The sequence below is a fragment of the Tiliqua scincoides genome, chromosome 2, assembly GCF_035046505.1.
Source record: "Tiliqua scincoides isolate rTilSci1 chromosome 2, rTilSci1.hap2, whole genome shotgun sequence".
In the NCBI taxonomy this organism is placed as follows: Eukaryota; Metazoa; Chordata; class Lepidosauria; order Squamata; family Scincidae; genus Tiliqua; species Tiliqua scincoides.
In genome coordinates, this window is record NC_089822.1 from 156,097,950 (window position 1) to 156,210,262 (window position 112,313).

The 112,313-nt window shown below is 44.2% G+C and overlaps 3 protein-coding genes across 3 annotated transcripts; 2 read left to right on the plus strand and 1 right to left on the minus strand.

Annotated features, from left to right (window-relative positions):
- Window positions 1-1,159: 1,159 nt before the first annotated feature.
- On the minus strand, window positions 1,160-51,530 carry HID1 (HID1 domain containing). Its single transcript, XM_066615025.1, has 19 exons — window positions 51,277-51,530; window positions 40,057-40,206; window positions 34,074-34,244; window positions 29,112-29,225; window positions 28,277-28,383; window positions 26,809-26,925; window positions 22,961-23,183; window positions 17,923-17,979; window positions 17,689-17,829; window positions 16,516-16,606; window positions 14,808-14,959; window positions 14,546-14,624; window positions 13,344-13,508; window positions 10,852-11,079; window positions 9,919-10,052; window positions 7,359-7,439; window positions 6,132-6,223; window positions 5,421-5,579; window positions 1,160-3,597 (listed from the first exon to the last, which is right to left on the minus strand). Exons 1-19 carry the CDS (start codon window positions 51,340-51,342, stop codon window positions 3,534-3,536), a joined length of 2,391 nt encoding a protein of 796 aa, XP_066471122.1. The 5' UTR covers window positions 51,343-51,530; the 3' UTR covers window positions 1,160-3,533.
- A 5,715-nt stretch (window positions 51,531-57,245) lies between these two features.
- Window positions 57,246-94,108, plus strand: CDR2L (cerebellar degeneration related protein 2 like). The gene is made up of 5 exons (XM_066615962.1): window positions 57,246-57,975; window positions 84,416-84,528; window positions 85,791-85,939; window positions 88,452-88,616; window positions 90,820-94,108. The coding sequence occupies exons 1-5, from the start codon at window positions 57,897-57,899 to the stop codon at window positions 91,703-91,705; spliced, it is 1,392 nt and encodes a 463-aa protein (XP_066472059.1). The 5' UTR covers window positions 57,246-57,896; the 3' UTR covers window positions 91,706-94,108.
- A 5,715-nt stretch (window positions 94,109-99,823) lies between these two features.
- Window positions 99,824-111,385, plus strand: MRPL58 (mitochondrial ribosomal protein L58). Its single transcript, XM_066617146.1, has 6 exons — window positions 99,824-100,017; window positions 101,317-101,353; window positions 102,007-102,066; window positions 103,077-103,159; window positions 108,690-108,859; window positions 111,186-111,385. Exons 1-6 carry the CDS (start codon window positions 99,847-99,849, stop codon window positions 111,268-111,270), a joined length of 606 nt encoding a protein of 201 aa, XP_066473243.1. The 5' UTR covers window positions 99,824-99,846; the 3' UTR covers window positions 111,271-111,385.
- Window positions 111,386-112,313: the final 928 nt, after the last annotated feature.

Sequence of the window (112,313 nt, forward strand, 5' to 3'; positions counted from 1 at the left end):
ATTGCTGTAGGGCAGCCTTTCTTATATGGAACCAGGGCATGCTAGAACAGTTTTTTTCTGTATCAGGTGTTCACAGGGTGATTATACTACTCTGTGGAGTAGGATAAATCAATGGTCTGACTCAATCTGCATGGGTTACGTAGTCCACATCACAACTTGTAATAGATACTGAACTGAGAACAGTTGGAATTAAGAGATGGAAAGTATAGAAGCTGTGCTTTGATCAGAATCGCTGTAGGCACGGCTTCTGAAAATGGGAAGGATAGGGGCCAGACAGTGGTGGACTTTGTAAGGCTTCCCAGCATCTCCAAGCAGTTGTGGTTAGTTGAATGTTTAATGTGTATTGTGTGTGCCATCTGTGTTTTACTCTGTGTTCAGAACAAAGCAAGGCAAATGGGAAGCAATGAAAAGCTGACTCTAAATTATTACAAGTCTTGACTTAGCATGAAGATTGATTATATAAGGGATTGAAGGCTGGTCCCACCTTTGTGATCAATTCATCTTTTAACGCTATCTAAATCATTCTGGTTGCTGAAGGCTAATAGATGGAAGTGTAAACATTTCTCATTTTATTGCACTGCAGAAAAATAAATTACTCCCAAGAGCTATTTGGTTAGGGCCTGGGACTTGGCTTTCTCAGAACTCCTATCTTAAAAATTCACCAGTCAAAATAGGGTGGAAGAGTCTCATGCAGGTTCCTGCCCCAAGGAGCTTAGGTCCACATTCCAAACTGTGTCCTAACCACTGGAGCTACTTTAGAGTGATGAAAGGACAAGTGAGTTTGGACTTTGCACCTCTGCTAATCTTACTCAGTCTTATGTCAACAGAAATTGTCAGAAGAAATAAGAGCAGGATGAATTAGCACCCTTAAAAGTTAATTATTACTCCATTCTTCATAGGATGAAGTTCCATCAAAGGAACTTACTGAAGGTTAACTATTTTAGTTGAAGAGCTAGGGAAAGGGTTGGTGATCCTGTACACACAAAGTTATGTACATGCAATGAGACCAGTTCAAGCAAATAAACATAGGCTTGAACCTGTTCTATCACAACCAGGTTAAAACAGATTTATTGCATCAGCCAAATGAAAGCATCCTGCTCTGCAAATAGAACACCCACATTCTACAACCAGAAAACTTTCCAAATTCATTTCTGTTCTCTTGACTTATGTATCTCTCTCTAGGTATTCTACACACCTTATCTCTGTAAAGTTAGGAAGCTTCCAGGCACAGCTCACAACCATCCTTCCCTGTTAGCTGCTATGAAAAACTGTGACCTATCCTAGACAAATTCTGCTGCCCCATTTTTTCTCCCAGGCGCCACTTCCAGTTTAAACAGAAAAGTATTGAACCAAGAGCCCCTGTGCAGGCTCATGCCTTTAATGGAATGGTACATGTTGCGAAGGACAAACAGATCATCATAAATCAAACAGTAACACAAACAAGCTCATAAACATCTTATGATACAGACAGAGTAATGTTAAAAGATAAATTTATCTTTAGCTGCAGTGTTAAAGATAAAATTATCTCTATAATGTAAGCAAATAGTTTACAGTGCAATTTTGATTTTTCATGGAACAAAGATTGGATTTAAAACACTAAAGAATGCAAAAGTCCAGATAAATTCACAAGAAAAACACATTAACATCAAATAAAAAGATTGGAGATCACAAAGTGTATATATGGGGGGGGGGCAAGGAGTAACCAGTGCCTTAACTTACTGCTTGAGTTTAGCACTTACTACTTCCAAGCAGTAACCAGTGTCTCACAGGGAGCTTTCCCCCACTATGAAGTTCAAACATGGTACAATCAGTCAGCCCCTCACTAGGGCACTACTAAGTCACATTTGAGAGACAAGAGCTATTGAAAGGAAAATATAGATCAGAGGGTGACCAGTGTGGGCGAAAGGGTGAACAGATGAAGCTTGATCAGTGAGGAAAAGGTAAGAGAATTTCAAGGGGCTGAAAAGGACAAGTAGAAAAAAGTGGTTTTATTATTTGACTTTCAAAATATAAGATCTAGATAACATCTAGAATTGGCCTATGTAGAATAACCTAGTTCTTTGTTTATTCTGAACAAAAATAAGCAAGTTATATTGGACCTAAGGCTGGCACACCTACTTATTCTTTTCTATGACATGGGATGGCAATCTTTAGCTTAACCACCTCTGTGAAAAAAGAAGAGGTCTACAGTAAAATGGCCTCTCAGATCTTGAGAACTTCTACTTCAGAGTCAGAGCGACCCCGATGGGGTAAATAGGCAATGACTACAGAACACACCTGCAAAGCAAGTGCAGTCCTATACACCCATGATCCCAAACAGTGGCCCATGGACCATGTGAGTAGGCCCTGCTAGATACTCAAGGGGTGTCAGCTGGTATCATGAAAAGCAGTTAAATAACCTGAGCTCAGACCCCAAGTCATGCATTCTATTGACCATGCCAATCCTGTGTGAAGTCTCCAAGAAATAGCTTCACATTTTTGTTCTTATTTGAATCTATTACAATCTAGTTTAATTGACAGAAATAACTCTGTGGTGTTGAATTCTAATGAATTCAACACCATTACAGGTCTTACCACCTGCATTTGACCTGTTAAAACAATTCCCTCTAAAGCCCTGAACAATCAAATGCGCCCAGTGGCCCCTCCCACCCTTTCTCAAGTGCTCCCACATTAGAACCAGCTTTTCAAGCAACAATTCTGCCTGTCTAACCAACTTGGAGACATGAGAGGAAACAAGGTCCTCCTGTTACAGAGTGAGGTTGAATTCTTCCTTCCCAGGTTTGCATTAAACACTGACTAAAAACAATATGACACACATCTTAGACACCCACCTTTTAGAAAGGGCAGCCTCTGAAAAAAGATGAGGAACAGGAATTTGGATGCTACATTACAGCATCAGGTGCAAAGCACATTTCCAGAGGCAAGGAAGAAAGGACCAAACCCAGAAGATGGATCTGAAATAGCTTAAATAAATAGAACTCCAGTGTCATTTAGTTAGTGAAGCTACTACCTCACCCTGCCAAGGTACAGTAACACATGACAGCAGCAAGGGGCTTGGTAACATGAAGGGAAGTTTGGATACATTCTTTGGAAAAGAAATACAGAGCTACCACTTACAGCAGCATTTCCTTCATTGGTCCAGTTTTTTAACTCTTTACATTCAGTGTCTTTTTAAAGTTAGGCTGAACCTGACTAGGGAGTGAAAAAATTGCTTCTCTAGCTAGTCAGGTTCAGAATTGCACAAAGGAGCACAAGGATGGCTGATGAGATATGGTTTGGTTTTTAGTATATAACCACCAAAGCTGCCTTGTCCTCGTGCATCTTTCCATCAACAATCCTTGGAGCTGGGAAAGATTGTTTGGGAGATTCTCTGAGTTTCAAAGTGGCAGGTCAGTAAATGGATGTGATTATCCTCCGGATCACTCATCAGGCAGTGAAATGAGGGAAGTGCTGTGATGAAGAAGCGCACAGCAAGATCCTGGTTTCCAATGTTTTTCTTGAATAGAGGCAAGTTTCCTCTCTCTTTCCATTCCTTAGACTCGTTGAATTTCAAACAGCTTTACATCTGTGTCATACCAGATGGGAGGATCCACATTCCTGAAGAGAAACAAACACTCATTTTTCTGTGTTGGGCACAAGTCACAATACCTTCACAAGGTGTTGTGACACAATACCTAGTCACAAGGCCCTACATACTTGTGTAGGGCACAATACTTTTATACCTTTGCAGACAATGGATCTGAGACTACTGAAGGCTGAATTATAAGTGAAGCTCAGCCCTGTAATGTCTCCAACTTCAGTTTTTTTCTTTTGTTTTACAAAATAAAGCCACAGAGATTATAATCTGGGCATGACTGGGTGGTGGTGGTTTCTTAACCCTTTCCTCTCTGGTGAATTTTCTGCTAAAGTCAGTTCCCCAGCTCCATATAACAATAGTATAAAAACCATAACGAATCAACAAAGTGGTATCCATCATCCAAAGATATAACTTGTCAGGCCTATGTCGAACTCCCTTGCAGACACCTTACATATACTATACCTGAGTATGCTGACTGAACCCATCAGTCCTTGTGGTAATCTAGATACTAGATAGCCCAAATTGACTTCTATCCAGATCCTTGCATGTATGGACATGACGACAAGTTGCACTAAGCAACTGTGATTTCTCATAACAAGCTTTTCCACAATTTTGCCTGCAATACTACTCACAATTAAAGCATTATAATTATAATTTCACTTACTCTCAGTGTTCCCAAGCCACATCATGCTATCAGGATTGGATAAAAGTGTCCTTTTGTCTTGTTAGAATTCTGAAAGTGTCAGTCCTTATTTGAAATGGCGAAAATATTACATTAAGTACCCATGGAAAGGGCAGGGGGTATAATCTATTACAAGGGTGTCATACATAAGGCGTAGGGGCCAGATGCAGCCCATGGAAGCTTTTTGTCTGGCCCTTGGGCTCTCAGCTGCTGAGCAGTGCTGAGGTATAACTGTTCAAAAGGTGGTCTGCATGATAATTGGTCTCTGCTATATCTTGAAATATGATCAAGATTTGCATATTTTCGTTTCTGTCATTTGCAGCTAATGTGTTCCTAAGTGAGAAAAAAGTGCTTATTTCTGGTCAGCCCAATGTATGAAATGAGTTTGACATCCCTGATCTATAACATGAGATGGCAGCATGTCTTAAGGACTCAGAATCAACATTTAGTGAAACTGTTCTCATTTAATTCAAAAAGAACCATCTAAACCTTGCCCCACAATCCTATGCAAGTTTGCCCAGAAGTAAGTTCCACTGTGTTCAACAGGCTTACTCCCAGAAAAGTATGCATAGGTTTGCAGCTGAAGGCTCCTCCATAGAAGTCCATATAGCCGCTCACTGAAAATCTCAAAAGGAAAGATTTTTCTTAATATTTCCAAAGCATTGTGATCTATTATGGAATTTTTCTTATACCTAGGAAATTTAATTAGTGCTTTTACTTAATAATCCTTCTTGCAATTTAAATTCATTGCTTCTCATGCTATTTCCAGCAGATCTAGTAAAAAAAAAGTCTGAGTAGTCGCTTAAAAAAAAAAAAGAATCTGACGAGTCCTTGCTAAGGCAGCTAAGCATTATTTACTGAAACTGATAAGCTATTCCCGGTACAGGTTCTGGTAATATTGTTTGTACTGTAGAAGTAGCAGCCTAACATGCTCAGCATCAGTGGCCTAGCATCTACCACAAGTGTTATGTAAATGGCATGTACCAAATTTATAGAAATAGCTGCAACCCTTCTGTTCATAGTATGAAGATCACTTTTGGTTCCAGTCATTTAACCTAAAACAAAGCACACTTTTGGGCATGACTTCTGGCTCTACAGAATTCCTCAGTCACACTACTGGTAAGAAGAGATGCAACTGCGTTTGTATCCAGTTTGACTTACCTCAGATAAATAACTCCCCACATGTAGGTGCGGAACCACATAGCAGTACCAGAGTTGGCCTGGTATTTGCGGATCAAGATGGGATGAGGTACAGGGAGTAGCCCCACCAGTGTGCCATGCTGTAAGAACTTCAGGATCTCAGACTCATCTGTGAGGCCCCTGTAGGCAGACAGCACACATGTACCCATGTTCTTTCTGCTGTGGCATGAGGGGGATGCACTGCTAACATAGACTTCGCTTCCTATTAAAGTATGTAAGCTCTCTCCCCCCCCCCCAATAAAATAATGTACAAGGGTGAAATAAAAAGTCTCTAGAACTCTCAAGAATTTCTACAGAATGTATCCATGAGAACCTAGTAATTTTCTTTGATACACACAAAAGTGTAGTTGTGATGCTGAGTTTACAAGGAACCAAGTGAGAAGAATTTTGCCTTTGAATGCACAAAGACCAAAGAAGAGCATCATGCTGGTGGAGTTCAAGACTCTATGTATTTGCAGTTGATACTCTGGCTAAATGTTAAACTTGATATTATCCATGTTCCAATCAAACCCCAGTCAACAGTAATAGTAGTTCCTCTCCCAACATTTGCAGAACCATGAGCAGAGAGTGGGTCCTGATCACAGGACTGATGACATCTCTAGTACCCCAATAAGAAAATCTTATCTTTTAACCTCTCCATCAGATTTTATTCAAGGGACCTTAGACACTTACTTGTCAATACAAATCTTCTCTACCTGGGGAACCAGGACCTGTAACAACCTCATGATTGTTTGCAGGGGCAGCTTTGACTTCCAAGACACCACCTGCACAGGAAAGAAGTAGTAGAACATTTCAGTGCCTTCAAATAACTCAATGATATAACAGGATAAAAGGCAGGATACCCTTGAACAGTAATGCATAAGAAACAAGATAAAGTGACCAGGAATCCCAGCAGAGATTTGGGATAGTGTTGCCAGGAAGACTAGGGCACACACCTTTTGTCATGAACGTGGAGAGAAAATGGCCCTGACTATGAAGAAATGAGTTTGATTCAGCAGTTGCTGTGGATTCCATTCCTGCTCTGTTGGCTTTGAGTCACCTTGAGTTTCTCTCCTTGCTAGAGTGAAGCGTCCCAAGTTCACTCACTAGCAAAACAGGCTTATTTGTTCCCCTATCTTACCAGGGTTAAACAGGATTCAACAAAGGAAAAACAGTCATTAGCTATTGAGGATATTTTGCAGAAGAATAGTTTATCTGAAGATTGTGGATGAAACATATCAATAATAAACCCACTCCTTTTGCAGAGAATGTAGAGCCACAGATGACAACAAGGAAGACAAATTTTCTTTTGCAGAGTTAACATATGGTTGTTCATCTCAACAGGCAGGCAGAATCTTCTGGTTTTAAAGAAGTTTGTAAACCATCACTGATTCAACAGGTGCTGAATTGGATCAGTTTCTGGTCAGTTGGAATTAAGGCAATAGGCAAAGATGAAGCAAATTCCTATGTATCCCAGAAGTTAGCAGAGCAGATGCACAGTTGATTCCATCCACAGTATACATTGCAGAATAGGAAACGATGCACATTATCATCCAAACTGACAACTCAGCATGCTACTGCCATGGGGGCATGCGCAGTGAGGTACTGCAGAGAACAGTAAGCCGGTGCTATGCCTTTCAGCCCTCACAATGGACCACTACAATTTCTGTTTTCACACTGTTGCCCAATAAGGAAGGATTGTATAGTACTTTGCCTGCTACATATGAGAAAAATGGTAACCAGAAAAAAAGCCCATATGGGGAAAAAAGCCCACACAGACTTTGCCTGCATGGGTTAGGGTGGATGGACACAATGGCTTAGGGTTAGGGTGTTTTTCTGTGGGCAACTCTTGTGTGGGCTTTTTCATAGAACTGATAAAAACCAACTTTATTCACAAGCAACATTTCCCAGCTCTCTCACCCATTCAGGAGTTGGATTCCATTGCCCACTTGATGATGTGGTGGACAGCCGCCGTCGATCCCGCTTGGGCTGTGACGATTCCTAAGGAAAGGGCACAAAAGCATATGGCTGATCCACTCAAGTGCCACTCAACTTTAATTCAAAATATGATTTCGAAGGGAGTTGTAGATATTCAGGACTCAGACAAAGACAACAAATACAAAGAAGTTCCAAACCACAACCTCCCCTCCCTTTTATATGATGACTTCTGAAATCCTATTTGTTACTTTTTGAAGGACTGTGAGATTCCTTCCCCCCCCCCCCAATTTGGGGGCCAATAATTCCATATTAAGGTGATGAGATCTAGCAGTGGTGTCTCAACATCTACCACAGATATGTTCATTAACTCAACATATTATTACTTGGAGCTCTTCAGCCCATAACACTATGTGATCCTCTGGGTGACCCCACTTTCTACACAAGGCCTGATTACAGCATCTCACTACAACAAAGCTATAGCTCACCATTCACATCCAAGTGCTTCAAATTGGATAGGTGCAGACACCTCCCTGATCTCACTCATCTTCAAAAACTTTGAACCGATCTTTAGATGAATAGTATTTTTAATGCTTGGGAAGCAAAGAATGGAATATTCTGTCTCTCTAGCCTTGATGTCCCTAGGATTTATTTATTATCACCATAAAGTAATAATGCACTCCTGCATTATTTACAGTTACAATAAAGTTCTGTTTGAGACAGAGACTGATATCCCCTCTCCAATAAAGTTTCTAAAAATAAATTCATAAAAATATAATACCATCTGCCTTGAGCTTCATTTGTAGTTCTCTCATCTGCACAGCATGAGAACCTTCCCCTCCCCATGATTTGTGCCTGTCCATGGTTGGAACATTAAGAACTTATTGTTGCACTACTGACATTCAATCTGTGCCAGCCAAACAGAGATACTTGCTTGATTGTTCCCATGGATAAGGAGAAAACACTTAAAGTTGGGTCTGATACACCATGACTTTCTTTGTACATGAGAAATACAGCATGGGGCCAGGGTATCCAAGGAAGCACCTTACTGCATATGATTCGACTTGCCCCTTAGGTAATCTCAAGGGACTCTGCAGGTTGAACAGGCAAGCTACCCTGGTGGTGGAGTCCAGCAGTATTGCAGTGCAGAACTAGGGCCATTGTTGGGGAACAAAGGGAAGCTAATTAGAGTGGGCATAAGTTCTTTAAGTGAAGCTTGGATTGAGAATCTGGCAGAACAGCCTCCAGGCGTCTCCTTGAGGGAAGCCCCAAGCCCCGCAATGGGGTTTCTCAAGTCTTCGCCAACTATTATGCCAATGCAGACTTGAGACTCCGTGTCAGACTTTTCAGCCCAACACAGAGTTCAGGGTATGGTGGAGCAGAGATCTGCCGGATTCCCCCTCCTGCCCTGATTCCTCCCCCTGCCCCACCCTCATTCTGTCCTTCCCCCTGGAGGCCGCACCGCTGCTCATCAGTTTAACTTTCCCTCGGTGGAGACACATCTTCCTGCTGCTGATGCTGGGTCTGGTGCCTGACTGGCCTGGCACCAGTGCTCCCCACTCACTGGGTGCCATAAACATGCTTTATGGCACATTTACAGAACCCAGGACCCGCGCTCAACTAAAGCTCAACACTGGGGCTGGGAGTGTTTAGGATTGGGCCTAAAGCCACCTCTATGGGAGTGATGTTAATATGGAATTGTCTCCAGTAAAGTTGAGAACTACACATCCTCCTTATTAGCCTTCCAGCAAGGGGCTAAAAATGTTCCTTTTCCATCTAGCTTTCCCCCCTTAGTTTTGCTTGCATTAGAGATTTGCTTTATTGTACTTATTGTGTGTTGGCATCCTTCAGTCTCGGAAGACTATGGTGTCACGCTCTGAATGGTTGTTCTGGAACAGAGTGTCCTCTCCAGTGTGTGAAGCCTGGGTAAAGTAGGTATGGAGGATAGGCTGTTACCCATGCAGCAAATCCCCCCTCTCCACGTCGCTGAAATGGTCCAATGGAAAGGCAGAGGCCAATATGGTTGGTTCCAGTGGCGTCGCAGGAGTTGCCAGAACGAGACTGTGTTTAGCCATGAACAGGCTCAGGGACTCCGGCTCCGGATTTTGCCTCGAGGTTGACTCCAGAAGCCTTTTCCATAACTGGATGTAGCCACAAGGCAGTGGAGGTTTGGGATCAGAGTTTTCCTTCTCTCAGATGAGCTGCCTCCCCAGGCTGACGAGTCCCATTTACCCGGTGGCTGTTTAGTCGCCTCTTACGACAAGTACAGCCAAACTGAGGGCCTATTCTTATCCCCAGCCCCCAGGGGAAACTTACTATTTTACTGTATTTTGGGAGCTGCGCTTTATTGTCTGCACTTATTTTTGACCTGATTCTAATAGATATCAGGCAAAGGCATTGAGGCCCCTTGGATTGTTCTACAGTCAAAGCACCTCATTATAGCATTGTGTTGAATTACTGAAAAACTGCATTCCCACCCACTAGCCACACAGATTTAGTTAATCAACAGAATTTGTTCAATGATGAGAGTGGCATGAAGTCTTACCCCACTCCAGGATTCTGTATCACTAACAATGCCAGGAGGGCTGCCTTCCGTTGGAGACTGTGAGGACTCCGGCTCTAGAGAACGCATTGTTCCATCCTCCGATACCTGGGATTTCTCGGTAAGTTTGTCAATGCCTGAATTTTGAGGGGAAAAAACACAAGGAGACTAAGAAAGGTCTAGAGTGGGTCAATACTCTAACTCAGGTCAAAAAGCAAAAGTTCCCAGTGCTTGCCTTATTATTGAGTATGCATTTATTCTACCCTATAGTATGGTTTGAGGGTATATGATTCAACAACCTTAGTGAAGCTACTCAAGGTTTAGATCCGTTCACTGTCTGGATATGCTGTCATACCACCTCGAGCTCCATGATGGAAGAAAGGAAGGATATACATGTAATAAGTACATCTCTCTCCACTCTTTTAAGAGCAGAATGTAGCGCCTTCTAAGGAAAGGCAAGATATGATAGTGCTGGGAGATTCCCTGCAATAATCAGGTGAACTTTGGCTCTAGGAAGCTAAGAAGTGTTTACCCACAGATTTGGTGGCTTGTGGGTAGCCCATATCAAGTGAGTACAGCTCAATCTGTTAAAGAAGCAACACACGGTTCTTTGTGGTCGGCTACACTCACAAACTCAATTAAGAAAATTTCCAGATTCTTCAACTTGAAAAAACCAATACATAAACCTCTACAATTTAACCATAAAAATGTGTGTAAATTAAGTAACTTCTGCAAACATGGTAACATTATGGTTGAATTAGCCATTTCATACCATGGAATTTTCTATACTGTTATTGTATACACATATACTTTCCCCACCCCCTCAAAAATAGGGTCCATGGTTTCACCCATCCAGAACAAGCACCAAAAGTTCAACCAATTCATGTGATGTCATCTCTTATTCAAGCCCGTGTACAACAAACAGATTGAACTAGCCTGGAGTTGCTACTAGGCTGGCCTTCAGTGTCCCAGGCTCAGCAGGTGCAGCTGGTCGTGAGCCTTCCATGGACACTCCTTCTTGGGAGTTAGTGCGAGATATGGGTTCAGGAGCTTTCTTTTTGCGCTGCAAAGCTTTCTGGATGGAAGGCAAGTCAGTAGGCAGATTGGCCAGCTGGTGAAATACATTTCGCTTCCGAATAATGGCATAGACTAAGTTGGAATTACCTGAGAAATCACAACAACAGGAGAAAAGGTCAGGTAAAAATTTGCTACCTTTCCTTTGGAGGGAAGGAGAAAGTGAAAAAGACACGCAGATAAGCCTGATATTGGGGTTTTGTGAGGGGATGGAAACACCGGTGCTACTTATGACCCTGCAGTACAAGAGCCTAGCAGTTTGAACCAGCCTTCCCCTTCATCACATCCACATCATCAACCTTCATCTACCAGCTTTGGAGGACAACTATACATCTCACTGTCTGCAGAAGTCACATAGTATTCTGAGAGACCCTTTCCATCCGGCTCATAAGTTCTTTGAACTGTTGCCTTTGGGTAGACGATACAGAACTATTAGAGCATGCACCACACAACTCCTGAACAGTTTTTATCCCACAGCCATAATTACGTTGAATAAGGCAATATAGTTGTTACCATGCTCCTGGGCATTATGTTCTGTTATACTGTTTTCATATTATGATGCACGTTGTATAGAATGTGTGGGTGAGTGTGTAGCATGTGATCGTTGGAATTGTAGTATATATTTATGCTTGTATCTCAAAGGTGCATAAATTTTGTTGTGCTGTAGCACAATGACAATAAAGTTACTCCTCCTCCTCCTCAGACATCCAGTCCCTGCCTGCTTCTGTAAGTCATTCTCTGCTTTCTCCTTTTCTTCACTCTAGTCAGACTGAACACCCCCAAATTACAACAGCTGAGCCACAAAGCTACAGCTCAGTTCTTAAGCCATTACTCCATTTGAAACCTTCAAAAGGTAGTCTTTGACCAATTCGGCACCAAGCAGGGCAACATAAGGTTCACTGGAAAGGGAAGAGTAATACAATCATGGGTATTTGGGCATTTTCAAGAGGGAAATTTCTACAGTGTTTCTTGGTTAATACTGATAAGAAACTATTTAAAAACAGGAGAAAGTGGAAGGACAAATCATTATCCAACAGCCAACTTTTCAGTTTGGATTTGAGAAGACACCTGCATCTAACAGCTTGGTTTGCGGTTCACTCACAAATTGTTGTCTCTCTGTCTTAGTTCCTGATCTATAAAATGGAAGCTAGGTATATTGTTCTCCCTTCCTGTATACACCAAATGTGGAGGACATGGAACCAGGCCCACCGGCCCTGCCACTCACCCCCATGTCGGCATGTTCAGAAGCATACCTGGAAGGGGCCTGTATAAGTTTAGAGGCCCCATTCACTCATTCTGCCCAAAGCATCGCTGACATGGAGGGAGAGGGCTGAATGCAACTCCTATCCCTCTCTCCATGTGTTCAATGTGAAAGTGGAAGGGGAATGAGTGATTGATGCAAGGGACTTGCATCATAAAGTTATTGCAAGAAGAACAGGCGGAAGGCTACGGCACTCTCTGCATATTAAAAATGCTATAAAGTGATGAGTTAGACAACTGCAGTATTGTAATTAAAGTTTAAGCCACTGATAAGCAATTATTTAAGAACTGTCTTTTGGAAGTCATCCTTAGAAGGAGTTTCCTCATATTGCATAGTTCCAGGCGTTCTCATAAGGAAGCATCAGATTCCAAATTCCAACATGCCAGTGGAAATTTACTTATAGGGGTCAGAAATGGATAAAAACAGACTGAATTTGGCACCATTTCTTCTTTAGGGTAATGAAGAATCAATGATCTGTGTTTCTAGAGCAATACATTTTGTCAAATGTTTATTTTTTAACTAAGGTGGGGTCTCAAACTCCAGCCTGTGGGTTATATTTGGCCCTCTGGAGGCTTTTTTCTGGCCATTGGAGCAAAAAAACAGCTCAAAAGATGCACTTCTACGTCTCCCAGCATGGGTATATTCCTTATTCAGTCACTAGAGGTGCTGAATGTGATGCAATGTAATGGAAATTACACTGCATTACATTCAGCGCCTCTGGTGGCTGAATGAGATATATACTGATGCTGGGAGACCTGGAATTTAAATATAAAGTTTCTATGTTAAACTTATACAGAGCAGAAACTGAGACAAAAGAAGTCTGACTTGTGTGGTAGGTTGCTTGATACTTTTCCAAAAATCCCCCCCCCCTTCCTGTGCAAATCAATTTTGCTCTCTGGTCCTTCCACTCCCACCTACTTACTGCATTCAATCAAACTCTCAGCACATCAGTTCTCTGTGTATATATTATTTATTTTCTGGCCTTTGACACAGTGTCAGATATACGATGCGGCCCTTGTGCCAAAAAGTTTGGAGACCCCTGAACTAAAGTATCAGAAAGCATATAGGATCAACGTATTATTTAACTACTCACCATCAAATTGATATTGGATGATATTGTTGAAAACCTCCAGCAAGAAGAAGACAAGGTGATGATTCTGGACAGTGGAGAAGAGGAACCAGGTCGTTGAAAAGGCTTCCAAAAGGTGGAGCAGTTTGTTAGCAGCAACCATGGAAAGAGATTTCAAGTATGGAGATACTGGAGAAAGGTGAGAAAAGAAGAGGAAAGGGGAATGCTCTGAGAGGAGCCAGAAATTATCATCATCATATATACAGGAATATCAGTATATACGTAGAGTTTCACAAACAAAAAAAGAAAGGTATCTTCCTTCCCAACCCCAACCAAGACCGTGCAACCCAAAATTTTAACTGCAGAGAAATGAATAAGGGAGAGAAATGAGTGACAAGGCTATCAAGGTATGAATGTGTACAATTTCATGTACTTCAGTTTCATGAAACTGTACTGCAGTTTCATGTATTAGGGCTTGGCTACAGTTGTGGGTGACAATTAAGGAATTTAAGCCAAAGGCTTCATGGAAAAAGGTCGTCTTGAGGAGGCTTCTGTCAGCAAATCTTCTCAGCGCTTTATGAAAAAAAACAAAGAGCAATAGGTGTCAAAAATGACATTCTATAACCAGATTCTTCTGCTAGTAGTTTTCCAGACCATCACTCTCTTAAAATGAGATAAAAAGCTTTACACTTGATTTCAGAGATGACTGAACAAATACAGCAGTAAATTTTGTCATGCTGTACCTCATATCTATTAATGTAGAGCATCAGGTATAAATTTCATAAGCAAGGAGAATGGGAGCTGTCATGTCTTCTCACATGGAGTTACTCTACTGAAGAAGCAGGGGACAAACAGTCGCATCATACTAGTGAAGGCAGATAATGCCATCTTCTGTAGAAAACACAGTACTGCAACATCTTTTCAGCTTCATGTAAAATTATTTTGATGTTCACAATACAGATTGCCTGTCTTGAGTAAGACTGAGAAAAGTGTGCAGCTGGATAGATTATCTTCCAATATTTCTACAAAAGATTCCATTCATAGTGTCCACTTCCAAATATTAAAAAAACTAGAGAAGAGATGGAAATGCATGATAACATTTGCATGAACTGATCTGATGTTCCAAAGACAATGTCGGACTATCAAGTGTTACATTTGGGGAAAAAATTTAAAACCCAATCTCAGTTGTTAGGTATGAATGTTTCACTACTGCCAAGGTTGCTTACCATTCACAATGATGGTAAGAAGACAATCAAAAAGGGGCTGCAGCCGCTGGTGCCCACTTGTGATGATCTTGTGAAAGACCTGGAGCACAGAATGAAATTCACAAAGGGAGCAAGTCTAGTTACTTCAGTTACTAGTTACTGAACAGCAAATGTAAAATCTGAAATTGACACAAAGGAGCAATTATGTGTCCTGCCTGCCTCTCCCAAATGCATCCTTCCCAATCAGACAGGCAGAGGCACTGCCAGGAAGTGCCGTACTCACAATGATGAGAAGATCTGCATGTGTCCCTGTAAATACAGGGATGTCCATTGGTACTCGCACAGAATAAGGCTTGTTCAGGCGAACCCCAAAATTTCGCTCCCCACTCAGCAGCAACAGGATGAAGACACCAATATGCATAAGCCCAACTCGAGCTGTGGAAAGAAGCACAAGAGTGAAATCAATCAAGCGGCCAATGGAGGCATCCCAGGAATTAAAAATAAAGCAAAACCAACCAATGAGGAACAAAATGTAGAATAACTTCTTAGGTGGAGACCCTGTCACTGTTCAGTGTGAGGACCCTCACATCACAACAGCAGAAGGGTAAAGGACAAACTAAAGACCAAAATGAACCCACACTCCTTCCTGCCATCCAAGACCTTTTACATCAGACAGCATCAGGCATGTTGACTTGATGCTCACTGTAGCAAGAATAGCAGCACTACAAAGAGAAACTGAAGGTCAAACCAAAAGTGACAGGGTAGCCGCATGTACTCAAAAGTCTGCCTGTTTGCACACAAATCAGAAGTTGGGGAAGATCTATTTTTTGCATGAAATTAAAATAATTAAATAAGGGGGAGCCAGTCCTGTTCCACCAAGTGAATCTACTCTGAAGTAAGCCCTATTGTGGTCAATGGGGCTTACTCTCAGGAAAGTGTGGGTAGGATTGCAGCCTGTGAGCCCAATCCTATGCATGTCTACTCTGAAGTAAGTCCTATAGTGGTCAATGGGGCTTTCTCTCAGGAATGTGTGGGTAGGATTGCAGCCTGTGAGCCCAATCTTATGCATGTCTACTCAGAAGTAAGTCCCATAGTGGTCAACGGAGCTTACTCTGCAGTCTGCCTGCAATAACACCTTCCCCCCCATTGCCCAGTTTAAAGTTCTTCTATTTCAGGCACATCAGAATAAAGACCCACCTGGCTTCACAAGTGCAAAATAGAAAACAAAATAGAAAACTTTCCCCTTACCATTCAAGTCTCTTTTTTGTTCTTTCTTCTGGTGTCCTTGCATTCCCCTTTGCCTGGCCTGACCACCAGCCAAGGCTCACCTGCCTACTCACGAGTAAACACGATTGTGAGGCTGCTTTGCTTTCAATAGGGCTCCATAGACTGGGAGGGAGGTAGCTGAGAGGGAGGAACCTTCTTCTCCGGTGTTTTTGGGGGCTGCACTCATTGGATGAAGACCATTCTGATGTTCTTGGAGCTTCTCAGCCTGCCTCAACTAAGGCAAGTCTGCTTACTTGCGAGTAAACATGGCCACGTGGCTTCATTTCGGGCTCAGACTTGCAGCTGGGAAGGGGGAGCTTCTCAGGTGTTTTTTTGAGGCTGCATTCATTGGATTGGGACCATTCTGGTGTTTTTGGATTCCTCTCAGCCTGCCCTTTCTGACAGACTATGGCAAGTACGCCTACTCGCAAGTAAACGCACAATACGGCTCAAGTGATGCAACTCTACTTATATTAGCAGGTGGAGGCTTTTCAATAGCATCTGTAGCTATATGAATGCAATCTGATAATTAGCTGGTTTTTATTCAGCCAATAGACTTGTTTGTAGGATCACATCACTTAAGGCAACTTGGACCTAACTAGTCTATTAGTCTTCTTCCTTTGGAATTAGTTCCAGTAAGAGGAAAAAGCTGATCAGAATGATTACCTATGTGAGAAAGCAAACCTTTCCAGCCAAGTTTTGACTATAGTTAAGGTTAAACTTACACTGGTCTGCTCTGGCATCATTGAGGCAATAAAGAATTGGCACCAGGATATCCAAAACATCGCTACTCTTCAGTACAAAGAAGAGAAATTTCTGAAAAGGAAAGAAAAGAAAAACTCCTTCACACAGCTTCTGGCCTCTGCAGTGTCTGTGTAGGGGTCAGTGGCCTAACAAATGAAGCCGATACATCCATAAAGCTAGGTCCACAAAGAAGAAAAAGGCATGTAAACCAACAGCAGCTACCATAGTTTTTGGCTTCATCATTAGAATTGTGCTTTGTGAGGCCCAGTAGGAAAAGAAAAAAATATACAAGAACTCCCCCTGCTGATGCAGCAGCACCAAGGTTTGTGCTGTGCCCAGCAAAAGGGGGGGGGCCGTGACACAACAGGAGAGGGAAGAAAGGTAGTTTTATTTACCCTACTCTGCCGTGCCATGAGCCTTGCCAGAGCACTCAAACTCCACCCCATTCCACCCATCCCTTGTCCTGTTCCACCAGCCTACCTTTGCTGCGAGATGCAGTGGAGTCTGTTAGTGAGCACCAGAACATCTGCTGTTTGCAGCAGTGGTTCTAAAATGGCAACCGACAGCATGCTAAGCACTCCTCCAGAAGCTGGTTTATGACAGAGGACGCTGTTAATCCCATTGCCTGACAGCCCAAGCCTGGTTAGGACTGTGCTGCTAATCCCATACTTGTTCCATGCTAAATATCTTGAATGACTAAAAGATATTTGGCAAGGAATTTTTCTCTCGTACAACGAAACTGAAATCATATGGCTGGCAACATAACTGCAGACTATTTTCTTAGACTGCTTTCAGAGGAAGGCTTTTCAGTGTCAGCTATGCTGATCCAGCTTCTGTTACCAACATCTGTAACCCACAAAGATGCTGAGATGATGGGCATGCTGATTCCTACTAATCCAAACAACATACCAGGAGTTTAATAGCACCAGCAAGAGTGGCAACATTCATGAAGCCTCCCCATATTACTTCATCTTTCTTTCCTTCAGTAATGTCCCCATTTTCAGTTTACTGCTACAATGTGAAACTAGGGAAGGTTGCCATTTAGACAAGCTCAGTCACCAAGATTCTCCATTCCTATCCCTTTATTCTTTTTCCATTATCTTTCTCTCCCCCTCCATGCCCCCCCCATTCTTAACTACCAATCAGATCTGCACCTTGTTGAAATCACAGAGTTTCCAGAAGAGAACCAGGAGTTCCTGATGGAACTGGATCTTTTTGGTAGAGTTTGGCAGGTAGGTTTGAACCAAGGGGTTGGAAAGTAGACGGGCTACTCCTTTCAGAATGAACTGGAAATCCTGATAAAACAGAAAATGTTTATGAAAAACACAGTATGAGGAGATGAAGCAACTTTAAAAAAAAATCGGGGGGGGGGGAAGATAACACATTACCTCTTCTCTGTGTATCCTAGATAGGTAATTCACAAACAGGTTGTCTGGGCCTGGGGGCTGCATTTAAAAAATTGAGTAAGTTTTAATTGTATGCTTAATATTCTTCAGCAAATATAAATATATATGTGCTCCCCAAGTTATAAATATGACTTATGAAAATCCATACAAACTACCAGTAATAATTATTATAATCCAGCATATGATTCCCTAAGGCTAGCAGATCCCAATACATAGCACTTGGCAATCATCAGAATTGTCTGTCAGATTTAATAAAAATGTCATCTTGTCAGAAATTTCAAGGAATTTCATATACAAGAGGTCCTCAATTTACAAACAAATTTCCGGAACACAACCCACTTATACGTCGGCTGTTTGGCACTTGGAAACACATTTCCAATGTTGTAAAGTTCCCAAAAAGCACAAAGTAAAAGTCTAAGGTGCTACACATATGTTTTATTCTGAAGAATAAAAGGTTTCATACAAATGCTCTTCTTCAGAGAAAGTTCTTTTTATATATTCCCAAAAAGGAATACAATTTCTTCCTTTTCTCCAGCTGCCCTGAGACTAAAAACTGTAACCTCTTCTAAAATATGGAAGTGTAAATATTCCGTTATCAGTCATAATTTCTCCTGAGGAAGATCTGGACAGGTGCAGTAGCAAACAGTTTAAGGGCCCAATCCTATCTAACTTTCCTATCTAACTTTTCTAATGCAGCCTTATCAACAGGGTGTGTGGTGTCTCCTGAGGTGGGGATGGCAGCCATGGAGGCCTCCTCAAGATAAGGGAGTGTTTGTTCCCTTACCTCAGGGCTGCATTGCAGCTGCATTGATGCTGGAAAGTTGGATAGGATTGGGTCCTAAGGCAGCAGTTCTAAACACAGTTACAAGAAAGAAAACCCCTTTGAAGTTGACAGAAGTGGCTCAAGAAAATAAAACCTAGAATTGCACCTCACATATTTCCTCAGTCCCTCTCCAATACTTAATTCATCTAAATCAGTGCCTTTCTCCTTGGCCTTTTCCTGCCTTGTCCCTTTCCCCACCCTCAATACCTTTTAACATTTCAAAATTCAATGATAATGGTAAAGCCAGAATTATAATCAATTCTATTTATCCTATGTCCTGCATTTCTACAGCTGAATTTGTAATAACATGGGAAGAATTCTAAGGACCATAAGGTTACTTGCCAAAAGCTGACTAGTAGGGATATATTATGCCACTGAGCAGAACTGGTTTCCTGAATAATGAACATGGTTCCTAAGAGTCAGGAGCAAACTGGGCAACCATTACAGAGGCAAGAACCTTCCATTTTGAAGATGCAACCTACACTGTTGCTGATCAGAGTGAATGCTTTTGGATGCTTTTGAATGCTTAGAACTACAGACTTGATTACTTCAGACCAATTCCAATATCAGAGAGAGTGGTGCTGATTCTTAGTAATAACTAGCGCATGCACACACATGAATGAATACCTTCCATTACTACTGGCAATAGAAATTAAGCTTTCAGCCTCCACAAGGAGACTGTTGCTTAGAAGGAGAAAGCTCTGCATATAATGAAATGTGTGCTGTCACCAGGAAGGACTGTTTTTATAAAACGGATTAGCAGCTAATACCCGACAACTACAAATTTTGCATGAAAAAAATTTCTGCAGCATGTTCATAACCTGCCAATTCATGTAATAAAGCCTCAAACACTGAATTTTCTTTTAAGGAAAAGCAGTTCTAGGAAGGAAGCATGCTTAATTCTATTCCTTCCTGATGTTGTTCACTCCAAATCAAGCCCTATCTTCTTCTCCCTACCCCAGGGGTTCCAGAAGCTATTTTCCCTTTTTAAAAAAAAAAAAACTGAACAAAAAACACAACTGGAGCCCCTTCAGGAAGAAGCAGTTTGGGGAGGTATAGAACTTGGGTTTGAAAATGGGTGATGGAAAGGTGTTCAACATCCCTTCCACTACCCCCATCCCAAATACTGATTTTCCGTGATGCCCCCGCCAGGCGCTCAGCAACAGCGACATCACTGTCAAGCTCCACGAGGTGCCTGGCTGCCTTGGAAGTGCTATGAATGGTCTGGTGGCCTCATGTCTGCAAGGATATTGCCAGGCCGGGAAAAGCGCCAAAGGGGCCGCTGGCCCCCTTCCTCGTGCCCGGGCTTTTCCGCATGCGGAGAAAGATGACGACAGGAGCATGAGAAGGAGACTCGCACAGATCTGTGTGAACATCCACAGATGTTCTTTAGATTGGCATCTTTTTAGATTGTGAGCCCTTTTGGGACAGGGAGCCATCAGTTATTTGATTTTTCTCTGTAATCCACTCTGTGAACTTTTTGTTGAAAAGCAGTATATAAATACTGTTAATAATAACAATAAAGAAATACATTATTGGGACTTCATTACATGCAAATGCATGTAATGTGCAGCTTGTGGTACAAAACACTATGAACTGTAAAACTCATCCGAATGCTCTTAGTCCTGAAATATTTGTCAGACTGGACACCAGATAGCCCCAACTGGAGTGGTTCCGTACAGGAGAATCCTGCAGTGAATTCCAATTAGTTCAACTATCCAAGACAGAAAGTTAATGGCTAGAGTGCTCCTTCTGTTTCTACTCATCCAAGAGTACAAGAGACCTCACCAGTATGCAGTGTGGATAGGAAGAAAAGCAGTGTGTAGTGTGAACAGCCCTGAAGCTAACTAGTTAGCATGTATATTCATACAGGACAATAATTCAGAACTAGTTAGTTCATTAAGTAAAAGTCACATATGCACCCTGACATTAGAACACTTGTGTCTATTGTAACAGTTTTGTGGGTCTGAGAACTAGTTACCACAAAAGACTGAAAAGAGGTCAAGAAATCCACACACCCCAAGCCCTCAGAGACAGACCTGCTATGTTGAGATATGCACTGCTGTGAACAAAGCAGCCTCCAGAAACTTCAGTCTACCAACACTGAAATTTCAAATTCTAATGGATTTATTATCTATGTCTGCTTTTAACAAGTTCTTGGACTTTCCTTTCAGGAAGGCCATTATACTCAGTCCTTGAGATGAACAAATCTTCTCCTAAGACTGAACTACACACTGCATGCATGTAGAACTTAGAATGGGAGGGGGAGAATAGCAGTAGCAGGGCAGAGGTGCAGTAGAAAAAAAAAGGGGGTGAGGAAAGGATTTCCTACCTACAGTTCTTCACTCCTAATAATGCCCCCCCACCATGGCCAGCCCCACCATGAAGCCACGATACAGTCTGCATCAAGGCTGCTAGTGGAAGGAGCAGCAGATTTGGGGTCCCCTTCACCCAAGCCTGCCACTACCGTCTGTCCAGTCCACCATGGACACAAGCCACATTGATCTGTTCACTGAACACAAGCAGTAATAGGATCATCCCCTTCCCTCCCATGCACCATTCTTACATGAGGTTTAAAGTTTAAAAGGATGTGTCCCTTTAAACTTTTAATACTCCCCTCCCAGCATACGTGTGCAATATTTAAAGGATCATATTTCCTTTAAGCCTCAAACCTAATGTGAGAACAGAGCAAGGAGCTTTCTCCCCCCACCGTTTTCCTTCCAGGAGTGCTGAAGGGGGGAGAAAAAGGCTGCTACACTCCATATCTCCTATCTGGTGCTTATGAAGTTGGCACTGTTGGCAATTTGGAGCCGATCCCTCTTCCTTTTAGTTTACATACCAGGAGCCTTATCTGCAACCTGCCTGGTTCACACCACTTTTGTTTGATATGAGCTGAAACGGAGCAGGCTGGAAACCCAGACTACACCACTTCTATTTCAAACAGGAGTGGTGTGGATCAGGCAGGATGCAATGATGCCCCTGACAAGGGATAGGGGCATGAGATGCCTACAGAGAGGTGATATTGGAGGGGAATGAGCTGGTGCCGGGGGCATGTTACCTCAGAGGCTGGGTGGTCTTGGATTGGCCCTGCCCCCTACAACGTTGTTTTTCCTTCAAAGAGACTGTTGAGACTTGTCACACACAATTGCATGCAACATATTGTTTGACCCCCAAGGCACACATATTAAATACCAACTCACTTAGTTAAAGCTTAGTAAGGGGTCCTGATCTGACAGTTGTTTGCATTTTATAATTAAATATATATTCAGCCATCTTCCAAGTTCACCAATACTACTGTTAGTCTTTAGGATTAAATGATATGTTGTAAATAGAAACATGCCCTGATATCCACAGATTTAGTATCCACAGTTTCAGTTATCTACAGATACCATGGATACCAGGGACACCTCTTAAAAAGATTGGTAAAACACCTGTCTTGCTTTACCAATATTTTTTTTAAACTTCCCCTATCTTTTTAAAGGCGTCCCCAGTATCCAAGGTTTCACGTATCCATGGGGGAGTTCCAGGACGAAAACCCAGAGGATACCAGGGCACACCAGCGTTCTGCAATTTTCTTTCCCCAGCAGGGCTCTCTTCAATCAGCTTCTGCCTTGGGCTCAAAGAATACCAGCCACTTCTGATAGCAAGCTTGCCTAAATTGCCCCGTTTCAATCTTAGCTCAAAACTAAGTGTAGACAATTAGAAAGTACTGGATAGTTCTTCAGACTGTCCATAGGTTCAGAAATCCCTACCCACTAACTTGTCTCCAGAGTCATTTAGGTATAAAGAAAGACTCTAGTAATGGCAGCATAACTCTCAGCCAGACTAACAGAGTTAGGGCTCAGTCCTATCCAACTTTTTAGTGCCGATGCAGCCACAATGTATTCTCAAATAAACATTCCTTAAGGAATGACCTTAAGGAGGCCTCCGTGACTGCCCACCACAGGAAGCAGTGCACACCCTGTTGGCACGGCAGCATCTGCACTGGAAAACTGGACAGGATTGGGTCCTGAGTCACTGTTGTCATCTGGGCAATTTATGAAAGTAATGGTGAGCACACGTGCAGCACAATGCAAACAGGAAAGCAGGGTTTTGGTTAGAAATTTTTACTACATATTACCTACAAAGTTCTCTGAAAAGAAAAGTCTCCACCACTACCACATTACTAGAACACACCTAAATCTGGGAGCAACTCACATCGGTATCATCCATGACTGTTCCAGTAGTAGTGCCATCTATTGTGGGACTGGAGCTTGTGGAAGTGTCATAATCCAAAGTGACTATCAGGACCTGGGCAGCCTGCTCCACCAGAGGTTCACGATAGTCCGAGAACAGCAAGTGGTTATAAGGAATCCCGTAGCCCACCGGATCATAAGCACAGACGATATTCAAGAGGGAAGTAAACAGTGGTAGTGCATGCCTGAAAGAGGATCCAACATGCTCAAGAAGATAAAACATGTATTAAAAGACTTTCAAATAGAACAGACATATGCATGCCTACACAGAAATAAATCCCACTGAGTTCAATGGGATTTACTCTCAGGTAAGTGTGTATAGGATGGTAGCTGAAGAGAACCAGACTTTCACCAGCTATGTGAAAGAGTGGAAACAGTACCTACACATCTTAGAGACAATGTGAGTTAGTGGGAAGAGACAGACAGGAATTGTTTGCAGGTATCATCTGACTATTTTGGATTAATTTTCCTCGTGATTTGGATAAATGAGCCAGGTCTGAACCATCAATACCCATATCTTTCCTTGACATAAATCATCAAGGAAGTGGTACTATAGCAAGAACAGTTCATGTTATTGCAGAATGTGATTGCACAATTGCCTATGACATCACTAGCAATGAACTGGGAGGGGTTATTCTGCTGCTTTAGCAACCGCATGCTCCCCACACACTGCACCAATTCATAACAGAAGATAGAGGACAAATGGGTGTCACACCAAGTAGTCAGCAACAGCACACTTCTCCCTTGCTCTTTGCTTTAGAGTGCAATCTAGCCCCTGAGGCCAGGAGGAAGCCTTCCTCCCCGAGAGGAAGCCATGCTGGAGCTGAGAACTGCCGGCCTGCGAAGGCCGATACAAGCCTCTGCGTTGGCTTCCTCTGAGCACCTTGCATTGGCCTGGTTGCGCCAACGCAAGGCTCTGAGGTAGGTGGTAGGTATTCCAGGGCGGCGGAAGGCAGGTGGTGGGCGGCCCCAGGGGTGGACCGGGTGCAGGAGGTAGGGCTGGGATCCAGCAATTATTCCGGATCCCAACCCCTGCTTCCGGGGAGAACAGAGTGGCTCCAATCCGCTCTCCTCAGACTTGCGCCACAAGTCTTTTGGTTTGCCTGTTCCAGCACAGGATAGGATTGCACCCTTAGTCTTCTTGCTGGTTACACTGAGAATAGGTAGGTTGCTACCACCACCCAAGGCTAGGAAGCCTTGGGCATAGGGAGATCACCTTGGGGAAGCATCTCTCCCAGACTGACAGATCGTCTCAAAATCCAGAGATGATGATAATGATAATGATAATGATAATGATAATGATAATGAGGTATTTATATACCGCCTTTCTGGTCATCGGATGACTCCTCTGACTTTATTCAAGGCGGTTTACATAGGCAGGCATTCCTAAATCCCTCAAGGGGATTTTTACAATCATAGAGGTTCTGTCTTTCAAGAACCAACAACATTTCAGAATGGATCTTCCTGATTTGGTCTCACTTTTGGCCTCCAGTTCTCCCACGCAGGCTGACAAGTAGCTCCATCTCTCACATGGAGGGCAGCCAAGACGTTTCTTGCTCACACCAAGAGCAGGTGGAATCACTCAGCTGGGCTTGTCAGCTGCTTCAAGGTCTCGCCATTCTCAGTCGTTCAGGGAGCTGCTGGTGTCCTTGAACTGGCGACCTTCTGATGTTGTCTTCGGGCTCTATCCTCTAGACCAGACCTCCTGCCCATTTTAGACCTCCTTCTACTGTTTTAGAACTAGACAGTAGCAAAGCTGGGCCACTGTGAGATACAGAAGCTGGACTAGATGGGTCTTTGGCCTGATCCAGCGGGACTCTTTTTATGTTTTTATGTTCTGTGCAGTACAATCCTGAGTCGCACCTGGGCCAGCACAAGTTCCTTGCCCTGGCCCAGGAGGGTTGCAACATGCTGTAAGGCACATTTACATCTCCTCATGAATCGGCTAGGCCGGCACATGGAGGCGCGCCAGTCTGCAGAGGCTGGAATAAGCCTCCACACTGATAGAGGCTCCAAGACTCTGGAGTGGGTGGGGAGGAGGTATTCCGGGGCAGGGGGAGGGCGGGCGATGAGCAGCCCCGAGGGCAGGTGGGTGGGGAGTGGGAGGTGGAGCTGGAACCCGGCAGTTATGTTGGATCCCAACCCCCGTTCTCGGGGAGTTCGGAGCTGTTTCAAGCTGCTCCGCTCTCCTCTGACTTCTGCCACCACTGGAGGTGGCGCAAGTCCAGCTTACCCAGAGGTAAGGAGAAAAGTTTCCCCTTACCTCTGGCTGAGTCGCTTTGGGTACTTATCCTGCACTGGATACAGAGCAAGCCTCTTGGCTTGCCTGTTCCAGAGCAGGATAGAATCGCGCCCTAAGTTGTACAATCTGATTGGTGCAACAATTGCTTCCTTCCCAAGTCAAGTTAAATAGGCAGGTAAAATAATAACTATTTGCATTTTTATGAAGAGTCTGAGGAGTGAAAACAATGATCATTAAATAAAAAGAGTAAGTAGCAAGTGAGTGGCAAAGGTTGGCATGGTGGTTAAAAGACAAGCTGAAAACAGAACAAATCCCTGACAAAACTAAGCAGGTAGGTTCCCTACTCGCATTACTCATCTTCATAGGTTACTTATGTTGTTCCAAGGTTATGAGCTCTATACTCATGCACAGTGCACAGTGAGCAAGCATGCCTTTCATGAAGCAGCAGCTGCTTCCAATGACAGAGCTGGGTGACGCTGGTGCACCTATCCTGTCTTTAAATAACCTGCTGGTGTTAACCTTGCTCTGCCCTGGGGGATTGGTCATTTGGGAGGATTGCTTGGTTTCCAAGTCACTTGATTTCTGAATCTCTCACCCTTGGACATTAGATGGGCTTCACAGTCCAACAGGTTGGCACACATTCAAGGGCAGCATCCCAGGATAACGGCCACCTAGTCAAGGTGACTCAGCAGCCTTTTTTGGATGCCTTTTTTGGATGCCGAGGCATCTCAGAAGCCTCCAAGGGGTTAGAAAGGTCCAAACAAACAAACTAGAAACAAATAGGCAAAAATAGGAGAAATCAGGGATTTGCACCACACAGCCAAACACCAAAATGTTCAGATTTCTCTTCAATGCTTAAAAAAGAATGCTGCAATAAAGGAGTATGAACAATTTGAAAGACTCTAAAAGACTGACACAAGAGGGCAGCATTCTCCAGGAACAAATAAGGGATAGTATTAAAATACATATACTATGCAAACTTGTATGCTCTTTTAGGCATGTTCTTTTAAAGGGGGGGTGGCAATCAGAAGAGAACCTACAGCATGTAGGAAGGGAGGAAGCTGAACCCCTTTCTACAGTCCTGTTTAAAAAATCTCCTCTGCTGTTCATCTTAGCAGGGAAGCTGCCACTGGCTCCCTTTTTGGATGCAGCAGTCCCAAAACCTGATTCCCCTTCAAAACAGCCACCAAACAATTTAACAAACACACAGATACAAACACCACATTTAGCAGAATTTTTACAACTTGGTCCTGAAAGATATCCATTTTTAAAAATACTGTATTTGAAGCTACAAATAGGAACCTGCTACTCAGAAGAAACTGAAATTCAATGAACGGACTGCCTGTTTGGGGGGCGGGCAGGCGTAAAAACTTATTTACTGTTTGAATAAAAGGTATTAGTTGTAGATCAAGTCAGGCAACCTGTTATTTTAAGACAGAAATAGTAATGGGATATATACTTAACAGGAGGTTTTCAAAACAGAACACAGAATAGAGAAATGCAAAATGTCTATTTGAGCCTTTTAAAAGGGATGAAGTAGACATCACAAGCAGTCAACTACCTCTCACCTGTTCTCGGTGGAACAGAAGAACTGGACCCAGGGGTTAGTGTTGCTGCTGTCTGAGGAGGGGGGCAGGTACATGACCTCAGAGAAGCAAGTCAGCAAGAGTTTCAATAGCTCTGTCCTGGAAAACACAACAGGAAAAAGTCCTGGCTGTATGAAGCCATAAGAAGAGAAAACCACAGGAGGGACAGTTTCTGATTCTTGGCTGCACTGTTAAAAGATCAGCCCTTCCTAACTCATTGGTTTCATATATAGAGCACTAAATACCAGTGGTTTGTTTTTGTGTTGGAACCTGTCCGTAGACACTGAGAAGTGGAAATTTTCCTTTGACTACTAGAAACGTACATGTGTTTTGCAGTTTCTACTGGTGGCTCTGTTTTTGTTATGACACGTTTGCCATAAGGGAAAAAGATTTTTTGTCATGCACAAAAAGTCTTTCAGTGGAGAATTCATCAAAGAACAATATTCCCTCAGGAATATTGTGGTTCTCTTGACCCTCAGCCACTACACAGACCATGAATACATTTTCCTATGCACAATTAGCAGCAATTAACATGGAAAGGTGGTGCCTCCTGCTCGGCCTCATCCCCAACATAGAACTCACCCAGCTACAGAAAACAAAACAGTGCCAGCGAGGAATGAAAAGATGCAGCCATTCAGATATGGCCTTTGTATTAGAACTGTCATCTCAGGCAGTTTCATTAATTGCGGACGTCCCCACAGATTGAAAAAGTTCTTTGTTTCCAGATTTTAATCAAGCACCAAAGGAACTATGGGCTTGCCATGATCCCCAGGTTTTATCCCAATAAGGATCTGAGTACTTGGATTCTCTCCCATCCCAGCAAAGGACCACTGGGAACTTCAGTTTCCTGTACAGTGCTTACCACCCTCACAATCTGATCCCCCAAACCCATCCCTTTAGCCCTGAGGTTTTCAAACTCAGTAAGTTTGGAAACCACAGTAAATCTTTGCAGGGGAGGGAAGGGGAGAGAGGCAGCAGGGGCCGGGGGAAGGCAGCAACGTGATCCCCAGGATCGCATCACTCAGGGGGGCTACAGAGACTGGGGTGCACTCACCAGTCCCTGCATCAGCTGTCCTGGGGTGCGGGGAGCCCGGCATGAGTGTCTGCAAGGCTCCCCAGGTCATCAAAAGTGAAAGTGGAGTGACTTCGCTCCACTTCCGCAAAACCGGAAGTGGAGAGCGATTGCTCTCACTTTCTGCAAGCTGGAGAGCCCTATAGATGCTCGTGCAGGGCTCCCCGTAGCCCAGGACAGCTGCTGCAGGGACTGGTGAGTGCATCCCAGTCCCTGCAGCCCCGTTAGCGAGACGATCCTGGGGATCGTGTCGCTGCCTTCCCCCCTGCCCCCGCCCCTTAACAGGAAAGAGACCAGGGCCTTCAGGCTGAGGTGTCATGATGCCCCAGTTTGAATACCACTGCTTTAGCCTGTTCTGGAAAATTCTGATCTTCTCACCTGTTTAAATCATGGTTGTAGTTGGGGGTTGGAGAATGAGCAAACCCAACACCAGCTTCCCAGATGTACTCACAGCTATCAATTGCATGTATATCTTCGGCTGTGTCCTAAATAGGAAAGGAAGATCAATGTTCATGCTAACAGCAGCTGCAGGAACACAGGACACACTTGATATCATACCAGCAAAGACTATTGCCAAATCCTTCCACTGTCTTGAAAATTAGGGCACTGTGCGCCAATGGTTGAGAAACGAGAAGGTAATTCAAAAGGAATTCAAAGCCATAGCATTTCAAAGATATACAATTTCTAGACAACTCTGTTTTTATGGATTGGATCAAGATTTGTCTAGAATCAGACTAATACTGAATACAATATGCCCATCTTGCCAATGCAAATACAATTCCAATGCTCAAAATGCATGACCTAAATGTGCAAATGGCCCTCTAGCAGCAACTTTTGCAGCTTTTTGAACTGGACCTTGTAGCTATCCCTTTAACAGCATTATCATCTGTCCCAATTAGCAGGTGATTATATTCAATTCTTTCACCATTTCAAACCTCAGTTTGAGGCAAAGGAGCAAGCTAGATTCATTTTTTTTCCCCTGGAATGTTGACAAGCCTAAATATAGTCTATTCTCCTAAAACAGATCTTTGTATACTATAAAACTACCTGCATGCTTACTGGAAACAACATCTTAATTTAAGCAGTCTACATCAGACTATATGAAATAGTATACTATAGGTTCAGGTTTGTGGTTTTTTTTGCAAACTGAACAGAGTCTTATTAGAAACTGAACCCTACCAAACAGAATCAAACTGCAGATTATTCAACTTACCACATTGTTTTTTCGATGGCTCTGGACACTGAATTCTGGACAGAAGAGCAAATCTGCAATGGCCAGAAGTAATGATTCAGCAAGAGGTCTAGCATTTTCATCATCTTCATCACCCTGCAAATCATGAAGAAGTTACAGCATTCCAAGTCCAAACCTAGCAGTTAACGTGCAACAACAAAGTCATTTGTTTGTTTTTGTAGGGAGTGGAATTTCAGAGTAGCTAGATGGAAGAAACAGCTGGGAAGGACAAGAGATCAAAAGTTACAAACGCTAGCAGAAATGAACGCAAGAGTACAATGGCAATTATCAATTAGCAGGGGACCAAATCATAGTCAAGAGAGTGAATCAAATCTTAGTTCAGGGCTTCGTTTCATGTTCACTCATTTTGGTTAGCTGCTCTGCAATTTTTTTTAAATGTCGCTTTTGCTCTCTTCTTCTCGCATTGTGGAGATTTTCATTTAACTCAGATAAATATGACTATGCATCTGATGAAGTGAACTGTAGTCCACTTATGCTGAAATGAACTGGTTATTGTTTAAAGCACTAAAAGTCTCCTGCTCATGCTTGCTCCTCTGAAAGTTGAAAGACTGTAGTATGTGTTTTAGCCGTAACAGCTGAAAATGGGATCTCCGCGTTCAGAAGCAACATACACCAGTTACTAGATGCTGTGTATGGCTAGCGAGGATGGTCATCTCCATAACCTCCTTTTTAGATTCCTAACAGCCCAATCATATCCCCCGCCCCTCAAAGCGATGCAGCAGCGCCAAAACAGCCTCCACTGCATCTTTTGCAGGAAAGGAGGCCACCAACAGGCACCTCAGGGTAAGGAAACATTTGTTCCTTTGACCTGGGTAAGTTTCAGCACTGCAATGGGGCTACTCGGGCCTGTGCCAACAAAATTGCTGGCACAATCCAAGCAGCCCCATGTCAGGTTGGTTAAGGATAGGTCTCTGCTACTGTTCCTGCTCCCTCCCAGGACTGATTCATGCCCTCCCTGCCCTCCCCCTTATATACCCCTTCCCACGAAAGGCCCATGCAGATCTTACTTTTTCTGACAGGTGTCTGCCTTTCCACTGGCACCATGAGCATCTACGCTGCCACATGTCTTATGGCAGGTTTGCGACAACACGCATGCTCATTCCACTGCTGCAAGGCCAGTTAGGATTGCATCATAAGTTTCCTAGTGGAAACATAATGATGGACTAGGACAGGGGTGTCAAACATAAGGCCCATGGGCCAAATGCAGACCCCGGAAGCAATTTATCTGGCCCCCATTTTAACTGGGCTCTCCCAGTGGATAATTGGGCTCTTTACTATCTTGAAAATATGAACAAGGTTGGCACATTTTCTCTTCTGTCATTTTCAGCCAATGGTTTCTATGTGAGAAAAAAGTGCTTATTTCTAGCCATCATCTGCTTAATGATGCCACTTTCTGCTTAATGATGTCACTTCCGGCCCTCAGTAGGAACCATGAATGCTAACTTCGGTCCTCTGTACGAAACAGGTTTAACATCCCTGAACTAGGAGAAGGGATAACACGATAGGAGATTAACCAATGTACAGAATATGGTACTAGCAGCTCATTACATGCAAAATACTACATCCCTTTAATTATCCTAGGCAAAACAAATGAAAACTGCATACTGCAAACAACCACTAATTTATCAAAAAAATGACTGCAAAACGTGGTCAAATGATCTAAGCATGGAACCACTTTAGCTTAAATTACATTATATTATTGATAGTATTCGTAGAATTTAACAAAAACACATAGTTCTCATAGTGCTTGATAGTCTGTGACAAACATGCTGAAGATGTAGAGGTTGCGCTGTGAAGACATGCTGTCAGCCTGCTGGGGAAAAACAAGCAGGTTCCTGCAAAACAACCTGAGTGCTCCAAGCATTCAAATCAAGCCCCTATTCTGATATGCACTGCTGATGCTTCAGTCACAAGCCTGCAGCAGTTTCCAAGGGAACTACATGAGTCCCGTCTGCAGGCTACAGCACAGTCGCTCAAAGCTCATCCTGGATCTGAGGCCCCACCCCCTAAGAAGAAGAGGAGCTTATCTGTGACAGCCAGGCCTGTATCAGCTGGCACACAACACAGGGCCTTTTGCTCATGGCAAGAAGGCTGGACTACAATAATGACCTGCATTGATCTGGCATTGTCTAGAACCATATAAAGGCAACCCAAAAAAAAGCACCAAGTGCAGACGGGCACAAGAGATGAAAGCAGGCAAGCTGCAGACATTTTCACTCAACTTAGAAATTGGAGAAGGAAAAATAGAGTCTGTTAGAGTCTTAAAGGCTGAAAGCATTAATTAATTAGTCACAGACATCAATCAGTTCCTTCACCAATCACACATTAACAACGAGGATGTTTAAACAGAGGCATGCCCTGTAATCGAATATTCAATGTACAACTCTTGATTTAAACACAAGGTAAGATCCCCCAGGAGTTTCTTCTTCTTAAGCCTGAAAAAAGTGGATGGAACACAAAGCGATGGGGGCTCATTGCAATGGGGCTGCCCACAGGAACCTGCTGAAAAAACCAAACCAGTGCATATAAAATAATTTCCCCCAATAAATTCTTTAACATGTTATTCAGTCAAAGAAAGTTATTTTCAAACTGAACCCTAACATTTCACTTACTGCAATATTTACAGTGCAATCCTATCTTCGGCTGGAACAAGCAGGCCAGGAGGCCTGCACTGTATCCAGCACAAGATAGGTGCCCAAAGTGGCTCAGTCAGAGGCAAGGGGCAACTCTTCCCCTTACCCCCAGGTAAGCCACCGCAGCCCCAATGGGTCTCCTTGGATTTGCGCCACCTCCAGTGGTGACTTAAGTCCAAGGAGAGCAGAGCGGCTTGTAGGGAACAGGCTTAACAGCCGGGTTCCAGCCCTGCCTCCTGCTTCCTGCCCACTTACCCCTGGGAAAGCCCTCTGCACGCCCTCCTCCCACCCCGGAAAGTCAATACCAAAGACAACTAATGTGGAAGTTGTCAGCTTCCTGCCTTTGCTGTCAGCTAAAACCCAACTGAGAAATCAGATAAAGAAAATGACAGAAAATAAGGAAGATTGCTGAATGGTTAAGATTGGGCTACAGAAGTCGGTCTAACTTGATCTGGGTTTCTTAATAGGAACTGAAAGTTATGGCCGACTTGTTGCAAGTCTTAATGTTAGCCACAAAGAAACTATACCGGGCATCTGAACAAAGGGGACCACAGTAATTCACAAACTGGGTGCCTCCACTCAGAAGTAAAACAGGAGGGCTTAATACTAAATTTAGTGCTCCCTCATATAGTGCTAATTACACGTTTTCTAATTCATTCACAGGGAGACATTTCAAGAATTTAAAGAAGATTTTCCCCACAACCCTTACTGTAATGTTACCCTCGACCACCACTTTACTCTTTTTTTCAGTCCAACACAGTCCTGGGGTAGGCTCGAAATTCCACCAATCTGCTTTTGGGAAGGGGAAGAGGAGGCTGACTTCAGATCCACCACTCTCCCACCAAACAACTGTCTAGCAAGATTTTAACATTTCTGAAAGGGCTCTATACACAAGCCTATGGTGCTGCAATTGTTGCAGCTCCCACTCAAAAAGCAGTGTATGTTTTTGCTCAAAGGACCACAGGAGTGTGTCAGTCAGTACTGAAGTACAGAGACATTGTTTTGTTAACAAAACTGACAGGGTACTATACAGTGATAGAGACAAGAATGAAACTTTGTATTGCTTGAGGCAAAGAGGCAGGCAAAGCACAAAGGCAATGTTATAACACATCATTACCATGCACTTCAAAAACCATACCTATGCATCAGACAAGACAATGATACAGTCATCCAGAGGCTGCCTGAATCCATGCAAATTCACCACCCCAGCAGTGCCACCCCTATAATTTCCCCCCTTTCTTCACCTATGTGCAAATGTGTGCTTCTCACTACCACTGCAGCAACTGCCACTACTGCCACCACTACTTCCTTCTCCTCACCTGCCAGTTGTTTCAAAGCCCCCAGCAAGCTTTTCCAGTCTGTTTCAACATGAAAAGAAAGAAATAGGAGGCAGTAGCAGGCAGATGTAACAGTAAGGAGGAGGGGGGCTCCACCTCCTTCTCAGCTGCCTGGTCCTCTTGCTGGTGGTGAGACGAAGATTATGTGATCATGTTTTTATTGCTTGGGGAAGCTAGGAATCAGGATTGTCATGCTGTGTTTTCCTGATGTATCCTGAAAGGGTGCTATACGTATAGTGAATGTTTTAAAAATAATTATAAATCAGTCATTAAAAAGGGAGATAACAAAGAACTACAGAGGTTTGGGAAAGAAGACATCTAGATTCTCAAGATCAATAAGGTAGCAGATGGGGTCAATACCAAAGACGACAACTAACGTGGAAGTACCTGCTTTTGCTGTCAGCTGCTACAAACTTCCTGTAGTGGGTCCTAGCACTACTTATTCACAGATTTTTCATCTACAGATCTGGCTCAACATGAGTCCCCCAGACCCACGCTGAGCTAGACTTGGCCAACCTGAACTCCCCAAAGAAGACTGGAGCTGGGCTCCTGTCCCCTCCAAAGGGCTTTCTGAAACCTGCAGAGGTCGTGCAAGTCTGCCTGCAGGCTTCAGAGTGCCTCCTAAATGAAAAAAGTGGCTTCTTGTTTTCAAAAGGGCTTTCCCGCTTCTCAGAATACCTTTTAAAGACATAAAAACATTACTTCTGGTTTTATGCCTTTAAAAGGCATTCTGAGGGGTTGCGCACTGGTAGCCTCTGGAGATTTTAAGGGGCCGAAAACTGCAGATTTGCTTATTCGCAGTTTTTGGTATCCAAAGGGGGTCCGAGAACGGATCCCTGCAAATATCGAGGCCCCACCTGTAAATTCAGTTTTCACTGATTACTAAGGAGCTCTGCCTCCTGCAGCTTCTCCATTTCCCTGAAGAGGAACAATATTATCCACTGGATACATACCCCTCCTCGCCCAGCCCCTGGGACAGTAGACCAGAAGAAGCCTCTCCAGTCAGGATCCTCAAAAATGTAAGGTAGGATGCGGGTCAAGAGGCGGCTGCAATTCAAGACAATCTGCTTTTCCTTCTCAGAGTGACAGCCACTCTCAGCTCCCTGCACCAGCTTCTCTACTGCCTGGAAGAAAAGGAAATAAAGCAAATGAAAGGAGCTATTGGCACTCAATCCACAAACACACAACAAAAGCCTCATCATACCATAGATATGTGTGATAATTTCATGTTGTTACTGGCCCCTCTTTGAACATAATATAAACATCTATCTGAAAAGCAACTCTCTCAGAATATGACAACTTGGAAGACAGAAGGGTATGGGTGAATGTGTGATGTCAGGGATGCCATTATAGATCAAATTCTGAAGCGTCAACTAAAATACGTCATCAAAATATTTCTTTCTTCCCTGCTTCTGGAAAATGACTGTCACATGATGTATAGATAAATGAATTATCTGTGACGCACTCTATGTGAGGCTGCCCCTGAAGACGGTTCGGAAACTGCAATTAGTACAGAATGCGGCGGCCCGTGTGGTCACCGGAGCCAGGCAGTTTGACTCTGTCAGTCCGCTTCTCCGGGGGCTACATTGGCTGCCCATTTGTTTCCGGGTCCAATTCAAGGTGCTGGTTTTGACCTTTAAAGCCCTATACTGCTCTGGGCCAGGATATCTTAGAGACCGCCTACTCCCGTACAATCCGGCTCGCCATCTCAGGTCATCAGAGAGGTCTTTTTTGCAAGTGCCGCCACCCAAGGAGGTCCGGGGGGCGGCTGCAAGAAATAGGGCCTTCTCGGTAGTGGCACCAACATTATGGAACTCCCTTCCCCTTGATTTGAGAATGGCTCCCTCTCTTGAGAGTTTTCGGCAAGGCCTGAAAACATTGTTGTTTAAACAAGCCTTCTGATTTCTGGTCTTCTTAACATTTTTATACATCTTTATTTTTTTACAGGCTTGATTCCTCGGTGACTTGCTCTTTTATGCTGTCTTTTAATCTGACTACTGTTTTTATGGCCTCTGTAATGTGTTTTTAAATGTTTTTATTTTCTATGTATTAATGTTTTTAAAATCTGTTGTTTTTAATATGTTGTTAGCCGCCCTGGGTCCCGTTAGGGAGAAGGGCGGAATAAAAATAAAGTTTTATTATTAATTATTATTATTATTATTATTCTGTCAGAGGAGCTCTTATGAGCACTGTTGCCTCGAAGCTGTGAGGATGTGTGGTCACACAGCTAGAATCGGAGCCCCATGCAACTTCCTTCATGGTGCTCCAATGCTCAGCAATGACAATGCCATCATTGCCAAGCAGTCCCGCACAACCCCTGTGCAGTAGAGGTAAGGCTCAGTGCAGTTCTTGTGATTTTTACAGGGAACACAGCTTATGAGCACTAGGGCACAATCCTAACCCTTTATGTCAGTGCTTTCCAGCATTGGCATAGCGGTGCCAATGGGACATGTGCTGCATCCTGCAGTTGGATGTCACTCATGGAGGCCTCCATGAGTGACATGGAATGTTTGTTCCCTTACCTCAGAGCTGCATTGCCCTTATGTCAGTGCTGGAAAGCACTGACATAAGGGGTTAGGATTGCGCCCCTAGAGAAATAGGAAAAGTGGAAAATGTGGGCTTGCCTGAAATGTAAATGAGAAAAGAAAAGGGTATAGCCTTAGTGACAGCGGTCAATTTTCAATACTAGATCTACAGCAAAAGTACCTAGAGGAGGATTAACCACTACTTACAGCATCCTGTTAGGAACCACTAATTCCAAAGTTCTGCTTGGTCAAAAAAGGTACCTTCTGTAATGAATGAGCAAACCTAAGAGTGAGGACTAGACTTATTCAGCAATCAGCCTAATGGGCAAAACTTGAAATTCATGTAGATTACCCCTTTTCTGGACATCCAGACTATTCCAAAATCCAGACTTTTTGTCCAAGATTTGTTTTCTGTAATGAGAACACTAGAATGTCTTGTGCTCATTCCCACATACAGTGCAGGTACAAGCTGTAAGTTCTATTTTCTGCTCTCTGGTGTGTACCTGTACAGAAATGGTTGGAAAATGTCAAAGAGGCCAGCAGGCACCCTTATGGATAACAGTGAAAAGAGCAAGAGGAAGCATTTCTCAATACTGTAAATTTATGCAATTATTCTGGAGTTAATTCTTTAACATGTTATTCAGTCAAAGAAAATTATTTTCATTCTGAATCCTAGCATTTCATTGACTGCAATAATTACAGCACAATCCTATCTTCCACTGGAACAGGGACAAATCCAAAATCCAGACACATTCCCATCCCAAGCAGTCCGGATAAGGAATAATCAACCTGTACAAGGATTCAAAGCTAGTTTGCCTTAAAGCAAGGTTTCTCAAACTGTGGGTTGCAAACCACTTGGTAGGTCCTAACCTGATTGTTGATGGGGCACAAAACTGAAACTGACAAGCTGATAACAGAGAAGGAAAATGCATGAAGCCCTATGGAAAGTGAAACTGAGCCACACTGTGCATTTACTCATGAGTATATAAACCTGCCTTGGTCCATTTTGAACAGCAGGCTGAGAGGAATTCAACACCACCAGGATGGTCCCAATCCAATAAATGCAGCCTCCAAAAAACACCCAAGAAGGAAGTCTCTCCCTTCAAGTCAATGAATGTATTGAGCCCTATGGAAAGTGAAACTAACCTACACGGTTGTTTTACTCACATGTAAGCAAACATGCCTTGGCTTGTGTTGAAGGTCAGGTAAAAAGAAATTCAAGGCCACCAGAATGGTCCCAATCTAATGAAGATGGAGCTCAACAAATGCTTTAAAAGATAGCCCCACCCCACCATAAAAAGGATAAAAGCATCAGCTGATAAGGTGAAACTTTTTTCTTTTTCAGTCTTTCAAAACCAGGTGGGCCCTAACCGTTTGCCATTTTAAAAAGTGGGTTCCAGTGGTTTGGGAATGACTGCTTTATTAGAAAAGGTTACTGTCTTTTCCAGACTCTCCCCCCCCCCCCCACTGCAGCCTCATTTCCTCTCCTCATCACTCTGGGGTTTTAATGGTGTTAAGAGGGAAGTTTTGAATCTCAATCTAGCCCAAACAAAAAACACGTTGAGTTTATAACTGATTTTGTCCCAAATCACACTGAACTGGTTTAAATATAAGAATTTAAATTGAACTGGGCAGGGCTGAAAATCCTACTGATTTTTTTTTGCGGGGGGGGGGAGGAGGACTTTAAGGTTATTATAGGTAAGCTACAGAGAGAATTCATGGGAAAAGGCTGACTTCCCCATGTCATCTCCTCTTATTTAATTATTTGTTTTACTATAATATTTATAAAGTAACAATGAGGCATTAGGAGCTTTTCCACCTGGTAATGTTGACTACATGCTGGATAGCCTATCCTCCATACTTTCTTTACCCAGGCTTCGCGCACCGGAGAGGACACTCCAACTTCGCCATATGGCGTCGGCACAACACGGGAAGCAGCAGTTACCGGTTATAAGTCTTCGCTCGATTGGCATAGGGCGTGACGCCAGGGGCTGCTTCCGACGGTGGGAGAGATCATTGCATCTCATTGGGCAGCTACCGCGCGCCTTAAGCTGGGCAGTCCCCAGCCAGTAAGGTGTTGCCTCGCCACGGTCCGTTAACCTCACGGGGTGCATGGGGTTTAGGGTGAAAACCGACAAGCGGATCGACAACTCTGCACCATGCAATAGAAAACAGAAAACTCCTGCCCTAAAGCTGGGCACCTGGAACGTAATGTGCTGGAATCCCTAGCATGTACACACTGCTGAAACAGAGACGCCTGCGTTGGCTCGGTCATGTCCTGAGAATGGATGATGGCCGGATCCCAAAGGATCTCCTCTATGGAGAACTCGTGCAAGGAAAGCGCCCTACAGGTAGACCACAGCTGCGATACAAGGACATCTGCAAGAGGGATCTGAAGGCCTTAGGAGTGGACCTCAACAAGTGGGAAACCCTGGCCTCTGAGCGGCCCGCTTGGAGGCAGGCTGTGCAGCATGGCCTTTCCCAGTTTGAAGAGACACTTGGCCAACAGTCTGAGGCTAAGAGGCAAAGAAGGAAGGCCCATAGCCAGGGAGACAGACCAGGGACAGACTGCACTTGCTACCATTGTGGAAGGGATTGTCACTCCCGAATCGGCCTTTTCAGCCACACTAGACGCTGTTCCAGAACCACCTTTCAGAGCGCGATACCATAGTCTTTCGAGACTGAAGGTTGCCAAGTCCCATGCTGGATACCAATAAGAAAAGACTTTTATTTCATTGAAGTGACACAAGTTTAGTCTTCTACATTCTTCCTCTTCAGCTACAGTCGGAGAGGCTTAAGTATTTTAGAGTACAATCCAGAGCGGCATTTCAGCTGGTGAAGGCTTTCAGTGCCAGCTCCTGAGTGTTGCAAATGTGCTATAAGGTTGGCTGGACCAGCATGGAGGCCCACACCAGCTGTACTGGTCTGATAGGGTAAGTTTGCACCAGATGGTGCAAGGGATGGGAGAAGGTATCAGGAGGACATTCTGGGGGGAAGGGCGTTATTGGGTGGAGGAGAGCAGAATGGAATGGGAGGTGGATCGGGCCTGGGAGGGGATGGGATTATCCGTAGCAGCACAGGCCACATCCTAACCCGTGGGCCCTGCAGCCTTAAACGGACTGCTAGGATTTGCACCAGCTAAATAGCTGGCGCAGATCCAAGTAACCCCTTTGGGGTGGCTGGGGCTCTACACGGGATAAGGGGAGAAATATTCCCTTACCCTGAGCTGACCTCCAGCTTGCACCTAACCTGCACTGGATACAGTGCAGGCCACTGTGGCCTGCCTGTTCCAACACAGGTTAGGATTGGGTTGCCCACCATTTATACCCCACTTTCAGACATAAGGCAACAAAGAGATTTATAGCTGGGTAACTTTTGCCAGTTGTTCTCATGCAAAGTAGAGAGCACTGGTTCTGTAGAAGTTGCACAATGCTTGTAAGGGCCACATAAATTCGAGGTAAGTACCAAAGGGTGCTGAGAAAGAAAAGTAGGACAGGTTGTCTAGGATTACAAAGGCAAGTCAGTTGATCTATTGTCAGTTCTGATTCAGGGTAAACAAGAGGGCACTAAACAAGAGGGCACTAATAAAACAAGAGGGTAAACCAAAGAGCACTAATATCCTGAAGGGTAGGTAAACTTGAGAGCTGTCATTAAATATCAAGATCAGGGGTGCAATTTGAGGCCCTCGGGGACCCCCAATCCTGTCCACTGGGAGCTCCCAGTCTCCAATGAGCCTCTGGCCTGCCACAGACTTGCTGGAGCCCGTGCTGGCCGGATGCAACAGCCCACACTGACCCAATGCGACAGCTCTCAGCTCTCCCTGAAGCTCCGACAGGCTGCTGCAGGGACTGGTGAGTGCATCCCAGTCCCTGCAGCTCCCCTGAGCAACGCGATTCTGGGGATCGCGTTGCTGCCCCCTGCCCCTTAAGGGGGCAGAGGCCAGGGCTTTCAGGCTTGGGCATCACAATGCCCCAGCTTGAAAACCACTGCCATAACCTGAAGAGACACTTATTTAATACATAACCCGGAGCAGAATAAACCCAAGACTGATGAATGGCTCATGGAGTCATGCTTGCCCAGAGATCAAGCTTGAAATAAACAAATATTTACAAGTTCAAATGGGAACAAACTGAAGGACACAAGATTCCAGTTGCATATCAGGAAAAACTTTTGATGGTAAGGGCGGTTTGGGAGTGGAATAGATTTCCAAGGGAGGTGGTGGATTGTCCCTAACTAAAGATCTTCAAGCAGAGGCTCAACAGACATCTGCTGGAGATGGACTAGTAGACTTTCCTGCCACAGTCGGGGGTTGGACTAGATGACCTCGTAGGGCCCTTCCAACTCTATGATACATGTAGCTGAATTCCAATAGAAAAACATTATACTCAATAGGAAACACAATTCATCTTACCTTATAACACAAAGTAGCCAAATTTGAAGGAGATTCTTCCCTCACAGCTCTGATTTCTGCAGCTGGAACTAGGGCAAAAACATCTTGGACTGAAGTAGCTGTATCTGCCCAGAACTGGTCCCAGAAGGCATCATCTGTTGCTTCTACAGGCTGAAGAAAGACAAAATATCACAGGAATCGCTAAAGGAAGGCTAAAGTCACTAGTCAGAAAATGGGTAAGTTTTATATAAATCACCTACATTGGTAAAAAATACTGCTTTAGTAAGTCAGCTTTAGTACAGTTGTTAATTAGAAGCTATCCAAACATCAAGTGGCAGTTAAGCTGTGCTGAAAACTCTGGTAGCACTTGATCAAGCCTTTAAGCAACTCGATTTGAGGAGATAAAATTAGTATTGCCTTATTTTTGCCAAAATTAAATGAGTTATAAATCATTTCACAAGCTGTGTGGGCCCACAGCAAAAGGCCCCCTCTATCCAATAGGCTCACACCCACAGAAGCTTGATTTATCATCCCACTACAGAGAGAATTATGAATAGTAAAGAGGTACATAGCTTTGAAAACCTACAGCAATTGCCTAATAAGTTCAGTATCAGTGCACTTGGCACAACAAGATATAAATCCAAAAATACTCCCTTCTTCCTACAAACCTGATCTTTCATTTTTGTTGGCATCTCGGAAATGCCTTAGGTTTCCTCACAAATACATAACATTCACTAATACTTCAAAGTTCTCATTATGACAACTCAGTGTAATTGCCTACTTATATATTTAGGCAATGCCTTATGGAAGGACCTTAAACACAGTTTGTTTGTTTTTAAATTTAAAAATACATTTGCAAAAATATTCACATCTCTGTTTGGTTCCTCAAGTCTACCACATTAAAAGCATGCAAAAAAGTATTTTTAAACAAGTTATTTAGAGGCTAAACTACTGATGGACCACCTAAGTAAGGCTGTGATCCTATACACATTTAACTGGAAGTAAGCCCTATTGAACTCAATACATAGAACTGTGCTAGTAGTCCAGTAATTTTGCAAAGTGTCATCAAGCAACATGGGGGTGCCTACTCTACAAATCAATGAAAAAAATTCCATCAACAGAACATTACTATTATTTTATATCCCACATCACAGTAAAGCTTCCTCAGCTCTTAGAGTTTGCATCTCCATTCTTTGTAAGACTGTGGTGATTTTGAATACAAATAAAGGTTCAATCTAATAAGCATAAAGTTATCAGCAGATAGTTGCACAGAATCCTGCGGAAGAGCATGGCTAGGGAATATAAATGCCATACTAAAAATCAACTCAATACCACATTAGACAAATGCGATTGTCCAAAAACTTATTTTGAGAAACATGAAAGAAAACTGAAAAGGAGCAATGGTGATGGGCACATTCTATCAACTTGTTTTACCTTATAAAGCAGACAATTGCTATAATCCCCGCAAACCACTCCACATGTGGGAACAGATTTATGTGCATGAATTATGTGCATTCTGCACAGGAATACACATTTTTATGTAGCTCCATCCCACACATACACATAAATATGCTAACGGTCTAGGCAGCCACAAAAGTCACACTGAGCATACAATAATTATTCTTCAACTATACACACTGTCACTCTGTGTAAGAATATTCTGAGGAAAAAATCATATTACTAGGTGAAAAAATAAAGGATCTCAGTCATTTTAGGCTCACAGTATGATTTCAATAAGGAAAACTATCAGGTTAAATAAGCATTCCATCCTGACCATGTGATCAATATAATAAAAAAACGAAAAGTAAACAGCAGTTCTTACTGGATAGCAATCCTGAGCAGTGGTCGTTTCAAACTGTGTTTGGAAAGGGTGAGGGGAATAGCGAAGTATGCAGGCTTGTTTAAACTAAAATAATTTCCTGGTTTACAGTTTACCAGCTTTATAACGGAAATCCATTATTAAAGAGCAGGTTACAAAGCCTGAGACAGTGAAACACGTTATCATGCTTGAGTTATAGTTAGCTGTGACGAAGAAGGATCTCCTTATCTGGGAACAGGTGATGTGTCACTATAACCCAATGAACACAAAGCAAGAGAAGGTAAACAGCAAAGCCAACTGCAAACTGGTACAGCAGGTTTGTTCTGTGGTGGTGTTATATTCCTGGATGGTTGGTGCCAACCTTCTCCCTGCTACTATCCTTCCAGCTTTATAAAGGAGCCCCTTTAACTCTCTGAAAGTAGATGCTTAGTCACAGGTGGCTGCTTTAATACAGAAAGTACTTGCATGTTTAGCCAACAGGCAACGTAGCAAGTCTGCACTCTGCCCTTCTCACAAGGAGGAAAAAAGTTGAGCCGTATGAGAAATTCTTCCTGAAAGCAATGTTATGGAAGAAAATCACTGAGAATATTTTTTTTTCTTTTCTATTTCTCCTCCCAGTGGAAAAATGGGAAGTGCTGAGAAATACTAAAAAAACTGCATTTGAAATATTTTCTCAACAACATACAACAAACCTTTATTGGGCATATAGTTTTACAACTAATATCTCCAGATAGTCATGTATGAAGGTATATGTTAAAAGAGAGATAAAAATAAGGGTTAACACAACTATTTACTTACAGAGTTGCTCCAAGTTGCTTAGGACCAGCAGCTTAGCCCGCTTCAAGTTGCTCAAATATAAAAATTTAGCAACTGGAAGGGTCACTAATTCAGATTCACCCGCCAGCAAAAGTTGTAAAGAGGTGATCTCAGAGAGATCTTTTTTGATTCCTGACAATGAGGGGAGATACTGGTCTTTGAGCACTTGATTGAAAGCACAGTACAGAACAATGTGTGGAAGAGAGTCTGCCTCTCTGAGGCCACAATTGCAAAATCGTTCTTCCTTTGGGGCATTTCTAAACCTACCAAGCAGGTCTTTAGAAGGCAACAAGTTGCAACTGGCTAATGTAAAAGCCCTCCTTGCAAAGGGGCACTCTAAGAAGGTCAGGTACTTTGGTTGTTGACCAAACGTATTGTTAAGATGGAAATTTAGGGGCTAACATTTTTTTGGTGCTGCAGCCAAAATCTCTTGCCTTTCTATGTCGGTTAGTCTAGTTGTCAATAGCCTAATAGAAACCTCAAGTGTAGCAGCTCCTTGTAGATCTTCCTCGAGACCCATTTGTCTAATTTTCTTATTGAATAGAGCTAAGCAAGGAGATAACAGCGAGTCAGTCAATAACCCCTTTGAAATATTTTCTCTTTCAAAAAGACAATTTACTTTTAAGGCAAGATTAAAAATTGTTTTAACAGAGCATTAATCCCTCAAAATGTTTATGCAAGACCATCTACAACAGGGGTATAGGCAACCTATGACCAGGAGCAGGATGCAGTCTGCCACCCAAAATCATCCAGCTCATAATCCCAAAAAGATACAGGTTGAGTGTCCCTTATCCGGATTACTTGGGACAGGAAGATGACTAGATTTTCAATTTGTCTGGATTTTGGAATAATTGCACAAATATAATGAGAAATGCTTGCTCTTTTTACTGTTACCCATACAAGTGTCTGCTGGTCTCTGACATTTTTTCAACCATGCCTGTACAAGTACACACACCACAGAGCAGAAAACATAACTTACAGCCTGTACCTATGCTGTACATAGCATGATGAGCACAAGATCTTCTAGCGTTCACCCTTCAGAAAGTTATTGTTTGTTTTTTGTTAAGTTCTGGACAAAAATGTTTGGATTCAGAATAGTCCGGATTTCAGATGTCCAGATAAGGGGTGATCTACCTGTATATCCGCTCACTCTGCAGGGGTTCTAAAATAGAATTCATGTTTGTAATTCTATCTCTGCAAGGCTTACAATGTAAGCAGACCAAGGGCAGAAGTTTCCTTTGAGCATCATTCTCTGTCTGGGCATGCATTTCTCTGTGCTGTAACCATCCCTTTTTTTCTTAGCTCTATGGTATAATCGGGAGGTTTGTGCATGTGTTCTTACTCTTGAAGGACCCAATGTCTGACCTCTATGTAGAAGAAGGTTGCTGACCCTTGTTTTAGGCAATTACAATTTCTGTATTCAATAGGCACAGGCAATTCTCAGACCTCTGCTTCAGATTTCTCTATAAGCAGCATGTGAAAGAACTGGTCTACTCTTAAGAAATATACATACCAACAGTGTAATCCTATGCATGTTTACTGAGAAGTCAGTTCCACTGTCTTCATGAGGTTAATCCACCAATCGCTTAGGACTACAGCTCAAATCAACAGGTTAACATGTGAAACTGTAGAGGACCTTGTTTCAATCTCTACACTTTACAAACCTTCATTTCCTTCAGTCCAAGTAGATAACCTGAAGCTACTGATCTTTCAGAAATTTGATTCTTGTTAGAGAAAGACACTTGAGATAGTATTTTTCCAAGGTTTAACATGATATGGGGTTCACAGTTACTAGGATGCTGTACATGACGGTGATATTGTTTTTAATAACATGAATCACCTTTGACATTTTAACGGACAAAGAGGGTATAAATTATTTTACCATCCAATCCTATCCTTTCCCTCCTTCACTGAAGCAACCGCACCACTGAAGCACATGCTGCAACCTGTGGGTGGAGGGGAAGTGCCAGAGCACACTTCTGGTAAGATAACGTTAGTTGCCTTACCCAGGTGTAAGCAAGCTATGCCAGAACGGGTCTACTTATACCTGCACTAGCGATTTTGATAGGGCAAGTCCACCTGGACACAGGAAGGTACAGTTAAGTGGGGAAAGGAGATAGGCTATCAGAGGCACTACTGCCACTAACACTGGCCCTTTCCAGGTCGCAATCTGCCCTGTTTCCTGTTACCTACTCCATCCTGTTGCCTCTTCCCTTACCCAATTCCACCCCTTCCCTACCTCCTGGCGCCAGTACCAGGGGATGTCCAGAGACTGCTGGCCTTATCCTTAAAATGGTTATAAATATCATTTCTCACCTTGTCTAGAATCAATATGTGCCCTGATGCCATGAAATGAAAAGGCATTGTGTTTTTTCTATGCTAAACACCCAGACAGTAGACACAAATTTGCTAACAGAACTACTACAAATGTGCTAAGATGTCCCTGAAAGACAAAAAAAAAAAAAAAAAAAAGGATTTAGTTACCTAGGTCATCACTACAGAAAGAAACCTTTAACCAACAACAATTTATGAAAGAAACCAAGCATCCCGGCACCAACAGTCTGGTCAGAAAGCACATTCTTTAGTACATGATAAAAAGTCAACAGCCATAACCACGAAATCTCAGCCAACCCTTGAATGAAATTCAAACAAGAAATACAGGAAACACACTATATTGGCTGAGATTTCTGAGGAAAAGGATTAAAAGAAAAATAGATACAGTAAGCCATAAATTGGCTGTAAAGACATAATTCAGCCTTTTCTGGCACTGAGAAGTGAAAATAATATTGCTATTGCTAAACCACACTCAGAGAAAATGTCTGTCAAGAGGAATTAATGATTTGGAGATTTCATTTAGTTACTGAAGTTGTGCTGCATGCTAGTTTCATTTCAACAGCTTTGTTTGGGGGATAAATTAGAGCAGCAGTACCTGGGTTTCCAAAAAAAACCAACAACTTGGAATGAGATTCTAAGGAAACAGGATATATCTGCAGTGACAAGAGAACACAGCTGCCCTACGCCTCACATTTAAACAGGAAAAGGCCATGGAGCACAGTCTCAGATCAATGTTAGTGTCAGCTAGATGTTCAGATAATGTTAGCTTAAAAAGATTCTGCACTGCAGAATGTTGGGCTTAGATATGGGAAACTTGTTCAAATTCCTGCTCATTAAACACAAAATAAAGTCACTCACAATCGACTAGCCTACTCACAAGTTGTCACAAGGATAAAATAAAGAGCCATTAGATAACCTACCCAGATCTCTTAAGATCAGAGATGAAAGCTATCTACAAATGTATACAAATGGGGGATTTGGACTCCATGCATCCCAATGGCTAGTTTGCTGCACTTTTATTCTTGAACTGGTGTGAACATGCAAGATAAGACAGGTATACAGATTAGCCTGTTGGTCTCTTTTAAAATGTTACCAAGCAAGAAAAACCAGCTGGAACTTAGCTAGCCAGATCACTTTTGTTTTTCATATCTGAACAAGCCAGTTACCATGTATTGCCAAGCTCAGAGTGACTTAAATAAATGACCCTCCTTTTGTTCTCCTACACACCATTAAAGAAGGCAAGAAGAGGACAAGTAAGCAACTGAATGTATGCTACTGATTCTGCTGTGGATTCAGAGAGAATGAAAACATTTTTAAAATCTACCAACGCATGGTCACCATAGTAGACAACATATCTGCACCAAGAGGCCTACTGGCAATATACCACAAGGCTGCTGCCAATAATAAAATTATGTCTGTTTGCAAAGCATACAAATTACATTAATATAGTAGACACACTGCAGTTCTTTAGTCCCGTGTGTGTAATTTCAGGTGTAAGCAGTTCATAATGGGCAGTCATAATGGTCACTTTTCAGATGCTTTCGAATTGATAATCAATTAACCAGCATACAGTCATAACGACTAATACTTAATGGAGCAGCAGAAAATAAAAAAACCAAGCACAAACATACATGCTGCCAAACAAAAAAGTTAGTTGGGTGAATGGACATTTGTATATTTTTTTCAGCTGTGAACATAAGGATAAAAAAACAGGCAGATAACAGCAACTATCCTGAACTTGCAAGTAAAGTTAGATTTACAGTCTGATTTCTACAAAAATAAATACATTTTAATATTGGAAATTTAACAGAATTTGTGATATGGTACAATCAGTTGCTCCAAAGTGAGAATAGGTACAAGTATATGCTACCTCTCTTTATTACATCTGACTGCTCAAGTCTGTCAGTGAGCATGACTACAAGCATATCTGACATGGTTTAATTTTGACATAAGAATCAAAAGTAACAGTACCTGTCTCTGGCAAATATGAAGGGTCTGCTGTTTTCTTATAATTGGTAAAGGCTTAGTAGCTTGCCATATTAGTCAAGCAACACTGAAATGGAACCTACACAAAGCGGTATGCAAAACTGGGGGTAAATCCCGTTTCTTAAAACAGAACTTTCAGTAAGGTGCTAGAAGACAATCTAGCCATGCATAGTGAATGTGCAAGCAATGCCCTTCTCAGGTACGTACATATAGGCGTTTCACCTCCACCCACTTTTCCTCATGGCACAATCACTTCTATGCTTCTATAAAGGCTTTTAACAAACCCAGTCAAGAACATGTAATGTTCAGTCTTACAAGAACAAACTTTCAAAGTCAACAAACTAGATGAATGACTCCCTTGCTGTGCACCAGGACCATAATCAGACCATGACATTCAAAGACATTTTTACTAGTCTGTATAAAAACAGTTCTGAATTTCTCCTTTACTGACGTGAAGGATGTAACACAGAATACTCTATGAATCAGCACTCAACAGAACTAACAAAGTTTCCCTATTAAAATTAACAATTTGTCAATTCTCATTGTCTTGCTCACAGATTTTTCTCCCCCATGTTCTCTCAGAGACTTCACAAACTATATTATCATTCAGTGATAGGCCAAGGAAAGTGAGGATATACACCAGTTTTAAATTGTTTAAATCCTTCATAAGTGGCTGGAGAAAAAGAACAAACAGAAAAGTCAGTTAACTTTTTCTTCAGATCACAAGTTACGCATGTGAATATATCTGACTCTGAATTTGTATTCTTCTCTCTTTTCATTATACAGCTACCATTAAGCCTTTACAGCAAAATTTATCAGAGCCTCCCTGCCATATTAAAGCATTGTAGTTCAGAATACAATGCTCCTGCTATCTGTTTTATGCTGCAATCCTGAACTTGCACACTAGAGAGAGTAAATCCCACTGAACTTGCTGAAACACACATCTGTGAAAACAAAAGTTTAGAATTGTCATGTTAATTTCATTTAGCTTCTACTGCTGTAACAGGAAGGATTCACCTGCAATGATTTGAAAATACACAGACCTATGTTCACAAGGCGAGTTTAGACATCTTGCCAGCTACCTATGCTAAGAGGGTCTGCTCTAGGAGATAAGAGATTCATGGTCACTTTTATGGCTTGTCTTCAGCCTTGGTCAAACATGATAATTTTTAACATTAACATTAACAGTATTTATATACCGCTTTTCAACTAAAAGTTCACAAAGCGGTTTACAGAGAAAAATCAAATAACTAAATGGCTCCCTGTCCCAAAAGGGCTCACAATCTAAAAAGATGCAAATGAATACCAGCAGACAGCCACTAGAACAGACACTGCTGGGGTGAGGTGGGCCAATTACTCTCCCCCTGCTAAAAAAGGAGCACCCACTTGAAAAAGTGCCTCTTACCCAATTAGCAGGGGATAATTCACAAAAATCCACTACAAGGAGGGAAGGGAGGAACCATAGCACACCTAGGACAATTGTGCAATATTGAGCACTGGAGCCAGCAAGGAATGTCACCCTACAGTCATCAAACAGCTTCCTGGAGTAAAGATTTCATTATCCTTAGCATGCCTTCAGGTAACATAACATAACAAAAAGACATAAATTAAAGAGTCACTGGTGTGATTACTGTCAAGGCACATCCCACAAGATCAAACACTACTACTAATCATACTACAATTAGACATCTTGGTCTATGGTAAAGTTACCAGATGTCCCTTATTTTAAACTTAAAGGCATTTGTTGTAGAAGTTGGTTGTAAAATATTACAGATTCACAGAAACAATGAGCTTCTATTTCAGAGCAACTCCAGAGATATGCCCAAATATCCATATCCATAACTTTTGAATGTCATCTGCCAGACCAAGGAACAGCCAAGGGATAAGGAAATCCATGCTGACTAATCCTAATCAACAACATGTACATGTCGACATACAGCCCCCCTGGGGGCTGGGGATAAGAATAGGCCCTCAGTTTGGCTGTACTTGTCATAAGAGGCCACTAAACAGCCACCGGGTCGATGGGACTCCTTAGCCTGGGAAGGCAGCTCATCTGAGAGAAGGAAAACTCTGACCCCAAACCTCCACTGCCTTGTGGCTACATCCAGTTATGGAAAAGGCTTCAGGAGTCAACCTCGAGGCAAAATCCGGAGCCGGAGTCCCTGAGGCAGTTCATGGCTGAACACAGTCACACTCTGGCAACTCCTGCGACGCCGCTGGAACCAACCGTATTGGCCTCTGCCTTTCCATTGGACCATTCCAGCGACGTGGAAAGGGGGGATTTGCTGCATGGGTAACAGCCTATCCTCCATACCTACTTTACCCAGGCTTCGCGCACTGGAGAGGACACTCTGTTCCAGAACTACCATTCAGAGCGCGACACCATAGTCTTCCGAGACTGAAGGATGCCAACAACATGTCGACAAAACAGAAAGATTTTGACAGTCTCTCTACATTTCCTCGGCACTTGTCCCCTAGCCATGGCTACTGGGTTCATGATTTGTGAACTATAAAAACTCACCATGTATATTGCATACAAGTTGGCCAATATGCAACAACAGACCTCAAGGTTAGCATCATTATTTTGGACCTACAAACTCATATTTAGGTCTTTATAAGCAGACCTTAAAACATTCTACCTTTCCTACAGATCAAGAGCAGAATTTTGCTGAAAGCACTTGCCAACCACCTGAAATCTTGCTCAACTGTCTTCCAGAACACAACTTTCCCACTTCAAGTACAAATGAGCTGTCATGCGGCACTACAATCCTTCTTCCTCATTAGGCAAACCAACCTACCTCCAGGGTGTGGGATATTTCTGAAGTACAACAGCTGTTACACTTTCCCTTACATAGTTACACTGCTGTTTGCCTATGAGGCTACCAGTTACTACATTATCACAACTTTCCATCCATAACCATTGGTTCATATCAATGCACCTAACTTTAAAATGCAAGAACATACAGACACAGGCTAGATGTTATTAACCAGACACCTTATGCTCTTATGAGAAAGAGGCAAGAGAGTCCAGCAAGGAAGAAGACACAGGAGTTGGAATCAAGTGACTAACTGCACAATCCTATGCATGCCTACCAGGAAATAAATCCCACTGTATTCAATGGGACTCTCAGGAAAGTGTGCATAGGATTGCAGCCTGAATTGGTAGCACTGATTCCTAAGCAATTTTATAATTTGCAACTAAAGAGTCTCAATCCTATTCTTTCTCACAAATGTATACTTCAGTGACATTTACCTTGCTGTATATTGTAACGGAAGGTTTCCATTAAGCCTGACCACACTCTTTGCATGGACAGCATGGATCCTTCCAACTTTCTCATTCAACCTTGCCCGTATGTAGTCTTCTCCCTCTGCTCGTAGATCAGCCAGCTCAGCTTCTCCATTCCAAGGACTGCCTAATACAGCCATTTTCAACCACTGTGCCGTGGCACATTGGTGTGCTGGGAGCAGTCAGCAGGTGTGGGAGTTTGGGGGAAGGTCATTTATTAAAAGGGCCAATGGGTGATGTGAGCCCCCCCCCACAGGCAGCATGGTGTGCTTTGTCAACTGTCAAAAACCTGATGGTCTGCCTTGACAATTTTAGTGCCTTGTCAGTGTGCGGGTGAGCTGAAAAAGGTTGAAAATGGCTGTCCTAATATTTAACTCCTCCAGCCACTGCAGGCCTTCTCCGCCTGTGAGGCCCAAAGCCACTATGAGGGCACCCCCATGTCACCTATGCCCAAACTTGAGAAAGACAAACACCTCAGAGGGAGGGGTTTTTATACACCCCCCAGTGTGTGGCCCCCAGCAGTGTGGTTGCTGCAACCCCACACAGCCTGGCAGCCCAAGCCTATGCGTGTCTCCTCAGAAGTAAGTCCCATCAGAGTCAATGGGGCTTACTCTCAGGAAAGTGTGGCGAGGATTGGGCTGTAAGCTGTGTGGGGCTTGTGGAGATGTGGTGTGGCGGATTTGGGGGTCCAAGGGGGGGGAGGGTTCAGCTTCCCCTGGACTCCCCAGGCCCGCAGCAGCTCCTTCAGCCACCGAAGGTCCAGAGCGGCGGCTTCCCCCTGCGCGGGCTCCTCAGGCGGGGCTCTTCAGCCCCAGGCGCTTCCCCGACGACCCTCACTGGGGACGGGCGCCAGGCCTCCGTCTCGGCTCAGGACGCTCCCCGACGGCGCGGCCCCCGCCCGAAAGGCCTCTCCCCATCCTCGCCGCCCTGCCCCTCCTACGGACACCGCTCCCCGAGCTGCCAGAGAGGCGGCCACCCGTGGGCCGGGCCGGGCCCCTACCTGGGTCTTGGTGGTGAGCTGGATCACCGCCTTCCTGAAGTTGAGCTTGGAGTCGGCGTTGCCCATCCTCCTCCCGCGCTCGGCTCCGGCTCCGCTACCTTCTCTCGCCGGCCGGCCGTCCCTCCCTGCGGCGGGCCAGACCCGGCGGCCGTCTCCTCCCCCGCCGGTCGTCACCACTGACAGCCCTCCTCCTGCCCTGACGCGGCAGGCTCCATCGCGGGCCTCGCGCACCTGCCGCCTTCCTCCTGTCCACGGCAGCCGATGCTGCTGATGCTGCTGCCGGCCCTGATCCCGCCTTCCCTCGGCAGAGACGCGGCGCGGCTCCTCCTCTCTCGCCCCGCCTGCCCGCCATCTGACAGCCGCCTCCAGCCGGCCTCCCTCGTCCCTTGCAGCGCTCCCCTTCTACCAAGTCCCCCATCACCACCCCACATCCTCCCCCTCTCTTGCTCATGGACAAAAGCCCTTCGCCTGGCTCAGATCTGCCGCTCCACCCTCCAGGCACAAGCACGAGCTCTCTTACAGCCCAAGCCGAGGCAGGTCTACTCGGAAGTAAATCTCACTGTGTTCAACGGGGCCTACTCCCAGGAAAGTGTGCATAGGATTGCAGCCTCCCATCCTGAATCCTTCATCGCTCACCCTCCTCCCAGCCTCTGATGGCGGGCTCCATTTTTATGTCTCTTACACATTTTCTTTGCAATCAAAAGGTTGCAATTTTTATAAGGAATCATTGCCAGGACAGGAAAAATACAAAATTTCATTTAAAACTGAATCATATGACATTAGTAGAATTACAGCCCAATCCTAAGTGGGTCTACTTCAAAGTAAGTCACATTATGTTCAATGGCGCTTACTGCCAGGAAAGTGTGCATAGGATTGTAGCCTTATTCTATAGTTAAAAAAAAAAAAAATCACTGGATTGTATATTGTGAATCATCAGCTCAAATTAAAATGACTTCTGCAAAAAACATTTTGCAGACAGCTCGTTGTTTACCAATAAAATGAAAGGGTATCAGTCATTCATCACGATAACAATGAATCTATGAATGAATTTATTATAAGGATGAATTTGTTTTGTTAATGTTTCCATTGGTGCCCATACCTGTTGATGCCATTGATCTAATGTTAGCTTGAATCCTGGATTTTTCTGCTTGCTGGCCATTTTTAGCTTTGTTGCTACTGCAAGAAAGATTTTTTGCAAACATTCTGATTCACATGCTCGAGGTTGTTTTTTAAACACAGTTGTAAACATTATAATCAATAAAGTGAATAACTGATTTGCTCAGTGCTTTATTTGTGGGAGAATAGGGCACAAGGCACTGTGTGTGAGAGACATGAAATCCACAAGCCTCACTCCCTGACTCCCCCCCCATCGGCTACACCAATTTGTCCCATCCAAATATTCCAACTCCCTTCTAATGCCCACTTTTGGCTAATTAACACCCTCCTTTTCCAAGAACAGCAGCTGTGGTGTGCAAAGAAATGCAGAACTCCTTATCAGTTGAGCAATTAACAAGAATTTATTGCTGCAAACACACACACTCCCTGCAAGTCCTCTTGTCCAGAGGCTTTCCCCACCCCAGAACTCCACTTAGTAGGTAAAGGTCCAAAGCCTCCAGTCCAAGTCCACAGTTTAATCTCCAAAGCACAGTCCAGTCTTCCCAATTCAGTCTTCTGCAGCAGAGTCCCTCCTCTCCAGCAGTGTGTCTCCTCCAGCAGAGTCCTGGCAGTCCCCTTTGCCCATAGGTCTGGGTCAGGTAGCTCTTGGTCTGGTTCCCTCTGGATCAGGTAGCCCTCTTGGTCTGGTACCATCTAGTCAGCTCTTTATGCCTTCTGAAGTTGCCTTTTATCCTGCAGCCCCTTGTTAAGTCCAAATGCAGCTCAGCTGTGAGCTGCCTTGTTAGCTCATTCAAAGTCCCATCAAGGTCAATTGAAGCTCAGGTGTCCATCCAGGTCTCCATTGGCCTTGATTGATTACAGCTGTGGAGCCAACCCTGCCCTTCCCAGAGCTGTCAAACAGCTATCAAAACATGGAATCGCTGTCAACACCACATTATCCACCTGATGATCTTCTGATCTTCCATTATACCTCCCCTCCATTTTAGCCATATCATGACTCTCTGGAGTCTTCTAAAACAGTAGCTAAGGGTGGAGGGAGGTCAGTCCCCTCCCTGTAATTTGAGCACTGGATTAGCCACCTTTGAATGGTGTTTACAATCTGCCATTCCAGACAACTGCTTCACTCAGCTTTAGCATAAGGATGGACCAATTCAATGGTCCTTTCTGTTCCCTCCTTGAGTGTCCTCTCCTCAAAGCATTTCATGATTCTTCCACCTGAACACATTCTCCTTGCCTTTTATACAGAAGTGTACTTGCAATCAGGATTTTAATAATGGTGGTTAAATGACACATTCTGTTTCCTTCTCTTTTAGTGCATATACTTCAGGGTTGAAAATGTCCTTGAGAAAGCATGGCAAAGGAAAGGACCAAAATTTCCCAGTGACTCCACTTAGTCAAACATGTTAGGTCTCTTTTGAATCCCCCTATTGACATGAAGGAGATTTTGCAGATGCATAAAGGCCTAATCCTATTATGTGCCAGCAACCAGCGCTGAGCTCCAGCATCAGAGTTGGGTGTCGTAAAGGTGCCGTAAAGCATGTTTACTGCACCTTCCATGTAGGGGCCGCCAGCAGTGCTAGTGGCCAAGTACTAGTCAGAGCTGAGCCCAGCATCTGACGCACACTGCCCAAAGCACAGTATGAGCTCCAGGTGGCAATGTGGGCAGGGAGGGGATGTTCTGGGGTGGGGGGAGGGCAGGGGGAGAACTGGGAGGGGGTGGGGCCTGGCAGAGCTCTGCTCCACCATATCCTATCCTCTGTGTCAGGCTGCAAAGCCAGCACAGACTTGAGAAGCCCCAATGCAGGGCTTGGGGCTTTCCCTGGGAAAGGGAAGGGGACTTTCGGGGAGACCTCCAATAGTGCCACGGAATGCAGCAGCGGCCATTTTGGTATTGCTACACCCGGTGAAAGTTGCCAGGGATAGGATTGGGCTGCCCATCTTTCTGTACAGAGCTGAGGATTATGGTGCATGGTACACTGAACTCTATCCTGCTGTGAGTTATTAGTGCAGCCCATCAGGCCTGGGTTCAAGATGTCTCTGACAAATTGGTATCATTCAGTCTTCTTCCTATCTAAGAACATAAGAACAGCCCCACTGGATCAGGCCGTAGGCCCATCTAGTCCAGCTTCCTGTATCTCACAGCGGCCCACCAAATGCCCCAGGGAGCACACCAGATAACAAGAGACCTCATCCTGGTGCCCTTCCCTACATCTGGCATTCTGACTTAACCCATTTCTAAAATCAGGAGGTTGCACATACACATCATGGCTTGTACCCCATAATGGATTTTTCCTCCAGAAACTCGTCCAATCCCCTTTTAAAGGCGTCTAGGCTAGACGCCAGCACCACATCCTGTGGCAAGCAGTTCCACAGACCGACCACACGCTGAGTAAAGAAATATTTTCTTTTGTCTGTCCTAACCCGCCCAACACTCAATTTTAGTGGATGTCCCCTGGTTCTGGTATTATGTGAGAGTGTAAAGAGCATCTCCCTATCAACTCTGTCCATTCCCTGCATAATTTTGTATGTCTCAATCATGTCCCCCCTCAAGCGTCTCTTTTCTAGGCTGAAGAGGCCCAAACGCCGTAGCCTTTTTGAGATGCAGCGACCAGAACTGGACACAATACTCCAGGTGTGGCCTTACCATAGATTTGTACAACGGCATTATAATACTAGCCGTTTTGTTCTCAATGCCCTTCCTAATGATCCCAAGCATAGAATTGGCCTTCTTCACTGCCGCCACACATTGGGTCGACACTTTCATCGAACCGTCCACCACCACCCCAAGATCTCTCTCCTGATCTGTCACAGACAACTCAGAACCCATCAGCCTATATGTGAAGTTTTGATTTTTTGCCCCAATATGCATGACTTTACACTTACTGACATTGAAGCGCATCTGCCATTTTGCTGCCCATTCTGCCAGTCTGGAGAGATCCTTCTGGAGCTCCTCACAATCACTTCTGGTCTTCACCACTCAGAAAAGTTTGGTGTCGTCTGCAAACTTAGCCACTTCACTGCTCAACCCTGTCTCCAGGTCATTTATGAAGAGGTTGAAAAGCACCGGTCCCAGGACAGATCCTTGGGGCACACCGCTTTTCACCTCTCTCCATTGTGAAAATTGCCCATTGACACCCACTCTCTGCTTCCTGGCCTCCAGCCAGTTCTCAATCCACGAGAGGACCTGTCCTCTCGTTTATCTATTAATCTAGATTTACAGTGACCTTATAAATAAGACCCTGGGACAGGGTGACCAGATGTCCTCTTTTTTCATGTCCTCTTTTTAAGCCTCAGGTCCTGGAAAAGAACTTAAATGTCCTCCTTTTCTCTGTGAGCAGGTCTCTGCAGGCAACCTATAACCTTCGTGTAATTAATCAGTTATATGTAATATATTTCAAATTTAATAATAGGTAATCCACTGTTTAAATTAACCACATGAAATCAATATACAAGTATTTTTTGCTTTTATTTTGTCATGCCCTACATTTTTCTGGGATGTCCTACATTTTGGGGTGCCTTGTCCTCTTTTACAGTTTTGACATCTGGTCACCTGCCCTGGGAGTTTACACCGTGAAATAAGCCAGGAGCCTATGCAACTAGGAGTCTTGAGCTTGGACTTTTGGGATCCCATCTCAGCCATACATTGGTAAAATGAAACTGATGAGCCAGTGTTCACCAAGAGCTCACTCAGAAACTGTTTATTGATAAAGCAAGAGTTTGAGCATGTACAGAGCTTGTACATAAGGGTTACACTTCATAACTGAGATAAAAGATAATTATCCTAATTCATCGCTTGTGAAACTTGTTAAGCTTGTAAGAATTATGCATGAAGAGGCATGGCTGTGAGAACTATAGGTTTTACTAAAAATTACTAGAAACTATGAGGAGTTTGAAAACATAATTGTGAGACTGTAAACCAAGACCAATGTAAAGTACCCAACAATGTCTCTTTAAAGGTAGTGAATGGCACTTCTGGAATAAAGGAAAGCATCTTGCCTCATCACTCTTATTTTAGAACTCAAGCATTGGCTATAGGATTATTCAGCAAGTGTGCCAGTCAAAGCAATGGTTTGGGCCAGACCAAATACTTGTGCGACTCTAGGAGGAATGATATAGGGTAGCCCAGTGATTCCCAAATTTTTTCAACTGGCTGCTCCCTTGACCTATTGGGCCATTGGCTGCAGCTCCCCATTGGGCTACAATCCTATACATTGAACAGGGTGGCAGGTTTTTCACAAGGATTCTGCGGCTCCCCACAGCTGGTTTCCGCAGCTCCCCAGGGAGCCATGGCTCACAGTGTGGGAACCAGTGGAGTGAGGATGAAAACTTGGGCTGCAATCCTATGCACACTTTCCTGGGAGTAAGCCCCACTGAAGTCAATGGGACTTACTTCTGAGTAGGTATGCCTAGGATTGGGCTGCTGGTGGTTCCTTTGTCTCTAGGATGAATAAGGAACGGCATCTAGGAATCCACTTGACTTTCCCGTTTAGGGGACGCTTTCTCTCTCTGCCCTTCCACTGCCAGCAGCGCCCTCCTTCCTGTCTCTCACCCCATTTCAATCAATGATCAATCATCAACCCAGAACCGGATGATCTTGGGTTGGGTCGCTGCTGGTCGATGTGCAGCCAGAGCGAGAAGGGAGATTTTTTTTCCAAAGGAACAATAGCGAGAAATTCCCCCAACCCAACGAAGGGGACGCCAGCCAGGCTCTTCCCAGCACCGGCAGCCTCTGCGCGCACAGCCGGACCAGCGCAGCCCGCCCACCCCCTTCTTTTTCTCCGCCGATTGGCACCACCCCGGGCTCCGCCTCTCCCCGCTCCATCCTGGAGGAATGCGAGCCTCGCCTCGCCTGGCCAGCAGCTCTGGGATTCCTCTGATTGAAAGGATCGGCGGGGGAAATGGCAAGGAGGGGGGGCCGCCCCCGCGCCTTTGGCACGGAGCTGCTGGCGGCGGTGGCAGCAGTACCATGCTAGGGGTCTCCACCGAGTGCCGCGGATAGGCATCGGCTGCCTGGCTCTTTCTTTTGTGCATCCCCGGCCAACGCGGTGCAGAGAGGAGCCCCGCGCTCCCTCCCTGCCGTCCACCACAAAGACTGATCCGGCAAAGGGAAGGCGCCTGGCGCGGGCACGGACCAGAGAGGATCCGCGCAGGCTTCGTGCGCCACGTCCTGGTGCTCTTCCCGTCCCTCCCTCCGGCGCAAGAGGCTGATGGGGAGAGAGGGAAGGTGATGCAAGGATAGAGGGAGCCTGGGACTACTGCAGCAGCACTCAGCACAATAGAGCAGCTGCAAAGCCATTGTCCCGACCTCGGGTCTGCCTGGGATCCGGTACTGCCCCATCGCAGCCCTCCTCGCCTTCGGTGTCTTGGAGAGCATCCCCCGGGTCCCTCACCCCCCCCACCCCGCCCGGCCTTTGCTCCCCCTTGACTGGCCCTTAACGCAGCAGTCCCTTGGAGAGCTCACCCTCTCTCGCTTGTGGATGTTGTTTTCCGGCGGGCAGAGCTAAATGCTGAGCGCCGACAGGATGGAAGAGTTTCAGAGTGAGGAAGAGGAGCCCTGGTACGACCAGCAAGACTTGGAGCAAGGTAAAGAAACGTACAAACGAGCAGCACCATAGCCTTGAGGGTGAGCGCCACACAGAGAAAGGCATGACCTAGCAGAACAGGCAGCTGAGAGCCCAGTCCTAGCCACACTTACCTGGGAGTAAGTCCCATTGACTATAATGGAACTTCTGAGTAGAGGCATGCATAGGATTGGGCTCTGAGGCTGCAATCCTATCCACATTTACCTGGGAATAAGCCTCACTGACTGTAATGGGACTTACTTCTGAGTAGACATGCATAGGAAGGGGCTCTCTGGTGGGGCTAAAAGAGCTTCCCTGGCTCTCCTTCTCCAACAAGCTTCAGTATGTGAAACACTGCAGCATCTCTCTGAGGAGTATAAAATTACCAAATTGTTTATTGAATAATGAATCGTGCCTGTCCTGGGGCAGTTGCTTGTTAAAACACTTCTGTGGATTTGCAGAAAAGATGCACCTTTTGCTCCTGGTTGTTCTAAATCTGTGGTAGTGTCATCATTAGTCCTCATGGTGTTAGACCCCTGTAAAACTGTCATCACACTTGGCTGGCGCAGGTCTAGGAATGCTACTTTAAGTGTAGCTTCAGTGAGATGAAGTTAGGTGCAGAGAACTGTAAACAGTCAGAAATTACTTGTGCCAAATCTGAGACATCTAATGAAAGTGGAGTAAGTTTTCAGTTGCAAAGAACCCCAAAAGTGGATGAACTGTATTTTTTTTAAGGCAGACATTTCTGTGATCTTTAAGCACGCAGTTGTTATTTTGTGTTGAGCACGTACCATAAGATGCAGAAAATGCTGCATCTGAAATTTTTTTCCATAGCATCCTTCAGATCAAAATCTCACTGGCACTAGAAAAGCCCTTTCTTTTGGAAGTGCTCCATAAATGAGTGCACCATAAAAACCAATGTTAAGATAAACCCAGTATTGCAATCTTGAGCAAAAGTGCTGACATAACAAGTGGCAAGATAGACATTCTTACTGGTAGTTTCACATAGATGGTCTAAAAACCCAATCCTATGCATGTCTACTCAGAAGGAAGTTCCTTATGCTCAGTGGGGTTTACTCCCTGGAGAGTGTTATAGGATTGCAGCCTTAAGGCTTAGATTAAGATTTGTTTTGGAATGTACAGATTTTCACAATGTCCACTGCAGCACAAGGAATTAGAAAAAGGTGCTTAAAACATACTGTTTGAACTTCGCACAAGTAATAGAGCTGCAAAATTATGAGTCCTGGGCAAATTGTAGATGAATCTGGAAGATCACTACTCTTGTACTGTGGATAAAACCAGTGTGCAATCCAGCCAAAGCTACGTACTTTTAGGTTCTAGTCATTTTTATCATTTTAGTCATTAGGATCAATTGGGCTTAAATGTGTTTCATTTTTGTGAAATAGTGCCCTTATCTGAGGATAGCAGCTTGTTCACAGGATGTCACGGACCTAATGCAAAATGAGGAACCTATGTAGTGAATTTAGATTAAGATTGAACTGATTTGATCCTGAACAGCATACAACATGTTCCTGTTTTCTTAAGTCAACATCAATAGTAGTGTGTCAATGCAATTTTCATAGTGAGGGCATTGAGAGGGTTTGTTTGACAAAACTGCTCAAACTCTTGGCAGCATCCAAGTACTTCTCTTTTCTATTTTAGAATCACACAGTCCTACAGTTAGAAGGGGCGATCAAGGCCATCTAGTCCACCACCCATTTGAAGCAGGAAAATTCTCTTTAGAACATCTTCAAAATGTGCTTGTTGAGTCAGAAGAGCTCTAGCAAGGGAGAACCCACTGCTTCCCTCGGTAATTGGTTCTACTGTTGAACAACACTTACTTTTAAGAAATTTTCCCTTATATTCAACTGAAATCTTCCGTCTGGCAGCTTAAGCCCATTAGGTCTACACTCTGGGGCAACAGTGAACAAACCTTTATGACTGTGGGGGCTAAATTTGTATGAGATGAAAAGAAATATTGGAACAAGATGCAACCTTTTGGAGAGCGTCCTTGTCATAGAACTTGTTCATCCAGTTCCTTTAGGATGGGGACATGCCAATAGCAATTTAGCATAGTGGCAGTAAAATCAAAAAATTGAACTGGCATTGCAGAAACATGGTGAAGCATGTCAGGCTGATTGAGTGGCACAAACGTTGAAAGACAAGAACCAAGACAGTGGCATTCTAGTAAATAAGATTTAGGTAGGAATGGAAACATGGAGAAGTTGTTTGATGGAAGCCAGTGAAATGGGCTATTACCAGGACTTTTTTTCTAATGGAATGCGGGGGGACGGAGTTCCGGCACCTTTTTGCAGGGGCCCCTCCCCATCGGAGGCATTCCAGGAGGGGGGGAGCAAAACAGAGGCATTCGCTGGGTGGGTGCTGGGGGTGCAGGGTGGGCGCCTGGCCCCTGCCTGACTGCACAAGGACCCCCTCCTGCCCCCATCTCCAAGCTCTCGCCTGAGCCCAGCCTGCCTCCCCTCCCCCCACGCTCTGCTTCCCCGCGCAGCTTCCAAGCCGGTGGAGGGCGCGGGGAACACACGCCGAGGAGGAGGACAGACAGCCAGCCAGCCAGGGAGACGGGCTGCGGCACCCATGGAACGCTCAGGTACTGGCTTGGCGGAGGAGGAGGGTAAGGAAGCTGGCTAGTGCAGCCCCCGTGCCAGTCTGCAGCAGGAGCCTAGGCGTGTCTACTCAGAAGTAAGTCTCATTGTGCTCAATGGGGCTTGCTCCTGGGAAAGGGTGTATAGCCTTGCAGCCTGAGAGCCCAAGCCTATGCATGTCTACTCAGAAGTAAGTTCCATTGTGCTCAATGGGGCTTGCTCCTGGGAAAGGGTGCATAGCCTTGCAGCCTGAGAGCCCAAGCCTATGCATGTCTACTCAGAAGTAAGTTCCATTGTGTTCAATGGGGCTTACTCCTGGGAAAGTGTCATAGCCTTGCAGCCTGAGTAGACAGGCAGAGGAGGGGCTCTGAGGCTGCAGTCCTCTCCACACCTTCCTGGGAGTTAGCCCCACTGCCTCTAATGGGACTGACTTCTGAGTAGACAGGCACAGGATTAGGCCCTGAGGCTGCCATCCTATCCACAGGAAGCTCCATTCACTATAATGGAACTTACTTCTGAGTAGACAGGCACAGGATTGGACTCTAAGGCTGCCATCCTATCCACAATAAGCCCCATTCACTAAAGTGGACTTCTGAGTAGACATGCCTAGGATTGGCTTCTTAGGCTGCAATCCTAGGCACTTTCCTGGGAGTAAGCTCCATTGACTAGAACGAGACTTACTTCAGAGTAGACATACCTAGGATTGGGCTCTTAATCCTAGCAGAGATATATATCTGCACCCGTTTTCACATGTTAAGGGCAGGTGAAAAGGGATTCTACTTGTGTACAACATGCTGTTCAGCCTTGCCAGAGATCCTCCTCATCCTTCCCCCACAAGCATGCCCTCTGCCAACCAGCATTTGCAGCTCCTCTCCAGCAATGCACAGCAGTTGCTCAGGGCAGCAGAGAACATACAATTGCATGCCAAGTGCCTTCCCAAAGACACAGAGTATTCTGATACCTGAACTAAACCATATTTAATCGCTTGTTTGCAAACGTAGCTGTTTCTGTGTGCACCTAAGGACCCCTCTCCTGTAAGAATTCCTTTTTTGTTCTTACTCCCACAGTTGCTTAGAGTAATTTCACTACATGGAACTCATGTAAGCCATTTTTTGGAATCCATTCACTGCTTCCTCTCCTCAAAGTATTGCCACACTACATACTACACACTACAAGTGCACCTGTACAGTATTTTTCCCCCTGTGTTGAAAAAGTAGCTAGGAAGAAGGGGATGTGGAGATTGACAGCCCAATCCTATGCATGTCTATTCAGAAGTAAGTTCATCTTTAGGGGGGAAGCGCATAAAAATATTTTATTTCTCCAATAAAAAATAAATACATAAATAAATAAAAGATTAACAAGTTGTGAGTTCCTGCACCCTTTTTTTTTTTTTTTTTTTACAAAAAAAGCACTGGCTATTACTATGCAGTAGTAGTAACTACAACCCCACTTAATTGGCAGGATGCGCAGAGTTCCCAAGTGCTGATAGTGTTTTACTTCATGTGCACGCACTGGACTAGAGCAACAGATTCTGGATGGTCAGTGCTCCAAGTTTAACACATCATTGTGGAGCGGGGAAAAAATGTGGTTTATGTAAGATACAGAGGATGGTTCTTGGATGTGATGCATTGCTAAAAGGATTAGTATGCCAACCCCCCAAAGGGTCATGGAGGAAAGATGTTTGGCAGTAGATTCAGACAGGGAGTCATCAAGCACATTTTCTCAGTCACCTTTTCCTCAGATTAAATGTTGAAACCACTAAAGGCAACATAATGTAGGAAAAACAGCTGTCTTGACCTAGTTTATGGTGGTTACTTGATGTGATTTTGCTTGATCGTCAAAGGTGTATTATATATAGGATTTAGACAAGCTGTCTACTAAACAGCCAGTGCTTTGAGTAGGAGCTCAGAAAGAATGTGCTTACTAACCACTTGGTTATACCCATTTCCTGAAGCATATCGTGTCTCTCCTAGTTACTTTACTTTTCTTTGAATTTCCAACTTATCAGAATATTCAGTCTATATCTCACAGACCATGGAAGAAGAAAAAAGAGCTTACCCTCACATGAACTGTTCATTTTGTTGTTGCTGCTTGTTCTGTTTTCCTTTTAATTAACTTTGGCCCTTATTGCAAGACACTTCTTGCATGATTTGCTTTGGTCCCTCTTGCCCTCTACTTGTAGTACATGAGGCTGTTAGAATTCTACATGGTCAGAATCACTGACTCAGAATCTGGTAGCCGGTGCCTAATACTGAGAATCTCTTCTTCTGTTTGTAAGAAAAAGCACGTTTTTGTCCCTTGTGGTTCTTGTTAGATGGAGAGTATACAAAGGCTGAGAGTCTGGAAGGGGTTGGGACAAAGAGTCTGATGATAACAGTGCACTCAACGCAATCCTGTGAACTTCTTCTTCAGACTGCTGTCTACCTTGGCCTTAAAGATATATCAGTTAACAATAATTCCCTCTAATGCACGTTATCTGTTAAAACAGTCCAAATTTTTCCAGGATTTTGAGACTGGAATCAATTAGGATAATATGTACACATTTGGGAACTGTATGCTAATTACAAATTTCAAGTTTTCTGGTTGTAAAATGGAATCATTTAGGAGAAACCAGATCCTTGATTCTAATCAGAAATTAAAGCAAAAAAATGCATAAAGGATAGGATATAGAGGTACTTGTGAAACAGGGGATATACTAGCAATGTAATCCTATGCCTGTGTATTCATGAGTAAGCCCCATTGTGTTCAGTGGAGCTTACTCCCAAAAAAGTGTGCATAGGAAGGATTGCAGCCTAAGGGCAAAATCCTGAAGCACCCTTGGGTCAGAAAGCGCAGAGGAGGCGGGAGGGAAGTGTTCTGGGGTGGGGGAGGGCGGGCGGAGGCTGGTCCCTGGTGTGGGTGGGTGGGGAGTGGGAGGTGGGGCTGGGACCTGGTAGTTATGCCAGATCCCAACCCCCATTCCTGAGCAGTGCAGAGCGGCTGCAAGCTGCTCCACTCTGTTCAGACTTATGCCACCTCTGGAGGTGGTGGGTCTGAGGAGATCCATTGGGGCTGCAGTTCTTACCTGGGGGTAAGGGGAAGAGGTTCCCCTGAGCCACTTTGGGCCCCTATCTTGTGCTGAATACAGCGCAGGCCTCCAGGCCTGCCTGTTCCAGCACAAGATAGGATTGCACTGTAGTTGACTTTCAGTTTTTGTACTATGGCAGAACAGTCTAAGGCTGTGATCTTATACCGTAACATTTCTCTGGAAGCAAGTCCTATTGAATTTGTAAGGCCTTTGCTTCTGAACAGACATGCATAGGATTGTGTTGGAGGTAGTTTATGATGAGGAAGGTCATCATATATATACGTTCAGATTTAATTCAGCCTTTTGAGCTTGCTTAATAAAGTATCATGCAAAATATGAGTTTATTTAATGTTCACAATTTGGTAGCTTATCTTCCCTCCCCTGTTCAGGCATGCCTTTGTTGTTAATAAACAGCTGGTGGTGATAATGCAGTGGCACACTTAGAACAGTGCTACTAAATTGTGACCTGTATTCCTCTAATACTTGCAGTGCTCTCATCCAAATACAAATGTCAGTTAATGGAACTAACAGGCTAATGAGCTGAGCATGTCCGTATCTTGCATATATTAGTAAGCTCTGTTGCTTGTTTGTGGAGGAAAGGCAGTCTGGCTCTGGGGTTGGAACCTTGTTCCTTGAAGGAAGTTCTTATGTTGGAATGCATGAATGAAGGTAGCTGTGGAGAGAAAGTGAAGACAATGGGCCTTGTTTCTGGCAGCTGGGACATGCTGATGTGGCTATAATGACATAATGCAGCAGTTTCCTAAGGAATGTTTGCTATGAGAGCTCAAGGGAGTGGATTAGGAAATCTAAACTGTAAAACCTAAACTATAAAAAATCAGCATAGCCTTTTCTATTCTTTGGCCCATTATTTATTTCAGAATAAATGCATTTTGAAATGGGTTGCCATCGCCCAATAGCCTTCCTGCTCCTGTAGGCTGGTAGTGGTCATGATGTTCATTTTTAAACTCATATACTACACTCATTTTTACTTTGTTATTTATTTATTATATTTTTATCCCACCCCTTACAAAGCTCAGGACAGTGCACTTTGTTCCTCACCCCCATTTTATTCTCACAAGAATCTTGCAAGGAAAGTTAGGTTGAGAGTGATTGTGGGCTCAGCTACTGAGCTTACCTGGCTGACTTGAATTACTTGGATATAATTACTCAAGTTAGCTGCTACCATTCAGGTTATCATGTCAATGTGATCCTCATGGTATGTGGTTCAAAGTCCTACTAGGACCAGGGAGACCCTGCTCAGCTGTGAAGCTCACTTGGTGATCCTGGGCCACTCAACCTCTATCAGCCTAACCTACCTTACAGTGTTGTTGTGCGGATATATGGGAGGAGCCATGTACGCCACCGTGAACATCCTAAAGGGTGGAATCCACATGTAATAAATGAATAATAACAAGAAGGAGGAATAGAGAAAGATCCACTAAATTGTGGTTGCATTCACACCTGTAGTTTACTCCAATAGCAAATCACATCTGTTTATACTTCACTGTTTGCCATTTCAGCAGTTTGTCATTGCTCTTCCTTTCTGTTTGCAGGTTGAGAAAAAACATAGTGGATATGTGTAAAATAGGATGGAAGATTATACCTTGCAATATTTGCTATTCATTTTAAGATGGAGGATTATCCTTTTTAGAAGGAGGGTAGAACTTACTACAGATAGAACATACTGCCAAAACTATTCACAGTAGCCCTTGTCATATGTTCCCTGGGGTACAAATGAACATATGGAAGGGTTGGAGATGGGTTCATGCCTGCTGACCTGTCCATAAACTCCATACATTCAAGAATGTTTGAAGCCTACATGTATACATCTGAATGCATGCAGTGGTGTCACTAGGATTCACGTCACCTGGTGTGGGAGGCCTGTGTCACCCTATGCAGTGAGCGGGGCAACGCCCCAGGTGGTGGGCATGGTGATGTACCATCGCCCCACCCCCACTAGTTTTTGGGCTGTACCTTTTGTTAGAACACAGATATGTCAATGTAGTTTATTTCATTGCATTCTGCATGAAATTATGCATTGATTGATATACGTATAACATGATGGTCTGATTCCTCCAAATTCTGATTTTAGTGATTTTGAAAACTTGTAGAGTCACACACATGTACCCATGTCAACTTACTAACACCTTATTGCAGCAGTTCTCAAACGTTTAGCACTGGGACCCACTTTTTAGAATGACAATCTGTCCAGGACCCATTGGAAGTGATGTCATGGCCAGAAGTGACATCTTCAAGCAATTAAAATAAATAATTATAAATAATTAAATTAAAATAAAAGAAATAATTAAATAAGGGGGAGCCAATCCTGTTCCGCCAAGTGAATCTACGCTGAAGTAAGTCCTATTGTGGTCATTGGGGCTTACTCTCAGGAAAGTGTGGGTAGGATTGCAGCCTGTGAGCCCAATTCTATGCGTGTCTATTCTGAATTAAGTCCCATAGTGGTCAATGGGGCTACTCTCAATAAGTGTGGGTAGAATTGCAGCCTGTGAGCTCAAGCCTATGCATGTCTACTCAGAAGTAAGTCCCATAGTGGACGATGGAGCTTACTCTGTAGTCTGCCTGCAATAACAACCCCCCAAAAAGAAGCAGTGAGATTTCCAGCCCTCCCCAGTACCCAGTTTAAAGTTCTTCTGTTTCAGGCATATCAAGATAAAGACCCACCTGGCTTTGCAAGTGCAAAATAGAAAACTTTCCCCTTACCAGTTCAAGCCTCTTTTTTGTCCTTTTTGGGGGGGGGGGGAGGCTGCCTTTTGGAGCATTTGTTGCACTCCAGCTCCATCGGATTGGGACCATTCTGGTGACCTCACATTCCCCTTTGCCTGGCCTGACTACCAGCCAAGGCATGTCTGCCTACTCATGAGTAAACGCGACGTGAGGCTGCTTCACTTTCCATAGGGCTCAATAGACTGCAGCTGGGCGGGAGGCAGGGACCTCCTTCTCAGGTGTTTTTGAGAGGCTGCGTTCATTGGAACAGGACCATTCTGGCGTCGTTGGATTCCTCTCAGCCTGCCCTTTCCAACAGACTATGGCAAGTGAACGTACTCGTGAGTAAATGCGCAATACGGGTCACTTTCACTTTCCATAGGGATCCATTCATTTTTTCTTTCCGGTTTTTTGACCATAACGTTTGAAGGAAAGGAGCTATTTCAAATCTGTTTTTGCATTGCATCCCGCTGGGAATTCCACATCCAACTGTGTATGGCATGACGCGGTAGCTCCTAAAGCAGTGATTTTAGCGCGTCACCCCCTGGCGCGTCACCCCTCCAGCGTGTCACCCAGTGTGGCCTGCACCCCCCGCACCCCCCTAGCGATGCCACTGAATGCATGTAGACCAACCATTTTCAACCACAGTGCCATGGCACATAGGTGTGCCACAAATGGTCCCCAGGTGTGCCACAGAAATTTGGGAAAGGGTCATTCATTAGTAGGGCCACTGGGGGATGTGAGCCCCCCATGGGCAGCATAGTGCGCCTTGTCAATGGTCCAAAAACCAGTGGTGTGCCTTGACCATTTTAGTGCCCTGCCAGTGTTCCATGAGATGAAAAAGGTTGAAAATCACTGATGTAGACTGTTGTATGCATGATTCAAACCCCTTTATATTCCTCACTATTTTGGTTGCATCAACATTGGCAAGCATTCCTTAGCCCTTGTCAAACAGATTATTCAGACAGAAACAAGAAACTTAGCTCAGACTGCAATCCTAAATGCATTTACCTGGAAGTACTTTCCATTAAACTCAGTGGGGCTTACTTCTGAGTAGACATGCCTCAGCTTGCACTGTATATTGGCCTTAATTTTCATAATGTATTATAGACCGTAAATTTGACTGCCTTGGTTGCTAAATTTGGGGCAATTTTGTGTTTGTTTAGTGGGGAGGAGGGCTTGTCAGCACAGGTATTTTTGTGATACCTTTTATTTAGGTTTTGTCTTTTGCGGGCTGTATGTGCTCACTAGAACCTCTGAAAACCAAGACTTCATTTTTCTGAATCTAAAAGTAAATGAGCTATTTTATTTGCTAAGGGTGCAATCCTAACTTGCACTGGAACAGGCAGGCCAGTGGGCTTGCGCTGTATCCAGCACAGGTTTGGGGCTGTCTGAGGCTTTGCCCAAGGCAGGGTGTGCAATGTCACAATGTCATAATCATTTCACAGCTGAACTACTTCTGGGTGCTACACTTCTCAGCTGCTTGCCAGACACTGGTGGGCCCAGGCCTGCCGCTGACAGCAGCACTCACTGCTTGGCACTGTAAGGGGGGTGTTGCACAGTGGGGAGGGACTGTTATGCGGTGAGGAGGGACACCCGCCGTGGGGGGAAAACGGTGGAATAATTCTGACTGCAGAGATCTGAAAAAGTGTCAAGAGAATCTCTTGATGGGTTGTGCCCAAGTGATTGATTGGCAGTTCTTTGACCCAAAATCTGCACAGTCAGGAGGATGTGGACGCTCTTCAGTATCTGAGGCTCTTATTTATTTATGAGCCTGAAACTGCAGGTGTGTTCTACTAATGGAAAGTTTTTTCCCCTGACTAATTGCTGAGCCACTGACAATCCTAAATGTTAGTGCCAAGTGCTGCAACACCGTAGAAATGGATTATAAGAGAAAAGGATCATATTTAGCTCTTCATTTTAGGGCTGTTGGAAATACTGGGCATAGGAGTGCTTTCATAAATCATTCCCATGACTAAAATTGTAAATGTAAAGGATGTTTACATGTGTCAGTTGCAGACCTTCCATTATGTCTGATGGGGCAAATGCCCGGGTGCAAACCTGTAGGACCGTGTGGAAGCCTGTCTGAGGTTCCCAACGGGGTTGGAATATTATAGCGTTGGGGAAGCTTCAGGGAATTTCCCCAACGCAGGCTTGGGTCGCACAAGGCTCCATGAGCCTCAGGTGAGTGGGGGGGGGGGCAGATTTCCACGGGGGGAGGGCAGCAACAGCCCGCAGGGGCACCATCGCGGACCTTTGCCTCAGCACTGGGAAGGTCCACCACTGATACAGTTCTGCTTGTAAATCAAGCATGGTAAACCACCACCACCAGAAGGTACTAGCCCATCTGTTAGTACAAGGGTGTTCAAAGTTTTTGGCAAGAGGGCCACATCATCTTTCTGACACTGTTCCAGGGGCCGGGGGGAAAAAAGGAATTAATTTAAATTTAAAATTTGAATAAATTTACATAAGTTTACATAAATGAATATATTAAAGATGAACTTATATGAATGAATGAAGGTCTTGCAATAGCTCAAGGCCTATAAAAGGCCTTGCACAATGCAAGGCTGGCCTTTCCTTTGCTGCTGCTGCTGCTACTACATCACGGACGTGAAACAGCAAGCAGTGGAGGGAGCCCTCATCCCACAGCTCTCACGAGGGGTCAAACAGTTGCATCGGGCCAGTGCGGGCTCCAGCAAGTCTCCAGAGGGCCAAAGGTTCATTGGAGACTGGGGGCTCCCTGAGCGCCACATTGGGAGTCCTCAAGGGCTGCAAGTGGCCCCAGGGCCGGGGTTTGGGCACCCCTGTGTTAGCAGATTATGTGTAGATCATTTATGTTCATGAGTAGATTGTGGCCAGGATCCAAACCACCATACAAACAGTTCTGCTGCCTGAGAGTTTTCAGATTATGTTACTTGACTATCTTTTTTGTTTGGCAAACCACTTCTGAAACTGAAAGACATTTCAAAGCCATTTGTGACATTGCATGGGGCATCTGTTGTATAAAGTGAGGGCAAAACCGAAATCCTGATGGATACATATAAGCTTTTGGGTGCACCTGTAGCAGCTCTGGGCTCCATTGATTTTAGTAATGGGTGTGACTGGAGGCAGTACTCCCATGAATGAAAAACAGAACATGGAAATCATCCCTTGCATGGAGTAGGATTTACTACCTTGGGAGATTCTGAAATTAGTGCTGTATTCTGAAAAGCAAAAACATTACCAAAACATGTTATTCCACATACAGTACTGTACAAAACGCTTTGTAATCTCCTGTGAGAACCTTATATTAAAGATCTGTTTAGCACGGGGAGATTAGAATCAGAAGAACATTATAATTGGAGAGACAGGAAACAAAAAGCAGGTGAATTCTCTATCACTTGGAATGGCCACCTGATGGAAGACATTAGTAATCTGTGTATGGAGAATGTTGACTCATGAGTCCTAATTGTTCTAATTCTGGCATCCAACTTTAATTGCAGTAAGAAAATGTCAGGAAATGTTCCCTCTCCAGTTGAATACAGCTTTCACCTTGGAAGATGTTTTTGATGATGTTCTTTGTGTTGCCCTGAATTCGGGGCCCTGCTGGCAGGAGACAGGAGAAATTCTTGGCATGAGGAGATACTGATCTGATTAGGGGGAAGACGTTCAGGCAGGAATTGCATACAGCAAATTGAAAATAAAGGTGATGCCCCTTAAAGTTAATGGACTCTTGGCTGTGAATTTTCTGTGGGAATATAAATGAGGATGGAATGTAATGCTACGGGTGTAAGATCAGCACAATATGATCTATCTATCTCGTATCTTTCAATGCTATCTCATTGCTATCTTTCAATGCTATCTATCTCTCAATGCTATCTTTCAATGCTATCTATCAGCTTCCTCTCCCAGAGCCCTTGATCCCTTGCACAGGTCTATTTAAAGCAGAAGAAGGCAACGTATTCTTTTTCCTATTCTAGTTCCATTACTGCTGCTGCTGCTACTACTACTACAAATAAGTATATACCACTTTTCAGCAAAAAAGTTCACAAAGTGGTTTACAGTTGGGCAGCCCAATCCTAACATACCGTGGAGCAGGCAGACCAGCTGGCCTACGCTGTATCCAGAGCAGGGCTGAGCAGGGTTGCAGCGCAACTCAGAGTAAGGGGAATACATTCCCCTTACCCTGTGCTAAGCAGCAGCAGCCCCAATGGGGCTACTTGGATCTGCATCACCTAAGGAGGTGGCACAGATCTGAGCAGCCCAGTGTAAGGCTGGGCCACCTGGGAGGAGGGTTAGGATCCAGCATAATGTTAGCTCTCTGACTATGCTGAGTCAGAAGCAAGCTAACCATTTTGGTTTATGGCTAGTTGCAGGCAGCTGAGTCACTCTGCACCTGTGCCTGCCACACTCTGGGTTAAACTGAGCCAACTCTGATTGGGTATTCAGAATACTTAAGCCTTGGTCTGCTGATACACAAATGCAGTAGTAGGTGTGCAAACCGAGATACTGCTGCCCGTGACTGTGTTGAACTGAGTTTATGCTGTGACTGACCTTGGACTGATAAACTGACTGGAAACTGATTCGGATAAGGTAAACTGGACTGCTGTGATCTTTCGTGTATGACTTGGACCGTGTTGTGACTATTCTTCTTGCTATAATACAACTGCTGAAAGTTAAAAGGACTCTGCTGTGTATGCCATTTTTCTTTGCATTCTGCCTTGAAACTGGGACATACCCAAAGGTCCCCTTGCAAACCTTAACACATAAGTGCCAGATCCTGGCTCCACCGCCCTCCAGGTCCTGGTCTTTCTACCGTCCCGCCTGCTGCCCACCCTCCCCCTGTCCCAGAATGCCCCTATTCCGCCCTCCCTCCACCATCCCCAGACCCCTTTGTTGACCCGACTGAGCCAGCACAAACTCACTGGTCTTCTGGTACGATGGCGCTGGATTTGGTCTCCCAACCAAATCCTTTTGCTGGCCCAAGAGCGCATCTGGATTGCACTCAAAGTCAAATAACTTAGGGCGCAATCCTAACCCACTTTCTAACACCAACGTAAGGACAAAGCAGCTCTGAGGTAAGGGAACAAACATTTCCTTACTTTGAGGAGGCCCCCGTGAGTGCCACCCAACTGCAGAATGTGGCACACATCCTGGCACCACTATGCCAGTGCTGCAAAGTTGGGTAGGATTTGGGCCTTAATGGCTCCCTGTTCCAAACGGGCTCATAATCTAAAAAGATGCAGAAGAAAACCAGTAACATCCACTAGTTAAAACACTGTGCTGGACTGATGAGGGACATTTACTCTTTCCCTTCCTAATGTAAGAGAAGCACCACTTGAAAAAAGTGCCTCTTTGCCCAGTTAGCAGCATTATCATTTAATGCTGCTTTTCCTACGACTAATCTGTTATGCTTTCCCTGAGAATCCTCCCCTTTGCCAGCTGAGTACTCCTTCTCTAATGTGGTTAAGTGTACAACTTTTTAAAAGATGAGGTAGAGGAGGAATGGCAGCATTTCTGTATTCCCCATCACTACTGTCACCCACAACAAAGCTGTTCCCCAATCATTATGTGTGGAGTGAATATTGTTGAGGTAGTACTTAGTAATTCCGGCTTGCTGAACACTCTCTCAAATAGTGCTGACCTGATTGTCTGGATAACCAGTTGATTCAAATGCTCTTGTTTTTTCTTCAAAGAAGATGGCTATTAATCATGATACAGGCTTACTGTGGGTTGTAGAGTTAAAGACCTATCCTGAGACAGGATGCCATCTGCCTAAAGCATTCCCAATGGACAGGAGTTCAAGTTTTCTGCAAAACTTGCAGTGGTAAAAAAGGATTCTATGGTAACTCTACACAGCTTGTCCTAAGGTTTAATTGCTTGTTTAGCAGTGTTCCAAATGAGTTCACAAAAACAACCGGTTCCCCACAGGCAATCCTACTAGCCTTTCTGCCTGTCCACGCATAACTACGTTAGACATCTGCAGTATGTCAGCAACCTGAAAGACAAAAGGACAAATCCTTTTCCCGCTTGAAAAAGCTTTCCTGCCTGTTTAACTGGAGATACTTACCTGCCATGGGTGACCAGGTGAGTATTTATTTACAAACCAGCAGTGATGTAGCTAAGAGGGGCCCAGGGGGCAATTGCTCCAGGTGCCACACTCGGAAGGGGTGTCGGGGGATACCTTTCTGAGGCCCAGGGAGGGCATGTGCAACCTCCCCAAGCTTTGGAATACCATACAAGGTCTGTCAGATGCATTAGAAATGCACTTCTGGTTTTCGCTAAATAAGAAGTGCTTCTGGGAGTGGCGTTAAACAGTCCTTTGCCCCAGATGTTAGATGCTGTAGCTATGCCACTACAAACCAGTTTTGTTACAAAGTTTTGTTCCCCCTTTCTATCAATATTTAGCCTGATTTTATGCTCTTTTTTTCAATTTGAACCCATCAGTTCATTCCTCTGTGAAAAAGAACAATTGTTCTTGTTCTCTTTATTGGCAAGCATCTAAGAGCAGGACAACACGTTAACTGTGAATGTTCCAAATCTGGACTGGATGTGCTAATGTAGAAGCAGGGGAGCATTTGAAAGAGGAATAATGGGTTAGAGAAGGGGGATTGTAGGTCTTCCCCTTCCTGCTGATTGACCTCTGCAAAGCTCTTGTGCTGGCTGTCCACCCCTCGCCCCCTAGTCAGGCCTTTTTCTGGTCTTGCAGTGTGGTTAGAGGAAATGTGGGTTAAAAAGAGTTGGGGGACATTTGTATGGGATAATTGGTGAGCTGTGGAAAGGTGGAGCACCCACTCTTGCCTGCTTATTCTCTCTTGACAATGCTCCCCCAGCCCCTACATTGTACTATGAGATAGACATGGGGTAGTTTTGACCTTGTCTCATATGCTTGGCCTTCTGTATCTTTTACCATCCACCTCACTCCCTCCTCGCTGAATCCTGTACTGTTTGTCACTGTCCATGAATCAGAAAGCATGAAGGGATATTTCTTAGGTATCTTTGAAGCAAATTGATAGGCAGCTCCCAAGGAAGACGTGATTTGGAAGAGCACACATGAGAATGAATAAGAACTGCTCTGCACGATTGGCTGCTCCCCAAAGGACTATTGTTGTTTCTGCCCAGTCACCTACAGAGACAAAGTGCAGAAATACTACAGTGAGTGCAAAAGGATTATGGGGAGTAGGAACAAGGCCAAGCAGAAATGTTAACAGGTTGCTGGAGGGTAAACCAACATAGAAAAGGAGTGAGGCATGTTGGGATTTGCAATGAGAGAGATTCTTTTTAGCTTCCTGGAGCGTACGGATGCTGCACTCTGAGTCCAAGACATAATCTGAGTTCCTTTACTAAGGTTACAGTCCTGGACACACGTACCTGGGAGTAAGATAAGAAGAGCCCTGCTGGATCAGGCCCATTGCCCATCTAGTCAAGTTTCCTGTATCTCACAGTGGCCCACCACATGCCTCAGGGAGCACACACAAGACCACAAGATTCTTGCATCTCACTGCCACCTCCCTGCATCTTGCATTCTATTTATGCTCACACCCCCAGCGAAGATACCAGATTGCAATTGGGTTTAACTTGTGCTACTTTCAGTTCAGTAGACCTTTATTGGCATAAAATACAGAGAAAGAACAAAACAAAACAAAAATATACAAAGACACCACAACATAGACATCAGTCTTTTCCTCACATACTGCCCAGAGTTCCAGAGCTCTGCCTGGCAATTACCCCAGATAAAAAGGCAGCGACCCTATCAAGGGTCTCAGAGTCAGATGTGGAAAGGAGAGACTGAAGCATGATTGAGTCCTCCCAGCCCTGCATCCTAGTTAGCAAAGGGCCTAGATATTTCTTGCGTGAGACATCATGAAGTGGGCAGTAGAAAAGGGTATGTGTTATGGTCTCAATACAATCCCTACCACACTTGCATTTCCTCTCCGAGTCTTGTGCTACTTTATTAAACACAGTGACCAATTTTTAATGCAAGAAACCTACTGAATGTACCTTCCCTCCCTCTCCAGTTTGGGGTAGGCAAAAAAACTGCCATCCACGGCCAATTCAGATGACAGAAAAAGTTCCTAACTAGCCCTCATAATGAGCAACCAGCTAATCTCAGACTGTACATACCCATCATACCTTGCAAGTTTTAATAATAATACATAATAATAATACAAGTATTTCTATACCGCCTTTCTTGGTCCTCAGATTTCTCCTTAGACTTTATTCAAGGCGGTTTACATAGGCAGGCAATTTTTAAATCCCCGTAGGGATTTTTACAATTTGAAAGAAGGTTTCTATCTTTCAAGAAACCACAACATTCAGGTGTTTCTTTCTTGATCTGGCCGCACATTCTGGCCTCCATCCTCCCACTCTCAGAGCAGATGGAATAGCTCGGCTCAGCTTGTCAGCTGTTTCAAGGTCGCACGGTGCCGGTGGCCTCGAACTGGCGACCTTCGGATGTTATCTTCAGGCAAATGGAGGCTCAACCCTCTAGACCAGACCTCCTGCCCAGAGTTTTCCTCCAGAAATCTGTCCAATCCTGCTTTAAAGGCATCTAGGCTGGATGCCATAACCACATCCTGTGGCAAGGAGTTCCATAGACTAATTACATGCTGGGTAAATAAATATTTTGTCTCCATGGTGTCTTCCTATCCTACCCCACACATCTTGCTCCACTCATTGTGGGAGCAAACCCCACTGAAGCCAGTGAGACTGATTCTTCTGCGTAGACATGCACAGGACTGCACTGCTAGGGCTTGGGCAGCTCAATCCTAACCCGTGCTGGCATGGAGAGGCTGGCTGGCCTGCCCCATAGCCAGCACGGTGTTGGGATTGGAAACTGCTCAGCCCAGAGCAAGGGGAATCGTTTCCCCTTACCCTGGGTAAGGCTGTAGCAGCCTCAATGGGGCTATGGATATGTGCCACCTTAAGAGCTGCTTTGGGTTGCCTGGGAGCAGGGACAGGATCTGGTATAAGTGCCGGATCCTGCCCCCCCCCCACTCACTAGCCACCTATCCACTGGCCCACCCTCCCCCGCTCTCCAGCCACCTATCCACGGGCCTACCCTCCCCCTTTCCCGAAACATCTCCTCCCTGCACTTCTCAGACTCCTCAGACCTCCACGCTGGCCTGACTCAGCTGGCATGGGCTTACCTCTTGTTCTGGCTGAGAGGAGCTTGCATCAGCCTTCGGAGGCTGGAGCATGTCCATGTGCCGGCCTCCCTCCTCGAATGGTGCTGTGAAAGTGCTTTTGCAACACCATTGGGCTGGGACAAGGGACTTGCGCCGGACCATCCCAGGGACTGGATTGCACCCCAATCATGTAACGTTTGCAACATGGGAGCCACTGGGTGCAGCTCCTTCCCACATTGCAAAGGTAACATCAGAGGAACCGGGAAACCTGGGAAGAGCCCTTGCTGCACACTTCTTCACACCAGCATCCTCTCTTCTGGAAACTGTCCGTGCCAGTGTAGGAAGAAACCATGGCATGGGCTCTAGCCACATTGCTACAGCTTTGGACTTTATTGATCAGGAAGGAGTGTGAGAAGTGGCCCTAAGTCCTAGTAAGCTAGTGTTGTTGGAAAGTCATGATGTTTCTTTTCCTTTTTGTCTTTTTTTTCATTTTGTTCATTAATACCAGAAAGCCACCATTCTTTGACAGGGTTCTTTTCCTTCTGTGAACCTCCTTCTTTGTTGTTGTCTTTTAGCATTTCCATATCTTCTCGTTCTCTAGAATGAAGTTTTTGTATGATGAAAATAGTTTATCCATGAGAAAATGCGGGAAAAGTGTAATGCAATGCAGAAGCACCTAGGAAGTTAAATCATCTTATTGTTGGCATCTTTCAGTCTTGGAAGACTATGGTATCGCGCTCTGAATAGTGTTCTGGAACAGAGTGTCCTCTCCAGTGCGCGAAACCTGGGTAAAGTAGGTATGGAGGATAGGCTGTTACCCATGCAGCAAATCCCCCCTCTCCACGTCGCTGAAATGGCCCAATGGAAAGGCAGAGGCCAATACGGTTGGTTCCAGCGACGTCGCAGGAGTTGCCAGAACGTGACTGTGTTCAGCCATGAACTGCCTCAGGGACTCCGGCTCCAGATTTTGCCTCGAGGTTGACTCCTGAAGCCTTTCCCATAACTGGATGTAGCCACAAGGCAGTGGAGGTTTGGGATCAGAGTTTTCCTTCTCTCAGATGAGCTGCCTTCCCAGGCTAAGGAGTCCCATCTACCCGGTGGCTGTTTAGTCACCTCTTACGACAAGTACAGCCAAACTGAGGGCCTATTCTTATCCCCAGCCCTCAGGGGAAATCATCTTAAATCATCTTAAGTGTAATATAACATCATTTATTTAATGTATAGGTATATAGGAAAAACCCATGTGACATTAAAATAGAAAAATAAATGCCATAGCATCCAACATTTAAATGGCAATAAGAATCTATGCTAATTGATTAAAATAATATAAAAGTGATATATATTAAATGTTTCTCAAGAAGACCAGTAGAGCATCCTGGGGCAATTAAAAAATTGCTTTGGGAGATCAAGACCAGTTTGGATGATAATTTCATTGCCTGGCTGGCTCTACAGAGGCATGTACTTTTGTTCATTTCTGTAAACAAATGAGTGTGTGTGTATTTCTCTGAACTGCCCTTCTATATGTGCTGCAAAGCCTAAATAACTTTTAAAATCACTTTTAAAGTTAAAGCAAGTAGATTTTAAAGAACCACCCTTCCATTTGATTAAGAAAACTAGCCCACAACATACTCAAACACAAGTGGAAGGGTGTATGCATGCCATTAGCTTTCACATCTTTAAACGTGTGGGGTCAGTTCAGCAAAAGTATCATCTGAACTGGTTCCTAGTTTTGAGTCAGTCATGAAATGTAAAGTTGCCTTGGGTTAATGGAGTGATGTTGGGGAAGACAGCAGCTTGCTGTCAAGGTTCCACAAAAAGGACACCATAAAAGAGCTCCCTCATGCTATGTATTTTTTTTTTTAAAGCCTAAAACTCTTTAAGAATGAAACAGAGAAGTGCTGTTAAAGGCAGAAGTATCTATGCTGCCTGCTTTAGGTGAAAACACCTGCAACAGAATGTGAATCATTGGAGAATTTCTCTGAGGGGCATTTGAAATGCCACTGAAAAATGAACAAATTGGTAATTATAATGCCCCTTAGCTTAGGCAGGCTATGAGGTCTTTTTTCTAAAATATTTGTGGGGTGTCAGGACTGAGTAAGATCAGATATCATTGCCTTGTTAAGCACACTTCAAAAAGCATTTGAAAACTTAACAGCGCGCATCACCAAGGTGGAAAAACTAATCACATGGTTGATTGAGAAAAGAAGAGAGCATCTTCTGAAAAGAACTTAAAAATCTCTTCTGAAAAAAAATATCTAGAGACATATAATAATTGTGAAATATCTGCATTTTCTTGACAAGGAAGCTCTATTAAGAAAGAGCAGAAATAGTCCAAGCTTGAAGAGAATCACATTTCAGTATTTCAGGATCTCTGTGGAAATGCTGAATAAGCGTAAAATGATGACACCTATAACCAACAGCAGAGTCCTTATAGCTGAAGAAGTATGGGAATGGGCAGTGAGGGTTCCCCTTCAAACTTATATACTATATAACTGAAAAAGCAGCTAGAGAAGATCTGAGAGCTTAAGAGAAAGGTATTTGCTACTTATCACGGAAAATCTTCAGTCTAGAGAAAATATGGAAGACGGAAGTACACAGGAGGAAAACACCTGTGTTGAAGAATGGCAGCTTTCTGGTATTAACAAACAAAATGAAAAAAGAGACAAAAAAGGAAACCAAACACAGGTAGTGTCTTCCCAACATGAAGAAGATCATGATCAGCCTTCAGATAGTGGTGGTAGTCTTAGCAGAGTAATGGTAGTACTTTAGACACCTAAAGAATGATAATACATTTTAAGAATTTTCTACTGCAATGCTAGCTCTTGGTTGCTCCTAGTTCCCTGACTGTGCAGGCCATCTGTTGGTGAGGGGCATATCAGGGCAGGAACAGGGATGGATCACTGTGGCAGCAGCGTTTACTCCATCTCTCGAACCCCTGTCACAGGCTGGACATGCTCCTAGGAGACCTCAGAGCTACACCAGCAAAAGAGCTGGCGTAAATCTGAGGAGACCTCAGGACAAGTGGCTGCCAGGAAGGTAAGGTAATTATTTCACTTTTTAATCTCTCTTGACAGGCCTAGCCCCAGACGGCACACTGGATGCAGGGGATATTGCCCTGGTGACCCTGCATCCAGCACACCATCGCTGGATAGGATAAGGCCCTAAATGATTGTAGATACCACATGTTGCACTGGATGTTAAAGTCTGGGAAATGAGAGTGTCTTCATCTCCATATCCTTTCCTTCTGAGAGCAATGACCAAGGAGGTCAGTAATGAGGCAAAAGGAAGGTGGTTTCTGACAAATAAGAGGATCAAGAGACCCAAGTTAGAGTGTATGAGAAAATAGGTATGCCTTCCGGAACAAAATATTAAACTAATGGATTGAGAAGCATCTCAATCCTAGTTTCTCAATTCATTTGCATTAACCCAAAGGACGACTATTTCAGAGTTATAACTTCCAGGTACTTCATCTGAAAGGTTTTTACACATTTATAGTTATGAAAAAGTAAATGTTGGAAATGTTCTGATGCCTATCTGATGGTCTTGACTAGCAATTCTGGACTTCTTCAAAAAAAAAAAACAGCTGTAAGAATGTTAGAACTTAAGAAGAGCCCCACTGGATCAGGCCAAGGGCCCATCTAGTCCAGCTTCCTGTATCTCACAGTGGCCCACCAAATGCCCTAGGGAGCACACAAGACAACAGACACAACCTGGTGCCCTCCCCTGCATCTGGCAATCAGAGGCAGCTTGCCTCTAAAACCAACAGCTTACACATACCTACTATGACTTGTAACCCATAATGAACTTTTCCTCCAGAAATTTGTCCAATCCCCTCTTAAAGGCATCCAGGCAAGATGCCATCACTACATACTGTGGCAAGGAGTTCCACAAACTAATTACACACTGGGTAAAGAAATATTTTCTTCTGTTGTAACTCTCCCAACACTCAACTTTTATGGATGTCTTCTGGTTCTGGTGTTATGTGAGAGGGAAAAGAGCATCCCTCTATCCACTCTGTCCATCCCCTGCATGATTTCTGTGATCAACCCAGAAGTAACTGGGAATGATATCATCGCCAGTTCCTTCTGGTGGTACTTTGAATAGGTGGACCATGTGAAGTGGTACAGCAGAGGACAAATGTTTGAGAAACACTGCCTTACCTCTTGCAGGCCTCCTGATGCTCCCCCCCAACCATAGCATGCAGCATGTACCTCCTTGGTGTGGCTGCATGCTTCAGCATGGCAGGGAATAATATTGGGCAGTTAGTGAATATGATCATTAGCCAGAAGTTAAACATGAACTGTATATAATAAACATATATAGAAGAATAGAAGGGTAGGCAAGGTAATTAATGAGATTGATACTATTTCTGTTCTTGTGCTGAAGTCCTTTTTGTGATAAATAAATAGGATTTGGGTTTGGTTTTGTTTTTTTAAGTTGCCCTAGAGCTGATCTGTGTGTGACAAATGTGTTGGGTCACCCAGAGCAATCTCTGTAACCATGACAACATGGTTCCCTAACTGTTGCCGTTTCATTCCATTGTGACTTTCTGGCTTGCTTCCCACTTCTCATTTTCTTATTGTGTACTTATCTGCCCTTCTTACTCTTTGTGACACAATTTGACTAACTGCTTTGACAAAAGACTAGCTGAACAAACCCTGTGGAATAAATAATGTATTTATACTTAGGGTATCTATATGGCATGTGCAAGAAAGTGCTAAATACATTTATTTTACCAGAGAAACACAGCGACACCCAAGGTCATCTAGCCTCTTGCAAGAGGAGTGTCTTTTAGGAGATCCAGCTTCTTTCTTTGCTATAGTTTTAATAAACGGTTCAGTAAATTGCAATGCCTGTTTACTTATCGGTCCTTGTTTTTGAAAGTACAATGGTGACCTTAATGGCTTTCAGTAGTTGGTTTCCTAATGAAAGCAAAACAGAATCTTTTTTTATTTCCATATTGGTTTATCTGTTCTTGAATTACCGTAAATTGTTTTATCTACTTATACTATTATTAGTAGCTGGGACACTAGTAGCTAAACACTATTAGCCTGGGAAGGCAGCTCATCTGAGAGAAGGAAAACTCTGATCCCAAACCTCCACTGCCTTGTGGCTACATCCAATTATGGAAAAGGCTTCAGGAGTCAACCTGGAGGCAAAATCCAGAGCTGGAGTCCCTGAGGCAGTTCATGGCTGAACACAGTCACGTTCTGGCAACTCCTGCGATGCCGCTGGAACCAACTGTACTGGCTTCTGCCTTTCCATTGGACCATTTCAGCGACATGGAGAGGGGGGATTTGCTGCATGGGAAACAGTCTGTCCTCCATATCTACCTTACCCAGGCTTCGCGCACTGGAGAGGACCACTATTCAGAGCGCGATACCATAGTCTTCCGAGACTGAAGTATGCCAACTATTATTAAAGGGGAAAAATCAATAAAAAATTAGGGTGTCTACAAGAAGCCTATCCACCAGTTGATTGACTCACCCAGTATGGTAGCCTCAACCTTATATTATGAACAGACAGACAAAAGCTCATGAATGTAGAGAAAAAGTTGATCCCTAAAATTCAATTAGTTGTTCTGATCATCTTGAAAAAGGAAATATTTCATGCAAGATTTTTTCCCAAATTTCCAGGTTGGTAATATCCATTTCAAAGCTTTCTTCTTTTAAAAAAGAAAACTCACATTTTTATAGAGTGTTTGGAGGGTGGATGATTAGAATTACACCTCTATGTTGAACTACATCCTGTAAATGGAGATGAATGGCAGCAGCATCCCTGTTAACTTCCATTTTTTCTATCCCATTACATCTTTGTGGGTTGTTCATGTGTGTGCCTGTACATGGAGGTGTGTGCACTCACCCTGGGTGTGTATGAACTAATGGACTGATTTAAAGAAGCAGCCTTTAAAAAATGAAGGGTTAATCCCTCTTGCCTTCCTTACTCTTACTCAGTTCTGGAAAAAAAAATATTTTCTTTCCTCAGCTGGCACACATCTTCTTCCCTATTTATGCCTCTTCCAGCTCCTGCAGTTTTATTGCTCAAGGGGTTCTTTAAATCTTGCTGCTGGATCCTGGACTCCCTAATCCACTTAACTCAACCCCAGCAGATTAAATTGGATGCCATATGGTGGGAGGAAGTTGATGTAATCCTCAGGGATACAGGGAGACCCTGCGCTTTGCTACCTGAAGTGAGGCAGCATAGATGCTTCCGTGCTGGAACCTGTCATAAGCAGCCAGATCAAATTGTGCAGCGTAAAATGTGTAGCAGCTCAATCAACTATAGAAACGTAGGGGAGAAAAAGGAGATTTCAGTTTCCAGCGAAGGAGGGAATGAATATGAAAGGTTCTTTTTGGCATAGTGCCATTTTCCTCTTCCAGTTCTACCTATGCTTCATCACACTTTCAGTCTCCTTGGGGGCATTTTGGAAATTGGAGCTGCCCCTGTGAAGTCTCTCTAGTGTACAGGAAATGGAACTCTTCCTTAATCAAACCCATCCAGGGAATGGAGCTGCCAGACCTGGTCATTCTGCATCTTTATGATTATTAGAATTAAGAGCTTGTCAGTTCTCAAAGATCACCCTAGGGGACAGTATTCAGAGCTGAAGATCATACTCCCAAGGAAGAATCAACAACATATTTAAGTGGTAGCCTATATAGGAATAAAGCAAAAGGCCTAGACGAGGTTCCAGATGTAATATGATGCCTTCCACATACTTCCCAGCAGGTTTTGAGCAGTAAAAGAAAATTCAGCAAAACCAAATCTGATTACTAATAGTTTTTTACACACTGTTATGTCTTTTCACTGCAATGTAGGACATGGTCACCATTCTTTAACCTTTCCCCCTCCCCGCCTCTCAGGCTAGCATGTTTAAAGTGTATTATTGGTGGAATCCATTAAAAAACCCTTCTCAAAAATGAACCACGTGGTGCATGCAATTCCATGAGTGCTAATTACACACCAGGGATTTGGAATGCAAACCTCTTCATTCTGTTCTGAAGTCTGAGGCCTACAAGAGTGGGGAATGGGGAAAGTGGGTGGGGGGAGGGAATCTCTTGGTCTCTACCTTCTGTTATAGCAACTAGTTCCAAACAATAGCTACCCAGAAGCATTCCTTATTAAAACCCAAGACAACCAAGAGGAGAAGCAAGGATTCAATTAGCACCTTCATGGCAGTGTTGCCCCCTTCTGCTTCCCTCCACGGCCGGATAATTAAGGCTGTTTACCCTACAGCTGTGGTATCCCAGAGTGGTCTGCTCACTCCTGAAATGGGCAGGTACCCAGCTGACTCTCTTGACCAGCTGCCAATATTCAGTAGCCTTCTGACAAGTTTGCAGACAAAAAGATAATCAGACAGCTAGTAAAAGAGGCAACTGTGGAGACTCTGGTTGGAAGAGACAGCTTCATCACCTTCAGTGGAAAGGATCCAGAACCCTATCGGGAGCACAAGGCAGATGAGATGCAGAGGGTTAATGAGTTCCTATAAATAGCTGTAAACCCCACATTCTCAACTGCTTTGTAAGCTGCAAGTCTGACCCTGTAAGACACTATACATAGTTCCTATTGACTAGAACTGGCTGGATTTATTCAGCATCTTTGAATGTCAGTTAGGAATTGCTGCAGGAGACTGTAATTTTAATCAGACTGAGAGAAGAGCAAGGCACAGTTTCTGGGTTGTGCCTGTACAACTCCATATTGCTTTGGTGCCAGTTCTCTTCCACAGATAGAAACCCCAGAAGCTGTGGCTGCTTCAAAATGCTTCTCTTTGCTGCCTGATTGATACTAGGAGGCAAGAGCACTTTCAGCAGGTTTTACAACAATTGCACTGATCACCACTGTGCTTCCAGGCTGAGTTAAAGATGCTGGCAGGGCTGGCCTGTCCATGAGGCCAACTGAAGCAGGTGCCTCAGGCAGCAGGTTGGTGAAGGGCACCCATCTCTGCCTGCCAAGTTGCATCCACCACTACCACTGCCTGAATTGGAAGAGGGGAACAGAGAGGAGGAGGAAATATAGAGGGGAGTGAGCAAGAACATTGGAGAGTGGCAGGAGCAGAGGCTGGCATATTATTGGTAAGAGGGGCAGCAATTGGCATGACACCTCTGGTGGCAGGAAGTCTTGGGCTGGCCATGGGTACTGGTGCTTACTTTTAAATTCCTTCCCAGCATAAGGTCCTTATAAATTTGAGATTGCCTCTCTCTAGTGAGCACCTCTAGCAGTTGTATTTTATTTCTCACATTTATATACTCCCCTTCCTCCCACTCTTTTTATCCTTATAAGTGCTGTACGGTTACACTGTGAGAGACTGACTGGCCCAATGTTGTCCGGTTAGCTTTAAGGCTAACTGGGGCACTGAACTGAAGTTTTCCTGGTCCTATTCTAGCTGCTACACCACACAAGAGCCTTTGCTTCAAGAAGTTAAGAACATCAGCCGTAAGGAGCAGAACCTTTCCATTTGCCCAAGGTACTGTAATGGGTGAGGTACTGATACTCGTCCTAGAAAGGCCTTCCGTAGAGATTGCAAAACATACTTAGGGCAGAAGGCGTATGGCTACTGTTTCTGCTGCTGCATACGATGGCTTATATTGTTTTATTAATGCACACATTTCACATGTTTTTGAACGTCATTGCTGATTGTTATGTATTATTGATTCCTGAACTTTGGAAAGAATGGTTTAAAAATATTTTAAATGAATGAGGGTTCAATCCTATCCAACTTTCCAGCACTGGTATAGCTGCAATGCAACCCCAAGGTAAGGGAACAAATGTTCCCATACCTTAAGGAGGCCTCTGTGACTGCTTCCCCACTGCAGGATGGAGCACATGCCCCACTGGCACCGCAGCACTGGAAAACTGGATAGGATTTGGTCCACAATCAGCTCTGCTCTGCTCATATCACACCTGTAAATTCCAGTACGCTTGGAGGAAAAGGCCTCAATGTGTTTTGTTTCTTCTACTTTTCAGACTTGCACTTAGCAGCTGAACTAGGGAAGACGCTATTGGAGCGCAACAAAGAGCTGGAGGATTCTCTGCAACAGATGTACACAACCAATGAGGAGCAAGTACAAGAGATAGAGGTACAGTACTCCTGGCTGGCACTGATGAAGCAAAGGCACATACATAACCCACTGAAAACCCTTTGTGCTGTTAGTGCCTGCTGAGCATGGCAGTGGCATTTTAGCTGCTTCTGTGTAGTCATCATGAGCTGCTGCCACAGAAATAATGTGTGATTAGGGGGAGGGGTGGCAAGCACATATGGAGGGGGGGCTGAAACAGCGATGGATTAAGGCCTGCAGGAACATGGCAGATCAATGAGACTGCGCCCTGCACTCCTGGGAAGCCTTTCCACCCCCAACCCATATGTTTCCATTCTAAGCAGCAGCCTTCATGAGGGTCACTTTGAGACTGTTGAGATTCTAGATTTGTTTCTAACAAAGGCCTTGAAATGGGGCTAAACTGTGCTGGCCCCTCTGGGCACACTACATCTGTTCCCACATTCCCTGCATCTATTCCCACATTTCCCACTGATTCTTTCCTATGTCTTTCTTGCTTGAGAAAGTAGTCACGTGTGATTAGTAGTCTTTTCTCGACATTTTTTTAAAATAGTAAATTTGGACAAATTGAATAGCAAAAAGAGGATGGAAATGAAAGGGAGAAAATAAAGGAATTTTAACCTCCCTACTCTAAACATCTCCCCCACCCCACAAAAAACCCAGAATTTGATTATTATATCTACGGGAAGAATTGGCCGTTCTCTACTAGAAATGTTTGAGAGAACAAATAAAACAGAGGTTGAATACTGTATCTAACATGCGCCTGAACCCAAAACCTGGTTCAGAAAAGGTTTTTTCAGTGAGCAGAAACTGAACCCAAAGCTCGTATCTCTTGGTTGTCTTGTAACTGATTAGAGCCACTCCCCTAAACACACAGAGTGGGAGCCAGTTCAAAATAAGTGGTTAGATAACCAGGCACTCAGATTTTAGTTGTATAAGGTTTATTTTTCTGGTTTTTCGGTGCTCTTTTTATTCTGTTTGTAAACGCCTTTAAAAAATTCCATTTAAACAGTAATAAATGTTTTCTTCTTGGGTTAAATTGTTATCACTGTATTCTGTTATATTGGATGTAAGCAGGGCCGGCCTTAGGGCAATTGGGCCAAATCGGACCCCACGCTTTTGAGGGGCGCCATGCTGCCATTGCCCAGCATGGAATTGCCCATCCTGAGGCCTGGTAAGTGGAGTGTGATCTCTTCTTTCAACCAAATACTGCTGATCTAAAGAATACTTTCCTTATAGCATTGTTCCTGAAGTATTTGTGGGCTTCTTCTCATTTCTCTTTCCAGTATTTGACAAAACAGCTGGAAATGTTACGTCATATGAATGAACAACATGCTAAGGTCTATGAGCAGCTGGACATGACAGCACGGGACCTAGAGTTGGCCAATCAGAAGCTTGTGTTGGAGAGTAAGACATCTCAGCAGAAGATACAATGGTAATGCCTTGTGTGGTGTGTCTTTTAGGTGTATTCATAGCATATGTCATTCCTCTCTAACAGCCCAATCCTACTCAACTTCCCAAGCTGCGATTCAGCTACACCAGCATGGTGCACACTGTATCCCACTGGGGAGTTTAAACCTCTGGAGGCTTCCTCAGGGTAAGGGAACATTTGTTCCCTTGCCCCAGAGTAAGCCTACAGCGGCCTGCTGGGTCTACTAGGAGCTATATTGAGCCATATTACTGAGAGGGAGGGAGGAAGGAAGTGGGTACTTTTTGAGAATTGCCTTGACAATTGAAAAAATATTTAAAATTGAGTTGGGGTTGTGTAGACCTTCCAGGGGACCTCAAGACACCATGGAAGCTTTTCCTGTTCTTTCCTCCCTCTTTGTCTCAGAGCTTCCAGGGAAGGGGGTACCTCAACACTGGTGTCCCCCTCCTGTCAGACTATGCTTTAGTTATCCCTTCTCCTTTGAGACCAACGATTTGTCACTGCTCATCACCATCTATTTCACCGTGCCCTGGAAGGCTAAATAGGGTCTAAATAGACTACACAGTTGCCTGATATCTGCATTATCTTTTGTGAGACAGGTAGGGCGCACATGGAGGGGTGGTGTCATTTCCATGTCAACCTCCTAGGCATCATGCCCCAGAGCTCTCCAGCTTATCCACCTCTTCTCAATCCCCTGTCAAACCCCAATAGAAATCAGCATGAGGGACTCCAGATGTGTCAGTCAGGTTACAACCATTCAATGTGCAGGTGTTCCAGACAGGTTGTTAATCCAAAAGAGAGGATTATAATAGCCATGGTGTAATTCAGTATCATTTTCTTATCAACATTTGAGACAAACATGAAGTGAGCAGAATGTATAACAGTGGGAAGCCCTGTTGGTTCCACATAATAGCTAAGAAGGTGCTTCAGAGTGATAGTAACAGCAACCAGCAGCAATAAGCCCAGCAAGATAACTGCACTCTGGGTGGACAAGTAGCCTCTGGCCTGTCTCTTCTGGATGCAGTTGGACTATGTGTAGACAGCCATCATGGCACTACCTGAATTACCAAGCAGCAGGGAAGCATCTGCCCTGGGGATGTGTGGGGATCTGGCCTTAGCCCAGAGTTACAACAACAGAGCAGCAACAAATGGGGCAAGATAGCTATGCCATAGGATGGCAAGTAACACCTCTCCTCTGGGCTGCCTTCACGGTGACTCTGAGCTACTTCTAGGCACCTTCTCCCCTGATTTTTTCTCCTTGGCCTTTACCTCAGTGAGTGGGGGATGGAATGGGAGGAGGTGAACTTATGAGAAAGGAACTTTGCTGATTTGTGATATGTGTTTTGAGGGAGATACTTTGGTGAGTAATATTAAAGATGATGGGTTTGTGATGGTGGGGGAATTGAGTGTGCCATTCCTGAAGAGTCTTTGAACACATCATGCCTATTCTGGACTTCTTCTGGCCTGTGTTTTCTTGAGTGTCTGGGCATTGTGCTGCTAATGATGCATTCATTTGAAGGTGCTGCTGCTGCTAAATGCCAGATTAGTAAATGGAAACTCAGTAGATCCATTGGACTGTTGGAGCGAACCATCCTAACTGATCCTCCACCCTAAGATCTTGGTCCTCCATAAGACCCTGGATAGCTGAGGTTTTTTCTTATTCTGAGCCAGGGCTGGTCAAATCCTGGCCTGAGGGCTGGACCCAGGGTTCGGCCAAATCCTTCCCTCCCATGACCAGCACTCACGGTTCTGGTGTACCGTAGCTCTTCTAGTCCCCAGATCAGGACAATGCAACGCTCTGGCCAGTCATGTCTTCATGGAAATCTGGGCACAATGCCCACTGGGGCATTACACCATAGACACGACTGGCCAGAGCGTTGTGTCATCCCGATCTGGGGACAAGAGCTTCAGCGCTCCAGAACTGTGAGTGCCAGTCACGCCGGGGAACGCATTCCCAGTGCGCAGCGGGCACAAGTTTGAGCACCCCTGTTCTAAGCCAGTGGTCTCCAAACCATGCACCACTGCAAAAACAAAAAGGCTTGTTGTGAGCGGAGCTTACTATTCCACGCTGCCCCATCTTATATTGCCAGCCAATCTTCTCACAAAGTTGTGCTGGGCAGCTGCTTCCATCCAGGAAGCCGAGTGCAAAGCCTGCTGGAGCGACAGGCAGAAGAAGCAGCTGCCCAGCACGACTTGGTGAGAAGATTGGGGAGCAAGATGAGGCAGCGCAACAGTAAGCAACGGGAAAGCTTTCTGCAGACGCCGGATCTGGCCCATGGGCCTGGGTTTGGTGCCTGCTGTTCTAAACAGTGGAGAACTGTAAAGCAGCCCAGATTGAAGTGACAGATGCGCATATTCTTTAGGCTAGGAGCTGGGAAAAGGAAGGTGGTTGAGTAGCTTGCCCTGTTCCCTAAGCTGTGCCCTAGCGACCATTAAAGTTGATCTCTTCCTCTGTCTATGGATAATCTAACCGTCTCTTTCCCCCCCTCCCCACCACCAACTCTGTGCTTGTCTGAAGCCTGACAGAAACCATTGAGGGACTGCAGAACCAGGTAGATGAGCTACAAAAGCAGGTAGAAGAGATGCAGAGCCTAGATCAGCTGCGAGTCCGCCGAGAGAAGAGAGAGCGGCGCCGAACCATCCACACATTCCCTTGCCTCAAGGAGCTGTGCTCAAGTCCCAGGTACTCAACAGCCAGGGGAGAAAGAGCAGAATGAGAGCCTAATTTTGTCATGAGAGTAGGGGCCACAAGTCCTCTGTTGTGTTCAATATTCCAGGCTGCCGCATTGTAATCTGTAAATGGATAGGGAGATGCTGAGGATTTTTACTGGATTGGCTATCTGCATCTGCCCCGCTTGGTCCTCGTCAGCTGTTGTTGCTTTAAAGTATGCTAAGGGTAGCTTCCAATTTTGCAACAATTCCCAGCATTATCAATTCCTATTTGCAGCAGAAAATTAAGGGGAATTACATCCAGGGCAGTGGTTCCCAAACTGGTGGGTTGCAGCCCACCAGGGGAACCAAAAACGAGCCATTCTTCCCTCTCCTAAGGGGAGTGGCCCAGGAATGGGTCCCCAACAGCACCGCAGTGATCCAGGGACATCCCCATGTACCTGGGGGTGTCCTGCAGCCTCCTGGAGGGTCCTGGAAGCTTGCATCCACCTCTGTGACTCTCCACACAGCTGCACAAACTGGAAGTGAGCTCCGAGAGCAGATCGCAGAGGCTGCTGCAAATCTCCAGGAGGCTACAGGATATCCCCAGGTATGTGGGGATGTCCCTGGGTCCCCATGGCAGCATGATTGCTGCGGCGCCATCAGGGCCACCCCCTGCTCCCACAACAACTCACACCAGTCCCAACTCCCTCAGAGGAGTTTGGGAACTGCTGATGTAGTGGATTCACAGTGATGGTTATATGAGACTGTTAGGGATAGACAGAGACTGACCCAGGGCAGTAGCATTTTGGTTAGCACTCAGCATACTCTCTCCTGCTCTCCACTTAGCTCATTTATGGATCAGCAGCTGAACATAAGGGAAATTGGTAGATAAGTCCATTGCCACTATGCCAGTCTTTGGAAATGAGCGAAGAGGAGACCACCTAGGAACAACCTCTTCTCCCCAGCGCAGTATAGAACCCTGTGGTTCTTTGTTAAAATCAAATTGCAGGAACACCTGTGAGCAGTCAGATGTAGCAACCCACCCAGGTTTTCAGAGGCTGGGAGACAAGCTTTCAAAGGTTAGTTGTCCTAATGCATGGTGGCACAGTAGCATTTTGTGTGTCTTGTCCTGGCCTCTAGTCATTGAGATATATTTAGGTGCCTTCATCAAGCGTCCTCTATAGGTAGGCTGGTTGTAAATATTTTAAATAAAATAAACAGTGTTTTAAGCAGCAGCCTGGAAAATCAAACCCACAGGAGAGGGACCGGTGCTACCATAGCAGAGAAGCTCATGTATCATAGCAAAGGAGCTCAAGCCACTTAGAGCCCAATACTATGCATGTCTACTCAAAAGTAAATCCTATTGCAGTCAATGGGGCTTACTCCCAGGAAAGTATGCATAGGACTGTAGCTCTATTGGGCATGCCCATGATAAGCATGACATAGGCACAATGTTCAGAGCACTTTTCAAACTGTTTTTAAGGAAGTGAAAAAGTTTAATTACAGTGTATGGTAAATCATCATCTTCAAATCCTGCCATAAAACCTATCGTACTTTTTCCATGAAGACTAAGGCTTCCTGCTTCCTAGGAAACTGTGCATAAGTTCATTTATTTATAATTATTACTCATAATTATTACTTTATATCCTGTGAAATAGTTTGAGAGAAAGAGAGAATCAGTAGCCAATTATCGCCCAATAAGTTTCATCACTGAATGGGAACTTGAACCTGTTTCGTCCTGGCCCTAGTCCAACACTCTAACTTTATCATTCTGGTTACATTCTGGGTATTGGCGTGTAGAAACCACTGCAGATTTACCTTTTGAAGTGAAATTAACTAGACCAGTAGCTGTGATTTGTCTGATGAACAGGCCACAATATAAAAGGGACATAGATGTAGGGAAGAATGTGTGTTAGAAAAGTGAGTTTTGAGAAGGAACTGAAAGGAAATTAGGAAGGTTACCTTCACAGAGGAGACATTCCAGGAGACAGTTTAAGGAATAAGGGGAATCCAGGGAGAAAGTCCAGAGACTTTTAAGGGAGCAGACACTGGTGGGAGGGAGATGGATGAGTGAAAGTCACAGGCAGGGATCAGGATATGAGAACAGAGAGATGGGGGGGGCAAAGCTATGGAGGATTCTGAAAAGAAAGTGCAACAAATCAAACTTTGGCCCTATCCTCCCTAGAAAGTTATAGTTTTTAATTAATTAACAACTGTTATTTTCTGGATATCAGATACGAGGATGCATTCCAAATTCATAGCTCCTCGATGGAGTTCAGTCAGATGCCCTTGGAACGGGAGAATGAGCGACTGCAAGCAATGGTGAATTCCCTCAGGTCCCAAGTTAACCAGGAGAAACAGCGGAAGGAGAGAGTGGAGAGAGAGTACACCTCAGTTATCCAGGAGTACTCAGACCTTGAACAGCGAGTGTGTGAGATGGAGAGCTGCAAGCTACGGATTAAAGAGCTGGAAGCAGAACTCCTGGAACTCCAGCAGATGAAACAAGTCAAAAAGTATCTCCTCAGCAGAGAGGACAATCTGTCCGAAGCACTTCTGGAGCCATTAAACAATGCCCCAGAAGCTGACTACATTGACCTCTCTGAGGAAGATGGAGGCAAAAACCATGCGTCATCCATGGCTGCTTCTCCAAACCACCCTGTCCGGAAAAGCTGTAGTGACACAGCTCTCAATGCCATTGTGACCAAAGATGCTGTGAGCCGTCATGAAGGCAACTATACTCTCCATGCCAACAATGTGCGCAAGAGGGGCATGTCAATCCTGAGGGAGGTGGATGAGCAGTACCATGCCCTACTAGAAAAGTATGAGGAGCTCCTCAGCAAGTGCCGACAGCACAAGGAGAGCGTGCGCCACACTGGTGTCCAGACCTCCCGCCCCATCTCTCGTGACAGCTCCTTTAGAGACTTCCGGGGAGAGGGGTATGAGCTAGAGGAGCTCAAGACCATGGAGAAGAGCCTTAGCAAACACGTAGAGGCTGTAGACAAACGGCTAGAGCAGAGTCAGCCAGAGTACAAGGCCCTGTTTAAGGAGATCTTCTCACGGATCCAGAAGACAAAAGCAGATATCAATGCCACCAAGGTGAAAAAGAAGACCAGCAAGTGAATCCTACCACATCTGTATTGCTTCATCTGCCACAAGCAAATTCAGCACCAGGCTCTTCTCTTTAGCCCCAGGAGACATGGTATGGCCTCCTGCTTCCAAGACCTGGAAGCTTCTCACATTGTTGTCTCGCACAGAAAGGGAGCCTCTTGGAGTGTATCAAGAGTGGGAAGAGCCTAAGTCACATCCTTTAAGTCAATGCTCCAAGCTGCCTGGGTCCCTGAACGTGCTGCAAAAGCTCTATGTTGTAGTTGTAGTTGGTATCTGAGATATTACAAGGAATCCCTTTGCATCACTGCAGCAGCCAGAAATTACAGGTAGGAAATTAGACCAACCAGCCACAGCTCCACCTTCTGCCCCAGCCCCACTGTTTGCTTTCCTGCAGGCCACATAGGATCAAGCTTGAATTTCTTACACTGCTCTGGAGTGCCCTAAACATAACAACTCCAAAACCATTTCAGTTTCCAGAGGCAACTTCAGAACATGCAGTCTTTCTCTTCTGCTATTAAGCTTTCTTCTTCCTTTGAAGGACCCACAGAAGCATCAGTGAGATTTTTGACTGGACTTCCCTTTTTTCCTGAAGGGGAGTGTGTTCTTCCAGTTTAAGCCATTCTCTTATTGGTCAGGTTTTTTCGATATTTACAATGCAAGCTCATTGCAACTGGAAAAACTTGAAGAGAAATGTCAGACTGATCGCTGTTATGTCTTCATCAAGCACACCTAATTGTTCTGCTCAGATGCATAGGACAGAGTGAGCATAGGATTTACACCTATTTTCCATTCCAGTAAGTTGTCATCACTTCACTCATTTGACCTGGGCTTTCCCAGAAGCCAAACAAGAAGTGCTATTACTGGCTTGGAAAGACACCCACACCTTCATTTGGGTGTTGGTTTTCCATGCCTTGCTGTTCAAGTGGTTATTGTCTTTTGTGGCTGGCTCCTAAGACATGATTTGCATGGGCTTGCAAAAACTGAACCATGGTGACACAGGTAGGTAGGAGTCTATCAGCAAAACACCTAGATCATTTGTCACCAGTAGTACTGTTTATCAAACTGTTTCACACATTCACTTGTCAGTTACACTCCTGTTGCCAGGCCGCCTTGTCCAAAGGCTTTCTTTACTCTGTTCATACAACTCACATGCATACCACCCATTTACACACAAAAGGCCTCTCCAGTCTCAGGAATTGTCAGTCTCCATTTCACAGAAATGCAAAATTGGGCTTCTTGAAATCACAACCTAATAAGTGATATTTAGTTGGGGGGTCATCTGCATTTATGATGATAGACAGTATTATATTTCACAAAGCTTAGGGTACACATGCCAGAGTTCTCACCTGTAAGGGAACAATAGTAGCAATGTTTTATGAAATTACCAAGCAGTATTATACTTGAAGACATTTTTGGACCAGTTTCTGATTTTAGTTCTATCTGAACAAAACCCAAAGTCTGTGGTGTTTCTTTGGAATTATTCTAGTGCAAATGATATTTCATTCTGCCTTTTGATTATTGTCCGCATATTCCTTTCATGTTTCTCTCTTTTTTAAACACTGTTCTTCCTTTGACTTGTATCCTGCAACCACTGTTTGCAGTGCTCAGTATCACTGAGCAGGTGGCTTGAGGATCCCTGACAAATGGCTGTCACCATAACAGTCTGTCACCATCTTTGCCTCTTGCCATGTGTTTATGTTTCACTATAACAGACCTGGTTTTGACCGAATGACTGGTGCCTGAAGCCAAGTCTGTAAACTCAGTAAACACAGAATAACAGAGAAATCATGTGGGAAAGCAGTAGTTAAATCAAACCTAGAGTGAACATTTTCACTCATTTGATATCAGATGGTCATTTCGTTGTGTGTTTGCTAGTTTCTGGCCATGGGAAACTCTCTGGGGTCTTTGTGTTCAGCCAATTGAAGTCACTTTTGTAATGTGTGGAAGTACTTTCGAGTTAACCTGGCCAGGGCTCCTGTTCTGGATACATTCTTCCTTTACTACTTAATGCCAAAACTTCTTTTGTACCCTTGATGTGGCCCAAACTTTGAAGTATTAGGAGCCATAGACATGATTGTGGCTACCACTCTGGTAACCATATGACAAACCTTCATGCCTTACAGTGGAGAAAAAAAAATCAGTTGTCTAGAAAAATAACAAAGGAAGTTGGTTTTCTGAGAGCACACTTTGCTCTGTTTTGTTGCCATCATGGCTGCTGGTGTTTTGATTAACTTTCCTATACTACTTTCTACTAAGGAGGCTTTTGGACTGATGTTTGTTCTGAAGTCATCTGTTTGTTGCATCAGTATTTGGGGAGGGAGGGGGCCATTGCAGTCATCTTTGGTTTTGAACACTGTTAATGTGTAAACCAGCATCCCAATTTAAGTGTAGTATACTTCAAATTAATATATTTAAAAATGCTTTATTCTCTTCTTAAATAAATTAAAAAAAACAGTATTCTGAACACTGAAATGTCCCCTGTGTCTGTCTTTCCATTCCAGAAATAGGTTTACTGCTTTGCGTTCTCAATATGATTGAGGTCAGGAAAGTGCTTTAGGCATGATAGAAAATGGAAGAAACATACCAGAATGGACATATTGCTACTGTTATTTATTACATAACATATATTTCCTGCATCTGTGGGACACTGTATTGTTAAAAAGTCCCTCTTTACACACATAGCGCATTCTGAATGCCTCAGTGGGTTGAAACATTCTTTACATCCATTCCTGCAAATGTCAGTTTTGATTTTTTGAACAGGCTCCAGCATAATTACTCATACAAGTGACAAGATATTAACACTTGGTTTAACAAAGGAACAGCTGCAGCACATTGTCAATTTGTTCAGCAAAATGCTGAGAGCATCGTTTCTTTGTCCAAAAATAATACTGGCTATATTATGCATAACACTGTTGTGTCTCACAACCTAGTGAATTCTCTAGTCTTTCCACTAAAAAATAAACTATATTTTCTGCTTCTGTCATACATGGACATCTTAATTCTCCAGGGCATATTAACAATCAGCTTGATCCTCGGTATGAAAATGAAAACCTGACCTTAGTTGAGATTAGGAAAAGGGAGACTCTGCCAGCTTTGGGTCAAAATTAATTTGCATGTTTTAATGATGTTTTAAATTGGTCATCCACTTGATAGCTAGTTTGCTGTTCTGCAGTGCAGTTTCTTCTGAGATGCCCCAGTATGCATCACTGAGATTATAGCCAGCACATACTATAGCGTTGGCCCAGTTCTATTCCTGGGCAGCGCTGCTCTTGCATTCGCTACCCAGGCAATGGCTAGTTGCGAAAGTGCTGTAAAGCACTTCACAACAGCCCAGTGTTCGTTGCTGCCAGCGTTGAGGCCTGTGCAGGTGCTGGCCTCTTGCACCAGCGGGAGAGGGAGCAGCCACCAGACGGGGTAAGTGCAGTGCCTGGTGGCGGGCAGGCATAATGGGTGTGGGGAGGGGGTGTTTCTAGGTCGGGGAGGGACTAATATCAGAACACCCCTCCATGGACAAGGGGCTGTAGCAGGGTTTCCATGGACACTGGGAGCATTACTGAGAAGGCCTGCACCAGTATAGCATTGCCTGACTGCTAGCATTTCTCCTCCCCTCTTGTGCTGGACAGGCTTATGATACAGCAGTCATTGTACTGACCTTGGTGTGCTGTCGCGCAGCGTCCAAGTAGAATTGGGCTAATGATTTATTCATATGCTGCATTTTCCATACTACATTGTGCTCAAAGCTGTTCACGGAAAATATAAGAGAATCACTACCCACAATACATCAGAATAGCCATAATACATATCCATTACAGCATATCATTAACAATTAAACAATTATTTTAAAGTGTGCAGAGTCTGATCCCAACTGTCTACTCTACCTGAGCATCTTCTTGAAACCAACCGATATATACAGTACATCAAAAAACCATGCATCGGATGGAATGTAACCTATGAAAGTTTATGCTACAATAAATGTGCTAGTCTGTAAGATGCCACAAGATACCCCTTTTTTCGGCTACAGACTTAATGCATCTACCTTTTTGGAAGCCAGTATATAAATTATTTGTGGCTTTTTTTTAAATTTTGTAATATACTATTGACTTTAATTCCTGTTACTGAAAAATGCTGCAGTTAATGTTATGGGATTTCAGCTACGCTATGAGTCATCTGCAGGCAAATTAAATGAATGCACAGCAAAAATCAGCACTATGCTATCACAGCACAACCACATCATCGAATGGTGTTGCTAGATCAACATTTCAAAGTCATGTGCGAAATTTGAGAGTCTCAGGACAGGAATTGTGATCAAAGCGCTACAAAAATGGACAATACTAAAAACCAAAATACTTTCATTAGATCTAGCAGGTATTGTGGAATCTGGGAAGTTCCTTAAGACATTTACTATACATCTAGCAACCTTGCTACCATTCTGAATGTTGCTTCCTTGTCACCACCATACCTAGGGCTGAGCTCAACCCTCACCCAGCCAATCTACTCTGCATCACCTTTCCAACAGTAGCCATTGGCCACTGGTTGTGCTGTTGAAGGAGCAGCATTTTGGGACCTGGGAGTTAACATTTACGTACTTATCTCTGGACAGAGCACTAGAGACAGTATCAAAACTGCACTTAGGACTGAACTTTTAACGTGTTTTTTTTTCCTTTCAAAACATCACTCATGTTTGTGATGTCACTTTGACCAGTGTTCTTCAACCTTGGGGTTGGGACCCAAATGGGGTCATGAAGCCTCAGTTGTGGGGTCGCAGCAATTTACAGGAATGAAAAAGGTTGAAGACCACTGGACTAGAGCACCACCAGGTAAAGGGGGAGGCATCTGGTGTACCCTTTTAGGGACTAGGAGATTGTGTCCCAATCCTGCTGATTTTTAGCAGTTATGCTAAAATAGCTTTCACTACTGCACATGGTAACTTTTTCTACTCTAATATTTGGTTACAGCGAATAGTGTTGGCAGGGCATAACAAGGATGGGGAGTGGGTAGCAATGGGGATGGGAGTGTGCAGATAGGATCCTGGGGGCAGGATTGATGGTTGGGGTCCCCAGTCTCATACTTTATTTATATATTGGAGTCATAGCATGAAAAAAGTTGATGACCACTGATTTTGACACTCATTGCGAACAGGCCATACTGCAATTTTCAAAAAAAGACAAAATTGACATTTTGATTCCCCCTGAAAATCTGGCTTAAATTATTACTAAGAACATTTATATACAGGCATGCTGCAGTATCCATGGGGGTTCAGTTCCAGAGCCCCCTGCAGTTAAGTGAAACTGCAGATACCAGGGAACACCCTCCACCCTCTGGAGGTGATGGAATCTAAGCTCAGCTCTGCTGAATCCAAAGCCCCATGGCTAGCCGACTGCACATGGGCTTCTTTACTCTGCACCTGCTATTTAGCCAGTGCAGAGTCAAGTAACCCCATTGCAGGGGAAGGGGATGAATGTCCTCTTCCCTCAGGGGGTGTTGGGAGCTGCTGGAGTGTAATGGAAATGTGAAAGATCCCTGGAGGTGATAGGGCGTGATGTCAACAGTGGCCCCTTGCTCTGACAGGCAAGCATGGAGTTAAAACCTAGGCTTTGAGCAGTGAGTATGCTGCACAGCTGCAGCCACTTGGAGGCAACAAGGTCTTCAAGGATTAAAGCAGCACCTGGAGCAGTCAGCTTGTAGGTGTAGCTTGGGGAGAGACTGAGAGCCCAATCCTATCCATACTTTCCTGGGAGTAAGACCCATTTACCATAAAGGAATTGACTTCTGAGTAGACATGCATAGGATTGGGCTGTCAGAGAGCAAGACTGTTGGAGACACTGTTGGAGACACTCGAGACTAGTGTGTGGTTGCCATGCCCAAGAGCTGCAAGACGTTGCTGCAGTGACCAGAGAAACTGCTGGTGGGAGAGGGAAGGAAAGAGGATCTCTGCAGGTTGAACAGGCAAGCCACCCTGGTGGTGGGGCAGTACCCAACAGTGCTTTCTGCAGAATTGGGGCTATTTTGAATGAAGAGGGGAACTAATTAGTTTGAAGTGGGTATAAGTTCTCTAGGCCAGGTTTGGAAAGGGAATTTGGCAAAACAAGTGGCCATAGGATGCAGTGGCAGCCCTTTTGGCACTGCTGCAGCCCTGGGCAGCTCAGGAATTGGGCTGTTGGGGCGCAATCCTGAGGTGCCCATGTCTTGCAATGGCCCAGGAGGGTCACAAATGTGCTCACAAGGCACATATGTGCCTCCTCGGGAGGAAGCCAGGCCGGCACTCAGAGGAGCACTGGCCTGGGGAGGCTGACATAAGCCTCTGAGCCAGCTTCCTCGCTGAGGCTTGTGTTAGCCTGGCTATATAGGATTGCTGTGTAAATTAATTTTTATGTAAGACTGCTGATGTAAACAGAAGTTTTCAGACACATTTCTTTTCCAATTTTACAACTGATAGGTTAGAACCAAACAGTGATTTGTTTATGAATCAGTAGCACTGAAAAAAGAAATTGTTGAAATCATTATACTCTTGATAACAAAGTAAGAGTGTTGCATTAACTTTATGGTATCAAATCATGAGTTGGGTGTAAATCAAGGGCCTTGACCATTATCACTCTATATGAAAGGGCTGCATGCAACAGAATATGAACAGCACCAGTCAGTGACAGTGCTGGAATTCCCAGCCTTAACTCCCCTTTATAGTCACTCCTCTCTCATTTAATCCCTCTAATATCTGAAATTGACCAACATTCATCTTCCATCTGTTAATGTAGCTACAGTCCAAACCTGAACTCGATGGGATTTTCTCCCTTAGGAAACCCATGGGGATTGTTGTACAATGCAAGTCTATGCAAGTTTACTCATTCATAAATCCTAATGTGTTCAATGACACTCCCAAATAAGTGTGTCTATATGCATTTCTAATCAAGAGTAAACCCCCATTAAACACAGTGGGCTTACTTCTGAGTAAACATGCACAGGGGATTGGACTACACACCTCTCTAAACTTGCACATTGCAGAGGAAAGCTAGGAAATGACATGGGTTTGCAAGAAACAGCTGGAATAAACTAGAAAGAGACCTGTGAGGAAGAGATTAGTGCATTTGCAGTCTATTCCTTTACACTTTTCTTGGGTTTGTGTGTTCTGATTTTAAGTGATGCTCAGGGCTTTGTTTTTTTTAACATATCCTTTTGTATGGAAATTGGCAGAAGTCATCCATGCAACTCTACCCATGGTTGCACACAATCCAATATAAGTCCTGCTGGATCGGGCCAAAGGCCCATCTAATCCAGCCTCCTCTATCTCACAGTGGCCCACCAGATGCCTCAAGGAGCACACAAGTCAACAAGCGACCTGCATCCTGGTGCCCTTCCTTGCATCTGGGGGGAGTGCTTGATAATGTAAGAAAAATTAATATAATGCAAGAAAAAAGTAACTTAAGAAAACAGAGCTTGACAATGTAAGATGAACATAAAAGACAGCTAATTGTGCCAAATTGAGATTGACAACATGGGGGGGGGGCGGAAGGAGGAAACAGGAAAAGCTCAGTGGGTGGTCACCCTAACTAAGGGGGCAAATAAGAACATAAGAAGAGCCCTGCTGGATCAAGCCAAAGGCCCATCTAGTCCAGTTTCCTGTATCTCAGTGGCCCACTAGATGCCTCACACAAAGACCACAAGAGGCCTGCATCCTGGTGTCCTCCCTTGCACCTGGCCTTCTGAGGTAGCCTCCTTCTAAAACCAGGAGATGGCACATCCCCATCACGGCTTGTGACCTGTGATGGACTCTTCCTGCAGAAATCTGTCCAATTCCCTTTTAAAGGCATCACCACATCCTGTGGCAAGGAGTTCCACAGACTTACTACATGCTGGGTAAAGAAATAGTTTCCTTTGTCTGTCCTAACTCTCCCAACACTCAATTTTAGTGGTTGTCCCTGGTTATGGTGTTGTGTGAGAGGGAAAAGAGCATCTCCATCCACCCCCTGCATCATTTCTCACTCATTTCTCATCATCCACCTTCTCACCGGGTCTCTGCATCCCTCACCCCAGCAGTGACCGCCCACAAGTCTGGAACAGGCGGGGGGGGGGAGCTTCAGCGGAACCTTGGTGGCTCGGGGACCTGTTTCCAGCCGGACTCCTTTCCTGAGCGCACTCAGTACGGCACCCGTTCCAAGATGGCGGGGTCCGCTGTACGCTGCCTGCGGCTGCTCCCTTCAAGGGCTTCTCGCTGCTTCCCGTGCCGAGCCGTCGCCTCCGCCGGCCCGGCGCCCGGCTCCGAATACCGGAGCGAGTACAGTCTGGACAGGCTCTACCCGCCGCAACAGAAGGGGAGCGACGCCGCAAAGGTTGGCACGGGGGGGGGGAGAGTTGGAAGAGCACCAGGAGATGCTCCTCGTGGGTGGCTGCCGTACGGAGAGGCTCTCTGTCTGCAGGAGCTCAGCGCCCTGCAAACTGCAGGAGCTGAGCTATTGGCGGGGCAATGAGCAGCTGTCTGGGTTTTGAGTAGCCTCAGGGCTTGAGGCGGCTGGTTCCCTGATCTTTCCACACACACACACACCCACTTTCATTGGAGGCTCTGCTTGGCTGCTACGGGAGCCACCAAAAATTGGGTCACGACCCACCTGTGGGTCCTGAGCAGATGTCATAACCACGAAAGAGGACCAGGCACCCCAAAATGTAGGACATAAAAAAACGTAGGGCATGATGAAATAAAAGCTAAAAACACTCTTTTATTGATTTCACACGGTTAATTTAAACACCTTATTATTTACTTATTATTATGTCCTTGTCTATTATTAAATTCAAATCTGTATCACATATAATTTATTACACCTCATTACCCAAGAAGGTTATGCACTGCTTGTAGGGGTCTGCTCACAGGGAAAAGAAGGACATTTAAGTTGTTTTCCAGGACACGAGGCTTTTAAAAAAGGGCATGGTGTACCGGTTTTGTGAATGTCTTCCAATTATGGCAGCAGTATAGTACTTGGATCAACCATTCTCAGTGGGAGCCATATAGCCGCCCCTCCTGGGGAGCCCTGGCACATTTGGATGTTTAAGCATTCTTGGTATTCAATAATAACTTATTTTAATGTGTATCTGTTCACCTTGTATCCTTGTTTGACAGGGAGCCCCTGAAACATGAGAAGAACTCCTGAGTGGCTGTAGCCAAACAAACAAAAGCTGAGAGTGACTGGGTTAGCTAACAAGTTTTTATTTTTAAGACCTTGGTGATCTATATCTGCTTCAGTAAGACAGAATCACCTGAAGTTTTCATGATGACCTCACTGCAGTGAAAGTAGCCTTATGATCAATGTCTTAAAAATCAAAACTGAAGGAAAGGAAAGAATGTGCTTTTCTTATTTTATGACTTGTCCTTATTACGGACACTTAATGAATCAGTTAAGTACCTGTACTTTCAATGTGCAGAAAACAGAGTGTTCTAAGCAAGGTATATATACAATAAATAGAAAACTGTGTTCATTAATAATGTCACAGAAATGGGAGATTTTGTATGAATTTTTATTTACTTTATTCATAATAATAATTTTTTTTTAATGTCTGTGGTGCTGTGTAAAGTAATCTTAAAATTGGAGATCCTGCCTGTGGCCTTACATATCTTTTAAATTATCTTTGTGTTACAGAACTGGGCAAAGGAGAAGGTTTCTAACATTCCTGTGGGTAAGTCCAGGACATAGGAGAAATTCCTTTCTCTTCTCCAGATTTTTAAAAAAGACCTATCTTAATTTTGTTGAAGTTACAATTCCTTTTCCTGATTCATTTTACAACACAGAATTGAGACTGTTGTGTTAGATTCACAGGGAAGGAATTGTTATCTTCTGCACGTCCTTACTATTTAAATTGTTGTGATTTCCGTTCTGTAGTATGCTTGCTATTGAATCTAACTGAAATGTTGACTTCATAAGCTATAAACATTTTGATAGAATAGGAAGGGATATACGGTATATTCAAAACAGTGACTGCAATCCTATGTACTCCTCCACTGGTAGAATTTACTGTATTTCCAAGGAACTTACATCTGTGTAAAAATGCATGGAGTTAAGCTGATTGCCTCAGAAAATGAAAGAGAATTATTGAGGAGCAATTACAATGCTTCTTATAATTCATTGTAATTGCTTCTTTAAAGGACTGTCTATGTGGGTATTACTCCTTCCAGTAAGTTTCAAATTTGACTTTTCAAATACCCTTAGCCCTCCTCATAAAACAATGTTCTCTCTTTTCCCCCTTCTAAATAAATACCACCCATGAACATGTATCTGTTCAGTCATTCCTTTTGCTATAATGCTGATTAGTCACTTATTTTTGTCTTCCAGACCGTTTGTCTATATCCTATTGCCGGAGTAGTGGCCCAGGAGGCCAGAATGTTAATAAAGGTACAACGCTATCAAAGCAGATATGAAAAACCATAAATAGGTACTTGATCTGGATGCTAAGTCTGGAAGGTTTGAGATAATTTTTACTTAACAGTAAGCTTCAGTGAACTTAGTGAGGTTTAGTTCTGGGTAAATATGCATAGGGTAAGGCTGCATGTCTTACTCATGACTTCATTGGCAATTGTCTCTCTGAGATTGAGAACTGAATATTCTTGCATTGGAAAAAAACTCCCTTTCAACTTTAGGAAGCACAGAAGGTCGGTGTTCTTTGTTCCCTGTCTTGAGTTATTTGACTTAAATACGTCAGTAGAACAATGTTAATTCATTGTTATTTTGTCAGTGGCTAACTTGACAGTCTATGATAGTAGAGATCAGTAAAACCTCATTGAAGTATCATTATATCTATAAGTAAAAATTAGAATCTTGAGATTTTAAAAATGCTATCCTGTACTATCCCAAAATGTTTGCTCAGGCATGAAAACTGATAGGCAAAGTCAGATAATGCACCAAGGAATGCTCAGAAATCAACAGACAACCTAAATGCATTATTTTCAGATTTCATGAGCTTGACAGTATTCTTAGGGCACAATCGTAACCAACTTTCCAGCACCAAGGTAAGGGCAATGTAGCTCTGCGGTAAGGGAACAAATATTCCTTTATCGTGAGGAGGCCACTGTGACTGCCATCCACCTGCAGGATGTGGCACACGCCCCGTTGGCACAGTTGTGACAGCGTGGGAAAGTTGGTTATGATTTGGGCCTTGGTTGCTTAGGCGATGCAGTGAGTGAGAAGGGAAGCTTCTCATGCTAGGAACTGTTTTCTGGAAATGAACTGCCCTGTAAAGTTAAATAGCAAACAGGGTACCTGTCAGCAAGATCAAGTGAGTGGTTATGGAAAGAGCGGTTTTAAGTTGGATGCATACAGCTGTAGGGCTATGATATAACTCTTTTAGCTATGAACAACTCTTCATTTGTTTGTTGTAATCATTGTTGTTTTTCTTCCATCCCCAGTGAATACCAAGGCAGAAGTCCGATTCCATTTGGCATCAGCAGATTGGATTGCTGAAGATGTGAGACAGAACATGGCAGTAATGGTAACTCTCAGTATTTACCTTTCCCTTTCTAGGTACTTCACAAGTTGTTGAGTCCAGTAATATAGGAGTTTGGCTCCTGATTGCCAAAAGTACAGTTTTTTTCACTGTCAATAGGAAATTTCAGGTAGAAATTGTGTGTATATGGAAGCTTGCAAAAGTCATCCAGAAGCAATAGTCCAGAATAGTCATACACTCTAGATCAGTGGTTCCCAGACTGTGAATTGGAACCCACTGATGGCTCATGACCTGATTTTTGGTGGATCCTGTAGCAGTTGAGCAGGTTATTATTACTGGTAAATAAATAATATTATTTCTTTCTACAGTAGAACTCCTTTTTCAGTTTCATAAAGTTAGGTGGGTCCTGACAGAGAGTGTTATTTTAAAAATAATAATAATAATAATAACTTTATTTTTACCCCGCCTTTCTCCCCAAAGGTACTCAAGGCGGCTTACAACAGCTTAAAACAGATTAAAAACATAATTTAAAAACAGATAAAAGCATATTAACACATATCATAAAAACAGTAGTCAGATAAAAAGTAGTAAAAAGGTAAAAAGAGCATAGAGCAGCAAGTCATAAAAAAATCAGGCCTGTAAAAAATTTAAAGATGTTGAAAAGATGTTAAAAAGGCTGAGAACTCAGAAGGCTTGTTTAAACAGAAGGGTCTTCAGGCCTCGCCGAAAAGTCTCAAGAGAGGGAGCCATTCTTAAGTCAAGGGGAAGGGAATTCCATAGCTTTGGTGCCACTACTGAGAAGGTCCTATTTCTAGCCGCCGTCCCACGTACCTCCCTAGGCGGCGGCACTTGTAAAAAGGCCTTCTCTGATGACCTAAGAGGACAAGCCGGATTGTACCGAAGTAGGCGATCTCTAAGATACCCTGGCCCAGAGCAGTATAGGGCTTTAAAGGTCAAAACCAGCACCTTGAATTGGGCCTGGAAACAAATGGGCAGCCAATGCAGCCGCTGGAGAAGCGGACTGACAGAGTCAAACCACCTACCTCCAGTAACCACACAGGCCGCCGCATTCTCCACTAATTGCAGTTTCCGAACCGTCTTCAAGGGCAGCCCCACATAGATCGTGTTACAATAATTTAACCTCGATGTCACCGTGGCATGGATCACCGTAGCCAGGTCTGCACGATCCAAGTATGGCCGCAACTGGCGCACCAGCCAAAGCTGAGCGAAGGCCCCCCTATCCACAGCCGCCACCTGGGAATCCAGGAGCAGCTGCGAGTCCAGGTGGACCCCCCAAGCTGCGGACCTGCTCCTTCAGGGGGAGTGCAACCCCATTCAGCGCAGGGGGTCCCAGAGCTAACATTTTTAGAAACCACTACTCCAGATGGAGCAGGTAAGACTCATTGAAATCAGTGGGACCAAATGTGAGGTACACACTTGTGTCTTTATGGTAAAAGACTCATCAGACTTGGGATATTCATTAAACATACTGTAGATACTCGCCTATACGGCAATAAATTTGTGCCCCAAACTCACGAGAGAATCGCCCCCTCATCTTATCTCTGCAGTCACCCAGCGGACGGAGGGGGCGAGGGGACCATTTGCAGGGGGGGGGCTTGGTGGGAGGATGGGCAGCTCTGTCTCCCCCCAGCCTGCACCCTGCCTGTTGCGCCTGGAACCTGGGAGGAGGCAGGGCATGGGGGTCTGCCTGCCCGCTGTCGCTCCCCCACACCTTCTCAGATCCCTCCATGCGCACACCCCGCCACAGTCCTGCTGCCCGCAGGGACAGGGAGCAGAGCAGGGGTGTCCTGTGCTGCTCCCTGTGAAGTGCTCCCCGGTGCCTGCCTCCCTGCTGGCTGCAGCACAGGTCATTCTCCGAGTGCTCCCTGCTCTCCGTTGGTCCAGCAGGCAGTGGCAGTAGCCAGGACGTGCCTGCTCCACTCCCTGCCCCCGCAGGCAGCGGGACTGTGGCAGGGAGTGCAGACGGAGGGCTGTGACAGGCGAGGGAGCATCGCTGTTAGGCTGCCCTCCCATGCCCTGCGCCCTCCGGGGCTCCAGGTGCAATAGGCTGGGTGCAGGCTGGGGGGAGGCACAGCTGCTCATCCTATTACTGAGTTCCCCCCCCCCCCGGTGCAAATGGCCCCCTCCATCTGCCTGGGTGACTGCCCTGCATGCCCTGGCTCCTCTGGCTCTAGGAACGATGAGGGGAGCGGCTGGGTGCAGGCTGGCAGGAGGTGTAGCTGCCAGGAACTCCACACGAGGCCCGGAGGCGCTGGTGCCCTTCCTCCACAGAGGGTCTGCTTCCAAGTAAATCAGGTGCAACTATGTGCAGCTGCACTTGCTCAGTCACTCCTTGTTGCTTGTCTCTCTACTGCAAACTGAATTGCACACTCCCAGTTGTGTGTTCTACATAGAGCTTTTGGCTTAAGGCACCAGGCACTTTAAAGAAGGATTTCATTAATGTTTCTACTGGTATGCTGTTTCCAGTGTACTTAGAGCCCAATCCTAGGCTTGTCTACTCAGAAGTAACTCCCAGTAAAGTCAGTGAGGCTTACTCCCAGGAAAGTGTGGATGGGATTGTGGCCTTACTCTGATAGTGTTTACAAATGGTTGTTGAGAGTACAATTTTAAAAATTAGTGAATAAAAATGTATCTTATGATCTATGAGATAGATCATAGTTTTTAATAAATTAGAGACTATTTTTAATACTGTTTAGCTATACGATGTATACATACTATGTATACATCATATAGCAAAAACTATCAAAAATGGTGTATGTATGTATACATACTATGTATGTATAGATGTATACATACTATGTATGTATACTGTGTTTTTAATACTATGTTTTTAATAAATTAGTGACTGTACAGTTCTTAGGTAACAATTACTGGTAGGTTATTTTTCAGGATCTGGCTCGGGTAAATCAGACAAAATTAGTCAAACTCAGACACCCCCCTAAGTTTAACCCCCGACTTATCTGAGGGTCATATAAAATCCCATGAATTTTTTGGATCAAAGCTTGCCCTCAACTTATCTGTGGGATCGACTTATGGGCAAGTGTCTGCGGTATATTAGCAGAGGGTCTTTACTAACACAGGCTGGACACATTCCATCTCTGATGACATCATTGTCGGGTAGCCCAATCCTGAGCTGCCTGGGGTGCAGGGCTGCGGCGGCACCGAAAATGGCTGCAGCCGTATCCTGCGCACTTTGAGCAACTGCAGGCAGCACCTTGGGAGAAGGGGACTTTTGCCCTTTCTCCCAGGTAAACGCAGTATCCCTGCAATGGGGCTACTCGATTCATCGCCAACAAAAAGGTTGGCCGTGAATCAAGTGCCCCCGTGTCGGGCGGTAAGCTAACGTGGAGGCTTTGGATCCTGTGGCGTGTTGCTCCACCGGTCCCGCCTCCCTCCTCCTGCCTCCCTGGAACACCTCTGCCCGCCTTCCCCGTCCTCAGAATACCTCCACCCCCCAAGCCCCTGCTTACCGCTCCCAGTGCTGGGCTACCATCAGCACATGCCTGGCATTAGGCCCCACAAACGTGCCTTATGGCACTTTTGCGACAGTGCACGCTGGCAGTGAGCCGGTGCACCAAGCCCAGGATTGGGCTCATCACGTATGGCATTGTAGACACCCCTGTCAAATTCAGCACAATCTCTCAGCCAGCTTCTGTCTTTCAAAGACCTTGGACGAGTATGTGTAGTTGTTCTTTCAGACTGTTCGTGTTAATGTCTCTAAATCCAAGAAAGCCGTCGTGAACCATTTTTAAAGGGTGTGATAACCTGAGCTGTGGGGGTTGCAGTTTTCCTCATTGTGCATCTAGCATAACCAACTCACTGAGAACCGACCCACACGCAGTTCAAGGTGAACTATTCCCACACTTGGTTCTGACCTATTTGTATTTCTCAACTCTGTTGAAGACATTATCATTCAGACTTGTCTGAATGTGTCTTCCCCATTGATCCCAGTTCTCTGTGAGTAGAAAATTGACACAGAGGTTATGAATATATGTTAAGGCAATATCCGCAAGACACATCCAATGTCTGTGAAAACAGTGCCATCGATGATGGGATCTGTCGAGCTGAGGCAGCAAAGATTCTTCAGTAACGTTTTGGAATATCCCAGATCTGATTGTTTTTTAATCATCAATAGGAAATTGTGCAAATTTACTCATGAGAAATTCTACTGCCTTAAGTGTAACTTTTACCAGCTCTATGTGGGCTGTGTGAGGGCAGGAAAAGGTGTGGGCATGCTAAGCACTAGATGCTACTCCCCTTGGTCCTCCTGAGACTCACTTGCTCTCTTTTTCTCTGACAACATGTTATTACCAAATCACACTGCACACTAGTGTAACCCTTTCGTTAAGGGCTGTACTTTCAGAAGAGAGTATCAGACATCGTTACCAAAAGGGCTGTTTTGTTTAGGGGAATTATTACACTACCCTTATTGGAACCTCAGGATCGCAGGCTGGATAACAAGAAGGTGTAATGCAGAGAAATTCCCTTTTGCTTAAAGGAGACTGAGAGAAAGATAACTTTTAATAAAAGATTATAGTTTTATTACAAAAGCACAGAGGTAAACATAATGCACATGAAAAAAGGATAAGTATATGTTTCTTGGTCCTAGTACTTGAATCTAGTGTACCTAGCTTTTATGGTGGTTGCATGTAAAGAGTATTTGGTGCATCCGAGGAAATTAGAAAAAGGAAAGGTTGTAGGGAAGGATTTTAGGGGTCCCTGATCTGCCAATCCCACTTGCTAACTAAAGATGGAGAGAGAAGGGGAGAAAAAAGGGGGGGGGGAAGAAGGGAAAGAGTTTCAGGCGCAAGATAGTTACCTGTCCTGTAGAACAGTGGGGGGGGGGGAAGAGTCCTGTGTAGAGGACCCTCTGACACAACACAGATGTGTTGGTCCTTGGAGGGAGAACCAGAGAGAGTGTGAGGGGAAGCCCTCACTTAAAAGGGTTTTTTTTTTCAGACAGAGCTGAGCTGGATGGTAGCTTGCTTACTACCACCCAGCAGTGGAGTGTGTAAAACATTGAAAGGGTCAGGATGTCCCTTATCAGCAAAATTCAATGGGGGCTAATGGCTGGCTTCCTAGCTGGGAGAACTTAAACAATACCAACACAAGAAGGCAGTTCAAGTTTGCATACAGTTCTTAAACAGTGATTGGATTAGGAGATACTTTTGCATACAGTTCTTAAACAGTGATTGGGTTAAAACAATACAATGAATACAGTAATGTAGGAGACACTTAAACAATGATTTAAGATGCCAGACTGTCCTCCCATAATGTGTGATCACAGGGGGCTGGAGGTTGCCTTGCAACTTGACCAGTTTTGGAAGTGTGTGCTGGGAGACGTTTAGCCTGCATGATGTTTTAGTAACATAACCAGATATAGAGAGAAAATTACAACTAAAAGGAAAAAGGGGATTTTCACGTAACAACATTCCCTTTCATAGCAACTATGTCTGCTTTTCCTATCATTTTTTTAACGGCACATCTCCAGGATAGAAATTAACTCAAATTTTTAAAAAAACTACTCCATAATGAGTTATGTTTTCTTTTCCAGCACAAGAATAAGATTAGTAAATCTGGGGAACTTATTGTCACTTCTGAAGTGAGTCGTTACCAGATGAGGAATTTGGCAGACTGTTTGCAAAAAATCAGAGACATGATTGCAGAAGCCACTGAGAAGCCGAAAATTGTATCCAGAGAGGATGTACAGGCAATCCGAAACAGGTATGAGTCCACTCAGGCAACACTTCATCCAATCAGCATCCATTTGCAGTGACAACTGACAATGATTATAATGTTTCTCAGTGAATGGTGCAACCGTCTGTTACTACCATCAGCTGATCAAAGGATCTTGTTACCTGGGCAAACATCACAAAATTATGTTAAGTCATTAAGCTGTGGACCCAAAAGGCCTGCCTCTCAGACTAGTTTAGTACATAGCAATGATTTCCTTTGCTTTATCTTAAGTCCAGTTAGAGACATTTAAACAGTTTTTCTTTTTTCTTTTATAAATTGTAATATTCATTTACATAAACATAGATTTCCAGATGTCACAATTCAGTTGCAAACTAATAAAACACAATCCAGTCTTACATACCCATTAAGATTAAAACAAGGAGACACTTTCTCTAGCATTCCAGTCCCATATAAAATGCTTTATATTTTTCAAAAAAATCTGTTTTGGCAAGCCATTTGCCTATTGGTTCAGTAAGCTTGTCCATTTCTGTGACTTCAAATACTTTAATCAGCAATTCATTAATTTTTGGTATTGCCACATCTTTCCAGTGCCAAAACTATTTTAGCTGTTGCTACCATTTCCTATCAACAGTTTGTCTTTACATCATAATCAGTTACAGCAATGCCTTGCACTTTTGTCTGATTGGGAACCAGACCATGGATGAAAATCATGTCAAAGCATAGCCTTATTTAGCTTGTAAACTTATTTTGGTTGGTGAAAAACATAAATAGCTATATAACACATGTGGATGCATGTGAAACCAGCAAACAGCAATTAAAGGAAAATAAACATAAGAATGTCATGGAAGGTTGAATGAAATTGGATGAAAGGAAAGCGCATGGATGAAATTTGGAATGTGGTTATAACTGAAAACAGCTGAAAGAGCAAAGTGATGAAAGTCAAGTTCAATAACTTTATTTAATAACCTTTCTTTCAGGGAGTATTTCTAAGCCAAGACTTGTTTGCTGTGTTTAATTGACCTCCATTGACTATGATCTTATTACAGATCATAGCAGTTGCAAAAACTCAGCTTGTGGTATCTGACATTTCCAGCAAGCAGGCTTATATGTTGCACTGCTTTTTAATTGTTTTGGCTACAGCTGTCTTTCTGGGGCCTTTGGGCCCAATCCTATCCAATTTTCCAGTGCTGGTGCAGCCATGTCAATGAGGCATGTGCTACATCCTGTGGTGAGGAGGCAATCACAGAGGGCTCCTCAAGAAACATTCCTTACCTCAGGGCTGCATTGTGGCTGCACCGGTGCTAGAAAGTTGTCTAGGATTGGGTCCTAAGTTGGATAAGGGACCCACATGCAATTTCCTTGTAGTTCCTCATTTGGGTGTTTAACTCAGAAGGTATTTATGAAAAGCTGAGAGTGTGAACTATAAACCAGAAATGTTTCCTTGGGCTGTAGCTCAGTAGCAAAGCACATTACTTACATGCTGAAAGTCCCAGGATTGATCCCTGGCATCTTCAGATAGGGCTAGGAAAGAACAAAACTGCTGTCTGAAATTCAGGAAAGCTCTTGCCAGTCAGCGTAGACAAAAATCAACCTATTCTCAATGGTATAAGTTAGCTTCATACATGCTGAGGTAATATATATAAACTACTTTGAATACTACTTAGCATTTATATAGGTTCTTACGTTCTTATGTTCTTAGTAATTTTTTTGTTTCCCTGATCTGGTCTGGAATTCTCTGGTGACTTCTCTTCATTTTGGGAGAAGATCTATGAGTATATTTCTTTTGTGGAATAAGCTCCTTCCATTGAAATGAACAAGACTGCCTGTATTCACAGGCCCTTCTTGTGTGCATAAAAGTGCATGTGGACTCTGGATTGGAATATATATTTCAGAATTACCTCCTAGTCTCCCTATTGCGTTATAATAAAGCCTAAGTAAGCGTGCAGAATAAATAATTTTGAAATAATTCTCCAGTCTTTCTCTGCATTCCCTTCCCTTTCTGTGTTTTCTCCCTTGTGTTGCTTTTAGATTGTGAGCCCTTGGGACACAAACCTGTCTTTTCACTCTGCGTAAAGCACGTGAATGGTACTACATAAATAGAAGTAACTAATAATGAACTAGGCTTTTTTCTTTCACTTATTTATAAAGACTCACTTTTGCAGAACGTCAGAGTAGCATAAAAAAGAAATGGATCACTTTCATTTTTGAAAAACCACAGCTACTGCAGAACAGAGTCTGCAGACCAGACGTCCTTTAGCTGCACATTATTTTGCTGCTTCTTTGGAATGCTGATCTTTATGACCCCACTACTCATTTTTTGTGTGTCATTCTTGACCTATGTCTTTGACTTTAGGGTGGAGAAGATGAACCGGGAACGTCTCAGACAAAAAAGAATTCACTCCTCTCTGAAGCAAAGCAGGCGTGTGGACTTTGAGTGAATGAACAACCAGGAAACAGAGCATCCTGGGCTATGCTGGACTCTTCTATTTCTTACATTAGGAAAAGAAAAAACTTTTAATGAGTTTGTTATGGAAAAGTAAAACATTAAAACAATGTCTGTTTTCTTGCATTTAATGACAAGAGGATGGATGCTTCATTCACTCAGGACATTTATGGTGGCCTAATATTCCCCTTTGCCTGGCCTTTGATAAAAGCTGGTGCATGGTCACCTACTCATGATTAAACATACCTGTGTGGCTTTCGTTTTCCATAGAGCTCAATACATTTGCTTTGTTAGTTTCATGATCCACCAGAAATCAGGTTGTGTCCCACTGGTGGGTGCTGACCCCCAGTTTGGGAACCACTGCTCTAGCTACTCAAATCCCACCAGTGGTAGTCTCATATTTCGGTTATTTTGAGTTCTCATACCATGACACCTCGTAAGTGTTCAGTTTGAACTGAGAGCTGAAGGAGTTCATTCTGTCAAAAGACTGAGGAGGCAATGAGCAATTGTGGGGCAAGTTCCCACCTTTGCATGTTTGTGGTCTGCCACAAAAATTCACAGCAGATCTCTCAAGTCCCCTTTCCCTCCCTCACTGTAGTGGGCCAACTTCTTTGGCAGGTTTCCTGCTTCTAACATATTTGAAGACACTTTTGTTCATGGGTGTGCCAGAGCCACTGCGCCGAGACTTGAATCAAGTACCGAGTATTCACCCCCTTGACTCGACTGGTTCATAAGTCATAACGGTGGCTGTCACAACTCATCCAGAATCATTTTTTTAGTCTTTTTGAAAAGCAAGTTAAACCCCAGAAGCAGCAGGGGGAAAAGCAACTTTCAACTTTTTCTAACTAGCCCTCTCAATTGAGGGAAGGCTGCCTTTGGAAGTCAAAGGTTTTTGTGTCAGATTTGCTTGATGCTCTTTCTTCATGGTGAAACAAATCACAGGAGCTTTGTTCCCCAATGGCTCAGTAACATTTGCATCCCTAATCAGGTCCTGAGTACTGCACAATATCAAATGTCCTCTGGTGGGCTCCATGACTA

What these genes read in the sequence shown, in the direction of transcription:
- MRPL58 (XM_066617146.1), top strand. Translation starts at nt 99,847, where the DNA reads ATGGCGGGGTCCGCTGTACGCTGCCTGCGGCTGCTCCCTTCAAGGGCT. An exon ending in AGGGGAGCGACGCCGCAAAG is followed by an intron (nt 100,018 to 101,316) that starts GTTGGCACGGGG and finishes TTTGTGTTACAG; the next exon opens with AACTGGGCAAAGGAGAAGGT. An exon ending in GGTTTCTAACATTCCTGTGG is followed by an intron (nt 101,354 to 102,006) that starts GTAAGTCCAGGA and finishes TTTGTCTTCCAG; the next exon opens with ACCGTTTGTCTATATCCTAT.
- CDR2L (XM_066615962.1), top strand. Translation starts at nt 57,897, where the DNA reads ATGCTGAGCGCCGACAGGATGGAAGAGTTTCAGAGTGAGGAAGAGGAG. An exon ending in AGCAAGTACAAGAGATAGAG is followed by an intron (nt 84,529 to 85,790) that starts GTACAGTACTCC and finishes TTCTCTTTCCAG; the next exon opens with TATTTGACAAAACAGCTGGA. An exon ending in GAGCTGTGCTCAAGTCCCAG is followed by an intron (nt 88,617 to 90,819) that starts GTACTCAACAGC and finishes TCTGGATATCAG; the next exon opens with ATACGAGGATGCATTCCAAA.
- HID1 (XM_066615025.1), bottom strand. Translation starts at nt 51,342, where the DNA reads ATGGGCAACGCCGACTCCAAGCTCAACTTCAGGAAGGCGGTGATCCAG. An exon ending in GCCATCGAAAAAACAATGTG is followed by an intron (nt 28,384 to 29,111) that starts GTAAGTTGAATA and finishes TTTCCTATTTAG; the next exon opens with GACACAGCCGAAGATATACA. An exon ending in CAGCCTAGTAGCAACTCCAG is followed by an intron (nt 10,053 to 10,851) that starts GCTAGTTCAATC and finishes CTCAAAATTCAG; the next exon opens with GCATTGACAAACTTACCGAG.